The sequence below is a fragment of the Choloepus didactylus genome, chromosome 6 (assembly GCF_015220235.1).
Source record: "Choloepus didactylus isolate mChoDid1 chromosome 6, mChoDid1.pri, whole genome shotgun sequence".
Taxonomy (NCBI): Eukaryota; Metazoa; Chordata; class Mammalia; order Pilosa; family Megalonychidae; genus Choloepus; species Choloepus didactylus.
In genome coordinates this window covers 30,658,959-30,803,137 of record NC_051312.1, presented here as the reverse complement: position 1 = coordinate 30,803,137, position 144,179 = coordinate 30,658,959, and the positions used below count along the sequence as shown (strand labels likewise).

Here is a 144,179-nt window from a genome sequence, read left to right as displayed (position 1 = left end):
CTACTTGTGACAAATAGTTTTCACTTGGCCTTGAACCCCTGGAAATGATACACTTTTCACCATTTAAAAGATAAAATAGTTTTTTATATTGTCATGATTATTTCACAGTTGAAGTCACCATTTGACTCCAGAGCTTCCTCATAGCATTTTTCACCTCTGCATTCCTGAGAGTGTAGATCAAGGGGTTTAGCATGGGAGTTATCATGGTATAAAACACAGCCACAGCTTTATCAATGGGGAGGGTGGTTGCTGGACGCAGATTCACAAATATGCAGGGCACAAAGAATAAGATGACCACGGTGATGTGAGAGATACAGGTGGACAGGGCTTTGCTCCTCCCCTCCAAGCTGTGAGATTTCAAAGTGTGCAGGATGACCACATAGGACACCATTAATAGGAGCAAGTTTAACAGGCAGATGAACCCACTGTTGGCAGCAACAAAGAGACCAAGGATATGGGTATCCATGCAGACGAGTTTTAACAAAGGGTTCAAATCACACATGAAGTGGTCTATGACATTGGGGCCACAGAAGGGAAGCCAGACTGTGAAAAGGATCAGAATGATTGCATGGACAAAGCCTCCAGCCCAGACCACTCCAATGAGAATGCTACACACCTTTCGGCTCATGATGCTTGTGTAGTGCAGGGGTTTGCAGATGGCCACATAGCGGTCATAGGCCATCACCGTGAGCAGGATGATTTCAGCTGCACCAAAAAGATGCTCAGCAAAGATTTGAGTCATGCACCCCTTGAAAGAGATGGTTTTCCTCACAGCCAGGGTGTTAGCTAGCATCTTAGGGGTCATGGAGGAAGAATAACAGACATCTACAAGGGATAAGTAAGATAAGAAGTAGTACATGGGGGACCCCAGGGCTGGGCTGGTGCTGAAAGTGATGATTATGAGCAGGTTGCCTGCCACAGTAACCAAATAGACAATTAAAAACACAGCAAATGAAAGTTTCTGAAGCTCCATATTCTGGGTCAGGCCCAAGAGGATGAATTCTGTCACATTAGTCATCTTCTCTATCAATTCAGTTCACGTGTCAGGCTATTTAACTGAAAAAAAGAAAAGTCAACTTATCCTCAGTAATGGCAGTTTCACATCATGAATAAAGACACCCATGGAATGCCTTATTTTTCTCAAATTTTACATAATGCAAAACAAACACAAAATTATATCAACTCTTTCATTTTTCTTTTACAAGCGACACTTGTATAGGTAGCATTTATTTTGCTCTTTATAATTTCCTGATTTTATTTTAATTTTCTAAAACAAAAAAAAATGAGTAAGTTTTAAGCTAAGAAAAATTACATACTAACTGGTAATAAAAGAGATCATTTTTGCACAATCTAAGTTAGAGGGTTATAACTACTGGCTTGTCATCATTTGATTTTTAGTAGATCCATCAATTCATAAAACAAACCCTATTTTGGTTTTCTTCATCAACTGTGTGTGGAACCAGAACCATGTTTATGCTAATTTAGTGAACTGAAAAATAAAGTGTTTCTGGAAAAGAAAAACTCTAAGAAAAATAGAAAGGGGAAAATTGTGTTTTGCTTACATACCAATGCACATCAAAGACTTTGTTCAGAGCTGGAACTTGTTCTGATAATACATTATCCCAGAGAGTAGACTCATGCAGCTTTGGTGTCTAAAAGGTATTTGGGTCTCAGAGACAGGGAGAAGATCAATTACTCCCACCAATTTCCATTTCTATGGGACTCACAGAAATCTTAGAGGCTTTTAAATTTGTTAATGGAAATTTGTCTGATAGCCTTGAAAGGGACCCTAACAACAGGATATGTATTTTTAAAGCTAGAAAAGCAAATCCAGTTACCAAGACAGCAGCAGTATATCAGAGGACCCCTGAATGAGAAATCTGCTGACCCAATCCTTCTGGCCTTTTGTCAGAGCACTCATGCTCAGTCCAGAGTCAAATATTTTGGTCCTTCCTTCCACCATTTTACTCGAAGCCCATGTCTGGCCCAGGGCGTATCAAGGAGCGTATCACGCTCTGGCCAGAAATCTTCACTGTCCTTCCTTCTCAACATGTTCTGTTCTCATGCTACAGAGGGATGGTTTTATTCAAGTGGGTGACTCATCCTTGTGCTAGTTCCCCAAGGGAAAAAAATATTAATTTTAGAAGCCTTTGCCAAAGTGCAAATAAACACGTATCCTTTCCTCCTAGAGTCCCTCTGACCAGTGAATGATATTTTTGAAAAGGGTAGAAATCATCTACGGTACTGGGGTAATCACCAAGCTGGAATCAAAATCTGTATTCTTTATTTCTATTTTTTCATCAAATGCTCATTGGCTATCTAAAATTAACCAGCAGGCCTGTATGAAACACAATACACATGGTACCCTTTTTGTGGGTACTATTATTATTACCATTTTATAGATGAAGTAACTGAGACATGATGAATTTAAGCAATTTACCCAAGTCCAAAAGACAGTAGAAGGCAGAACCGAGAGTTACACCCATGTCTGCCTCTATAGCCCAAAGAGTATTGCTGCTCTCATGAACCAAGAACTCTACTATTAAAAAATGTATATAGACAAGAGTGGTAAGAGCTATGAAAAGGACAAGGTGCTATATGTCTGTATAATGGGGACATATCTTCCTGGGGCAGGGGTGGGGTGTGCAAGGAAGTGACATTTAAACTGAAACCAAAGATACTGTCCAGGGCTTAGATTAGGGACTAAGTGTGAGACTGTGAACATGTTTGTGAATAGAGCTTGGGTCCAGCTCTTATGAGTAGAGCTGGACCTTGAAATTTGATGAACAATGAACAAGATACCTGTGTGATCCCACCATTTACATTGGTGGTTCTGTCTTGCTAGGAGCTATGTCCACTCCATTGCATTTTTCCAGAGGCACCTTCAATTACACTAAAGGGTTTTATTGTCACACTCATTGGCTGGAAAATTACTTGAGCAGATGACTTAAAATGCATCTAGCAGTGAATTACTTCAGGTATAAACTATTCATCTAAATTTAGTGAAAACCAAATAGACTTTGGATAAATACAGACCCAGTCTCTAATCTAAGTTGTACATTATTTTCTTTTTTTTTCACATTGAAGTAATTACTTAGACTTGATTTGCATCAATTTCTTCATTTTTGAAATGGGGCTAATAATACATGCCTTTGCTTTGAAGATTCATGGGTCCACAATAAGAAATTAATAAATGTCAACTATTAATTTGACTAACTTAAAAAAATCCAGGTTCTCAAATTTGAGATGAAATTTCCACTGACACATTCAAAATCTGTTTTCAAGTTAACTAAAGAAATCTAAGGTCTCAAACATTTTTCACGAATTATTTCCCACCACAGAATAATTAATGTGGTTGCTCTTTCTCCCAGAAGCTATTTACACAGAATGCATCATGTGCTGAAGTCTGCGTCTATTATTCTTTGCAATCCATTCTTCTGATTATGGCAGTGTTCCTGGTGGTATTTCAAAGCAGGTATTGATTTACAGATTGCAAGGTTTTTTCCACTTTTTCAGAGTATTTGACAACTTCGTATAAAGACTGGCATACATCAACAGGTATTTGCACGCCACTCTATTCTTTGGGTTTATATCTAAATGTGGAACTTATGAGTCAAAGGGTATGTGTATGCTCAAGAGCACTAGAAAATTTCACAATGTTTCCCAAAGTAGTTCTATGACTAGCAACTTCCAGCAACAATCGTTCAATGCCACCCATCCCCCTGGTTCATACACTCTGCATCACACAGTATTCTACAAATTTTTAATTTTTGCAAATTAAATAGATATAGAATGTTATGTCATTGTGTGTTTCATTTATATTTCCCTGGTTACTAATGAGTTGATTATAACTTCATGAGTTTATTCACCATGTCTTATTTTCTTTGAAATGCTTCCTCATGTACTGTGTCCTTTTTCTTTTTTGATTGCTTATTCTTTTTCTTTTTGATAGCCCATTGTGTATTTTAGTCAATAAATATTTTTCAGCTGACTTGAAAAAATCATTTAGCTATCACATATTTTAGGATTCTTCTCATCAACATATGTTCTTAATTTAAATGTTGCCATTTGTATAACTTTTTCACTTTTGATAAAGCTTTTTCTGTTTTCTTTAAGAAATTATATATTTCTTATATATCACAATGTCACAAAGATATTCACCTATGGTTCTTCTCAAATATTTTCCTTAGTTTTTTATTTTTAAATACCTAATCTAACTGAAATTGATTATGAATTCCTTGTCAACCCCAAGTTTGCGAAGACATGCTCCTGTTTTCTTCAAGAAAGTTTACGCTTTCCACTTTTACCTTTAGGTTTATGATTTATCTCAAATTAATTTTTGTGTGGTATAAATTATAATTTAAGCTTCATTTTATCCTTATAAAAATGACTTATTAAAATGACTTTTGTGAAAAAGACTTTCTAGTCCCATAATTGCTTTGGCAATTTTTGTGAAAATCAATTGACATTATATATTCAGGACCATTTGTGAACTCTTTATTTCATTCCATTGAGCTATATGTTTATCCTTATGTCAATACCACACTGTCCTGATTACTGTATCATTATAGTAAGTCTTGAAATCTGGTAGTGCAGATTTTCAGGATTCTTGCACCTCATAAGTTAGACTTATTCCTAAGTACTTTTTTTTCTAATTGGAAGTAGTATTTTCCAGTTTCATTGTCCAATGTTTTATTATTTATGTAGAAAACATAATTTATTTTTATATACCAACCTTTTACCCAACAATATAGTTAAAAATCACTTATTAGTTCTAGGAGTGATATTTCTGCATACATAACCATATAGTTTGCAAATAAACAGTTTAATACTTCCTTTCCAAACTCTGTATTTTTTTTTCTCTTTAAAACACTGCATAGTACTTGCCTTATAATCTTGAATAGAATTTGGGAAAGAAAACATCACTGTCTTTTTCCTGCTCTTGGCAGGAAATGGCACATTATTCACCATTAATTTTCTGTAAGCTTTTTATTGATGCCCATTGTGCTGGTCTGTATCTATTATGTCTGCAGGAAAAGCCATATTCTCTAATGCAATCTTGTGGGGGCAGATGTATTAGTGTGGATTAGGTTGGAACCTGCTGGTTAAGTATTTCCATGGAGGCGTGGCCATGCCCATTCGGCGTGGGCCTTGATTGGTTTAGTAGAGTCTTCTATAGCTCAGACAGAAGGAGCTCACAGCTAGCTGGAGCTGAGACAGACATTTTGAAGATGGCTGCTGGAAGCTGATGCAGACATTTTGGAGAATGCTATACTGAAATGCAACCTGGGAGCAAGCAGATGCCAGCCACGTGCCTTCCCAGCTAACAGAGGTTTTCCAGACATCAGTGGCCTTTCTCCAGTGAAGGTACCCTTTGTTGATGCCTTACCTTGGACACTTTATGGCTTTAAGACTGTAACTTTGTAACCAAATAACCCCCCTATATAAAAGCCAATCCATTTCTGGTGTTTTGCATTCCGGCAGGATTAGAAAACTGGAACACCCATTATCACATTAAAGATGTTTAATTCTATTCTTAAATTGCTACAAGTTTTTATCATAATTGGGATTGAAGTTTTCCAAAGTTTTCTTCTCCTTCACTGAGATGACTGTATAGATTTTGCTTTTATTTTGTTTATTGGTGAATTATCTGGACTCATTTTCTAATATCAAACAAATCTTACATTTCTTAAATAAACCCCACTTTATTGTGATATTATATTCTTTAAAAAGATTGCTAGATTCTTGACATCACCAATAGTACCTCATCAACAGTAGCAGTGTTGGTATCTTCAAAAGTCCATCACTTCACTAAAGCAATGATTAAGCTGACAAAAAAAAAAAGGTCAAAATCAACTTTTTGGAACTTGGTAGTCAAATCAAGGTCCTACACAACCAAAGGCATGCTTAGTGGAGAAGGACACTAATACAGTTCGTTAGAGCACAGTGGCATTTTAACTTCCCCACTCATCTTCCCCACTACACACTTCACACACATTCCTGGTGTCTTGGGAGAATACGGACCATGGTTTCGAAAAAATTGGTGTTCTTTGTTTGACCTGTCTGGTGACTACCTGAGGAACTGGCTCAGGGGTTTGACTTTGTTTCATCTGCTTTGACATTTTCTCAAGTCTGAAGGAACCTTCTGGGTGGCTTTTGTCAAAAGCATCTAAAGGAAAATATGTTGACTACAGCTGCCCACTGGAAGGGATAACAGACAGGGAAACATCCATGAGACTGAAAAATCTTGAAGGAAGAGGCTGTGGGAGGAGATAAATGGTGGTAAATGGCTTTGGGAGGAACCTGTGTACAATAGGTAATATAGAAGCCCACATGCATGTTCATGGCTAGACACATGTTCAGAAAAATGTGCTGAGAAGACCACACAATTTTAGTTCTAGCTGATACTTAGGCTCTGCAAGGCAGGAAATAATGACTAAGGCAGAGATGTAACAGCCTGGATAAGCTTTCAAGGAGCACCATACTTGCAGCAAGTACTGGAAGAGTGTGTATTTTTGCTAGAAGCACTTAAAGAAATCCTTGTCAAATCAATAACTGAACATTAAGTTAATGGAACAGATTTCAGTGACCAGACATGATAAAGAACACAGTCTGTTCAAAAAATAGTTTAGAATAGTTAATGACACAACAACAAAACAACAAAAAAAACCCTGAAGAGAGGAGAGAATCTGATTTTCAGAATTACAGCATTATAATATTCAAAATAAGGTTTCAGAAAAAAATAATAAGGAAGCATCAAAGGTACATGAGTGTATAGCCCATTTGCAGGAAAAAAAGAAAGTAATAGAAACTGTCCCTGAAAAAGCCTACACATTGGAATGACTAGAAAAAGACTTAAATCAGCTGCGTTACATATGCTTAAAGAGCAGAAGGAGAGATGTTACTGTGGGAAGACGGCAGAGTAGGACGCTCCAGTAAAAGTCCCTCCACCAAAAACATCTATTGAACTGGTACGAACTCTCTGAATCAACCACTTTGAAATTTGGAGACCAAAGGAACACTATGCAGCATCCAGGGAGGAATGGGAGGAAGCCAGAAAATTATAATAAAACCTGGAGAGATTAACCCTCCCTGCAATGACTACCATCACACTTCTCCCAGCCTCATGGCTGGCAGGACTGGAGACTGAAACTCCAGCTCTTGGCCCAGCTTGCTGGTGCCAAAGTGGGACCTAAAGAACTAGTCCTCCAAACACCTGGGATGTGTGGAGTATTCCAGAATCTCTACCTTTGATCAGCCACTCTGAGGGTGACCATTGTTCCAACCCCCCCAGGGCAAAGAAATCTTAAAGACAGTAACATTCCTCAAAACTATAGAAAACTGTTAAGGGCTGCATTAAGGCAGGTAGATGCTGAATTAAGAAAACACAGCTTCAAAAATCACAGAAGAAGGTCCTGGAATCTTTGCTGCTCCCTCCCCCACCCCCTTCACAGAGCAGGGTGGATCCAGCTTGCATTCCCTTTGTGGGTCCATGGCTCTGTTCCAAAGGGAGCAGAGTGGGTGCTGTGTGCATCCTGGGGTAAAATGTATATCATTGCCAGTCTACCAGGTGGAAATCTGAGAGACTGAGCCAGGGAAGGTGTCTCAGTTTCATTCTCCAGAGTTTTCCTAAGGGCAGAAAATTACCTTGTGGACAGCTGGGACAGTGTGAAAAACAATTAAATTGAAATGTCTGAGACAAAGGAATACTTGCATTAAATCACTTGAAATAGCACCCAGGAGGGGGTGTCTGTTCCAGTGGAAGTAGGGGGACATTCACTCAAGCTACTGTGGACTGTAAACTAGGAATTCCTAGGACCTCTTACAAGTACAAGCCAGAGAGGGGGAGCCCCGGCTCCATGTGAGCTCAGATAAGACAGAGAGGAGCCTGAATTTACCATTTGCCTCAGGCTGATTTTCTTGATAGGAAGGCTAAACTCTGAAGGAGGCCACCAGCCAAAGCAGAACCAATTTGCAAAGAAAGTGAAAATTGCTTTTTGTCTTGGTTTATTTGTTCTGATTAGTCCCTGGCATTAAGAAAAACTCTATCATATCACAAGCTGGATACAAATTTAATGGATGGCCCAGGGACTAAATCTCAGAGTTAACACTTAAAATATTAAAATATGCAGTGTGCAAGTAAAGATTACAACACAAAGAACAGGAAATAATGGTCCATCCAAAGAAACAAGATAAAATTCCAGAAACCATCAATGAAGAGGATCAGACTTTGGATTTTAAATGTAATGGTCCTCAGTATGCTCTAGTAGATAAATAAAACACAAAAAAATAATTAAAGGATATGAGGAAAGAGGGAAAAAAGGAATGAACAATATGGGAATTTCTCCAACATAGTTTAAACAGCAGATTAGAAGTGACAGGAGAAGGAATGAATGAACTTGAAGACAGGACAACTAAAATGATTCCACCTGAGAAGCAGAAAGAATAAAGAATTTTACAAAATGAACAAAGTCTAAGAGACCTGTGGAACACCATCAAGCATGCCAATAAATGCATTTGGGAGTTCCAGAAGGAGAAGAAGGAGAGAAAAGATCAGAAGGAATATTGGAAGACATAATGACAGAAAACTTCCCAAATTTAATGAGAGGCATGCACATTCAAGAGTTCAATCCAATGAAACCCAAACAGTATAAATTCAGAGAAAAGCATGACCTATCACATAGCAATCAAATTGTCCAATGCCAAGGACAAAGAGAGAATTTTGAAAGCTGCAAGAGAAAAGCAATAAATTATGAAAAAGGGAATCCCAATAAGATTAAATTCCAATTACTCAGTAGAAACCAGGAAGGCAAGAAGGCAGTGGAATGAAATACTTAAAGTGGTAAAAGAAAAAAATTGTAAACCAAGAATTTTATATCCAGCAAAACTTTCTTTCAAAAATGAGGGAGAGATTAAGACATTCACAGATCAGCAAAGCTGAAAGAATATGTCACCACTAGACCAGCCCTACAGACAATGCTAAAGAAAGTTCATCAGACTGGAAGGAAAGGACACTAGATGACCTTTATGGATAAAAGCAGCATAATGATATAAAGACCAGTGATAATGTTAACAATATGAGTAATTATAAATCCAGTACTATTGGATTCTATTGTTTGCTATGTAACTCCACTTCTTGCTTCATACAGGTGCTAAAATACAAAATTATAAAAAGCATGATAAATTGATGAATTTGGGCACACCATGTACAATGATATAACTTTTAACAAGTATAAAATAAGGTGGGGAGATGCAGGAGTATAGGAAAAGGGTAGGTGTATGCTATTGAAATTAAATTATATCAAATCAAATATGGTTGTTATAGATTTAGGATGTTGAAATTTATCCCCTTAAAGACAACGACAACAACAAAAAACCATGAAAAATATGTTCAGAGAGAAATGAGAGGGGTCTCATAAGGGTACAACACAAGAAGCCAAATAAATGTGTGAGTGCATTAATGGATGAATTTAGGGTCACAAAAAGTTATACAAACACGCAATAGTAAAATGACCAAAGAAAGTCCTACATTACCAGTAACTACTTTAAATGTAATTGTATTACACCTCTCAGTCAAAAGGCAGAGATTAGCAGAATGGATAAAAAAGCATGACCCAGCTATATGCTTTTCACAAGAGACTCACTGTAAATTCCAACACATAAGTAGGTTAAAACTGAAATGATGGAAAAAATAGACTGTGCAAGTAGTAACCAAAAGAGAGCTGGGTTATCTATACTAATATAAGATAAAGTAGACTTAAGTGAAAAAATCTTACAAGGGACCAACAAACCTACTATATACTCATAATCAGTCAATTCAACAAGAAGACATAAGAATTACAAATATGCATGTGCTTAACAGCATATGAAACATTCCTGAAAATATATGAAGCAAATATTGACAGATTTGAAGTAAGAAATAGACAGTTCTACTTTAATAGTAGGAGATTTCAATACATCTTTTTCAATAATTGATAGAACACTAGGCAGAAGATTAATAAGGAATAGAAAATCTAGTATCTGGAATTATAAAAGACTTAAAGTCAACAACAAAAAGGCAAAAAAGCCAACTAAAAATGGGCAAAGGACTTGAATAGACATTTCTTCAAAACAGAAATCAGGTGATCAGAAAAGATGGTGGCATAGAGAGGAGTGGAAGTTAGCCCCCCCCCCAGAGCAACTAATAAACAACCAGAACAACTAGTAAAACATCTGGAATAACTGCTGGGGGACCACCATGACTGTCCACACATAGTGCAGCAATATGGATTGGGAGAAATGCCTGAGACTGCAACATAAAATCTGTAAGTAAAAACTGTGGCCCTGGATGAGAGCCCCTCCCTCATGGCAGCCTGAACTGCAAAGCCTCACTGTGATAGAGACCAGCACTCTCTGAACAAGTGAATATACCTCAGCCCAGCTCTCACTGGGATTTTAATTAGGAAATGTGGACTGATCAATGCAAGCTGCAAATCCCCAACAAGCAGACAAAGCTTTTAGTGATGACTGGCCCTGAAGAGTCAGGGGACTTTTTTGTATCAACCTCAGCCATTTTCAGCTCACAGTGCTCTGCAGTAGAGAAAACCTCAGCCATTTTAAACTTGCAGCACTCTGACCCAGGCAAGGATGAAGATAGCAGAGTCAGAGAAAAAAAGAATCTATTTATATGCAAATTAAACTCTCCATGGGGGCATATCTTCCCTAAGAGGAAAGACGTGGGACCCAGTTCTACTACCCACCTTCCACTCAGAACCAGACCCTAGAGCCTGGGGGAAAACAGCCACAGGCCACACCTCCTTACACCAGTCTGGAGTGACAGGCTGACAGGTGCCACCTGCTTGGCAGAAAAGCACAGGGTGTGTCAATCCTCTAAGACACACCATCAGGGAAACCGTATACTGAGAAATTCTTCATTCTGGGACCTGAGCCTGTTCCGGTCTGGGAAAACCTGATTGGGGTAACCAAGGAAACCACATATCTAGACAACAGAAAACTATAACCTACACTAATAAAAATGAAGTTATTGTCCAGTCAAAGGAAACTTACACTTCAACTGATTTACAGGAATTGAAACAACTAATGCTAGATCAATTCAAAGAGTTTAGGGAAGATATGACAAAAGACATAAAGGCTATAAAGAAAACACTGGGCATACAAAAGGCAGAAATCGAAAGTTCGACAAAAGAACCAGCAGAATCTATGGAAATGAAAGGCATAACAAAAGAGATGAAAGACACAATGGAAACATACAACAGCAGATCTCAAAAGGCAGAAGAAAACACTTGGGAGCTGGAGAACAAGACACCTGAAAGCCTACACACAAAAGAATAGATAGAGAAAAGAATGGAAAAAATGAGCAAGAGCTCTGGGAATGAATGACAAACAAAATGCAGGAATGTGCATGTCATGGCTGTCCCAGAAGCAGAAGAGAAGTGAAAAGGGGCAGAAGCAATAGTAGAGGAAAATCAATGAAAATTTCCCATCTCTTATGAAACATAAATTACAGATCCAAGAAGCATGGTGTACCCCAAAGAGAAAGATCTGAATAGGCCTATGCCGAGACACTTAATAATCAGATAATCAAATGTCAAAGACAGAGAGAATCCTGAAAGCAACAAGAGAAAAGTGATTCATCATATACAAAGGAAACTTACTAAGACTATGTGTGGATTTCTCAGCAGAAACCATGGAGGCAAAGAAGTGGTGTGATATTTTAAGATACTGAAAGAGAAAAACTGCCAACCAAGAATCCTATATCAGGCAAAACTGTACTTCAAATATGAGGGAGTTCAAATATTCTCTGACAAACAGACAATGACAGAGTTTGTGAACAATACCTGCTCTATAGGAAATACTAAAGGGAGCACTATAGACAGATAGGAAAAGACAGGAATGAAAGGTTTGAAACACAATTTGGGGTGATGGTAGCACAGCAATGTAAGTACACTTAACAAAGATAACTATGAATATAGTTGAAAGAGGAAGGTTTGGAGCATGTGGGACACCAGATGGAAAGAGGAATGATAAAGACTGGGACTGTATAACTCAGTGAAACCTAGAGTGCTCAACAATTGTGATAAAATGGACAAATATGTTTTTTCATGCTGGAGAACAAATGAATGTCAACCTTGCAAGTTGTTAAAAATAGGGAGGTATTTGGGGGAAAAATACAATCAATGTAAACTAGAGACTATAATTAACAGAAACATTGTATTATGCTTCCTTTAATGTAACAAAGGCAATATACCAAGGCTAAATGCATATAAGGGAGGCATAAGGGAGGGGTATGGGACTTTTGGCATTGGTAATATTGTCTGACTATTCTACTTTAGTTTAATGTTATCTTTCCTTTTGTTGCTTCCTAGTGTCATGTTTATTTTTCCTCTTCCTTTTTTCTATTTTCTTTGACTCTTCCTCCTGCTTTGTGGAAGAAATGGAGATGTCCTTATATAAATAGTGGTGAGGGTGGTGAATACAAAAATATGTGACTTTACAGGGAACCATTAATTGTTTAAGTACTTAGGACAGAATGTATGGTGTGTGAACAAAACCACCTTAAAAAAATGAGTTGATGAAGAAACTTGAGGGCAATATACCGAGTGAAATACATCAGACACATAAAGACAAATATTTCAGGGTCTCACTGATAGGAGCTAATTATAATATGTAAACTCATAGACATGAAATATAAGTTACCAGTATATAGAATGAGGCTAAAGAATGGGGAGTGATTGCTTATTATGAGCAGAATGTTCAACTAGGTTGAACTTAAATGATTGGAAATGAACAGAGGTGATGGTAGCACATTGTGAGAATAACTAACAGTGTTGAATGGTGTGTGAAAGTGGTGGAAAAGGGAAGCTCAGAGTCACGTATGTCACCAGAAGGAAAGTTGGAGGTTAAAAGATGGGAATGTGTAAAACAGTGAATCTTGTGGTGGACAATGTCCATGATTAACTGTACAAATATTAGAAACCTCTTTCTTGAATAAGAACAAATGTATGGCACAACTACAAGTTAATAATAGAGGGGCATATAGGGAAAAAATATACCTATGCAAACTATATAATACAGGTAATAATATTTTAATGTTCTTTCATAAACAGTAACAAATGTTCTATGCCAATACTATGAGTCAACAATGGAGGGGGGTGGTTAGGGATATGGGAGGATTTGAGTTTCCCTTTTTGTCTTTTTTTGTCTTTATTTCTTTTCTGGAGTAATGAAAATGTTCTAAAAGTTGAAAAAAAAATTAATTGTGGTGATGGATGCACAGCTGTATGATGGTACCGGTGGCAATTGATTGTACACTTTGGGTCTTTGGATAATTGTGTGTTATCTGAACAATCACAATAAAAAATGTGATAAAAAAACCAGAAATGAAATAGTGAAGTGCATGAAAAGACATTCAACCTCATTAGTCAATAGGGAAAAGCAAATTAAAACCACAGTGAGATCACTACCTCATACCCTTAGGATGGTGTGCTGGTTTGGATATATTGTGTGCCCCCAAACACCATGTTCATTAATGCAATCTTGTGGGGGCAGAGGCATTAATGTCGTTTAGGTTGGAATCTTTGGATTAGGTCATTTCCATGGAGATGTGACCCACCCAGCTGTGGGTAATACCTTTGATTAGATTATTTCCATGCAGATGTGGCCCCACCCATTCAGGATGGGTCTTGATTAGTTTACTGGAGCCCTATGAAAGCTATATAAGACCTTAGGCAGAAGGAGCTTGCTGCTGCAGCCCTGAGAGACATTTTGAAGATGGCCGTTGAAAATAGACTTTTGCTACTCCAGAGTTTGCCTGGGAGAAATTAAGAGAATACCCCCAGATGCCTAGAGAGAAACATCCTGGAAGAAAGCCATTTTGAAACACAACCTGGGAGCAAAGGAAGATGGCAGCAACATCCCTTCCCAGACAACAGAGGTGTTCCAGATGCCATTGGCCATTCTTCTGTGAAGATACCCTATTATTGACACTTTAGCTTGGACACTTTTATGGCCTTAAGACTGTAACTTTGTAACCAAGTAAACCCCCTTTATAAAAGCCAATCCATTTCTGGTATTTTGCATAATGGCAGCATTAGCAAACTGGAACAAATGGTTATAATCAACAAAATGGAAAATAAGTGTTGACAAGATTGTGGAGCAATTGAAACTCATCTATTGCTAGTAGGAATGTTGCAGTAGTTTGAAGCTGTTATGTACCCCAGAAAAGACCATGTTCTTTTAACCTATTCCTGATGAGGCAGACCTGTTGTAGGTGGGACTTTTTGATTAGGTTATTTCAACTGAGAGGTGACCCACCCCATTCAAGGTGGATTCTAATCCTCCTACTGGAGTCCTTTGTAAGAGGATAAAACACATACAGAAACAAAGAGATGAAATTGAGAGAAGTTCACTGAGAAAAGCCCCAGAGAAGCTAAGAGAGGACCCACAGAGGCTCACAGAGGAAGCCACTGGAACCAGAAGCTGAAAGCACTGAAACCCAAGAAAGAAGGACAAGCAGAACTGGCTGTGTACCTTCCCATGTGACAAAGGGGTCCCAGGTGCCAGCAGCCTGTCTTCACAGTCTAGGTATCATCCTGTTGATATTTAGTTGGACATTTTCATGGCCTAAGAACTGTAAATTGTAATAAATCCCCATGGTAAAAGCCAAAGCATTTCTGCTATATTGCATTCCAGCAGTTTCAGCAAACTGAAGCAAATATAAAATATAGTGAAGCTGCTGTGGAAAACAGCAATAAATTAAGCATAGAATGCCCATGTTACCCAGCATTTCCATTCCTAGGTATAGTCCCCGAAGAATTTAAAGCATATGTTCAAAAAGAAACTTGTACACAAATGTTTATAACAGCCATGTTTACAATTGCCGAAAGGTGGAAGCAACCCAAAAGTCCATCAATGGACAAATGGATGAAGACAGTGTGTATCCATACAATGCAATATTATTATTGGATAATAAAAAGGAGTGAAGCACTGATACATGCTGCAACAGGATGAACCCTGAAAACATTGCTCTAAGTAAAAGAAACCAGACTAAAAAGGTCACATATGGTGTGATTCCATTTATATGAAATATCCAGAATAGGAAAATCCACATAAACAGAAAGATTAGTAGTTGCCAGGGGCTGGTGTGAGGGTGGAATTGGAAGCAACTGATTAATGGGTGTGGGGTTCTTTTGGAGATGATTAAATACTATGGAACTAGAAGGTGGTGACAGTTACATAACATTGTGAATGTACTAATATACTGCAATGTAAAATGTAATGTGAAATGTAATGGATTAAACACTTTAAATGGGTTAAAATGGTGAATTTTATACTGTCTATTTTATCACAGTAAAGAAAGTAGTAATTTACTGATATTCTCCATTTTTATGTCAAAAGAGATGTTAGGGCTCATTCAGATCAAATTTGGTTGTTGAGTTCTCTGTTTCTCCTTTGCTTCATGTATTTTGAGATCCTGTCATTAGGTCCACACAAAGTGGGAATGACTGTATATTCCTGAAGAATACCACACTTATTTCCAGCAATACTTTTTGAATTACATCCTATTTTGATATGAAAATAATATTGCTACACCAGCTTTTGTTTGTTAGTGTCTCTCCAGCATATATACTTTATCCTTTCACTTTGAACTTTCTGCAGATTACATTTTTAAATATCTCCCATAAGCAACATATGGTTGAATTTTATTGTTTGTTTGTTTTCGCTAGCATAACAAAATCTATCTTATACATTTAACATTTACATTGTCATTTGGTGAAACATTTGTTTCTATCATACTATTTTGTGAATTCCATTTGTTCCCCTTTTTATTTAACTTTCTTGGATTTTTTTTAGATTAAGTGAGTTTTATTTTCCTCAAGGTTTGTTTTCATTATGCTATTTTTCTCTTTACTAGTTTGGACTCTAGCATTGTATTTCTATTCCCTTAGGGATTACTTTAGTAATTTTAACATCTTCATATAACAAAGTCTAAAATTAATACTTATCTTTACTATCCTCTTGAACAGTACAATGACTAAAATTCTTTGACCTTGATCCCCTTCAATCAAATAATATGCTATTTTTGTGCAGTGTTTTAGGTGTGCATTTAGTTGAGCTCTATGAATTATTTATCTTCACATTTTTAAAACGTTTAGAAAGTTTGCACACACTTTTATCAATTTCTTTCCTTAGTATTCCTTTTTTCAGAAATAACCAACTTTAGAAACTCTTTTAGGGAGGTTATTTTGGTAGTAAATGCTCTCTTTAATCTGGAAACAATGTATTTCACATAGTTCTTTAAAGATATATTTTCATATAAAATTCCAAGAAGACAGTTACTTCTGTCAATACTCTGCATTATTTCACTGTCTTCTAGCTTCCATTATTGTGTATTAGGTCTCTGAAATCTACCTTCCCCTTTGATTCCTCTTAAGTTATTCTCTTTTTGTACAGGTTCATTAATTTCATTATATGCGCAGGTGTGAATTGCTTTTTATTCATCCTACTGGGGACTCCTTGAGTTTCCTAAGTCTGAATAGTCATGTCTTTTCATACTTCTGAAATACTGTATTTTCCTTATTCGATTTACATTATCATTCTTTTATTCTGGTTTGATATATGTTCATTTTCTCATAGTATCTCCATATCTATCAACACAGCTTTCACCTTGTGCATCTCAGCATTCCACACTATTTCACACTACCTTATGTCTGAATTACCAATATGTCCATTAATCTTTAATTCCAACTGTTTTATTTTTCATATCCAGAAGTTCCATTTTTTTTTTCAAATCTGCCTAATAATATTTTCTGATTTCTTTACCCTTACTCTTACATTACATTAAAAATCCTCTTTTATTTCTTTATATTAGTTGAGAGTATTTATTTTATATTTAGTATCTGATCATTCATAATTTGAAGTTTTATCTGAATCTCCTGGGAGTATGTGTGTGTGGGGGTGGGGTGGGGGGGTGTTTCTGTATTATCTTGCTTATTGTGCCTTGTTTCCTTTTGTGTTTTTAAATTATAATTTCTTTTAACTTCGACTTTATCTGTGGGTGCTCTTTGAGTCCTGGTTTGATTCTTGGGAGATATTTCACATGTACTTCTGCAAGATGCAAACTGTTACCACTTTAAAATATAATCTTGATGTGAAGTTTTAAGGACCATTTAAGAGGAATGAATTTGGTCTGAAAACCCATGTGAACACCAGCAGTCTCCCCAAAGAACACTCATTTTTAGTTTCTCTCATGTCAAGATTTTTAATCACACTTGAGCTAATGTATTCCTTTTGATTTTATCCTTCCATAAGTGAGAAGTTGGAAAATGAGATAAATTTAGCTTAAAAGAATATAAATTTCTTTATACATATAATAACATAATCTCAAAACCAATCTTTTCCTTCCTCCGAGTAAATTAATAGAACATTTCAATAGATCAAAGGTTAATATACTGAATGTAGGTTTGTACATTTTCTTTTAAAAATGCATGTCAAAATCCACTTAAAAATCTGTAAGTGCCAAAAGAGGCAAAAGTGTTCTTTACGTTTTCTGTTTGAAGTTCAGGTATATTAATGAGAATGAGAACAACCAGGACCATAATTAAGCAATTAAAAATGAATTGGAGTTGAGTCATAAGTCAAAACAGAGCAAAGTGTTAATATATTTACATTTCCAGTAAAATAATCATTCAGATTAAATAATAGATTATACAATTCAGCATGTAGCTATTTTTTCTTCACTTGCAACCCTACTCAGCTCTATTTGGGTTAATCAATTATCATAAGAAATAAGATGCATCCATTTCTATTTTATGCTGTTTAAATAAATATACAAATCACAATGGAAAGAGGCAGATTTTCTATGATTTTCATAGAAGACTTACATAGTATAGTTGGAAACTGAAACTCATGGGCCAAGAAATCAGTTAAGCAATTTAAGCACATTGATATCACAGCATGCCATTATCCTTTGCAAAAGACAAATCTGATAATTATGATTATATGTAGAAATGTGTGTCCTAACAAGGTGAAATGAAATAAAATGTTATGCTGTCATCTTCCTATATCCTCACGTATTAAAAAATATATTTTCATTTTAAAATATTAGAAGAAAAATTGTATAATTATATGTTAATATGCATTTGGCTTTTGTACTGTAAATGTACCAATATTTTTGATTATTATCTTCATATATTCAAACTTCTATGAAAAGCAGAAGCATAAACATAGTTGTCATATCTCTTGCAGCTGAAGACAATGCCAAAAGCCTAGGTGAAGAATGAAAACATGCAGTATGGAGTGGAAAGTGGAAACAGAGAGGTTTGAGTGACGAGGATACACAGAAGCAAAGGGGAATGGAAAGTGATATATCCTTGATTACATAACAGTTTCAAATCTTTTTTTTTTAAATAATTTAAATTGTCCTGTAATAGAGGGAAATAAAATAGCATTAAAAAGGTTAAAATAACATAGGCAATGAAATGTGATATAAGTACAGGAAACTATTTGTTAAGACTGTTCACCGAATCATCATCTTTGAGATCATCTGGATATGCTCATCGAGAAGGTTTATAAAGGTTTTTAACTAACATTATGAAATGCATTGACCTTCTTTCTATCCAAACTGTCCATTAATTTCTTCACAAACCTAGAATGAGTTCAAAGGCACTTTATAGTTGTGTGTCAGGAATCTCTCCAGGCTCCACTTTCTACCTGCCTCTCTAAAATACCTTGAACCTCTTGATGTCATGCATCTGTCTTGTTGCTTTTTGTATGAATTTTGCTTTCTGGAAGATTAAATTTTCATTCACCTTGGGATCTCAATTCTGATTTTGTTCCTGGATGCTATCCATTTTCAGATTTTTCCATAGCTTCTTCTTTAGTCATTTCTGTCTCCAATTTAGTGTCAAACTCTAACTCTGAGAGATCCAGCCCATGTACAATCATCATAAAAACTTTTTGATAGAGGAGGGGAGACAGACCCCTTATACTCTGAGGAGTGCTACATTTAAGGAACCATTGGAACTCAGTGTTAAAAGTATAAATGACAACCAATCTAATTTTAACTTCCTCTTCTTTCACTGTTTAAGTTGTGTTCTACAATATGACCATCAAGTAATTGGCATCCTCTGTTTATGCATCTTAAATGAAGGATTAATAAGATACCAGAGTGCACCCTAACAGTTGGTAAAATTACACGAAATCATCAGAAGAGAGATTTTGTAGTATCTTTTAACAGCCTAGATTCCTTTCATTAAATTTTAGTATTGGGAAAAAAAAATAATTATTAGCTACCAACAAAGAAATGAAATTCTGAGTTGGTGATGTGTAATAAGCTGAAAGTATGTAAGATAAAGAGTCATATCTCAGTTCTGTCACTAACTTGGTGTTTGGTCAAATCATGACATATATCTCAGCCTCAGTAACCTGTAAAATAAGTTGTAAGAATTAAGGATAAAGTTTTGTGCCAATTATCAATTTATTGCTTCTCAGCTCCAAAGATATCCTTCATTGTCTACTTATAGTAATGAGGTTGCACTCTGTGAGCATAAATCCTTTTCATCTGGTACGATGTTAAGCTTTATCTGTAGAGAGCACTGAGAAAGACTCTCTTTCTGGTTTTAATATGCTTGTGTTTCATCTCGCTTCAAATATGTAGCTGCCAGCAGCATGTGGAGTGGAACATCCAATGATGCTCACTTCCATCAAGTCTCAGTTGCGCCTCCATGAATGGTTACCCCCTGAGTTTCAGTGGCACCTCTGTAGGCAAATTCCACTGAATCTCACAGATACCCCCCAGCAATCAGCTTTTTAAGTCAGCCCATTAGCAACCTGGTGGATGTTTCCTGCCAGCCTTGCCTCACCTGCACCACAGAGGGGTTTTTTGTGCTTCCCAATCTAGGCTGCTGTTCCTTGTTCTCCAAAGTTGGCCTACCAGCTTCCCATTTGAAGGCTCCAAGATTTCAGATCCAGCCAATTTTCTTGCCTCCCAGACTTTGTCTGGCTAGGGTGTACTAGTCTGTTCCAGGTAAACCAGTGTACTTCATCATACAGTGGGCTATAACCACACCTTCTACAAAAGATCAGAAACCCAGCCTTGAGGAAGGATGCCCACCCAGGTTTATCCCTTCCTTCAATACTCTCTCAGCCCCAGGGTATTCTTTAGATTTCTCTTAAGTTAAGGGTTAATCCTCCTTTATAATTAGTAATTGTATGTACCCTTTCCCTGTTCAAATTATGGTGCAGTCTGTCTTCTGTTTGGACCCTGACTGATACACTGTGAAAAGCATCTAATACAATGCCATCCTTGCTATACAAACAACACTAAATGAATAAGAAAATTCACAAAATAATTTGCATTGAGGCCAGAGCCCAAATAAAGGAATATAATAAACATGTTATTTTCTATTATTAGTGGTAAACAACATCTCAATGTTACATCAAAATATTATTATTATCAGTCCAACATTCTGGATTCATATCTTTTACCTATTACAGATGTTTCAGGTTTCCAGATAATCAATAAATATGTATTTACTGAGAAGGGTAAAGTGTGATGACACAAATGTGGAATGAGACACAGTAAGTATGGATTCCAGCGCAAACTTTAGCCCTGTGCTTGAGTGGCTAGGTACAATTATTATCCTATCCTTTGTTGGAGTGTAATTCTTCATATAAAGGTCAAGAAGGTTGAACTAAATTACCTATGTTGCATCCATAATGCTCATTAACTTTTTAATCATCATATGAAGTCACTTTTTTGCTCCAGAGCTTCCTCATGGCAGTTTTTACCTCAGTATTTCTGAGGGTGTAGATTAAGGGATTTAACATAGGAGCCACCATAGTATAAAAGACAGCCACTGCTTTATCTATGGGCAGAGTGGTCACTGGGCGCATGTATACAAAAATGCAGGGCACAAAAAATAAGATAACTACTGTGATGTGTGAGACACAAGTGGATAGGGCTTTCTGCCTTCCCTCCAAACTATAGGTCCTTAGGGAACTCAAGATGACCACATAGGATGCCATCAGAAGGAAGAAGTTTAACAGACAGATGAACCCACTGTTGGCAGCAACAAAGAGACCAAGGATATGAGTGTCCATGCAGACAAGTTTCAGCAAAGGGTACAGGTCACACATGAAGTGGTTTATGACATTGGGGCCACAAAAGGGCAACCAGACTGTGAGTAGAATCTGAATGGTTGCATGGAAAAATCCTCCAGTCCAGGCCACTCCCACCAGGAAAACGCACAGCCTGTGGCTCATGATGGTTTTGTAGTGCAGGGGTTTGCAGATGGCAACATAGCGGTCATAGGCCATCACTGTGAGCAGGATAATCTCAGTTGCACCAAAGATGTGTTCTGCATAGGCTTGGGCCATACACCCATTGAAGGAGATGATTTTCTTCTTGTGAAGGGAGTCCACAATCAGTTTAGGAGCTGAAGAAGAAGAATAAACGGTGTCTATCAAAGAAAGATGGGACAGGAAGAAGTACATGGGGGAGCTCAGAGCTGGGCTGGTGGTAATGGTAACAAAAATAAGCAGGTTGCCTGAGAGTGTAACCATGTACAGAACCAAAAACACCACAAACACTACTTTCTGCATCTTCGGGTTCTGTGTAAGACCTAATAAAATGAATTCGGTCACATTCTTTTTATTCTCCATCTATGTATTGTGGGTCATAAAAATTCAAGGAAAGAAGGCTTTACCTGAAAAATAGAACCATGGAAGAATGAAAATAGTCCAATTCTGCCTTTTCATAGTACTCTGCCAGTCTCACAATTGACTCCTTCACTTCCCAAACTTTCTAGGAATAGGTACCCCAAAATATCTCTTAGTTGCCTGTCTTCTTGTTTTATTATCTTGACTTCAAAAAATTCTTATAAGACTTATAATTCTTTTAAGAAGAAGGGAACCCCATTTCCATAGGGTCAGTGTAATCTTTGGAAATCTTCCCTTGAAATCAATAAGATAGAATAATGTAGTCATTAGAAGAGATAATTTTGGAGACTAAAAAATAAAAAAAATGTACAAATTAAATAATATGAATTTAAAAAGCACAAAATAGTTTGTATGCTCTAATTATAGTTATGTTGATATACTGTAAGTAAAAAAGAAAGTCAGGTAATAAGAGTTATGGTGTTAGTATTTGTAGGTTATAGATTTTATATATTTTTAATAACAAAATTCAACTTCAAAAACACCATTTATGAAACTTTATATAGGTTTGTATTCATCTCTGTTAAAACACATAGATATGTAAAAGTTTATAAGGATATAAATTAATATATTTAGGGCATTTACTCCTGGATGTGAGATTATGGGTGATCTTTTTTTCATTTTTTTTTTTTTGTATTTTCCAAATACCTACAGTTTACATTATTAAAAGAAATAAAATTTCCATATTTTTTCATGAAAGTCTAAAGTCTTATCATGAAATTTTTAAACTGAATGGGATATATAAGGGAAAAAATAAGGAATTATACATTGGCACATGATAGGAAGCCAGGAAATAGTATCTAGATATAATTGAACTAACTGCTCAGTACATGCTCTGATGTACTGATGAACTTGTTTTTATCAATTCACCAAAAGGAAATAGGACAAGGGCTTGATGGGGCACTATCTGCCTTGAGAAGGCCAGGACAGAAGGGTGAGATTGCCATAATTGCCCTGGGGTCTACTTGTAATCATCCTAAGTACCATCTCTGGACAACCAGTCAGAGATTATTGACCTCTAGTTTCAACTTATATCATTAATACTAATAATCAATAAGACAAGTCTGCATAATCAACCAGAAGCAGTTAATTAAACCTCATACCCACCTGGTAAGGAATACACATCATACTCTTAATCTTCAAGATCAAGATCAATGGAAAACTAAGTTTTGTCACTCCAAATCATCACTTTTTTCTGAACCTCAGATTCCTTTTGCATTTTCATGTGTTCTCAGAGCACAAAGGCACTGAGAGGCAAGATGAGTTGTCCCTGTCATAATGAAGTATGTGGAAAGGAATCCTCTTCCACATGGTCTCACAAATGCTCTCAAGAAGGTGGCCTCAGATTCCAAATGTTCCAAGCCCCAGGATAAGTGGTCTCCTAATGGATAGCCAAAGCATCAGAGAATCCTCCCACTGACAAGAACCCTTGAGGAGAAAAGTTGGTGGATTTCTAATTGCCAACTCCTCTCCAGAGACAATGGCCCTTGGGAGAACCAACTGGCTAATATGTTTTTCTAAACTTCTGAAGATCTGTGCCAAGGTTTCATTTCAAAACCAGACAGAAAACCCTAAACTCCATGCGTTCATCTTCATTAGTTTACTATATTGTCATTCAGTTCCTTGCAAATCTTGAAGGAATCAGAATATATTGTAAAAGCAGTTCTCTTTTATGATGATTATATGCCTCCTCTTTTTTTGCACACTACACAGACACAAATGCACACAAAAAAACAACTCAGACATTAAAATTGACACATTTGATACCCACTGTTAACTGGCAGGCTCCAGTACAGGATCAGGTTCTTTTGCCTTCCCAATCCAAAACCTAAGCATGTGTTTATTTCCACTCGAATCCTCTAAAATCCATGTTTTTAGAGAAATAATCTGTGTTGATCAAGCAATAGGACCCTGAGCTTTCATAAAAGAGCCCATAGACCACAGCTGACAGGAAAGGTCCTAGACAAACAAACTTTTTCCACAACAGAGAAACTTTTCTTTTTAGCTTAAATTCCACATAATCAAATATTTTTAAACAAAAACCCTTACTCTAACACTGCTTGCCTCCATTCCAAACAGGACACAGAGATTCATTTTCTACCATGTAGTGCTTATAAGAATTCAGTTTTTATTAAGTGCTTGCCATATTCTAGGCACTATATTAAATACTTTATATACATTATTTCATTTGATTTTCACCATAAAGCTATAAGGTAGGTACTACTATAATCCCTATGTCATAGAAAAGGGAAACTGAGTCTTACAGAGTGTAAGTGACTTGCCCAAAGCCATAATGATAAAACGTAGAGGAGCCTGGATTTCAGCCTAGGATGCCTGTCTCCAGCTCTTAAACACTTATCCAAATGCCCTTGCTGCTATGGAAGCACTTTCATTCTGGGAAATAGCACTGCCAAAGAGTGTGCAGCGTTGGGCTGGTACCTAAAATCACCACCTGTGACCATAAGAAATCCATGGAAATCCTCTTATTTCAGTCAGAGGGTGACAAATTTGTGGGTTTATTGGGCAATACTCTAGGATCATTGCACTTAGAGATCCTCAGGTAACTTGCATTTTATCAAGCTGATAAGTCCTTTAAAGATGAGGAAACTGAGTACCACAGAGGCTAAGTGACTTGTCCAAGGAGGTACCCCCCCCCCAGCTGGTTAGTGGCAAGCCAGAACAAGAACCCAGGTTTTCTGATGACCAAGACAGGGTTTGTTTGTTTATTTCAGCCACCACCACAATCTATCTCCCTTAAGATGAGCATATACAAGTAAAAATCACCCTAAGGTGACAAAAAGAATTAATTTTCATCTTTCATCTTGAACAATACCTGTCTTGACTCTCTAAGAAATAAGGTTATGTGTCCGTTCAAGGATTCAGCAGTTCAGTGATATTGCTGTGAGCACATTCATTGCAGCAAAAAGGTTTCACCTGGTTAGAATTAGATCTTGCAAACTTTGAAAGATTCAAAGTGTCCCTGTGTCTTCAACTTAATATAGGTTGCCAACCATAGCAGTGTATATAGTATTTCCCTGCAGATCTGCATTCTCCTTGTGGATCTCAGTTTAGAGGTAAAGGAATCCAAATGCCATCCTTCTCCTCCCTTCCAATGCTGACTTGTCTTAACTGTGAGAAAGGTCAGAAGGTCAGATACCCTGACACAGCTCCATCTTCAATTAACTTTTCCTATTCTCAGTTCCCTCCAACATTTCCTCCTATCAGTAAAAGATGATTTTTTCAACTCTCACTTTCATTCCTGGAAATTATCAAGGTCAGAATATTGTTTCAGGAGAAATGAATGACTGTACATCAACCAATCTTTGACTATCCAAATCATCATGCCCTGTGACTTACCTCTGTAGGAAACCTTCAGTGGCCCCATCATACAATTGCACTACTGTACTCTCATCACACTGAGTTTAGAAATTAACTCAGGAACCCAGAAAATATCCTGATAAATTTTAGATATATCAATACACAGAGAGGAAAGCAAATATTTCTGCAAAATATCCTAGAACACCCAAAAGTTATTCCCAATCAAATATTAGAAAGTATTTCTTCAATAATTATAATTCTAAACTCCTTGGGATAAAATGAAAATGTAAGAACAGGATTAACAATTAACAAGCCAAGAAAACTTACTGTGGTTGCTGCTGTATTTGAGGAGACTGTCCCGTGTATTCAGAAAGAAGTAACTATTATATGTAGCTGTTAAAATGTAATGTCATGTAATGTGTATTTCTCCTGTACCTACTGAGTAGACAATATTACAAGCAAAGAACGTCAACATGAAACAAATATCTCCCAATGGATTCAGCAAGCTTTTAGGAATTTCCAGAAATTCAAGTCAAATGAAAAGATACACACTTGTCTTAAATTTGAAACCTGAAGTCCTCAGCTACTAAGGAGAATCTCATCTTCTCTAGCACCTAGATTTGTGATTACAAAACAAGAGACAGATATTTCTATCTCACTCTATCACTTAATACTCCCTTCTCATTCTTCTCCTAAAAACTAACAAAAAAACCCTCGTCTTGAACCAGGGTGATTAGGGAAAATACTGAGAACATTAGAGGACCTGCTATCTTAGGCTTTGCCCTCCCAGGTATTAAACAACTCTCTTTTTAAAAGAGAGTTTGCCTTAGTAAAAGATTTTTGGGAGAATTTGTCTATGAACAATGCATCTTCACCCATTTGGTTATTTTCCCTGCATTTTAGGCTAATCTATTAAAACCCGCTATTCCTGGTCTGTAAGATTATGGAGTAAAGCACTTCTCTCATAAGCCCATGAGTATCATGAACTGCAGCATAAAGGACTCTGAAAGCTCTGTGAACAACAGGGGGTTTCATTAAGGTTGAAAATCCCTTAAGAAATTTTCCCTCTTGCTGAGGTCACCAGAGGAGGTTGAAATAACAATTTTCTCAAATGTACTGTGAATAAATCAGAGCACAATTTATTCATACGAAACTTGGGATTTGCTACATTATAATCTTGAGTGACGTCTATGCTGGAGGCTAAATGGAAGCTAAAACCCAAGTTTCAAATTGTCCAGTGCTGAAATCTAAAATTATGAATTTTTATGCTTTCCCATTAATGTTGTTTAGAAGTCTAGGAATTCCATTGGCTATTCAATGAAAACAACCTCACTTAGGCAGAGAGATTTCTCTAAATATTCTTCATACATAATATCCCAAGAATGGCAGAAACTGGTGCAGTTGAATATGCCCTGTCATCTTGCAAACACACTCTCTAGCAAATACTTCACAACTTGAAGGAGAGAGCACTCGTTGTTTTAGCAACATCTCGTATAATAACAGAAGCAGTTGCTGAATTTAAATGAGCAGTAGGTGGGTAAAAAAGCTGAAGAAATAATAATAGCAGTTATCATTACTGAGCACTATATCCTTTATTCTGTTACTTTGGGCTATTACATTGATTGATTTCATATGTTGAACTAACCTTGCATTCTGGGGCAAATCCCAGCTGGTGATGGATTCTTTTTTATATGCTACTGGAGTTGATTTGCTGGTAGTATTTTTTTCTGAAGATTTTTGTGTCTATATTCATAAGAGATATTGATATGTAGTTTCATTTTTATGATGTTTTTGTCCACGTTTGCTATCAGAGTGATACTGGCTTCACTGAATGAATTGGGAAGTATTCTGTCTTCTATTTTTTTGGCAGAGTTTGTGAAGGATTGATGTTAATTCTTCCTTAAATGTTTGAAAAAATTCACTAGTAAAGCCATCTTGGACTGGGTTTTCCTTGGGGGGAAGTTTTTTTTTCTTCTTCTTTTTCTTCTTTTTTTAATTAGTACTTCAATCTCCTGACTTGTTTTCAGTGTAGATTGTTGATTTCTTGAGTCAATTTCAATATTTTTTGTCTTCCTAGGTATTTGTCCCTTTCATCTAGATTATCTCTTTTGTTGCCATATAACTACTACTTCCTCATATTCTTTTTTAAAATTTGGATCAGTAGAAATGTCCCATCTCTCATTTCTTTTTTTTTTTTTTTTTTTTAACTTTTCCTTCTTTTTTCAAATCAACTGTATGAAAAAAAAAGTTAAAAAGAAAACAAACATACAATAAAAAAACATTTCAAAGAGACCATAGCAAGGGAGTAAGAAAAAGACAACTAACCTAAGATAACTGCTTAACTTCCAACATGTTCCTACTTTACCCCAAGAAAGTTACATAATATAGCAACATTTCAGTGAACTTGTTCCTACTACATCCATCAGAAATTAACAGACCATAGTCATTTCTGGGCATCCCCAGAACGTTAAATAGCTTATCTGTTGTTCTTGGATTATTGTTCCCCCTTCCTTAATTGCTCTCTACTGCTAGTTCCCCTACATTCTACATTATAAACCATTTGTTTTACATTTTTCAAAGTTCACATTAGTGGTAGCATATAAAATTTCTCTTTTTGTGCCTGGCTTATTTCGCTCAGCATTATGTCTTCAAGGTTCATCCATGTTGTCATATGTTTCACCAGATCGTTCCTTCTTACTGCCGCGTAGTATTCCATCGTGTGTATATACCACATTTTATTTATCCACTCATCTGTTGAAGGACATTTGGGTTGTTTCCATCTCTTGGCAATTGTGAATAATGCTGCTATGAACATTGGCGTGCAGATATCTGTTCGTGTCACTGCTTTCCGATCTTCCGGGTATATACCGAGAAGTGCAATCGCTGGATCGAATGGTAGCTCTATATCTAGTTTTCTAAGGAACTGCCAGACTGACTTCCAGAGTGGCTGAACCATTATACAGTCCCACCAACAATGAATAAGAGTTCCAGTTTCTCCACATCCCCTCCAGCATTTGTAGTTTCCTGTTTGTTTAATGGCAGCCATTCTAACCGGTGTTAGATGGTATCTCATTGTGGTCTTAATTTGCATCTCTCTAATAGCTAGTGAAGCTGAACATTTTTTCATGTGTTTCTTGGCCATTTGTATTTCCTCTTCAGAGAACTGTCTTTTCATATCTTTTGCCCATTTTATAATTGGGCTGTCTGTACTATTGTCATTGAGTTGTAGGATTTCTTTGTATATGCAAGATATCAGTCTTTTGTCAGATACATGGTTTCCAAAAATTTTTTCCCATTGAGTTGGCTGCCTCTTTACCTTTTTGAGAAATTCCTTTGAGGTGCAGAAACTTCTAAGCTTGAGGAGTTCCCATTTATCTATTTTCTCTTTTGTTGCTTGTGCTTTGGGTGTAAAGTCTAGGAAGTGGCCTCCTAATACAAGGTCTTGAAGATGTTTTCCTACATTATCTTCTAGGAGTTTTATGGTACTTTCTTTTACATTGAGATCTTTGGTCCATTTTGAGTTAATTTTTGTGTAGGGGGTGAGGTAGGGGTCCTCTTTCATTCTTTTGGATATGGATATCCAACTCTCCCAGCCCCATTTGTTGAAAAGACCATTATGGCTCAGTTCGGTGACTTTAGGGGCCTTATCAAAGATCAGTCGGCCATAGATCTGAGGGTCTATCTCTGAATTCTCAATTCGATTCCATTGATCTATATGTCTATCTTTGTGCCAGTACCATGCTGTTTTGGCAACTGTGGCTTTATAATAAGCTTCAAAGTCAGGGAGTGTAAGTCCTCCCACTTCGTTTTCTTTTTTAGAGTGTCTTTAGCAATTCGAGGCATCTTCCCTTTCCAAATAAATTTGATAACTAGCTTTTCCAAGTCTGCAAAGTAGGTTGTTGGAATTTTGATTGGGATTGCATTGAATCTGTAGATGAGTTTGGGTAGAATTGACATCTTAATGACATTTAGCCTTCCTATCCATGAACATGGAATATTTTTCCATCTTTAAGGTCCCCTTCTATTTCTTTTAGTAGAGTTATGTAGTTTTCTTTGTATAGGTCTTTTACATCTTTGGTTAAGTTTATTCCTAGGTACTTGATTTTTTTAGTTGCTATTGAAAATGGTATCTTTTTCTTGAGTGTCTCTTCAGTTTGTTCATTTCTAGCATATAGAAACATTACTGACTTATGTGCATTAATCTTGTATCCCGCTACATTGCTAAATTTGTTTATTAGCTCTAGTAGGTGTATCGTTGATTTCTCAGGGTTTTCTAGATATAAGATCATATCATCTGCAAACAATGACAGTTTTACTTCTTCTTTTCCAATTTGGATGCCTTTTATTTCTTTGTCTTGCCGGATTGCCCTGGCTAGCACTTCCAGCACAATGTTGAATAACAGTGGTGACAGCGGGCATCCTTGTCTTGTTCCTGATCTTAGAGGGAAGGCTTTCAGTCTCTCACCATTGAGTACTATGCTGGCTGTGGGTTTTTCATATATGCTCTTTATCATGTTGAGGAGGTTTCCTTCAATTCCTACCTTTTGAAGTGTTTTTATCAAAAAGGGATGTTGGATTTTGTCAAATGCTTTTTCAGCATCTATTGAGATGATCAATTGATTTTTCCCTTTCGAGTTTTTAATGTGTTGTAATACATTGATTGTTTTTCTTATGTTGAACCATCCTTGCATGCCTGGAATGAACCCCACTTGGTCATGGTGTATGATTTTTTTAATGTGTCTTTGGATTCGATTTGCAAGTATTTTGTTGAGGAGTTTTGCATCTATATTCATTAGGGAGATTGGCCGGTAGTTTTCCTTTTTTGTGGCATCTTTGCCAGGTTTTGGTATTAGATTGATGTTAGCTTCATAAAATGAGTTAGGTAGTGTTCCATTTTTTTCAATGTTTTGAAAGAGTTTGAGTAAGATTGGTGTCAGTTCTTTCTGGAAAGTTTGGTAGAATTCCCCTGTGAAGCCATCTGGCCCTGGGCATTTATTTGTGGGAAGATTTTTGATGACTGATTGAATCTCTTTGCTTGTGATGGGTTGGTTGAGGTCTTCTATTTCTTCTCTGGTCAGTCTAGGTTGTTCATATGTTTCCAGGAAATTGTCCATTTCTTCTACATTATCCAGTTTGTTGCCATACAGTTGTTCATAATATCCTCTTATAATTTTTTTAATTTCTTCAGGATCTGCAGTTATGTCACCTTTTTCATTCATTATTTTGTTTATATGGGTCTTCTCTCTTTTTGATTTTGTCAGTCTAGCTAGGGGCTTGTCAATCTTGTTGATCTTCTCAAAGAACCAACTTTTGGTGATATTTATCCTTTCTATTGTTTTTTTGTTCTCTATGTCATTTATTTCTGCTTTAATCCTTGTTATTTCTTTTCTTGTACTTGGTTTAGGATTGGTTTGCTGTTCATTTTCTAGCTTCTTCAGTTGATCCATTAGTTCTTTGATTTTGGCTCTTTCTTCCTTTTTAATATATGCGTTTAGTGCTATAAATTTCCCCCTTAGCACTGCTTTTGCTGCATCCATAGGTTTTGGTATGTTGTGTTCTCATTTTCATTCGTCTCTATATATTTAGCAATTTCTCTTGCTATTTCTTCTTTAACCCACTGATTGTTTAGGAGTGTGTTGTTTAACCTCCAGGTATTTGTGAATTTTCTAAGTCTCTGATGGTTATTGACTTCTAATTGTATTCCATTGTGGTCAGAGAATGTGCTTTGAATGATTTCAATCTTTTTAAATTTATTGAGGCTTGTTTTATGTCCCAGCATATGATCTATTCTGGAGAAAGTTCCGTGAGCACTAGAAAAGTATGTGTATCCTGGTGATTTGGGATGTAATGTCCTGTAGATGTCTGTTAAATCTAATTCATTTATCAGATTGTTTAGGTTTTCAATTTCCTTATTGGTCTTCTGTCTGGTTGATCTATCTATAGGAGAGAGTGATGTGTTGAAGTCTCCCACAATTATTGTGGAAACATCAATTGCTTCCTTTAGTTTTGCCAATGTTTCTCTCATGTATTTTGTGGCACCTTGATTGGGTGCATAGACATTTACGATTGTTATTTCTTCTTGCTGAATTGCCCCTTTTATTAGTATGTAGTGGCCTTCTTTGTCTCTCAAAACATCCCTGCATTTGAAGTCTATTTTATCTGAGATTAATATTGCTACACCTGCTTTCTTTTGGCTGTAGCTTGCATGAAATATTTTTTTCCATCCTTTCACTTTCAGTTTCTTTGTGTCCCTGTGTCTAAGATGAGTCTCTTGTATGCAACATATTGATGGTTCATTTTTTTTGATCCATTCTGCGAATCTGTATATTTTAATTGGGGAGTTTAATCCATTTACATTCAACGTTAAAACCGTGAAGGCATTTCTTGAATCGGCCATCTTATCCTTTGGATTATGTTTGCCATATTTTTCCCTCTCTCTATTAATATCCTTTATTGTACCCATACCGAATCTCTTTAGTACTGAACCTTTCTCCAAGTCTCTCTGTCCTTTCTTTGTTTCTCTGTCTGTAGGGCTCCCTTTAGTATCTCCAGTAGGGCAGGTCTCTTGTTAGCAAATTCTCTCAGCATTTCTTTGTCTGTGAAAAATTTAAGCTCTCCCTCAAATTTGAAGGAGAGCTTTGCTGGATAAAGTATTCTTGGCTGGAAATTCCTCTCACTCAGAATTTTAAATATATCGTGCCACTGCCTTCTTGCCTCCATGGTGGCTGCTGAGTAGTCACTACTTAGTCTTATGCTGTTTCCTTTGTATGTGGTGAATTGCTTTTCTCTTGCTGCTTTCAGAACTTGCTCCTTCTCTTCTATGTTTGACAGTGTGATCAGTATATGTCTCGGAGTGGGTTTTTTTTGGATTTATTCTATTTGGAGTTCGCTGAGCATTTATGATTTGTGTATTTATGTTGTTTAGAAGATTTGGGAAGTTTTCCCCAACAATTTCTTTGAATACTCTTCCTAGACATTTACCCTTTTCTTCCCCTTCTGGGACACCAATGAGTCTTATATTCGGACGTTTCATATTATCTATCATATCCCTGAGGTCCATTTCGAGTTTTTCAATTTTTTTCCCCATTCTTTCTTTTATGCTTTCATTTTCCATTCTGTCATCTTCCAGGTCACTGATTCGTTGTTCAACTTCCTCTAGTCTTGTACTATGAGTGTCCAGAATCTTTTTGATTTGGTCAACAGTTTCTTTAATTTCCATAAGATCATCCATTTTTTTATTTAGTCTTGCAATGTCTTCTTTATGCTCTTCTAGGGTCTTCTTGATTTCCTTCATATCCCGTACTATGGTCTCATTGTTCATCTTTAGTTCTTTGAGTAGCTGCTCTAGGTGTGTCTCTTCTGGTTTTTTGATTTGGGTGCTTGGGCTTGGGTTATCCATATCGTCTGGTTTTTTCATATGCTTTATAATTTTCTGTTGTTTTTGGCCTCGTGGCATTTGCTGAACTTGATAGGGTTCTTTTAGGGCTTGTAGACCAGTTGAAGTCCTTATCTCTAATTTATCAGATCTACAGCTTCGTGGAGTACACTTTCTCTAAGTAACCAGCAGGTGGCGTCCACGAGCCACCTGTTCTCCACAAGCCAGACCTCCCCTGCTTAGCCTTTTTGGTGAGTGGGGGAGTGAGTCTTGTGGGGCCCAATTGGTGTACCAAGCTTGCGTGTGTAGTTGGTGTTGCCTGCCCTGTATGTGGGGCGTGTTTCTGGGCAGTCGGGGAGGGGGGGTGGCCTTAACAATCAAATCTCCCTGATGATCCTAGAGTTTTAAAGCTACTGCAATAGTCTAATCCTTCAGTTCAGTCCTGCCACAGTTTGTCTCTGCCACTGACCCACAAGTCTTTGGTATTGGCGTATGGCTCCTGAGACTTGCAAGTGGGCCCCTCTTCCAGGCTGTGCACCCCGGGTCCTCTGTTGAGGGATGACTGTGCTATGTCACAGGTGAGTGCCGTCCCCCCAGGGCAGTTCTGGGCTGCTGGGCTGTGTTGGGAGGCTCCCAGTCTGCTCAAATGATGGCTGAATGGGGCTCTGTTAATTCACACTGCTCCCCCTTCCCAGCTCTGGGACATTCAGCTGAGGTTGCAGGGAAGGCTAATGTCCACGCCCAGTTTTGTGGTGTGTGCCTGTTATTTGAAGCACTTCCGTCACACTGGGTTGTCTGGGGCAGCTCTGGACTATGGGGCTGGCGATGGGCAGGAGTGTTTCCTGTCCACCAGGATGGTGGCTGTGAGCGGACACCCCCCTTTTCTTGGGAAGTTGTGTTGTTTAGTGAATTTTCTCAGCCACTGGAATATTGCCTTTTGTCTCAGAGCTCTCTTAATTCTGCTCTTGACTTGACGTGCCCAAATTTCAATTCTTTGAAGCTTTCTGTATTGAGCTTCTTAGAGTAATTGTTTTAGAAAAAGCAAAAAGGATTTAAAAAAAAAAAAAAAAAAACGGCCCTCCTCAGAGATCTAATGGGTTATTGAAATGCTAATAGACAAAGCAACCAGGGCCATTAAGGAAAGGTGCACAGGGCAGAGAGATCAGCTTTGCTTCGGGATTTGCATATGCGCCTCAAGGCCTGATCTCCGCCCTTCCCCTTTCTGTGTTCACCAGAACTCCAAAAATCCTCTGCTTTTATTTTGGAGTTTTTCGTGTTGTTTTTATTCTATGTCTGTCTCCTCTCTGCTGGGCTGGCTGCTCTCAGAGTCTCTGGTGTCTGGTCTCAGTCTATCTATGGTTGGAGTTTGAATCAGTAGAATGAGTTTCCGATAAGGGCAGCCACTGCAATTCTCCCTTCTCCTTCCCGGAGCTGACAGCCCCTCCTCCCCCGGGACTGAGCCTGGCAGGGAGGGGCGCGGGTCCCCTGGCCGCAAAAACTTACAGATTTCGCTGATCTCAGCAGTTCCACGTTTTCATGAGTGTTGTATGAAGTATGCCCAAAGACAGATTGCTCTGTGGTGTCCAGTCCACGCAGTTCCTGGCTTTTTACCTACTTTCCTGGAGGAGTAACTAAAACATACAGCTCACCAGTCTGCCATCTTGCCCCGCCTCTCCCATCTCTCATTTCTGATTTTAGTAATTTGAGTCTTCAACTGTCTTTTCATATCAGTCTAGCTAAAGGTTTGTCACTTTAGGGACTTTTCAAAGAATACACTTTTGGTTTTGTTGATTTTCTCCACTGTCTTCTGTTCTCTAATTAATTTATTTTTATTCGTTCTGTTTGTTTTGAGTTTAGCTTTCTTTTTTTAGGTCCTTAAGTTGGAAGGTTTGGTTATTGATTTGAAATCTTTTTACTTTTTTAATATAGGCATCAACAGTTATAAATTTCCCTCTAAGTGCTGCTTTAGATGAATCACATAAGTTTTGTATGCTGTTTTTATTTTCCTTCATCTCAAGGGATTCCCCAATTTTCCTTGTGATATTTTCTTTGCCCTATTGCTTATTTAGGAGTGTATTGATTAATTCCCACATAATTTCCTAAATTACCTCTGTTGTATATTTTTAATTTTATTTGATTATAGTCAGAGAACATACCTTGCTTTATTTCAATCCTCAAATTTTGTGTCTTGCTTTATGGCCTAATTTATTGTCTAATCTGTAAAATGTTCCATGTACATATGAGAAGCATATATTCTGCTGTTGTTAGCAAAGGTCTCCATAAATTTGTGTTAGGTCTAGCTGGTTTATACAGTTCTTTGTCTTTTATTTCATTGTTGATTTTATTTGTTTTCTAGGACTATCATAACAAATTACCACAAACTATGCTTACAACAACATAAATGAATGCTCTTACAGTTTAGTTGTGGTGGTTTCGTGAACTTTCTGAACTAATTCTGTGAAGATTGTATTCTTTATCATGTGTGGCCACCAAAGTCTCTTCTCATTGAGTTTAGTGGTCTGCTAATGTTTGAACAGAGATTTCCTAAGATTACTGGAACCAACAAGTCTCTCAGTCTTGCTAATAGGCTCTGTGTTTGTTGGGGCATGCCTTCAAACCTCAGCCTGGCAGTTTACAATCTCTCTTCAGCCTTCACTTCCTGCTTGCAGAGAGCTCTACTGACACCAGAGGTGAGCACATAGGGTCTTCTCAGGTCTTTCTTAAGCATGTGCACAACCCTAGGCATGTAGTCAGCTCTATTCATGCATATGGCCTTCTAGAGTTCAAGATATGTGTCTTTGTATTTTAAAGACCCATATGGATATCTCATAAACATTTTGGTTAGCCCATTGATTTCCCCAACTATTATCCATCCTCTAAGGTGGGTACAATGTTGAAAAATTTTCTCTGATCATTTTTGACAAATGCCTCAAGGGAAAAGGCTCCAAATATATCAAATAAAGACAGTATTGGAAGTTGGGCCATTGAGGGAACTTTCAGACTGATCAAATAAGGACAGTGTCTACCAAAAGCACTTTGAAAGAGCTTCAACTCCATTCTACCCCCTCCAGTGGCTGCCAGCTTGTTGGTTTTCACTGTGATTTCAGGTTGTTGATTTTCAAGACTATAGCAGATCTGGGAGGGGATATAGGAATAGGACAAGTTAAAATGCCACAGATCTCACTGTTCTACTGATAGCCAGCTGCTTCTCTGGAATAAACATTCCCTGGGTTGCTGCAAGCATTCGGTTAATTACCAGAATTCTGAAAATGTTAATTCTCACAATTTTTTTTTCAGTATTCTCATTGTTCTTATGGAGAATAGAATTTTTGGAGGGCCTTACTCCACGATTTTTGCTGATATCAGTCTACTGAGCACTATGTGCCAGGTGTCATCCCAGGTGTCAGTGTTGGATGTGTATTAACTGAAATCCCAAATGCAGCCCCAAAAGTATGTATCATTAACTCCACTTTAGAGTTGAGGAAGCAGCCACCAAGTTAGTGACCAAACCAAACCAGGATTCAATTCCAGATTTCACTGATACCAAATCCATGCTTTTCTTCTAAGCTCTACTGTCTCTGGATCACAAATACAGGATCAATCCATTGACTGTTCATTCAAGCCTCAATTATTATGGGAAATAAACATGGATGAATTATTTAAGACAAATCTTGGTCGATTGAATGCTGCCCCCAATTCTTCATACCTCAGGGAACCACACCCTTCTAACACTTAATTGTGGGTAGAGTGTACTTCCCCACCCTTTGACTTTGGGTTTGGCCCTGCAACTCACTTTGAATAATGGAATATGGTCAGAAATGACAGTTTTCAAGTTCCAAGCCTAGACCTAGACTTTAGGGGCGTCTCATGTTCCCACTTGATCTCTTAGCCTCTTCATTGCCGTGAGAAGGAAATTCCCTGACTCAACCACTAGTCCAATGATGTTTAGAGTCATGTGAAGCAGAGTTACCTCAGCACACCCTCAGGTCTGCAGTAAGAACCAGAGAGTCCCAGCCATCCTGGCTAAAGAAAAGCCATCCAACCAAGCCTGCCTATAATTCCAAACTACAAATGCGTGAACATCACAGTTTAAGGTGGTTTATTTTGCAGCAATAAGTAACACAAACAAAACTCTAGGCATATTATCGCACAAAGAATTGGCACGATGTTACACTGTCATCTCTGTGGTTCAAACATCGATAATAAACCTTAACCCCATGTCTTTGTTTGCTAGGGTTGCCATAACAAAGCACCACAAACTGGGTGGCTTAAAATGACAGAAATGTATTGACACTAGACTCTAAAGGCTAGAAATCCGAAATCAAGTTTCGGCAGGGCCTTACTTCAACCGAAGTCCATAGGAAAGAAGCTGTTTCATGCTTCTTGTAGCCTTTGGTTGGTTCCCAACAATCCATGACATTGTCTCCTCTGTCCCTATCTCTGTCTCTCTAAAAAAACCTTCATATTGGATTAAGAACCCATCCTTTCCAGTATGCCCTCATTTTAACACTCCCGATTCAATCTGTAATGATTCTATTTTAAAATAAGGTTATAATTCGAGGTACTGGAAATTAGGACTTCAACATATCTTTTGTGGGGACACAATTCAATCCATAACACCAACATTCTTGGATTGAATATATTTTCTTATATCTCTGAGAATATTGTTGATAATTTTTCCTTTTGGGCTTCTGATACTGCCCAGAAAAGACCCTTCCATTCTTCTGCCTAGAAAGTAAGTGCATGGCTGGCCACATCCTAGCAGACAAGTGAGGCTGGCAGGAATGCATTAATTCATTTAATCACTCTGATTTTGGTCCAATATGCCCATCCTTAACTATACCAGGTATGTAACAGTTCAGATGCCCTTTGTTTTACCCTTTTCTGCCATGAGAGGGAATAAGCATATCCACATTTTGGAGCTGGGAAAAGTTTTTAAGACTAACCTTTTGCTTTTAGCCAACCCTCCATATTTTAGCCCACTTTCACCTCCATTTTCAAGGGTACCTGCTGCTGCCAATTCCTGCAACTTTCTGTGGCATAAATCAGTTTTCTTTCTTGGGAATAAGAAGATTAGAAATAACCACTTGTGCTGAAAAAGAGTTCAGACTTCAGTTAGAGATATGAATGTAACAGACTTGATTAGGACAAAGGTAAATCAGAATACAGAGTAAAGGATGATGCTGCCTGTAGTTTAAAATTTTAATGTTTATGAGATCAAAGGAAGAGATGCATATTTGGTTCAAAATTTAAATTTTCTTTAGAACACTATCTAATTTAACCTGTATGGTCAGTTTAATTAAACAACATAATTACACGGAATCTAGACTAAAGAATGAGATCCTGTTATTCTGTACAGGTTAATGTAATACTCTGATACATTCCAGAGTATTTGGGGCAGAAAATAAAAAAGGATTTTCAAAGTTTCCTTGAGAGATTGGGGGAAAATGTGGAAATATTACACTTCCCCACCTGGGGAATTCAAATTTTCTCTCAAGCATTAGGGACTCCCAATTTAATACACTAAGCCCTCAATCTTGGGGCTTACCCTTATGAAACTTACTCCTGCAAAGGAGAAGACAAGCTTACTTGTAAGTGTGCCTAAGAGTCACCCCAGAGTACCTCTTTTGTTGCTTTGATGTGGCCTCTCTCTCTAAGCCAACTGTAATTGTTAAGTTCATGTGTCAATTTGGCCAGGTGATGGTGCCCAGTTATCTGAGCAAGCACTGGCCTAACCATTACTTCAAGGCCATTTGTGGCTGGTTAATAAGCCAGAAGGCTGGTTTATTAAATCATCACTCAATTGATCACATCTGTGGCTAATTACATTGATGAAGGGTGTATCTTCAACAATGAGATAATTCAATCAGATGGATTTAATCCAATCAGTTGAAGATTTATAAGAGAGAAGAGGGAGAACCGTCACTTCTTTCTTCAGCCAGCCCATGTCTCCTGGGGAATTCAACAAACACCTTCATTGGAGTTGCCAGTTCACTGCCTGCACTACAGAATTTGGACTTGTGCATCACCAGAGTTAGATGAGACTCTTCTATAAAATCTCATATTTACCGATATCTCCTGTTGGTTCTGTTTCCCTAGAGAATCCTAATACACCAACTCTGCAAATTAACTCATTCCTCCCCTCAACATGGGATATGACTCCCAGGGGTGTAAGTCTCCCTGGCAACATGGGACATGACTCCTGGGGTGAGGTTGGGCATGGTATCATGGGATTGAGAATGCCTTCTTGACCAAACACAGGAAAGAAATGGAACAAAGTAAAGTTTCAGTGGCTAAGAGATTTCAAATAGAGTAGAGAGGTCATTATGGAGGTTATGCTTATGCATTATATAGATATTCCTTTTAGTTTTGAGTGTATTAGAATAGATAGAAGAAAATGCCTGAAACTGTTGAACTTAAATCCAGTAGCCTTGATTCTTGATGATGATTGTATAAGTATACAGCTTTTATGGGGTAACTGTTTTATTGTGAAAACCTTATGCATTTGTTCTTCTTCCATGCTAATTTCTAGCCACAGCCAATCACCCACAACAAATTCCCATTGGATTTTCCATCCATACAATTTTCCCATGGAGTTGCATATAAGAGCAACCTTGTTAACACTTATCATTAGAAACAACTTCCAAATGTCCTATAATTTGATGGGAAAAAAATCAGGATTGTCATTACCACATAGTATTTGGGCCACAATCACAGTTATCCTTAACTCATCTATATGAAATAAAAGTGTATACCCACCCTGAAATATCTTAGGAATACATATTGACAATTTTAATTGCATGGATATTGCATTTTGGGCATGAGGATCACCTTCCTTTGGTACACATAAATTGATACCCATATCTGTGCTCTTTGGGTAAGAAAATATAAAAGAAAAATTTTGTGAGGTAATAAAGGTATAAAGCTTTGTATTTCCTTCCTTCCTCATCTCCTTATTTTATACCATTGATCCTAAAAAATGTTTCCAATGGAGTCATCACCTGCAAGATTTCATGAATTTGGGTATTTGAAAGGACTCAAGAGACTGCAGAGGGCATACTCAAATAAGACTTTTATTTTAAGGCAAAGGAGAGTCTGCAAAAAGAGAAATCAAGTGCAGACTAGCATTGGCATTACAAGAGACAGCCTGGCACAACCTTCATGGGGTTCTTATTCACAAACAGGGAAGTTTTGTCTACAGTTGAACCATCAAGATCACATGATGAGTCTTAATTTGAAGAAGGCTCAAGGCATACGTTTCCAGTGGGGTATTTGTGCCTCTCTGGTCAAGCAACTTATGTCAGATGAAAACCATCAGTAATAAAACTGGCCTTTGGGAGTACCAAGGTAGATTTAAACTGCGTATCAGAAATCCCACTGGCCTTATACTGGCCAAGGCTCAAAAACAGTTTGATTCAGAGATAAGGAGAGAGCTTTCCCTTTGAGATGTAAAATAATGCTTTTCTATGTAAACCACCCACTGATAGAGTCAAGCCTTTTAAAATTTACATCACTAATGACCAATTTTTCTCCTGTTTTGTATTGATAGAATAGACAAACAAATGGACAGTTGTCAAAATGCTCATAATTTGCACCATTACATAAAGTGTGGGAATTGCTATAAAGAAGAATTTCAGTTTGCCAAATATACCAGCACAAGCTTGTTCCTATCATGCACATGTTTGACAACTCCATTTTCCCCTCTCACAACTGAAATTTGAACTTTCTGAAAGATATGAATAGATTGATTTAATGTAACAATTAATTGAATCTTAACTAACACTAGTTCCTCCTCTAACCAAATGGATGGTATTGGATAAGCATCATGTGGAGGTTTTAATTCAATTTCCCAACACATTTGATCATCAGTATCAGTATTATCATACATTTTGATGAACTGATCAAATTAATCCTACCAATTTTACACAGTATTAAACCAAATAGCAGTTACATTATCTGTTAGATTAAGATAATTACATAAGTCCTTTAGAATTGCAATAGTATTTTCATGACCTTCCTAACACATTGGCCCCTGCCTATCTACTAAATATTGTCATGAATTGCACTATAAATCAGGTCTTGGATATCAGTTAATTAAGGATTCTGAATATCTTGATGGCCTAGTTATATTCTCTATTCCATACTAAAAGTCTCTATTGACACAGGGTCCCCAATTAGTTTTAGTTTTAAGTAATGACCATATTTCTCCAACCAATACATTCCTAGTCAAGTTTAATAGACTTCTGGTTCAGACTAAATTCATTACTGGATAAGTCTAGTTTTAGTTGATTGTGGAGCTTTGGTAGTTAGGGAGCTCTGGTTCCTTTGCTTATAAGGATTCTGGTCATACAGATTAAGGCCACCCCAATTCAGTTTGCCCTCATCTAAATAGGATCTTCCAAGATACTACTCACAAAAGAGTCCATGTCTTAACTAGTAATAATATCTTCAACAGCGCTCTTTACAAATGGATCCCCCCTCCCTCTGCTCTGGCACACAACCAGGGCTTAGGACTTGAACATGTCATTGGTGGGAGATGTGATTTAATTCCCAATGTATAGGTTTCAGAGAGCTTGCAGCCCTGGTTGGATATGACAGGGTAGGCCCAGGGGCCACGGCTCAGCTGTGTCTGCACTCACAGAGGACAGGGTCAGCAGTACGTGAGTTTTGTCTGCTCACTGGAAGTGAGTGCTTGGCCATTTCATGCCTCTCCACTCCATAGTGGAGATCACTTAAGGAAATCATATTACGTCTTCATGCATTCCCCTGGGCCGTAAATTCATTCCAGTGCTCGTGCTGCCAGTAGCCCAGACCATTGCCTTTGAGCCATCTATGCATTTATTTGGAAAAGCATGCTTCACAACTCCTCTAGTGTCAGTGTACATGATTTTTTCTATCTTTGTTTCCTGGTATGCTGTATATGTATTGTTGAGATAGTTTTTTCTGTTTTTCTACAAATGTCATACCTTCCCAGGTTGCTTGCCATGCTTTCATTTCCTCCTGAAAAATCAGCCCTTCAAAGTGGCCAATAAGGGCCAGTAAATCCTTTTCCTCACTATGACCCTCTTGGGTAAATGAAAATTCTACTTGGATTCTTAGAATTGTGTCAACATTACCAGGTTTCTTTAGGATGTTTTGGCCAAGGATTGTTTATCCACCAAACATTTTGCTGAAAATGTATTGCTTGAATAGAATTATAGTATATATTTTGAGCCCAAAACAGTTGAATTACCCAGGAAAATGTCATATGTGTTTCAGTTACCCTACATACACTTTAATTTTAGCATACCAAAGAGTTTTTCATAGTCACTCCCAGCAAACATTGGAGCTAAGTAAATGAGCTGAACTAGTCAATATTGAAATGGCATTGGTTTCTGTTAGGTATATTTTTTACTTTGATTATAGCCCTGGATCTGTAAAAATATGATGAATAAACATAAAATAATATGACAAGCCAGGCATGCAGCACATGGTTTATATCCTTAATATCTGGGTCCCTTTCTCAGCAGATGATCACCTAGGTTAATAATTTCTCAGTAACCTGTAGCTCTGTTGTTGTATAAAGTCCCTTGGGAAAAATACATGAAATAATATTTCCCATATGTTCTTTCGCCAAAGAGGTCTTCTGTAATGGAAGTAAACAGTTAAATGAAAACCAAAAGACAAAGCAAAATTAGAATTCTTGAAATCTTCACTCACAAGGTGAAGTCCCTGGGATATATCTCAGATTACTCCACAAAGAACACTTCTTAAATTGATGGGGACTTTGCCAGTTTGGATGCATTGTGTCCCCCAAAATACCAAGTTCTTTGATGAAACTTGTAGGGACAGACATACTAATGTTGATTAGGTTGGAACATTTTTATTTTTTCCATGGAGATGTGACTATAAACACCTTTGATTAAGGTGTGACCTGTTGATGGGATTGTTTCCATGGAGGTGTGGCCCTGCCCATTGAGGTAGGGTCTTGATTTAATTACTGGAGCCCTAATAAAGTTCAGAAACAGAAGGACTTCATAGAAGCTGCAGCTGAGACAGACATGTTGAAGATGATGCAGACATTTTGGAGAACACCATTTTTGAAACTCAACCTGGGAGCAAGCAGACACCAGCCACATGCCTTTCTAGCTAACAGAGGTTTTCTGGATGCTAATGACCTTTCTCCAGTGTAGGTACCCTATTGTTGATGCTTTACCTTGGATACTTTGTGGCCTTAAGGCTGTAACTTTGTAACTGAATGAACCCTCTTTATAAAAGCCAATCCATTTCTGGTATTTTGCATAACAGCAGTGATAGCAAACCAGAACAGGGACCTATCCTGGACCTTCAGCTGCAAATGAAGGGGAGACTTCTGTGGGAGAGTAGTTTCAATCTTATAGATATCTATCTATATATGTATCTGTAATAACATTTTTCTCTAGCTCTTATGCTCTGATGAATGCAATAAGCCAGACACAAAAGGTCAAACATTGTATGATCTCACTAACATAAAATAATGAGAATAAGCAAGCTCATAGAGTCAGAATCCAGAATACAGGTTAGCAGGGGCTGGGATGGGGGTAGGGAATGGGGAATTAATGCTTAAAGTACAGAATTTTTGTTTGGATTGATTGTCAAGTTTTAATAATGGATGATGGTGATAATAGCAGACCATTGTGAATATAATTAACAGCACTGGATTATGTTTGTGAATTTGGTTAAAAGAAGAAATTTTAAATCATATATATGTTACTAGAATGAATTTTTTATTTTTTTTATAAAAAGGACTGTTTCAGTTTGCTAATGCTGCCATTTTGCAAAATACCAGAAATAGATTGACTTTTATAAAGAGGGTTTATTTGGTTACAAATTACAGTCTTAAGGCCATAGACTGTCCAAGGTAAGGCATCAACAACAGAGTACCTTCACTGAAGGATGGCCATTGGCATCTGGAAAACCTCTGCTAGCTCAGAAGGCAAGTAATTGGTGTCTGCTTGCACCTAGGCTGTGTTTCAAAATGGCTTTCTCCAAAATGTTGCTCTCGGAGCATTTTGTCCTCTCTTAGTTGCAGCTGTCTCCAAAATGTCAGTTTTAGCTGCTCTGTATCTGGACCAGTGTGCCTCTTTTTAAAGTACTCAGTGATCCAATAAAGATCCACCCTGAATGTCAGGGCAACACCTCCATGGAAATAATCCAATGAAAGTTCTTGCCCACAGTTGACTGAGTCACATCTCCATGGGAACACTGAACAAATAGGTTCTAACCTAATCAACACTAATACATCTGCCCCACAAGATTGTATAAAAAAATATGGCTTTTTCTGGGTGACATACTATATACAAACCAACACATTCCACCCCCTGGACCCTAGAAAAACATATTCTTTTCAAATACAATAAATTCATCCCATCACAATATCACAAAAACTTAAAGCATTTCAGTAACAATAGGTAAGTACAAGATCCCATTAAAATAAGTTACAGGCATGGTCTTTTCTAAAGCAAAATTACCCTCTGGCTGTGGACCTTTGAAACTTAGAACAAGCTATTTGCTTCCAATATACAAAGGAGGGACATTCATAGGGTAAACATTCCCATTGCCATAAGGAGAAACTGAAAGGGAAACAAGGTTTAAGGGACCAAAACAATCCCTAAAACCTGCAGGTCAAACTGCATTAGATTTCAAAGTCTGAGACTCATTTTCAGAATGACATTTTATCCCTGAGGCTTGAAACCACAGGAATCCAACCCTTTCCAAAGGCTTATGTGATAACCCTTTTCTCTCCAAACCCTGGAGTGAGTGTTCCAACATATCCACACACTGGGGAGATCACCTTCTCAGCCCCACCTTCCTCAAATATCAGGGCAACACCTGGACTCTGCCTCTCCAGGGCAAAGGCTCTACCCTCTCTGAACAATGGGGTGGCAGGCAGGCTCTCCCCAATCACCAGGGAATGTGCTATACCTCTCTGAGGCCTGGGGTGACAGCACTCAACCTGAGCATCAAGGTGGAAGACCCGTGCTCTGCCTCTGGGGCAATCTCACCCCTTCCTTGTACATGGGCCATTCTGCTCTTCTTGCCCAAGGTTTCTTGACTCCAGACCTCAATCTTCATGACTCTGTCACTGAAGAAAATTTTCCTTCAATTTGTTCCTTCAGTGTCCCCCCACCCACACCCCCCTGTCCAGGCCAGCAGTGGCTCTGTCTATACAGATCTGGCAAAAATCTCATTGGCTTGGCATGCAGTTTACAGAGGTTAAAACCATCAGAAAACAGGAGTTTCCACAAGTCCTTTCTGGATATCTCCATCTCCAATCCTGGCTTGTACTGAAATGGCGGTCAGGTTCCATGTTTGTTAAAGCCTCAAGTGTAGCTGTAGCTTCTGGTTTTTAACTTTTTGGAAGCCCAGAATTTTCCAGACCATGTTTCTGGTTTCTTTGTACCCAAGATTTCAGTTCTAACTTTCTCTCTTTCTGTTCATGTTTTACTATAAGCTGCAAGGAGAAGCCAGGCCACACTTTTGATATTTAGTGTTGAAATCTCTTCAGCTAAGTATCCCAGCTCATTGCTTTCAAATTCTGCCTTCCATCTGACACCCAGACACAATTCTCTGCCACTTTAAAACATGGGTCATCTTTCTTCAGTTAGCAATGACACATTCATCATTTCTGCTCAAGGCCTCATCAGAAGTATCTTTAGAGTCCATATTTCCACCAACAGTCTCTTCAAAGCAATTTAGGCCTTTTCTATCAAGCTCCTCACAATTCTTCCAGAATCTTCCCCATATCCTTTTAAGAAGCCATTCCAACATGTTTGGTATTTTCAAATTCAGCAGCACCCCACTTCTCTGGTACCAAAATCTGTTCTGGTTTGTTAATGCTGCCCTTTTGCAAAATCCAGAAATGAACTGGCTTTTATAAAGAGGGTTTATTCGGTTATGAAAGTATAGTCTTAAGACCATGAAGTGTCCAAGATAAGGCATCAACAAAGGGTACCTTCACTGGAGAAAGGCCATTGGCATCCAGAAAACTTCTGTTAGCTGGGAAGGCACATGGCTGGCATCTGCTTGCTCCAAGATTGCATTTCAAAATGGTGTCTACAAAGTGTTGCTCTTGGGGTGCTTTGTCCTCTGTTAGCTGTAGCTGCTCTCCAAATTGTCACTCTCAGTTGCTCTCCAAAATGTCACTCACAGCTTCTCCAGCATCTGGACTGTGTGGCTCTTTATAAAGTACTCCAGTGATCCAATTAAGACCCATGCTGACTGGATGGGGCAACAACTCCATGGAAAGTATCCAATGAAAGGTCTCACCCACAGTTGATTGAGTCACATCTTCATGGAAACACTGAAACAATAGGTTCCAACCTAATCAACACTAATAAGGTGCCCCCACAAGATTGCATCCAAGAATAAGGCTTTTTCTGGGGAACATAACATATAAAAACTGACACAAGGACTACAACACAATGAATCCTACTGTGAACATTGGGGTATAATTAATAGTACAGTTATAAAAATGTTCTTTCATGAATTGTAACAAAGGTAACATTCCAATGAAATGTGTTAATTATAGGGTAGTATATGGGAACTCTGTATTTTATGTATTTTATGCATGACATTTCTGTAAACCTACAACTTTTCTAATAAAAAATATAAAAATAATAATTTAAAAAAGAGAACTATTTTCAGGATACCTCCAGCAAATTTTCTCTCCTGTTTAATTGGCTAGAATTGTGTCACATGTGTATCCTGAATCAATCACTAGAAAGGGGAATAAAATTATCATAAATAGACTAATTCAGATTCACGACTATGGCCTGGGAATGAACAAACTTTACCCAAACACATGGCCACTTGACTCTGTGGAAACAAATACTATGCAATGGGTTGGCTTAAACAATGAGAATTTATTCATGATTTTGAAGCTGGGAAAAAGTCCAATTCAAGGCTTCATCAAGGTGATACTTTCTTCCCAAAGACTGGCATTCTGGGACTGGCTGCCAGTGATCCTTGGCCCTTGGCTCCTCTGCCACAGGGCATCACATGTGGCAGCCTCTCCTGCCTTCTCTGTTCTCTTCTGGGTTCTTTTGAATTTCAACTTCTTGCTCCCTGTGGCTTTTTCTCTTTCTGTCTGAATTTCATTCTGCTTATAAAGGACCCCAGGTATAGGATTAAGACCCATCTGATTGAGGTGGGCCATACCGTGACTCAAGTAACCTCATCACAATGTCCTACTTGCAATAAGTTCACAACCACAGGCATGGATTAAGTTTAAGAACATGTTTTTCTGGGGGCACATAGAATTACAAACCACCACATGCTTCTTCATTGACTAATTTGATCCTCATAACAACACTATAAGGCATTGCTGTCTTCATTTATTCAGAACAGGAAACTGAAGCACAGAGAAGTTGAATGAATTGCTCAAGAGCACACAGATTGGAAGTACATTATGATAATAGTGAAAATGTGTGGCATGCACCATTTCTCTCAATTTAAACCAGAAAATATTTCCCAAGTATTTTCTATTTGTAATGTACCAACTGGATGATATCACATGCTGTATTTTGTTAATCCACCTAATAACCTTACTTTATTTAAGGCTGTTTTATAAGATCATCCAAGTTAATTGACATGCAAGAATCATATAGTATGTAGAAGAATTGAGAATCAGATCCAGAATCATGTCTTTGGAATATTATTTCTCTGGTTCACTACCATGCACCATTTGTGGAGAGACATACATGGTCCTAAGTCATAATTCTGCAGTCTTTCCTTCCAAACAACTGGCATCAGGAATTTCCCAGAATCACACCTGTTTGGTTTTCCTTAGGTAGGTTTCCAGGAAGGGAATGAAGGCAGGAAAGGAAAATCAATGTTTCCTTTTCTATATACCTCTCTTTCCTGGTCAAGGGCTATACATGGGATCTGCTTGAATAGTAAGTTCTGTCTGCTCCTGGTGATAGAACCAAAGCTCCTAAACATACCAGAGGCAGTCTGAGTCCTCCTTCCTCTCCCATTATGCACAGTGGATTAGACACATCAAAGCACCAGTGTCTGATAAGAAACAATAACATGATTAGAATGTGGATTAGAAATCAGTCTGGATTTAATTCTGAGCACTACCAATTATCAGCTTTTTGACCTTAACCAAACAATGCTCAAAGTTAGCATTGATTTCCTATGCACAAAATGGAAACATCAATACCTACCTGAAATAGTCAGGGTTCTCTAGGGAAACAGAACCAAAAGGAGATATATGTAAATAGTATGAGATTTTATAAAAGTGTCTCATGCAACTGTGGGAATGCACTAGTCCAAATTCCATAGGGCAGGCTGCAAGCTGACACTGATGAAGGTCTTCCATGAATTCCCCAGGAGAGGCTGGCTGACTGAAGAAGAGAAAAAGTTCTCTCTTCTGACTGCTGAAGCTATCACCTCCCTCCTAAAAGCCTTCACCTGATTAGATTAACCATGTCTCATTGCAGAAGACACACCACTTTGACAACTGCAGATATAATCAGCCATAGATCCAATCAATTTTCTGATGATTCAAATCCACTGATTGTCCTTGCAGCAACAGATAGGCCAGTGCTTGCTTGACCAGACTACTGGGCACCATCACCTAGCCTTATGAAGATTATGTGTGAATCAGATGAGATAACAGAATTAGCAGAGTGTTTTTTACAGAGAAAGTTCTCATTACTGTTTAGTTCTCATTGTATTCACATTGGCTCTATCTCCTACAACCTTTTCAGGGAGTTCCACTTCACTGTCAGATATTTTAGTGGAGAGATCAAACACTTTTTGAAAGATTTCATAATTATGATGACTTGTGAATCAATATTCTGCTGTGGAAAACTTGGCCTTTCTAATTTCCTCAGTTGCCTAAATTCCTACCAAACATAAGAGTAAAGAAGACAAGCTACATATATGAGTTGATATAATTCTTTCCAGAAACCTGGCTTGGTAACACATGAGCTCTGCTTTCCTGTACAGAAGACAATACATGCAAGAATGAATTTACTTATTGTTTTAAGCATGATACATGCACTATCTCTGCTAACCCCACAAAAGTCCTATGAAATAGGTACCATTTTCATCCCTACTGTATATATGAGGAAAGTAATATATAAAAGGCTGAGAAACTTGCCCAAGTTTGCATAGTTACTAAGAAGAGCCAGAACTAGGGTGTATTGTTACTATACTCTAAAGTACTTGCGCCTAGCAAAGACTCAGATATTTATTATTAGACAGCAGTATCTCTAGCCTGAATGTATCTAACTTCAGGGCTTCAATAGTAGAATAGCAGTTTTGCATTGACCAAGATATTTTCACTTGCTCAGTCATCTCAATAACTCTTTGGGATAGTGTTTCAATTTGCTAAAGCTGCCAAAATGCAATATAACAGAAATGGTATGGCTTTTACAAAGAGGGTTTATTAGTTTACAATTTTACAAATCTAAGGCCATGAAAATGTCCAAATTAAGGCATCACCAAGAGGATACCTTCTCTGAAGAAAGACTGCTGGCATCCAGGGTTCCTCTGTCACAAGAGAAGGTATATGGTTGGTGTCTGCTGATCCTTCTTTCCTGGATTTTGTTGCTTTCAGTTTCTGGCTCTCAGTTTCTCTGGGTCCTTTCTTGCTTCTTCAGGGCATTTCTCTCTCAAAGCTCTCTCCAAATGTCTCTGCCCTTTATCCTCTCATAAAGGATTCAAGTAAAGGATTAAGACCCACCTTGAATGAAAGGTTTCACCCACAATAGTTCTACCCTCACAGGGGACAGATTAGTTCATGGACCATGCTTCCACAACTACAACATTTGCATTTTACATCCCCAACTCCATGATCACTTCCAAACTACAGTCATAGAGAGGCTGCTAATCCAGCCTACCAGTTTCTCCCACTGACTTTGGTCACAGATGCTACAGCCACAAGAGAGTAGAGGATTAATTGGTTTTGCTGCCATCTTGCCTGAAACTGCTATTATAATCTTCCAGGAATTGAAAGTTCAGAACACTCTTACCTAGTTCACTTAAGTAATATCCATTTAAATATTTCCCTGAAATCACACTTGAAAATGCTGATAAGAACCAGCTATAGGGATACCTGAACCTGGAACACCACACATGCATAACAAGCCACAAATAACAGATGCCATTTGTTCTGAGTTTCCAGCCATGTGTTAGCCAGTATCCCAAAAAGGACTAAAAGAGCTATCTCTAGGCTAAGCCTGGGCTTTCTCAGGAAAAAAAATTTAAAAGAACTGAATTTAGGACCTGCTACTCCAGGAAAACTTTTATTTGTTGCTGATTTCATGATGCGGGCAATTCCTAATTTTTATGCTTTAAAATAAGTTTCTGTTTTTTAGGGCTTTAAATCTGGTTAGAACTCATCTCAAGTTGTAATTATAGCTCTGAAAAGACTTGAGTCATCTACCCATTGAAGGACATAGTTTTCAGCAATAAATTGGAAGTGATGGTAAAAGACATGGAGCCATCTAGAAAGGACAAGAAGAACAGGAAAGACAGGTGGGAAAAAATGAACATCTCCTAACTTCCTTTCCTGTCTTGGCACCTATCCTGGTAACCTTTTAAGCACTATCTAATCATCTTTGATTCTGGCATTTTTCACCTCTACATTTCTGGGTTATAGATTAAAGGGATTAACGTGTGTTACTACAGTTTAAAATTCAGCCACCACTCACAGGTCAAATATAAGGGCACAAAGAATAAGAGGACCAAAGTAATATTGGATGCACAGATGGGGAGAACTTTCTGCCATCCTTCAGAGCTGTGAGTTCTGGGGAGCAAAGGATGAGGATATAGGGGATTATAAGTATAGAATTACTGATAATAAACAGCAGCCAATTGTTGGTGACAACAAAGAGTCCAGAGGTATGAGTGTCAATGCAGGAGAGTTTCAACAGAAGGTAAAGATCATATATGAATTAGTTAATGGCATTGGGCACACAGAAGGGCAACCAGAGAACAAAAAAGATTTGGATTAGAGCCTGAAGAAACCCCCAGCCTAGGACACAACCACCAGAGACCACACACCTTCCATTCATTGTGATCATGCTGTGCAGGGGCCTGCAGAAGGCCATGTAGCAGTCGTAGGCTATCACCGTGAGCTGGAAGATCTCAACTCCCCCAAGGAAATGCTCCAAAAAGAGTGGCATTGGATGAAAATTGATGTGAATACAAAAGATTTTTAAAAATCCATTCATTGCTTAGCATCTATGGCTGATACTGTTTTTTTTGCAGTCAGAATATGCAGAGTAAATATATTTTCTCCACTTGCTATCTGGAATCTTTAATGTTTCCTCTTCATGAACTATCAATATTTGAATAAATGATAACTAAAGTCCCTTACATTTAGAAAAGATTTGCATTTACAAATTATTGATCAATTGGGCATTGCAAATTGAGGTAAAATTGTCACAATGCTTAAAAAAGCCATGGCTTTTTACATTCAGTGGAATAATTTTTTGCAGAGGTCTATGTATAGACTATATAAAGGTGTGGATGAGAATTTCCTTAAAAATTCATAGTTTTTATCACAACTTCTGAAATCAGAATAGGTTTATCATTATGAGATACAGGAACCAACAAGAAACATTTGGGTTTGGAAAAATGCAAAAAAGTCATTAAAGCAGGACTTATCACAAAATTAATGCCACTCTGTTTCACAAATCAAGGGAGCACCATTTACATTATAATCTGGGCAAGGCCCAGAATAAATTATTTTCTCTGCCTAAAGCCAAGGATGAATATTAAATTCTTCCAGGTAAAGCCATAGAGCAACCTTACTCCTAATATGCCTAGGTAGAAGATAGTTGTGCAGCACTTTTTCTGACAAAAACACCCTACAGAGAACTGCACCTCCAAAATAGATTACATTTCATGGATGTGCACTTTCACTAATAGGAACAAAGTAGAAAGTACAAAAGAGAGTTGATGATATCTTGGTAAACAACATAGAATCTTCACTTTCAAATTTGAATAGAAAATTGCAAACCTGTCATAGAACAGAGATGGAAAGTTGTTTGAAATGTAGACATTTATAGTAAAATTCCAAATGAATGCATCCAGATAAAAGAGTATCCAGAAGTCCTGACAATATAGTGGCTTTAATTTTATCTTCATAAGAATAGAATGAATACAATTTGCTCCACAGACATGACTAAATCTTATGTTAAATATATATTACGTGAGAATTAATATTCAACAGTTTTGTAAACATTACATTCCAAATGGGAAAGCAGCTTTCTCAGTGGTGGCTGGCCAATTCTGATCCCCAAATATCCATTTGTTCCCATCATATTTTCAGTCCCTTTGTACTTAAGTAGGACCATGTGAAAGGCTCACAGAAGTGATGTGTTCCACACTAAGGAAGAAACATTTAGGAGCCAGTATTCTACTTTCCAGCTTTCTTTTTCCCTGTTGCAGCAAGACTGGAAGAATGCACTGAGATGTCATGCCTACACAGAGGAAGCAACCTGGACTACTGAATAACCACATGGAGGACAACTGCCCTAGAGGATCGTCCAACCCCTAATGATTATGCTTGAACAGGAAATAAAATTGTATATGTTAAACCACTAAGATTTCAGAATTCACTAGCACAGCTCAACACAGTTTATTCTGACTAATGCATTAACTAACTTTATTTATTTAAGTCCAGCATGATCTGATTTCTAATCTTGAGCAATAATCATTGTATTATAGTATCTAATCAGACCCTGGTGCTGTGATGTGTCTACACAATGGATGTGATGGGGGAGAAAGTGCTGATTCAGACCAGCTCTAGATTGCTTAGGAGCTTCAGTTTTATCAACTGGAAGAGACAGGATTTACTTCTCAGACAGGGTCCATTTCAGCTCTGGACAGGAAAGAGAGGTGGAGAAAAGTGCACAACTCCTAACTTTCTTTCCTGTCTTTGGCACTTATCCTGGTAGCCTGCCTAAGGATTATCTAAGCATATTTAATTTTGGAAATTTTGATGGCTGCAGGGTGGAGGAAAAGTCTAACCTGATAGTTATGCTATAATTCTGTTCATATAAGATTTCAGCAGAGACAGGATAATTTTAACCTCTAGTTAAAATTTCCTATCAATGGCAGCAAAAACTAAAAAAAAAAACCTAACAACTCTAACTCTAAAACTAACACTAACTGTCGCTGCTATACAGAAAAGAAGGGCATTGGAGTTTGTACTCCTCTCTCCTTGTTTTTAATTCTAGTGTTAAAAGCTTCCTTGGGACTTAACAAGACCCATAAACATTTCTGGGGGTGCTGTGGTCATGAGAGCTAGAATTGTATGTCAAACACATGGTTGAAATATTAAAATTAAATTGGTGCCCTTTTGCATGATTTAGTCATTTGTAGTAGCACTTCTTCTTATTAGTTTTTTAACCTGGGCCAAATTTCCTTTTACATAAAATGGAAATAATAATATCTTCTTCATGGGGATTAGACATGAGACTCAGACAAGACACAAGACACCACATTTAGCAAACTGACTAATACATAAAAGTCCACTTTATTTATTCTTTCTCATTGTATTCACATTTCCTTTATCTCCTACAACTTTTCTGGTAGCCTCAACTTCACTGATAGATATTTTAGTGGAAAGATCAAACACTCATAGAAAGATTACGGATTTATGATTACTTGTGTATCAGTATTGACTACTTCTAAACTTGACCTTTCTTTTCTCTAATTTCTACATTTGCCCAGAATCCTACCATCCACAATAGAAATGAAGATAAGCTACATATATGACATGAGACCATTTTTGCCCCTATTAGGTGCAGTCACATCATGAGCTCTCATTTCCTATGCAGTAGATGACAGCAGACAACAGTTCACTCTAAGCCATACATCATTCTAAGGATTGTATGCATTAGCTCATATAACTTCAGAACAGTCTTTGAAATAGGTTCCTTCTCATCCCCTTTGTTCAGATGTGAAACATAAGGCCAAAAGAAGGTGAGAAACTTGCCCAAGTTCACACAATTAGTAAGGAGCTACAGTTTATTGTACTCTGAAGCTCTTTCTCTTGTGCAAGTCAGAACGTTAACATTAGAGAGCAGTTCCTCTAGCCCACATGTGTCTATCCTCAAGGCATCAACAACAGAATAGCAGTTTTCACTGACCTAGATCTTTTCACATTTTATCTTGCTCAAACCTCCCTATAACTCTGTGAGACAGGTAGTATTGGAATTGTTTTATAGGCTCTGATAAACTCTTGTACACATTCTCCTGAGATTAGAACATTCTGTGTCCAATGTCCCAGACTCTAGGATCACTTCCAAACCATGGCCACAGAGAGATTGATGCTCCAACCCAGTTGGATCTCTGCCTCCCTATCCCCTTGGTCACAGATGCCACAGCCACACTTTTCATCACATGATGAACTGGGTTAGCTGCAATCTTGGCTGAAGCTGCCGATTCTGATCCTCTGGGAACTGAAAGTTCAGAGCATCCCTAAGTCCTCCTTGTGCCTGAGCAATACCCACTTAAATATTTATCTGTAACCATACATGAAAATGTTAATGATAGACTCTCAGGATTCCTGAGCCTGGAACACCACATAAATGTAACCAGCCATACATTACTGATGCTGTTTGGTTTGAATCGCCAAACAATTTGCATCCAGACTCAGAGGGACCAAAGATGCTATCTCCAGTCTTAGCCCAGGGTTTCTAAAGAAAAGGCTTAAAAGCACTGATATCAGAGACCTGCTACTCCAGGACACTTAACATTTGTTCCTGAGTTTGTGGTACTTGCAGTCCCTAAATATTCTGCTTTAACATAGCTTGCTATTTTCTGGTCTTTAAATAAAGCTACAGCAAAGAGCAAGAGAATTATACTATACTTTATCTGGTCACCAAGAAAGCAAGACTGGTGAAAGTACAGCAGGAAGGCATGAGAAGAGATGTCCTTCAATGGTTGGGTTTCTCCCCATCAATTTCTACTGAAGCCTAAAGTTCTGGAAGTTCTGAATAAAGAAATCCTTATCTGAGCTGGGATGCTTGTTGCCAACAAATACAGATTGGTGAGAACATAGAGAGCAAAAATAAATACACCTCACAAACTAAGATTTACTCAGGAAGTCTCCCTTAGCAATCATTTTCAAGTCACCAATTGAGGTAAAGAAATGCTACACTTAAAGTAAAAATTAATGAGCTTTCAAAGCAGCAGTGAGCGAGGGGTCATTGTTTGCTAGCTCTTCAGATAAGATGGCTTTTCATGGAATGCACTTGATATTTCTTCCAAAAATTCATTCTGAGAGGTAGGGAGAACCAGTGATTTCTGTATTCATATTTTTCTTCCAAGGTGACACTAGGATTTAATGTACAGGTAAGTGAAATTTATACATGTGTTTCTACTCACAGATTTTTATGAATAACAATGAGCATACACAGTCTACTCAGAATGTCAGTCACCTGAGATATTATGGACCCGGGACTGAGATTAAAAAAATAAAACTTCTTTAATTAAATTATTTTACTGTTTATAAAGGCAATAGCTTCTATTTATAGAAAAATCAGGACAGAAAATTTATAAAAGCAGAAAACAAAAGTTGCCTTTAATCCTATTATCAGATAAGCATTATTAATCTGGGTGTATGTTCTTCATATACTTTTTAATATGTATATGTATTTTTAGACAATTGAGATCCTAAAATCACTCAGTATTATATTGAATGTGCAGTATTATATTGAAAACATCTTTCCACAGCATTATTCTTCTTGAAAATCACTTTAATTTCCACCTGATATTTCATAACTATACACCATAATTATTTTAAATGTTACCCCTTATGTAGACATTTAGGTTGCCTTCACTTTTCCACTGTTACTTTAAAAAATCATGAGATACTATCTGTAAAGCATAATTTTGACCATACTCTTTGTCTAGAGTGGATTCTAAAAAAAGGAGTACAGAAAATTTTATATAAACACATACTCACAGGCACTAGATAATATAGCTCTCATAAATGTGTGCCAATTTTCCAATTAAAAATATTTCACTATTTTTAAATTAATTTGCTTGATGAATTATGAAATGCAGGAATTTCAGATGTCTAATTTTTTTTCTGACAATTACCTTTTCATTAATTTGGACTTTTTAGTAAAGCTGTGAGTAAACATTTCTTATTTTGAAAATCTATTTCTATAATAATGGTTGTCTATCACACTTGTTACAATTATTTCTACATTGTGTTCTATAACTGTATGTATTTGAATCCATTATGTTAGTCCTTTTATACAGCTATTCTTCTTGCTTAACATGTACTTCTCCACAGAGATAGGAGATACATATTTTTGTTTTGTTTTTGAACACATTTATGGTTTATTTTAACATTTTAATGCACACTATTCTCTTTTCTACTTTATTTCTTTTTGGGAGGCTGGCAAGAACAGATGACTGACTTTGAAAAACACCTACCAGTTACTGAAAAAAGCTTTCATTCCTCCCACAGAACTATTCTTAATACTCTTTTAAATATTTTAAAAATTAAGATGTTTTCAGGTTTTGACCACACCTACTTCTTATTGAACTTATCTGTGTTAATCAGTTTGATTAATATTTTATAAACCCAATATGATTTTGAATTTATCTGTCATCTCATTTTTTCTGCCAGTTGTATTGATTTCTGATTGAAACTTTCTTTCCTAATATAATTGGTCATTTATCTAACATTTTGCACTAAGTACTTAGTTCATTTATTTTCTCTCTCAGTTCATTTATTTATTTATTTAATCCTATAGAGGTAAATATTGCAAAAATAAAATTAGTGATATATGATTTTCTGTTTTTTCTTTTACCAATAATTTGGAAGTATGAGAAAAGATATGTGTTTAACTTCAGCTACAAATTTTGATATAATAATAATGATATTCTTCTGTGCCCCTTGTTGTTTTTCCTACATTATATATAAACAATTTAGGCTCATTAAGACTAAGGCTCAAACAAACATCCAAACAATGTCACATAGCTATTAGTCTGTGAAAACAGAGTACAAAATTAGTCTGTATATTCTAAAGGATATGTGTCTAATAAATTGTGGTGCTTTTGTTTCTTTGCCTTAGATGTATCTGTTTTTTTTTTTAATAGACCTACAGAATATTTCTTAAATTCCTTAAAAGAGTTTTGGTTTGCTAAAGGATGTGGAATTCCAAATGTAACAGAAGTTCCTCAAATACTGAATTCTAGGATTTCAAACAAATTTAGATAACATTGCATTGCATCATGCTGCCTGTTTTATCCTCTTGCTGATATCTTTCCTCCAGAGGTGTTCCATAAAGAATCTATGATATTGTACAATTTTGGTTTAAAGTAGTATAAGCTCACAAATCTACTGCCAGGGGGTATCCACTGCACCTTCACATATTCACACAGCTCATTTGATTCTGAAATATGACTATATCACCCATAATTTCATCTGATATTTTATAGTCTCCCTGAACTATGTGAAAAATATCAAGGATATCAAACTCTGCAACTTAGCCTCATCAGCATGAATGACAAAAAGAAGAGACACAGGAAATTGGACATTCATAGATTCTTCCCTTTTTATTCCTGTTTCAAATGGAACAACATACAATGGCAGTGAGTGAGAGAGGAACCAGCTGTGTATGATTGCAGGAATGGTGCATACCATGTCAAAACTCATAAAATCATGTGTGTTTGTGTGTGTATGTATGTAAAAGAGAACTAGGTATTCAACATGTGACTAAAAATATACCCCCAAGTCTATGGTTTCTTTGTCTTGGGTTTCCATCAATAATATAGGAAATGAATTATGTAACAGATATAAAATTTCTTTATCAGAAGTGATCTACCTAGCACCTTTGCAATCCCTGTGCTGTTTGCAGATAAATCAATTATCCAAAGGCAAAATTGAATTCATGGCAACAGTGAAAAATGTGACGGAATTCATCCTGCTTGGCTTGACACTGAACCCAGATGTGCAGAAACTCTTGTTTGTCATGTTTACACTTATCTACCTTCTCACTCTGGTGGGCAACCTACTCATTATAGTGACCATCACCACCAGCCCAGCCCTGGGCTCCCCCATGTATTTTTTTCTGTCTTTCTTATCCTTTTTAGATGGCTCCTTCTCTTCTACCATAACCCCCAAAATGATATTTGACTTACTTGCTGAAAAGAAAACCATTTCCTTCAGTTGGTGCATGACTCAGCTCTTTGCAGAGCATTTCCTTGGTGGAGTTGAGATCATTCTGCTCATGGTGATGGCCTATGACCGCTACGTGGCCATCTGCAGGCCCCTGCACTACATGACCACAATGAACCGGCAGGTGTGTGGCCTCCTGGTGGTTGTGTCCTGGGCAGGAGGATTTCTTCATGCTCTGATACAAATCCTTTTTATGCTGTGGTTGCCCTTCTGTGGCCCTAATGTCATTGACCACTTCTTCTGTGATCTTTACCCATTGCTGAAACTCTCCTGCACTGACACACACATCTTTGGACTATTGGTTGCCGCCAACAGTGGGTTCATGTGTATGCTCAGTTTTTCTATTCTTATCACCTCCTATGTCCTCATTCTTTACTCCTTGAGATCTTATAGCACTGAAGGACGGCAGAAGGCTCTCTCCACCTGTGCCTCCCATATTACTGTGGTTGTATTATTCTTTGTGCCCTGCATATTTGTATACCTTCGTCCCATGACCACCTTCCCCATTGATAAAGCAGTGGCTGTGTTTTATACTATGATAACACCAATGTTAAACCCTTTAATCTACACACTCAGAAATGCAGAGGTGAAAAATGCAATGAGGAAGCTCTGGAGCCAAAGAGTGATCTTGGTTAACAATTCAGGTAACTAGACAAGATAAAAAATCTATTGCTATTTTAATTACAAGTGTGTCTAAGGCAAAAGGTAATGGTGTTGCAGTCAGCATATGCAGGTTTGAGTATATTTTATCCTTGGTTTTTGCACTCTTGAATAATTCCTCTTTCATGAAATATTATTTAATTATATTAATTATATGTAGAAAATCCCTTCCAATTAGAAACATCTTTGTATATACAAATGATTGATCAATGGGATATGCTAATTGACAAAGTTGACACAATGTTTAGAAAATTCATGGCTTTATATATTTATAAAAAATTATCTTCAAATATTCAACTATAGCTCATGTCACTAATAGCTCGAATACTCAAAATACATAAAAAAAAATGGCTAGAATTTTGTTGAAAATTCAACAAAATGAGCAGATTTTAATCCCAACCCCTGATATTAGAGTAGACTTGTTATTGTGGAAGATAGGCATCATCCAGAAATCAGTGGGGTGGAGGAATGAAAGAAAGTCATTAAGACAGGAATTGTTGCAGAATCAATGCTGTTGTGTTGCACAGCCCATGAAGCACCAATGTATACTGGGCTCCACACAGATAAATTATTTTCTCAGCCTTAAGCCAAGGAAGAATATTAAATCATTCCAGGTCCAACCACAGAGCAGACTTGCACAGGCTATTCCCAGGTAGTGTATATATATGGAGCATTTTTCTGTCAAAATATCCACATGCACCTCATCTCAAATTAGCTTTATTGAATAGATTTGAGCCTTAGTAATAGGAAAAATAGTAGCTGATACAAAAGAGAATTTGTGAAATTGAGTAATCAAAGGAGAAAGTCAGCAATTCAAATTTGAATAGAAAATTGCAGACCAATTGCAGACCAATGAATTGGGTAGTCATTAGAGATGCTGTCACTTACAAAGCAATTCTAAGAGAAAGCATCCAAATAAAAGAAAAGGATGAATCAGATGTCCTGCTTATATTTGTGATTTCACTTTTATCTTTGTAAGAACTAAATTAACCCAAATGAGTACATAGCCATGACTGTATCTCAAGTTATATGCATATAAATACGCATCAGGTAGTAAATAATTATTCCAAATAGGAAATAACTTTTTTCAATTGTGAACAATCAATTTACTGATCACCAAATATCCATGTGCTCTAAACAGATATTCAGCCCTCTTGTATTTAAGAAGGGCCATGTGAAAAGCTCACAGTAGTGATATGTGTCACTCTCAGGCTGAAACATTTGGGAGCAAGTGAGCTCCTATCCAGCTTTTTTTCTCCTTCTTCAGCAAGCCTGGAAGAAATACATTAAAATGTCAGGACTATATAGAGGGAGCCACCTGGATTACTGAGTAACCACATGAAGGACAAATGCCCTACATGATTCCCCAACACTCAGTGAATTTTTCCCAAGCAAAAATAATCTAGAACGTGTTAAGCCATGGAGATTTTAGGATTCATTTGTTTCAACAATAAAACACAGCTTATCCTGATTAATGTGTTAACTGACTTTAAAAAGATTTCTAAGTTAAGAGAACAGATAGCATAACTTTTGCAATTATCAAGATTCTCAAATAGGGTATAAGGGTATGTGGTTTTTCCCATTCAATTTCTTAATGTGGTGCATTACATTAATTGATTTTCTTACGTTGAACCACTCACATACCTGGGATAAAACCCACTTGATCATGGTGTAAAATTCTTTTAATGCACTCTAGGGTTCAATTTGCAAGTATTTTGCTGAGGATTTTTGCATCTAAATTCATTAGAGAGATTGGTCTGTAATCTTTCTGTGTAGTAACTTTATTTGTCTTTGGTATTAGGATGCCATTGATGTCATAGAATAAGTTAGGTAGTGTTCCCTCCTCTTCAATTTTTTGGAAGAGTTTGAGCAGGATTGCTATGAATTCTTCTTGGAATGATTGATAGAATTCACTAGGAAAGCCACCTGTTGCTCGGCTAGTCTTTGCTGGGAGATTTTTGATGACTGATTCAATCTCTTTACTTGTGATTGGATTGTTGAGATCTATTTCTTCTAGAATAAGTGTAGGTTGTTCATGTATTTCTAGGAAATTATCTAATTTGTTGGCATACAGTTGTTCATAGTGTCCTCTTATGGCCTTTTTTTATTTCCGTGGGATCAGTAGTCATGTCCCCCCTCTCATTTCTGATTTTATTTATTTGCATCTTCTTTTTCTCCGTGTCAGTCTAGCTAAGGCTGGTGGGTTACATTGATCTGAAAAAAACATTTGCTTTTGTTGATTCTCTGTATTGTTTTTTTGTTCTCAATTTCATTTATTTCAGCTCTAATCTTGCTATTTCTTTCCTTCTGCTTGCTTTAGGATTAGTTTGCCGTTCTTTTTCTAGTTCTTCCAGTTGTGCAGTTAGGTCTTTGATTTTAGCTCATTCCTATTTTGCAATGTAGGCATTTAGGACTATAAATTTCCCTCTTGGCACTGCCTTCACATCATCCCATAAGTTTTGATATGTTGTGCTCTCATGTTCATTTGCTCAAGATATTTACTGATTTCTCTTGCAACTTCTTCTTTGACACACTGATTATTTAAGAGTGTGTGTTTCTAACTTCCAAATATTTGTGAATTTTTTAGTTCTCCACCTGCTATTGATTTCCAGCATGCTTCCATTATGATCATAGAAAGTGCTTTGTATAACTCCAATATTTTTTAATTTATTAAGAAATGTTTTGTGACCCAACATGTGGTCTATTCTGGAGAATGACCCATGAGCACTTGAGAAGAATGTATATCCTGCTGTTTGGTGATGCAATGTTTTATATATGTCTGTTAGCTCTAGTTCATTTATCTTATTATTCAAGTTATCTGTTTCTTTATTGAGCCTCTGTCTAGGTATTCCATATATTCATGAGAGGGGTGTATTGAAAACCCCAACTATTATTGTGGAGATGTCAATTTCTCCCTTTAGTTTTGCCAGAGGTTGTATCACTTATATTGGGGCACCTGGTTATGTGTGTAAAATATTTATGATTGTTATTTCTTCTCAGTGAATTACCCCTTTTATTAATATATAATGTTGGTTCTTTGACTCATATAAAAATTTTGCATTTAAAGTGTATTTTGTTTGATAATACAAAGCTAGCCCAGCTCTTTTCTGGTTAGTGTTTTTGTGGAATATATTTTCCCACCTTTCACTTTCAACCTATTTATCTCCTTGGGTCTAAGGTGAACTCTTTTAGATAACATAATAATGGATCATATTTTTTTAATCCCTTCTGCTGATCTGTGTCTTTTGATCAGGGAGATTAATCCATTAATATTCAGTGTTATTACTATAAAGGCAGAACTTACTTCAACCTTCGGATTTTATATAAGTCACATCTTATTTTCTTCTCTCTTTTACCCTTTTAGTTACCCTTTATGATAATCTTCACTTCTACAGTCTCTTCCACACCTCTCTCTCCTGCTGTTTCCTTTCAGCCTGCAGAACTCCCTTTAGTACCTCTGGTAGGGCAGGTCTCTTATTGATGAACTCTCTCAATTTCTGTTTATTTGTGAATATCTTAAGTTCTCTCTCATTTTTGAAGTCCAGTTTTTCCATATGAAGAATTCTTGGCTGATGGTTTTTCTCTTTCAATATCTTAAATATATCATACCACGGACTTCTCACCTCCATAGTTCCTGAGGAGAAATTGGAACTTGGTCTTATTGAGTGTCTTTATATGCAATGAATTGCTTTTGTCTTGCTGCTTACAGAATTCTCTCTTTATCTTTGGCATTTGATGTTCTGATTAGGATGTGTCTTGGAGTAGGTTTATTAGGATTTATTCTGTACAGTGTATGTTGTGCTTCTTGGACATGTAAATTTATGTCTTTCATAACAGTTGGGAAATTTTCAGCCATTATTTCCTCAGATATTCTTTCTGCCCCTCTTCCTTTCTATTCTACTTCTGGTATTCCCATGATGCCTACATTTCTGCACTTCATGCTGTATTCAATTCCATGAGACCCTGCTCAAGTTTTTCCTTTCTTTTCTCTATCTGTTCATTTGTCTATAAGATTTTGGATGTCCTATCCTCTAGTTCACTGCTCCTTTTTCCTGCCTGTTTGAATCTTCTCTTTTTACCTATTGAGTATTTTTAATTTCTTCTATTGCATCTTTCTTTCTCATAAGCTATGTTATTTTCTTTTTGCCTGCTTTCAAATTCTTCTTTGTGCTCACTCAGTATCTTCTTAATATTATTTATCTCTTCCGCCATATTTTCCTTTATCTCCTTGAATTGATTTAAAAGATTTATTTGAACATCATTGATTAGTTATTTCACCTCCTGTGTCTCATCTGAAGTTTTAATTTGTTCCTTTGACTTGGCCATATCTTCTTATTTCCTAGTATGGCTTGTAATATTTTGCTGATATCTAGGCAACTGATTTTCTTCACGGGTTTACTCTGGAGGTCACTTTCTCTCTCTTGCTTATGGTTTTCTTGTGGTAAAGCTCTTCTTTGACAGCTGGTTCAACTTATTCTATACCTTATAATAGCTTGTATTTATACAAGCCTGTATATATACAAGCTATATGCCTTAAAATAGCTTGTATTTAGCTGATCATATTTTTCAGCACTTATTCATTTGTTTATTGCCCCAGATATACAGTACAATGTTTTAGATGGCAACATATGTGCAATCTTCTGGAAACATTGATATGTGCTGTTTGTTTTTTTATTTGCCTTTATATATTTTTAATACTCCTCTCATTACCTCTAGCTGTTTTTACTTGGATGGCTAATTCTGGGAGAAGGGTCCCCCCAGAGAGGACTTTCTGAAGTCAGTTTTTCCCAGTCATAACTGGACCAGGGATGCACAAAGGGGGTGTAGAAAAATTCCAAAGTGCCCTGGGGAGGAGACCCAGAAGGATACCAATCTTCACTTTGATGGGTCCCTGAATCTGTGCTTCCCTGGCCTGTCCATCAGCTGGCACTCTTCAGCAAACTCTTACCTACAATGCTAAGGTGGCATTGTGTCTTTAATTGTCAAATTAAGACTGCTTCTTCCAGGGATATGGTTGAGACAGAGGATGCCCGCCACTTTTGTCTGGGGCAGGCTGAAACTGTTGCTCAGATCCCAGACCTGGCATTCAGATCAGAAAAGAAGAAGTAAAACTTTCACTAATTGTAGATAACATGATACCTATATTTAGAAACTCCTGAAAAATATACAGTGATGCTAATAGAGTTAATAAGTGAGCTCAGCAAAGTGGCAGGATAAAGATCAACATGCAAAAATCAGTAGTGTTTCTATACACTAGTAATGAGCAGTCTGAGGAAGAAATCAACAAAAAAATTTCAATTACAATAAACTAAAAGAATCAAATATCTAGGAATAAATTTAACCAATGATGTAAAGGACCTGTACACAGAAAACTACAAAATGTTGCTAAAAGAAATCAAAGAAGAGCTAAATAAATAGAAGGAAATTCCATGTTTATAGATTGGAAGACTAAATATCATTAAAATATCAATTCTGTCAAAATTGATCTGCAGATTGTAACCAACATCAATGAAATATCCAACAGCTTACTTTGCAGGAAGGGAAAAGCCAATTATCAAATTTATTTGGAAGAGTAAGGGGCCCCAAATAGCTAAAAACATCTTGAAAAAGAAGAATGAAGTTGGAGGACTCACACTGATGACATTAAAGCATACTACAAAGCTACAATTGTCAAAACAGCATGATACTGGCATAAAGATAGATATATTGATCAATGGAATTAAATTGAGAGTTCATAAATAGGTCCTCACATCTATGACCAGTTGATTTTTGGCAAGGCTGCCAAACCACTCAACTGGACAGAACAGTCTCTTCAACAAATGATGATGGGAGAATTGGATATCCATATCCAAAAGAATGAAAGAAGACCCCTGTCTTACACCTTATACAAAAATTAACTCAAGATGGATCAAAGACCTACATATAAGAGCCAGTACCATAAAACTCCTAGAAGAAAATGTAGGTAAGCATCTTCAAGATATTGTGATAGGAGATGATTTCTTAGACTTTACACTCAAATCACAAGCAATGAAAGAAGAAATAGATAAATGGGATCTCCTCAAATTTAAATACATTTTTTCTTCAAAGTACTTTGTCAACAGGGTGAAAAAGCAGCCTACTCAATGGAAGAAAATATTTGGAAACCACATATCTGATAGGGATATGATATCTAGAATATGTAAAGAAATTTTACAACTCAGCAATAAAAATAAACAAAAAACCTGATTTTAAAAATGAATGAAAGAGTTGAATAGATACTTTTCCAAAGAGGAAATTCAGATGACCAAAAAGCATATGAAAAGATGCTCAACACTCTATTACGTAAATGAAATCAAAGCCACAATGAGATACCATTTCACACTGACTAGAATGACCACTATTAAAAAAAGAAAACAGAAAACAAAAAGTGTTGAAAAGTATGTGGAGAAATAGGAGCACTTATTCACTGCTGGTGGTAATGTAGAATGGTGCAGCTCCTGTGGAAGATGGTTCCTCAAAAAGATAAATATAGAATTGCCATGGATCTGGCAATTTCCACTACTAGGTGTATACTCAGAAGACCTGAAACCAAGAGGCACAAATAGACATTTACACACTGGTGTTCATAGAGGCATTATTCACAATTGCCAAAAGATGGAAACAAGTCCAGTGTCCAACCACTGATGGATGGATTAGCAAAATGTGGTATATACATACAATGGAATGTTATGCATCTGTAAGAAGGAATAAAGACCTGATGCATGCCATATTGTGGATAAACCTTGAGGACATTATTCTGAGTGAAATAAACCAGACATGAAAGGACAAATATTGTATGGTCTCACTAATATGAACTAGTTATAATGAGCAAACTCATGGAGTTAAAAATCTAGAATATAGATTACTAGGACATAGAATGAGGGCAGAAAATGGGGAGCTGCTACTTAATTTGTGCAGATTTTTTAATGAGGTTGATTGTAAAGGTTTGGAAATAGAGGTAATGATAGTACAATACTGTGAATGTAATTAACAGCACTGAAGTATGAGTGCTTTTGTGATTGAAAGGGGAAGTTTAGGGTCAAGATTTCACTAGAAGGAAAGCTAGAAGATAAAACAATGGACTGTGTAACATAATGAACATGTGGATGATAACTATGGTTAATAGTAAAAATATGAGAATTTTCTTCCATGACTAAGAGCAAATGTATGTCACTATTACTAGATGTTATTAATAGGGTATTATATGGGAAAAATACAACTACCATGGACTATAGTTAACTGTAATATTGTAATATTCTTTCATTAATTGTAACAAAGGTAGCATACCAATGCTAAATGTCAATAATAGGGAGGTACAGGGGTACAGGATTTTTCTTTTAGGAACAATGAAAATGTTCTCAAATTGATTGTGGTAAGGAATGCACAACTCTGTGGTTGTATCAAGAGGCACTGATTGTACAGTTTGGATGGATTTTATGACATGTGAATAAAACTGTCTAAAAATGCCCCCACACCAATTTCTAAACTTCACATTGTTAATTATATAAAAATGGGAAATCATTCTGAGTTCCCACAAAAAAAAACACATTTGTTTTTTTTGTCCTGACAGTTAAAATCAAAATTAAAGTTATTTTTGAGCCAAATGTATATGTCACTGATACCGTCAATGGCTTACTGGTTTAATTATCTCTTTATGAAATTATCTCTCAAATGTTCTTCACTTCTACTCAGAGATTCAATACATGTTAGTTTCCCTTCTTTCCATTCTAAAGTCCTTTAATTTTTAAGCAATCCATCCAAACTTTTAAAAAATATGTTGGTTTCATTGTACATATTTCTCATTCTGTTAATCTTCAACAGCCTATAAAACACAAATAGATATTTTTAAATTGGAAGGCTAAAATGGCCCTTTATTGTCTCTGAGAGTACTTCTCTCATTGACACACAAAATAAGAAACAATTATAGGAACAGATAATATTCATTTTCAAAGATAAATATCACAGAAAATATTTGCCTGGTCATGAAGCCATTTCCCCCTGTGGGTGAAATATGCCTGTGATGGTTAAGTTCATGTGTCAAATTGGCCTGGTTATGTCATCCAGTTGTTTGGCTAAATAAGCAGTGGCCTGATTGTTACTGTGAGGATATTTCATGGGTTTAAATCATCAGAGAATTGATTGCATCTATGGCTGATTAGATTTACAATCAACTGAGAAGATTGTATTCAACAAAGAGAGAAAAGTCATCCAAAAAGTCAAAGGATTTAAAAGGAGAAGTGGCGATGTCAGCAGTCAGAAGAGAGAATTTCAATCTGTGATAGTTAGGTACATGTGTCAACTTGGCCAGGTAATGGTGTCATTATCTGGTCAAGCAAGCAGTGGCCTAACCATTACTGCAAGGACATTTAGTGGCTGGTTAATGAGCCAGAATGCTGGTTGATTAAATCATCAGTCAATTGAATGAATCTGTGGCTGATTACATCTAAAATAAACTAAGGGAGTGTCTTCCACAATGAGAGAATCCAGTCAGTTGGATTTGATACAATCAGATAAAGACTTTTAAGAGAGAACTTTCACTTTTTTTTTTTTTTTTTACTTCAGCCAGCTGGCCTCTCCTAGACAGTTCATAGAGCAACTTTATTGGAGTTTCCAGCTCACAGCCTGCTCTATAGAAGTTGGACTTGGGCATCCCCACAGTTGCATGAGACACTTTTATAAAATCTCATATTTACAGTTATCTCCTGTTGGTTCAGTTTCCCTAGAGAACCCTGACTAATACACCATCTCTAATTCTGCCGGCCACTTCTGTGGAATTTATTGAAAACTTTCATTGGTGTTTCCAGCTTGTGGCCTGCCCTATGGACTTTGGATGTGCCTATCTCCAAGTCACATGAAACAATTCTTACAAAAATCTCATGGTATTTACAAATACATAATATTTACATATACAATGTATATACAATGCCCATCTAAGAATCCTGCATAAACATCCAATGTGTGAGACATTAGCATAGTGTGTCCACTGTTTCTATGGCAGAAGGATCAGCTAGGCACACAGTGGAGGATGGTAGAGAGTAAAGGAGGAGTATAACAGAGAAAGGATAGTATTATCTGTATTTTATACATCAGGAAACTGAGGCTCAGAGAGACTTATTCACTTACCCTAGGCCATGAAGCTCTTATTTGAACAGAGGTCTGTATTGCTCAAAATGTAGGTTCTTTACTACATATCTTACTTCTCTGGAGTGCCTTACATTGTTTGTATAATAATGAATTCATGTTAGCCTGGTCTTGAAACATAAAGTGCTAGAGATTCCCAGCCCTGATTATTCTGCAACCTGTGAAACTAACCATGTACCCTAATTGACATAAGAAAGAACCCAAGAAGGGTGGGGGGAGAGAAAGACTCCAAGCCTCAACCACTGTCCTTGGAGGTAGGTGTGGAGAAGGGGAAATGTGAGGTAGTAACAGGATTCCTTCAAAGTCCTTGAACTAATGACTAGGAAAAAAGTCAAAAGGTATTTAAGTCTTGTTTTATAACATCCAATTGTTCCATGGGATTGTCTGTAATATGCTTAAGTCAGAACCCCAGAGCACAGCAAATCTACCCAGCAGAGGCTGTCATACCTTGGCTGATTGTAAGGCAGGCATCAGGCTTGACTTCTGCAGGGAAATCATGTTAGGGAGCTTCACTAGGCACTGCACTAACACAGGCAGTGGGGCAGAATAAACAATTGCAATCTTATAGTTTATAATTTTCTTTTAAATGATCTGAGCTCATTCAAAACCATACTATGCAAAGGTGTTTTTATTCCATTTTTAAGATGAAAATGGGGGGGGGGGGTGCTGGAGAGGTGTTTTTACTTATTTAAGATCACACAGAATGTGTGGCAATGCTAGAATTTCACCTCAGGTTTCCCAACTCCAAGTCTTGTGTTCTTGTCCACCAGATCACAGGACTGCAGCTGCTTTCCAACTCATGGCTTGGGTGACAAACTGGCTGAAGTGTGTGATATTCACCCAGGAGACTTTCAGGTTTTCTAGCAGGGCTTGTTTGGCCCTGAGGAAATTACCACTTGGAAGGCTGGGATTATGAATTTATTGTATTTGATCACCCTTTGTCAGTCTTCAGGGTTCTCTCCAGTGCAAGTCAGGATCTCTTTAAGATTCTGTTGCTGCAGGTAAAGGCTTGAAACTCACCTTACAGGCTTTCCTTATGTAGACTTGCATGCTCCAAGGTTCTGATTAAAGCACATTATAATCCCCTGTTTGTAATAGACTGTCATAAAACAGGACTTTGATTTGCTTCTTAGCCATCCATCCCAGGATCATGGAGGCAGCTTGTTACTGCCTCACATTTTCCCTTTTCCATATCCCCCATCTAGGGACTGTGGTTGAAGTTTGGAGACTTCATCCTTTCTCCTTCTTAGCTTCTTTCTTACACCCATTAGGGAGGCTGGTTAGTATCACCGGTTGCAAAATAATTGGGGTTTGGAAATTCCAGCACTCACTGTAGAAGATTTGTTCCACTTTATGGCATAAGGCAAGACTGATACAAGTCCTTGTTATGCACCGATGTTAGGCATTCTGCAGAATTGGGAGATGTAGTAGAAGCTCAACTCTGAGCTGTGTGATCTGTGTCTTGATGTTCTTATCCATAAAATATCCTCTCATTTTTGTGGTGAGGATTAACTAATGCCTGTGCCTGGGTGTTAGAAAACATTTCAAGGCAGGATTATTAAAAATTCAAATCCTATTTGTGGGGTGATATCAAGCAGCTGTGAATCACTTTGTTGTCCATTTGTCTCACGGAGAACACTTTTTTTGGAAACCCAAGGCAGACAGGGAATTCAAAGGGAGCAGAATGATAGTCATTCTCAAGGCTTGGGAAGGATGTTTCTAATTACCAAATGAGAGTTTCATTTCTGTGATTCCAGGCTCCCACCCCCTGTGTTTTCAGCAATGGCTGCTACAAGTAATGTGAATGAAATAGTTCCTTGGGATTGTACCAGAACCAGGATGTACAGAGGATCATTTCTGAGATGATTCTCCTCACGTGCATGGCCAATGTGCTGGGCAGTGGCCTCATTGTGGTGACTATCATAGCTGGCAGAGGGCTCACCAACCATGTGTACTTCTTCCTCAGTTACTTACCCTTTGTGGAGATGTGTTGCTGTGCTGTCACAGCTCCAGGTTCATCTTTGACTCTTTTAAGGAAAGGAAAGTTATTTCCCTCAAAGGCTGTGTCACACATATTTTTTTTCTCCATTTATTCCATGGCATGGAGATCTTTCTCCTGACAGGGATGGCCTATGACCAGTATGTGGCCATCTGCATGTCCCTGCACTGCACACCCATCATGAACCAGTGTGTATGTGGCCTCCTGGTGGGGGCCACATTGGGTGGGGGCTTGCTGCATTCTGTCCTGCAACACTTCCTCATTTTCCAGTTGCCCTTCTGTGGCCCCAATGTCATTGACCACTACTTCTGTAATGTCCACCCTGTGCTGAAGCCAGCCTGCTCAGACACTAGCCTGCCAATCATTCCTCTTTGTACTGCTAATCATTGCCAATGGTGCTCCATCTCAGTGATCAACTTTTCAGGGCTGGTTGCTTCCTATGAGGTCATCCTGCACTCCCTGAGGAGTCAGACCTCAGAAGGCCCTCTCTATCTGCACCTCACATGTGGCAGTTGTAGGCCTGTTTTTCATACCCTTTTCTTTTGTCCACATGAGGCCCTGTGTCATTTTCCCTGCAGACAAGATACTGGCCATGTTTTACATGGTGGTCTTACCTCTCTTAAACTCCCTCATTTAGTCCTTCAGAGTGCTGAAATAAAAAACACCATGAAGAGATGGATGGGGAGGAAAATGGTTTAGGAAGAGAAATAGTTGGGGGAGCAGAGGACAGAAATTGGGGTACTTAAGATCTCACTCTGCCTCTCCCTTTCTCTAATGGAATGTTCTTGGACCAGAGTGGGAGAGGTTCTCTAGGATGTGTGAGAGGGGCCTTCTATTGCTGCTTTTCTAATTTTAGAGTGACCTTGAAGCAGGTTGGCTGTCCTGGGTGGACAAACCCTTTCAGAAAGCCAGGGACAATCTGGGAATGATGAAGAAGGAGGTGGGAGAGGAGAAGGAGAACTGCTGCAAGAAACAGTTGTCATCTGTCCTTTGGGTTTGGGGAGACAGAACCTGGGTTTTTGAAGTGAAAGTTTAGGGAGGGAAGTAATGGTCATTCTAGTGCTTAGAAATTCTATTTACCTAACTTCCCGAGGATTTGTCCAGTGGTTTTAGGCAGGTCAAGCTGACCTAGAGGGGATTAGTCATCAGAACAAGGGCTTCAACTCTTAACATTTCACATGAGCTACTGCTAGCCCTAGTCTCAAGTTTCTTAAGACTCAAAGTGGAACCACAAAGAGATTTTAAGTGATTTGAAAGCAAAAGACAATGATATCAATGTTGTAGGTAAAAGTATTATTTTAATGTAGTATTAATATGAAAGAAATTTATTATTTCTGATCTCCAAAATTCTCTTCTGTTCAAACCTTTCTGCTCTTCTTTTTCCTTGTTTTTCCTCCTTTTTATCCCTTCAGTTGTTTGGCCCATTAATTTTCTCTTAGTCTTCAATGCCTTCTTGACTTCTCATTCTCCGAGCCATTTCAACAGAGCACCCAGGTAACCTGCTTTCTTATACCCCCTGGTTGCTTTGTCAATCTCCTTCACTCTGGAACTGCCTGTTGATTAAGGCATGGGTTTAGCTGCCTTTGGCTCCTCATTGCTCTCCTATAACATTTTAACTGTCTCTACTTGATTCTTATTTCTTGCTGCTATCATTCCAGATCATAAGAATATACCCCAAAACTCTAAACCCATCCTTGCCCCTCATTCTCAGCAGATTTTTCTTCTACGTGCTTCCAGATTAATCATTGTAAAAGACTTCTCTGCTCCCCTCCTCAAAGACTTCTATGACTCCCCATTGCCTGCCTAATCAATTACAAACTCCTTATGTGATATAAAACACTTTCAAGGTATCGTTTTCTCATAACATTCTTTTTTTTTTTTCAGTTATACTCTGGTAGAGCTAGTGGGCTCTGAATATCCCCTAGTGCTTTCCGTCTTTATTTTCCTGAATTCTACCTGTTACCATCTGTTCACTCTCCAAGGCTCATCTAAAATGCTGTCACCTTCAGGAAGCTTCCATGATTTTCCCATCCAGGTATGCCATCTCCTTCTTTGAACACCCACAGCCTTCTGTGGGAATCCTTTATATTTCAGTCCCCCTTACCCCAATTACAATGCTAAGGTCTGAAGCTTACTCATCATTGTATCTAAAAAGCATATTGTAAATCTCAATAAATATGTGGGAAATTAAATTTCTGAATTCATTTATGCTTCAGAATGTAAGTCAACAAATGGTTAGTGTATCTCTAGTTTCATCTCAATTATCTTAGTACCATATCAATGTTGCACTGCCTAAGACAAATCAATAATCATTCCTGATATTATTTCTGAAAATAATACTTAGATATAAATAATGGACATTCACGTGTGCATGTATTTAAAACTATAAATTTCCTCTAAGCAATGATTTAACTCCATCGCATAACAAATTACTTTGTGTATTTTCATTACCATTCAGATAAATATTATTCTAAATTTTTAATGATTTCTTCTTTGACCAATGGATTATTTAGAAAATGTTGTTTAATTCCCAAGTATTTGGGGTTCTTCCTTGATACCTTATTGTGATTGATTTCTAATTTAAGTCTATTGTATTCAGAGGACATAATCTGAATGATGCTATTAATGACCTCTATGGGCTGGACCCTCCTAAATGGGTCTCCTTTCCAGTGTTCTTTGCACCAATAGAACAAAACCAAGTTCACTAAAGCAAAGCAGCACTTTTCTTTTTGGCCAAAGAATGGAGAAGGGTGGATTCATGCCCACCTTCTCCCAGAAAGAAGGTGAGTAAGATTCTTTTATGAGGATGAGGGGTCATGGCTTGGGTATGTGCAATTGGTACCACTCAGCACTTTTGCACTTTCTGTCTGCAGTCAGCATTCCTGCACTTTTCATCTGCACATGATGTTCAGCTGTGGATGTCTAGGCTGTGTGGTTACTGGCTTCCTGCACTTAGCTCCTAAAGGCAGTTTCTGAAAGCAAGTGTGACTTAGACAAGGATTAGGTGGAATGGATTTCTGCACTTAGCATAGCTCAGACAGAGGCTGGGTGGAAATTTTTATAAGTGCTAATCCAAGGGTGGCACTTCATCCTGGTAACATGCCATTGCTTGCACATTTATTGAAACTTGTTTTATGGGCTGTCACAACCCAGCTTAGCCCTAAGACCAGGAACATGACAGGCACAGAGTGAGACATGAGTTTAATAGGAATTACTTATAGGAGATGACTTGTTCCATGGTGGTGGCAGGCCAGAAAAGATGGAAGTTAGTGCTCTGCAAAAGAAGGGCATGCCAGGTGGTGGTTTATATGGTTAGGACCAGGAGCGTGTGAGAGTGGAGTTTCAGCAGGGACTTGTGACACAAGGGCTTGGAGATTTGTTATCAACAGTGATCAGGAGAGAGGAGTTTCAATGCTTTGTTAACAGTACATTTTTTCCTCCCCTGGGGGGGTTCTGATGACATTTTTTAAAATCATGGAGTATAACGTATTTACATAGAAGTCATAGCTTTCCTAGTGTGATTTAGCAAGTAGTTAGAGACCAAATCTCCAAGAATGTTATGGGTTACAACTCCACAGTTTGTTATTTCCTCATTGGAAATATAACATATATTCAAAAAGGTGATAACTTTCAAAGTACAATTTAACATGTAGTTATATAGGAAATTTCCAAGAATGATACAGGCTACAGTACCATAGTTTCAGTTATTTTCTTACTGTGAAATATAACATATATGCAAAAAGTGATTAACTTTCAAATTACAATTTAACAAGTAGCTATACAGCAAATTTCAAAGAATGTTATGGGTTACAGTCCCACCATTTCAGTTCTTTCCTCCCAGCTATTCTAATATCCTAGCAACCAAGAAAAAGAAAATTATGTAGAGATTCAGTATTCATAATCCTTTGTTAAATTTTATCTCATCTGTTGCTACCCCTTCCTCTAGTTTAATCATTTTCCCAATCTTCAGGGATGTCCAGGCAGTGACCACCCCAACATTTTACTGTTGAGAAAGGTCTGATGACTTTTCCTATGTGTCCCCCAGTCAAGTAGGCGGCTATGTGAAATCACCATGGAGGGGAGGAGGCCCAGGCCCTGGGTCCCCAAAATGGCCCAACATAAGTTCTCTTTTGGTGAATGCACCATGTGCTTGAAAAAAATGTGTCTTCTTCAGTTTTAAGGTATAGTACCCTCTAAGTGTCAATTAGGTTAGGAGGCGTCATTTGTTGTTCAGGTCTATGTCTTCACAGATTTTTTTTACTAATTGTACTATCATTTGTTGGGGTGGTGGTGGTGTTAATAGCTCCAACTCTGACTGTTTAGTTGTATATTTATTTCTTTAAAGCTGAGAAAGAAAAAACAGTTGCAGATGAGGAAATGGCATCTCAGAGAGATTAAGTCACTTGTTGAAGGTTATACACTTAGCAAGCGGCAAAGTCATCATTTTACAAGGCAGCATGACTCCTTCCACGATTTTAAGCACCACACTCTCCTACTCCTTGTCTGACTTGCCTGCCTCGCAGGGCACAAACACTTTTCGGAGGTCTGTGTTAACATTAGGTGGCAGCTGAGGTATAACCGAGAAATTAGGGTTTAGGGGATGATTATGATTATTAGGATTTAGGGGATGCTTCCGATTACTGAATCAATATATGGGTATTTTCTTTCTGTATTGTATAATAGGCTGAAGTTAATACCTGAAATTACTGAAACTCATTAGACTCACCCTTGTTTATACTTTCTATTGTAATGGTTATTCTAGCCTGGTCTCAGCCTTTTGTATACTTTTATTGTCATGGTAACAACTCCATTCCCCCTTGTTTGAATCCATAAAAACCCTCAACTGCTTAGACTCTGTGACACAGATTTTTAGGTTGATAGGCCCTCTGATCTCCTGCTTCATGCCCACCCATAACCCCTTTCTCTCTTTGAAACCCCTGTGTCATCCCTATGTCATGGATTGGCTATTTTGCACATCAGGCAGAGAACCCACCCCTTTTCTCTGGTATTGAAGGGACTAGTTTAGTTCAAATTTGACATGCTATTGAAAAAAAAAAAAAAACCCTTCATATTTAACACCAGCTTATTTCCCCAAATAGAGGACACAAAATGGCATTCATGGAAGCTTATATAGATGAAAAAGACTTGCTCACCCAAACAAGAACATGGACAGGAAGAATGTTTGCTCAAGAAGCATTGACAAGCTAGCTTATTCCAGACTTCATAATCCTTGTTGTTAAACTCTAGTGTATCAATGTATAATTTTCTTCAGTATTGCCTTACATCTTAGATAAAGGGAAAAGAAGACATGTATCAGCACATGGTTTAAATACTTCAGTTAATGAGTGTGTTATACTGAAGCAGAAAAAGGCTTAATTTGATTTGTAAGGATTGTTCTTTATCCATTCTTCACTCTTTGAGAACTCAGGCAATTGCGAAAGTATTGCTAATGTGTCCACTTAACACTTAAAAATCCTTGCAGTGATGAAGTTAGTCAATGCATCAGTTAGGATAAACTGTGTTTCATTGTGGTAAAAAATGAATTCTGAAATGTCCATGGCTTAACACATGCAATTTTATTTTCTGTTCAGTCAAAATCCACTAAGGGTTAGAGGATCATGTCAGGCATTTGTCCTCCATGTAGATAATCAGTAATCTGTGTTGCTTCCTCAGTATAACTCTGCCATCATAAGGCATTTCTTCTAGGCTTGCTGCAGGAGGGAAAATGGAAGCTAGAGAGCAGCATGGCAGCTTCTAAATGTTTCATCCTGAGCATGACATCCATCACTTCTGTGAGCCAGTTACATGGCCCTTCTTAAATGAAAGGGGGTTGAAAATATGGTTGGAGCATATGGATATTTGGTGGTGAGCAAATGCTTTGGTCAGGGTTGAGAAAATGTGCTCTCCAATTTGGAATGAATTGTTTATGAGCTTTTGAACATTAATGTCATATTACTATGCATATTAATATGCATATTAGTGTAAAAAATATATATATATAATAAGATGAGATAACACGGATATGGAGTAATTTGGGTCAGTTCAGCCTTTAGGAAGATAGAAATTACATATCAAAGTTTAGCAGGATATCTGTCTTGGACAATCTGGATTCTCTTCTTTTATCCAGATTTGTTCTCTTAGAATTGCCCTGTAAGTGATTACATCTCAAACGACTACCATTTTCATTGGTATGCAATTGATCTGCAACTTTCTGTTCTCTGAATATGCAGACTTACTGTTTTAATTACTCAGATATCATCAACTCTCTTTTTCCAGTACCAGCTGTTTTTGTTCCTGTTAGTTAAGGCTCTAATCCATTCAATAGAAGCTGTTTTGAAGATGATTTTCTGCATGGAGGTTTTTGAAAAAAAAAAAAACTGTTCCATTTATATATTCCACTTGGGACTATCATGTGCAAGTTTATTCTATGGCTGTACCTGGAAAAATGTAATACCCCTTCTTGGTAGAGAAAATGATTTGTCTTGGCAGAGCCCTGGTTGCTATGTAATTGGTGCTTCATGGGTTGTGCAACACAGCAGCATTAATTTGGGGATCACTCCTGCCTTAAAGACTTTCTCTTTCTCCTCCAAACTCATTTATTTCTGGTTGATCCCTATCTCCCACAATAATTAGTCTATACTGACATCAGCAGTTGGAATTAATACATTGCATTTTTAACAAAATTCTAACTACAAAACTTTTTAATATACTTTAATACTTGGGCTATGGGTTACCTAAGGAATACCTGAAGATTTGCAGATAATTTTTAATAGAACAGAAAACCACGGATTTTCCAAACATTGTGACAATCTCATGTCAGTTAATCAAATCCCATTGATTAACAACATATATATGCAAAAAGTTTCTAATTGGATTGGACTTTCGTCACCATTTATGAAAGAGGATACATTTATGATTCCAGATAACAAGGGCATATTATGTACTTAACCCATATTCTGACTGCAAGACCTTTTTTTTTTAATATTAGATACAATTATTCTTAAAATATGAATAGATTTTGTGTTTTAGCTTATCTATTTACCTGAATTGTTACCCAAGATCAATTTTTGGCTCCAGAGCTTCCTCATTGCATTTCTCACCTCAGCATTTCTGAGGGTATAGATTAAAGGGTTTAGCATAGGTGTTATCATAGTATAAAATACAGCCACTACTTTGTCAATGGGAAAGGTGCTCATGGGTCGAAGGCATATAAATATACAGGGTACAAAAAATAAGACAACCACAGTAATATGTGAGGCACAGGTAGAGAGAGCTTTTCGCCATCCTTTAGAGCTGTGAGTTCTGAGGGAGCAAAGGATGAAGACATAGGATGTAATAAGAATGGAAAAACTGAGCATACACTTGAACCCACTATTGACAGTAACAAACAGTCCTAGGATGTGAGTATCAGTGCAGGAGAGTTTTAGCAGAGGGTAAAAATCACAGAAGAAATGGTCAATGACATTGGGGCCACAGAAGGCTAACCATCCCATAAAACAGATTTGAATCACAGCATGAAGAAATCCCCCAGCCCAAGACATGGCCACCAGGAGACTACACACCCTCCGGTTCATTGTGATCCTGTAGTGCAGGGGACTGCAGATGGCCACGTAGCGGTCATAGGCCATCACTGTGAGCAGGAGGATCTCAACTCCACCAATGACATGCTCTGCAAAGAGCTGAGTCATGCACCCACTGAAGGAGATTGTTTTCTTCTCAATGAGAAGGTCAAACATCATTTTGGGGGCTGTGATAGAAGAGAAGGTGCTGTCTAGGAAGGACAAGAAAGACAGAAAAAAATACATGGGGGAGTGCAGGGCTGGGCTGGTAGCAATGGTCACTACAATGAGTAGGTTGCCTGCCAGGGTGAGAAAGTAGATGAGTGTAAATACAACAAACAATAGTTTCTGCACATCTGCGTTCTGTGTCAGGCCGAAGAGGATGAATTCTGTCACATTGTTCAATTGCTCCATGAATCCAATTTTGCATTTGGATGACTGATTTGTCTGCAAATAAAACAGTGATTTCAATGGTGTTAGATCAATTTTTATCAAGAAAATAATATATCTGTCAGATAAAGTATTTCCTGTGTGACTGATGGAAACACTGAGCAGATAAATCCTAGACTTAAGGTTGGGTAAATTTTAGTCACATATTGAATACATAGCCACCTTCTCCACACACACATACACATGCACTCACACATCTATGCACGCACATACATGGTTTTATGACTGTTAACATGCCAGACACGTTTCCTGCAATCATACATGACTGAATCCTTTCCCAGTAACTGCCATAGTATGGTGTCTAATGGAAAGCAGGAATAAAAAATGATCTGTAAAGAGAATTAGAGGCTTGAATTCGTGAGAGTCTATTCTGTGCCTCTTCTCTAATCACTCATGCTGCTGAGGCTGTTACAGAGTTTGTTTTACTTGATATTTTTAACTTGTATCAGGGGATCTACAAAACATTAGGTGAGTTCAATTGGAAATTAGGGATGATGTAATCACATTTCAGAATCAACTGAACTAAAGGAATATTTGAAGCTGAAGTAAAATATACCCCGGTACATTTGTGAGCTTGTGCTACATTAAATCAAAATTGTATAAGAATATCATAGATTCTTTATCGACCACCTCCGGGAGAAGGATATCAGGAAGGGGATAAAACAGGTAGCATGATGCAATGCAATACTTCCCAAATTTATTTGAAACTCTGGAATTCATTATTTGAGTAGCTTCTGTCATATTTTGATTTCAGGGTCCTTTTGCAAATCAGAACTCAGTTTAAGAAATTTATGAAACACCCTCTGGTTCTGTTAAAAAAATAAAACAGGTACATCTAAGGTGAAGAAGCAACACATGATGAGTTATTGTGTTCTAGAGAATAGACAGACTATTTTTGTATTCTGTTTTCACTGACTACTAGTAGCCATGTGATATTGTGTATGGGCCTTAGTTTTGCTGAACCTATATATTTTAAATATATATTTTTATATATAAAATGAAATAGAATGAAGGAGATAGAAGAATTGAAGAATGTTATTACATATGTCAAAACTAGTAGCCTAAAGCTAAAAAATACAGCTTTCCTGACACTTCCAAATTATTGGTAAAAGAACCAAAAAGGAGAAACCACACATCGATATTTTTATTCTTAAAAAATTTGCTTGTATGACATTAATTGCATAAACAAATGTACTGAGAGTGAAAATCGATGAACTAAGTACTTAACTCAAGAAGTTATGAAAACAACAAATTTGTATTAAGAAAAAAGTTTGAAAAATATTGGATGATAAATAATTGTAAAAGCATATTGGTTTTAAAAATACTAATAAAAATGATGAACACAAATAAGCTCTGTGCAAAACAAGTATGGTCAAATCCTCAAAAGACCCTAGTTTTAAAACTAATTAAAAGAATATTAGGTATAGTTCAGTGGTGGTAATAACAGGTTTTTCAATAACTGATATGCATTTTTCAAAACTAAAGTAAGTCTTCTCCTCAAGTCAGTCTGAAAAATCAATGTGAATTAAAATATTAAAATAAACCATAAAAAGTACAAAAACAAAAAAATAGAGATAATATGAACCTGAGCTCTCAATGGAGTAGAACATGTTAAGCAAAAACAGTGGTATAAAAGGACAAAAATGATGTATTCAACTACATGAAATCATGGAACACACTAGAAAAATAATTGCAACAAGTGTCACAAACAGCCACTATTACAGAAACAGCTTTTAAAAGTAAAGAAAGGGCTCTACAAAGAAAAGCAAAAATTAATAAAAAGGTAATCCTCAGGAAAAAGTTAAACATCTAAAATATCCTGCATTTCATGTCATGAATACACGCAGTTTAAAAAGTGAATATTTTTAATTGGCTAATTAGCAAATATTGATGAGAGCTATATTACTCAGTGCTGGTGCATGTGTGTTCATATAAAATTTTCAGTACTCATTCTTAGAATTTACTCTGGACAAAAAATGTGGCCAAAGTTTTGCATACAGGCTGTATTTCACATTTTTTTTTTAAATTACACTGAATACGTGAATACAACTGAAATGACTACATAGATGCTACAGTTAAAATACATTATGATGTATGGTTATAAAATATCAGGTGGACATTAAAGTGATTTGGAAGATGAGTGACACGGAAAGATGCTTCCTACATGATACTGAGTGGAAATGACATATATATACACACCACACACACACACACACACACGCACACAATGACCTTAAGTCTAAAAGATCTAAAATGACATATATACATAATAACATATCTAAAGAACATAAACTGATGACTAACAGTGCTTATCTGAATTATGGGATTAAGGATGATTGTTTTCTTTTATAAATTTTCTGTTCGGATTTTTCTCTAAAGAGAATATATTGCCTTTGTAATCAGCAAGATAATTTAATAAAGGAAGCTTTATTTGCTTATCTCAGGCCTGATTCCATAATATCTCAAGTGAATGCTATTCTGAGTAGACTAGGTATGCTGGTTATTATTCATAAAAACTGGCAGTAGAAATACATGTATAAACATAACTTACCTGTAAATTTAATGCTACTGTCACTTTGAGAGAAAAATACTAAATAAAAAGTCACTGCTTGTACCTACCTGTCTGAATGCATTTGGGGAAGAAGTACAAGTTCATTCCATGAAAAGACATTTATTTGTCGAGAATGTGTTCTGTGGCATTAGCAATCCCAGACCTATCGCTAACTGCTGCTTTGGAGGTTCATCCATTTTTACCTTAAGTGTTTCTTCACCTCAATTTGTGACTTGCAAATAAGTGCTAAGGGCGATTTCCTGTGTAAATCTTAGTTTGTAGGTGAGTTTATCTTTGCTCTACCCTGATTTAAAGACCTGAAAATATCAATCTGTGTTAAAACAGAATAATTGGGGATTACAAGTACCATGACCTCAGCAACAAATGTAAGTTGCCCTGAGGAGCAGGTCTCTGAAGTCAGCTCTTTTAAGTCTTGTCTTTATAGAAATCTTGTGCTAAGACTGGTGATAGCTCCTTTGGTCACTCAGGGTCTGAATACAATTTAGAACCAAACAGCATCTGTAGTCTGTGGCTAGTTGTGTTTATGCAGTGTTCTAGGCTCAGGAATCCCCAGAGTCTTTGTTATTAATATTTTCATGTATGGGGTAAATTTTTAAAAGGATCTTGCTCAAGCACAAGAAAGAGTTAGAGATGCTCTGAACTTTTAGTTCCCAGAGGGATAGGATTAGCAGCTTCAGCCAAGTTGGCAGCCAAACGAGTTTATCCCGTCCTCTCCTGTGGCTGCGGCATCTGTGACCAAGGAAGGCAGGCAGGGAGCCTTTTGAGGCAGCTTAGGATCATCTTATTTCTGTCTGGAAGTGATCCTGGAGTCTGGGATGTTGGGTGCAGATTAGTCATTGGAGAATGGGTGCAAGAGCTTATCAGGGCATAGGAAACAATCCTATTCCCTGAGTTATAGGGAGCCTTGACCAAATAAATGTGAAAACATCTAGGCTATTACAAACTGCTACTCTACTGTTGATGCTTTAGGATAGACACAGGCAGGTGAGAGAACCTGCTCGCTGATATTAAAATCCTGAGATGCACAAGAGGAAGAGCTTTGGGTTACAGTAAACTGCACCTCCTAGAGCTGGCTCTTCTACTTACTACTGTGTGAACTTGGGCAAGTTCCTCATGTTCTTTCTGTCTCATTTTCCACATCTGCTCAAAGGAGATGGGAAAGAGCCCATGTCATAAGACTGGTTTGGGGTTATATGAAATAATTCATGTGACACTTAAAATGGTGTCTTGGGGTAGGGTAGGAACATGTTGGAAGCAATGTAGTTATTTTAGGTTATTTGTTTTTTCTTATTCCTTTGTTTTGGTTTTGTTTGAAATGTTTTTTATTGTTTGTTTTTAAATATTTTGATAACGTTTAAGAAAAAAAATGAATGTGTGTGAAAAAAGTAAATGAACAATGGGGGAGGGGGGGATAGAATGTGTTGGATGTTCTTTTTTATTCTAATTTTTATCTTGTTTTTTGGAGTAATGAAAATGTTCAAAGATTGTGGTGATCAATGAACAACTATGAATGACTGATTGTACACTTTGAAGGATTGTATGTTATATGAATATACCTTAATAAAATTGCATTTAAAAATAATGGCATCTGGCATAGAGTAAACTCTTTGTTGTCTCTTGTCATCTTCTGAATAGGAAAAGAGGGTTCATGGTGTAATGGTGCCCAGATCCTGGCAAAAGTGTTCTCAACTCATATGTGTAGTTTGTCTTCATTTCTTTTGTGGATTGTAGGATTGTGGGCAAATGGAGAAAAGAAAGGCCAAGTTTAGAAGTTCAATAATGGTTCAAAAGTAATTATAATTCTGAAATCTTTCTAGGAGTGTTTGATCTTCCCCCTAAAATGTCTAACAACGAATTTGGGATTCCCATAAAAGGTTTTAGGGGGATATAGGAAATGTGAATATCATGAGATCTAATACTGTAGATGGGCCCTCCCCAAATCTGGGTACATTGCTTGTCTCAGCCAATGTGAGTCACAACAAACAGGATGAGTAGGAAAAAAAGTTTATTTATGCTGACTGGAGAGCAGGAGAAATTCTCAAATCTGCCTCTCCTTAGTGATTTTTCAATTGGAGTTTATACACATTAGAGACAAAGATAATCATCTTGGGTAACAGGTAACAGGGGTCTGCCGAATTGCACTAGCTCCTAATCTCAGTTATTTACTACTTCCTTTAAGATTCACACCCTCTGTGACACCTGGGGCATGGTGCCTCCAGGTCTGGGGCAATAGATGAAAGCTTATTCATATCTGGATACAGACTTTGCATTTACATATTGCTCCTCTGTGAACCTGAGCTCATATTCACAGCCTGCTTACAGTTTAAAGGTTGCACATAAAAGGTTACTGCTACAGTTTATAAGGCACATTTCTAAATATCAGTGTGCATCTCATCTGAGTCTCATATAATCTCCCTAATGAAGCTACTGGTATTTCCATTCAATATAAAAGCAAATTTGGCCATGGTCAAAAACTAATAATTATCAGGGCTCAGATTTAAGTCTAGAATGATCTGACTTCTAACCCTGAGCTCTAATCATGATGTTATTGTGGCTCATATGAAATTGGTGTTGTGATGAGTGTTACCCACAGGATATAATGGGAGAGAAAGTGCTGATTCAGACCAGGTCTGGATTATTTAGGAGCTTTGGTTCTACCACCAGGGGCAGGCGGGGTTGACTCCACAGACAGAGTCCATGTTCAGTAACTGAACAGGAAAAAGGGTGGAGTTAAGAGAACATCTCCTATTTTCTTCCTACCTATCTTTGTACCTATCCTGGTACCTGCCTAAGCACAAGCTTGGAATGTTTGATGTTGGAATTTCTTGATGGCTGCAGGGTAGAAGGGAAGTCTAAGCAGAAGATTAGATATATGAACAGGGACATCTGCTATATGAATGGGCCATGCTAGCATCCTAGATGAATTATATGTGAAAGACATGAAACTAGATATGATTCCCAGTCCTTCCACTTACAAATAATATGATCTTATGAATATCAATTTGCTTACCAGAGCCCATTAAATAGCCTTAAATAAAATAATGTAATTGGGAGAGATACAAAAGATAGCATAGAGTATTTTGCATAAAAAATGCTTGGAATATATTTTCTGAATTAAATTAAATGTTTGCATGTCTGACATATCTATTACTCTAGCACTGTTGGCTGTAATTTTTTGAATCCTGGTCAGTATTTGTCATCTGAGACAAATTTCCCAACTTTTCTGTGCTTCGGTTTCCTCATCTGAAGAGTATAAGGTTGCAGTTTATATGGTTGTGCAGGGAAGAAGATAAGAATTGCCTCATTCTTCCTGTCAGAACCAATGCAGGCCTGGAGACAGAGGTGCAACTTGTGAAAGAAAAATCTGTGAAAGAGAAAAGGTCTGGCTATTATATATACATATACATGAACATGTGCATATACATATGTATATATACACATATACATACAAGAATATTTTTCAAAAACAAACAGAAAATAAGATGTTTCATTCATACAAAAGGAACAGAATTCATTATCAGCAGACTCACACTACAAGATACAAAATGAGACTTTCAGGCAGAGACAATATGATTCCAGATGGAAATACAGATCTGTACAAGGGATTGAAGATAAATAAAAATGGTAACTACATGAGTGAATATATAATTTTCCCATATACTTAGCTCTATTTAATATCTTAACAAATATATAATATATATAAAATATATAACAAAGGTAAAAACTGCTTTAATGTTTGACTGAATAAATACAGGAGACCAGATTCCTAGCATTCTTACTTTCAGTTAATGATTTAAAAGGCATGTATATAAATTTGTTTTTTCATGAGTGGTTAAGAGTGAGTATATCAAAAAAAAAAAAAAAAATATGGAGGAATAGAATAGCCTCTGTACCCCACAGATGGAAATTCATGCAGACGTAGAGTGAAGGTCTATGCTTAAATGAAGAAGTCATTGAAAAAAATCACACTCAACCAGATGCCCTTATAAAATATGCCTGGAGGATGGAGAAGACAAACTCTGTAGGAAGGAGGGCTCCATTTCCACTTCCTCTCCCTCAGCCTCTCTTGTGGACATGGTTGCAATCCTGCCAAGAATCATTTGGTTTGGTGTAACTCAATTGAAACTTTGGTTTCAGGTTGTTCCTGTACTTAAGGAGATGATGCAGGATAAAGATGGCATCCTCCCCACCCACAGAAAGATCCACCATTAGAAAACTTCTTTGAGCAAGAAGTGAGAATCCTGGGGATCCAAGGAAACACTTATTCATTAATGTAGGACGTGACCTTTGTTAACCAGATTGCTTGGTTGGAGGTCTGTCTCTATAAGAGGGTATCAGCAGAGACAGTGTGAGAGTAAACGCTACTGAGAATTTCTTGAAAATGGCACAAAATAACTAATTTAACTCTATCTAATTCTAACTCTCTCATTGTCATACTGACAAGTAAGGAACTGGACTTTGCAATTGCCTCCATTATTTTAATTCTGGAGTGAAAACCCTCATTAAACATTAACAGGATCCATAAACATTTTGGGGGTGCTCTGGTCATGGGAGTTGAAATAAAATTTCTGAGGAGTCAGGAAGGAGCTGTATGTCAATCAAAGTATTACACATAAAATTTTAATTGGAGCCACCACACATGGTTTACTCATATGGCAGGAAAGCAAAGGGGAAAAGGGGTTTTAGGCATAATTATTGATGAGGAGGCTTGAGATTGAATTAATGATTTTGTGATGGTCCCTATTTTCCTGAAAAGTAGGAGGCATATTCTTCTGAAACGAGAGCAGAATTTTTGCAATAAGGATTGCAGGAAATTGTTACAAAATTAGAATTTATGCTAAGAAGAATGTGTAGAAGAGGGAACTGTCTAGAACAGCCACCTAATTTGCTCAATAAACACTGAAGACAGTCTTCATATTGGAGTTTGTAATTGTTGTTGCACCCCCTAGTGTATGGTTGCATAGTTTCCTAAGCATTACCTTACCTCTTTGGTAAAGGGGAGAAAAGGTGATGTATAAATATATGATTTAAATACTTCAGTTGGGTAGTGTGTTACACCAAATTAGATAATAGCTATAATTTAACTTGGTATTTTAGAGATTGCTATTAATCCATTCTACACTGTTTCAGAATCAGGACAATTGCAAAAGTTATGCTAACCTGTTCTCTTATTATTATCTACGGGTCTTTTAAAGACAAAGTTAGTCAATGCACAAGTCAAGTTAAGCTGCATTTTGCTGTGGTAAAAAATGAATCCTGAATCTGAGTGTCTTAACATATTCAATTTTATTTGCTGTTCAAGCAAAGTCCCCTGAAGTTTGGATGATCCTCTAGAGAATTTTTCTCTCTATGTAGTTACTGAATACTCCAGGTTCTTTCCTCTGTGTATTCCTGCCATTTTAATGCATGTCTTTCAGTTTTGTTGCAGCAGGGAAAAAAAGCTGGAGTCTGTAACACTGGCTCCTGAATGGTTCTTCCTGAGCGTAGAATACATCACTATTGTGAGCTAGTCACAGCTAGAAACTTAGCAGCATTAATTTGGGAATAAGTCCTGCCTTAATGATTTTCTCTCAGTCTTCTAATCCTATATATTTCTGGTAATCCCATCTCTCAAAATAATAGGTCTACTGTGATGTCAGCAATTGGGATTAAACTATGAATTTTCAATAAAATACTTTTTCATTGTAACTTTAGTTTCAATGTATTTTTTAAAGGCTACGATTTTCATTAGAACCACAGAAAACTCTATATTCAGATTTTTTTATGTATCTACATTTAGTCTCAGTGTACTTTCTTTTTTTAAAATGCAATTTTATTGAGATATATTCACGTAACACACAAACCTCCAAAGTTTACAATCAGTTGTTCATGGTATCATCATATAGTTGTGCATTCATCACCAGAATCAATCTTTGAACATTTTCATTACTCCAAAAACTAAAATAAAAATTAATGTAAAAAAGAAAATCCAAAACATGCCATTTCCCTCCTCCCCCATTGTTCATTTACTTATTTACTTTTTTTAACACTCATTCATTGTTTTTTTAACTTTATCAAAAAATTAAAAAACAAACAATAAAAAGCATTTCAAACAAAAGTAAAACAAAGGAATAAGAAAAAACAAATAATCTAAAATAACTACATTGCTTCCAACATGTTCCTACCCTACCCCAAGAAAATAAACAAACTATAACCAAACAAAGGAATAAGAAAAACAAATTACTGAAAATACCTACATGGCTGCCAACTTGTTCCTACCATACCCCCCAAAATTAACAAACCATAGTCATTCCTGAGCATTCCCATAACACTGTTTATCCTCCATAACTTATCTGTTGTTATCAGATTGTTGTTCCCCTTTCACTATTTGCTGCCTATTGCTAGGTCCCCTACATTCTGCAATATAAACCATTTATTTCACATTTTTCACAGAGTTCACATTAGTGGCAACATTCCATCTCTCTCTTTCACTAATGCTGAGTGAAATAAGCCAGGCAAAAAAAACAGATATGTCATATGTTTCACGACCTTGTTCTTTCTTACTGCCACATAGAATTCCATTGTGTGTATATACCACATTTTGTTTATCCATTCACCTGTTGAAGGACGTCTGGATTGTTTTCCATCTCTTGGCAATTGTGAATAATGCTGCTATGAACATTGGGTGCAGATATTTGTTCGTGTCACTGTTTTCAGATCTTTCAGGTATATACCACGAAATGAAATTGCTGGATCAAAAGGTAATTCTGTATCTAGTTTTCTAAGGAACCACCAGACTGTCTTACAGAGTAGCTGTACCATTATACAGTCCCACAAGGAATGAATAAGAATTCCAATTTCTCCGCATCCTCTCCAGCATTTGTAGTTTCCTGTTTAATGACAGACAATCTAATTGGTGTGAGATGATATCGCATTGTAGTCTTAATTTGCATCTACCTAATAGCTAGTGAAGATGAACACCATTTCATGTTTTTTTTGTTTTGTTTTTGTTTTGTTTTGTTTTTTGTCCATTTGTATTTCCTCTTCAGAGAATTGTCTTTTCATATCTTTTGCCCATCTTATAATTGGGCTGTCTCTTTATTGTCGTTGAGTTGTAGGATTTCTTCACATTAGTCTTTTGTCAGATACATGGTTTCCAAATATTTTTTCCCATTGAGTTGGCTGCCTCTTCACCTTTTTGGCAAATTCCTTTGAGGTACAGAAGCTTTTAAGTTTGAGGAGTTCCCATTTATTTATTTTTCCTTTTGTTGCTCATGCTTTGACTGTAAGGTCTAAGAAGTGACCTCCTAATACAAGGTCTTGAAGATGTTTCCCTACATTATCTTCTAGGAGTTTTATGTTACTGTCTCTTATATTGAGATCTTTAATCCATTTTGAGTTAATTTTTGTGTAGGGTATGAGGTATAGGTCCTCTTTCACTTTATTGGATATGGCTACCCAGCTCTCCCAGCTCCATTTGTTGAATAAACTGTTATGTCCCAGTTCAGGGGTTTTGGGGAACTTGTCAAAAATCAGTTGACCATAGATCTGGGGGTCAATCTCTGAATTCTCAATTCAATTCCATTGATCAATATGTCAGTCTTTGTGCCAGTACCATACTGTTTTGACTATGTGGCTTTATAATAAGCTTCAAAATCATGCAGCATAAGTCCTCCCACTTTGTTTTTCTGTTTCAGAAAGTTTTTAGCAATTCGAGGCATCTTTCCCTTCCAAATAAATTCGATAGCTAGCTTTTCCAGGTCTGCAAAGTAGGTTGTTGGAATTTTGATTGGAATTGCATTGAATCTGTAGATGAGTGTGCTGGTTTGAATGTATTATGTCCCCCAGAAAAAGCCATATTCTTTGATGCAGTCTTATGGGGCAGACGTTTTGGTGCTGATTAGATTTGCATGGAAATGCACCCCACACAACTGTAGGTGATAACTCTGATGAGATATTTCCATGGAGGCGTGGCCCCACCCATTCAACGTGGGTCTTGATCAGTGGAGCTATATAAATGAGACCACAGGCAGAGGAACTCAGTGAAGCTGTGAGTGACATTTTGAAGAGGAGCTACAGCCAAGAGGGACACTTTGAAGAAGGCACAGGAGCTGCGGATGAGAGACAGTTTGAAGACAACTGTTGAAAGCAAACTCTTGCTCCAGAGAAGCTAAGAGAGGACAAACACCCCAAGAACAACTAAGAGTGACATTTTGAGGAACTGCAGCCTAGAGAGGAACACCCTGGGAGAAAGCCATTTTGAAACAAGAACTTTGGAGCAGACACCAACCACGTGCCTTCCCAGCTAACAGAGGTTTTCCGGACACCATTGGCCATCCTCCAGTGAAGGTACCCAATTGTTGATGCATTACCTTGGACACTTTATGGCCTTAAGACTCTAACTGTGTAACCAAATAAACCCCCTTTTATAAAAACCAATCCATCTCTGGTGTTTTGCATTCCAGCAGCATTAGCAAACTAGAACAATGAGTTTGGGTAGAATTGATATCTTAATGACATTTAGCCTTCCTATCTCTGAACATGAAATAATTTTCCATATTTTTAGGTCCCCTTCTATTTCTTTAATAAAATTATTTAGTTTTTTACATATAGGTCTTTTACATCTTTGGTTAAGTATATTCCTAGGTATCTGATTTTTTTAGTTGCTGTTGAGAATGGAATCTTTTTCTTAAGAGTCTCTTCAGTTAGGTCATTTCCATTGTATGGGAAGATTACTAACTTATGTGCATTAATCTTGTATCTGGGTAGTTTGCTGAATTTGTTTATTAGTTCAAGTAGCTGTGCTGTCAAGTTTTTAGGGTTTTCCAGATATAAGATCATATCATCTGCAAATAATGACAGTTTTACTTCTTCCTTTCTAATTTGGATGCTTTTTATTTCTTTGTCTTGCTGGATTGCTCTGGCTAGCACTTCTAGCACAATGTTCAATTACAGTGATAACAGTGGGCATTCTTGTCTTGTATCTGATCTTAGAGGGAAGGCTTTCAGTCTCTTGCTATTGAGTACTATCCTTTCTGTGGGGTTTTTCATATATGCCCTTTATCATATTGAGGAAGTTTTCTTCAATTCCTACCGTTTGAAGTGTTATTATCAAAAAAGGATGCTGGATTTTGCCAAATGCCCTCTCAGCATCTGAGATGATCATTTGATTTTTCCTTTTTGATTTGTTAATGTGTTGTATTACATTGATTGATTTTCTTATTTTGAACCACCCTTGCATGCCTGGAATGAACCCCATTTGGTCATGGTGTATGATTTTTTAAATGTGTCTTTGGATTTGATTTGCAAGTATTTTGTTGAGAATTTTTGCATCTATATTCATGAGGGAGGTTGGTCTGTAGTTTTCCTTTCTTGTAGCATCTTTACCTGGTTTTGGTATTAGAGTGATGTTAGCTTCATAAAATGAGTCAGGTAGTTATTCTGGTTGCTAATGCTGCTGGGATGCAAAACACCAGAGACGGATTGGCTTTTATAAAAGGGGGTTTATTTGGTTACACAGTTAGAGTCTTAAGGCCATAAAGTGTCCAAGGTAATGCATCAACAATTGGGTACTTTCACTGGAGAATGGCCAATGGTGTCCAGAAAACCTCTGTTAGCTGGGAAGGTGCATGGCTGGCATCTGCTCCAGTGTTCTGGTTTCAAAATGGCTTTCTCCCAGGATGTTCCTCTCTAGGCTGCAGTACCTCAAAAATGTCACTCTTCATTGCTCTTAGGGTATTTGTCCTCTCTTAGTTTCTCCGGAGAAAGTCTGCTTTCAATGGCTATCTTCAAACTGTCTCTCATCTGCAGCTACTCTCCCAGCTACTGTGCATTCTTCAAGTTTTCCTCTTGGCTGTAGCTCCTCTTCAAAATATCACTCTCAGCTGTGCTGAGTTCCTTCTGTTTGTCAGCTCATTTATATGGCTCCAGTGATTTAATTTAGACCCACCCTGAATGGCTGGGTAACACCTCCATGGAAATTATCCAATCAGAGTCATCACACACAGTTGGGTGGGGCACATCTCCATAGAAACAGTCAAAGAATTACGATCTAATGAACATTATCTGTCCACACAAGATTACATCAAAGAATGTGGCCTTTTCTGGGGGACATAATACATTCAAACCAGCACAGTAGTCCATTTTCTTCAATATTTTGAAAGAGTTTAAGTGAGATTGGTGTCAGTCCTTTTTGGAAAGTTTGGTAGACTTCCCCTGTGAGGCCATCTGGCCCTGGACATTTATTTGTGGGAAGCTTTTTGATAACTGATTGGATCTCTCTGCTTGTGATTGGTTTGTTTAGGTCTTCTATTTCTTCTCTGGTCAGTCTAGGATATTCATGTATTTCCAGGAAATTGTCCATTTTCTCTCCATTCTCTAGTTTGTTGGCATACAGTTGCTCATAGTGCCCTCATAATTTTTTTAAATTTCTTCAAGATCCACAGTAATGTTGCCTCTCTCATTTATTATATTTGGGTCTTCTCTTTTTTGTATTTTGTCAGTCTAGCTAGGGGCTTGTCAATTTTGTTGATCTTCTCAAAGAACCAACTTTTGGTTTTATTTAGTCTATTGTTAGTGTTCTCAGTATCATTTATTTCTGCTTTAATCCTTGATATTTCTTTTCTTCTACTTGATTTGGGATTAGTTTGCTATTCATTTTCTAGCTTCTTCAGTTGTTCCATTAGTCCTTTGATTTTAGCTCTTCTTCCTTTTTAATGTATACATTTAGAGCTACAAATTTCCCCCTCAATACCATCTTCACTGCATCCCATAAGTTTTGATATATTGTGCTCTTGTTTTCATTCATCTCTCTATATTTAGCATTTTCTCTTGCTACTTCTTGTTTAACCCTCTGATTGTTTAGGAGTGTGCTGTTTAACCTCCAGGTATGTGTGAATGTTCTAAATCTTTGATGGTTATTGACTTCTAATTGTATTCCATTGTGATCAGAGAATGTGCTTTGAATAACTTCAATCTTTTTAAATTTATTGAGACTTGTTTTATGGCCCAGTATTTGATTGATTCTAGAGAAAGTTCCATGAGCACTAGAGAAGAATGTGTATCCTGATGATTTGGGATCAAATGCTCTATATATGTCTTTTAAGTCAAATTCATTTATCAGAAGTTTAGGTTTTCCAATTCCTTGTTGGTCCTCAGTCTGGTTGATCTGTCTATAGGAGAGACTGATGTATTGAAGTCTCCCACAATTATTGTGGAAACATCTATTGCTTCCTTCAGTTTTATCAATTTTTGCTTCATATACTTTGGTGCACCTTTATTGGGTGCATAGACATTTATGATTTTTATTTCTTCTTGTTGAATTGTCCCTTTTGTTAGTATATAGTGATCTTCTTTGTCTCTTATAACATCCTTGCATTTAAAGTCTATTTTATCTGAGATTAATATTGCTACTCCTGCTTTCTTTTGGCTGTAGTGTGCATAGAATATTTTTTTTCCTATCCTTTCACTTTCAATTTATTTGTGTCTCTGCATCTAAGTTGAGTCTCTTGGTCTCTTGTAAGCAACAATTGATGGTTCATATTTTTTAATCAATTCTGTCAATCTATATCTTTTAATTGGGGAGTTTAATCCATTCACATTCAATGTTATTACTGTGAAGGCATTTCTTGAATCAGCCATCATATCTTTTTTTTTTTTGTCAGATATATTTTTTTCCTCTCTCTTTATTTCCTTTAATGTACCCTTACTAGAACTCTTTAGTTCTGAGCCCTTCTCTATACCTCTCTCTTCTTTCTTTTTTTCTCTGCTGGTTGGGCTCCCTTTAGTATCTCTTGTACAGCAGGTCTCTTGTTAACAAATTCTCTCAGCATTTGTTTGTGAAGATTTTAAGCTCTCCCTCAAATTTGAAAGAGAGCTTCGTTGGATAAAGAATTCTTGGTTGACAATTTTTCTCTTTCAGCATTTTAAATATGTTGTACCACTGCCTTCTCAACTCCATGGTGGCTGTTAAGTAGTCACTACTCTTATGTTGTTTCCTTTTTATGTGGTGAATTGCTTCTGTCACTGCTTTCAGAACTTTCTCCTTCTCTTCAGCATTTGAAAATCTGATCAGAATATGTCTCAGAGTGGGTTTATTTGAATTTATTCTGTTTGGAGTTCATTGGGTGTCTATGATTTGCAGATTTATGTCATTTAGGAGGGCTAGGAAGTTTTCCTCAACAATGTCTTCAAATACTCTTCCTAGACCTCTACACTTCTCTTCCCCTTCTTGGACACCAATGATTCTTATATTTGTGTACTTTATATTGTCCATCATATCCCTGAGATCCATTTCAAATTTTCCAATTTTTTCTCCATTTTTTTTTTACTTTCACTTTCCAGAACATTTTCTTCCATTTTGCTTACTCATTCTTTGAGTTCATCTAATCTGCTGCTATATTTTTCCAGAATCTTTTTAATTTGATCAACAGTATCTTTTATTTCCATAAGCTCACCTATTTTTTTCTATTTACTCTTGCAAATTCTTCTTTATGCTCTTCTAGGGTCTTCTTCATGTCCTTTATATCCTGAGCCATGATCTTGTTGTTTGTGATTACTTTGATTAATTGCTCCAAGTTCTGTGTCTCTTCTTGTTTTTTGATTTCTACATTTGGGTTATCCATATCTTCTGGTTTCTTCATATGCTTTAAAATTTTCTGTTTTGGCCTCTTGGCATTTGCTTATCTTGATAGGGTTCTTTTAGGATATGCAGACTTATCTGAACAATTATTTATAATTTGACAGAGCTACAGCTTGGTTGAGTGCACTTTCCCTGACCTGCCAGCAGATGGTTCCCCCAGCCACCTATTACCCTCAAGCCAGTTTTCCCCAACTTCGTCTCTGCAGCCAGTGGAGGTCCAAAGCTTGTGGAGGTCCAATCAGTGCACTGATTTTCTGTGTGCCCTTGGGACTGCCTCCTGAGGGTGGAAGTTGTGTCCTGTGCAGTTAGGCAGGTAAGACAGCTTTAAGACACAGAACTCCTAGCCATTCCTGTGGCTGCAACTTGAATACCCTGGGGCTGTTGCATGAGTCCAGCCCTTCAGCTCAGAATCCCCACAGTCCCTCTCTGTTCTGGGCCCACAAGTCCCTGGAATTGGTGTAGAACTCTTTGAACTTCCATGCAGACCTGCCTCTCAGCTGTGCACTCTGCAGGCTTCTGTAAAAGAAGACTGCGCAATGTCGGCAGGCAAGCAGAATCCCCAAGGGGAGCTCTAGACCACGGTGCTGTGAAGGGGCATCTTCCAGCCCTCTGAAAAGATGGCTGTGCAGGGTGTGGTGACTTCCCACTTCCATGGTTCTCTGCATGCTCCAGTGCCCCATTCCTGTCTCCAGGACAATTAGCGGGGGGTGTACAAAAGGCTATCACCAACACCAGATACTGAGATGGGTGCTGGGGTATGGAAGGCACTCTCCACTGTGCTCAACTGTGTGGCTGTCACTGTGAGATCCACAGTTGCTTTCCTGGTTTTTAAACTAACCCGCCTCCAAATGCTGACCCCAGGTTTCTCCCCACCACAACCACCAAGCGCTGCTTCCCCAGCAACTCAAAAACTCACTCAGTTCCGAATGTAGTTTCTTAGTTTCACCAAGTGCACGGTCACTGTGGGTGTAGCAGACCTTGTCCAGCCAGTAGAACCCTGGAATTGCTCTTCTGCAGCACTTTATGTCTTTCATCTAGTGTTTTTCACAGAGGAAAATTTTTCTCTGTCTCTCCTAATCTGTCATCTTGGATCCCTCCTCAATGTATTTTTAAAATACTTGGTATATTGGTTATATAATACATACCTAGTGCTTTCCAAAGAATTGTTCCAGTGAAGACAAAAAGTTATTGATTTTTCACAAACATTGTGGCAATTTTATGTCAATTCACAATGTCCCTTTGGTCAATAATTTGTAAATGCAAGAATTTTATAAATAGAATTTAGTCATCAGTTAATCAAACATTGATATTTCATGATAGAGGAAACATTAAAGCTTCCAGATAGTAAAGTGATTAAAAAAAACCAAAAAATGTATATTCTGACTACAAGACCCATTTCCTTTTCATTAGCTACACTTGTTAAACTGTGAATAAATTTTGTTTAATTTTATATAACCATGTTGTTATCAATGATCACTTCTTGACCCCAGATCTTTTTCACATCAGTTCATTTCTCAAATCTACAATTCTGATTGTAGATTAAAAGATTTAAAAAGGGTGTTACTGTATTATAAAATACAGCCACTGCTTTATCAATGGGGAAGGTTTTCATAAGTCAACATATAGGTGCAAAGAGTAAGATGCTACAGAAATATGGGAGGCACAGGGGGACAGAGCCTTCCACTGTCCTTCAGAGCTGTGAGTTCTAAGGAGCAAAGAATAAAGACATAGGAAGTGATAAGAATAGAAAAGCTGAGCGTGCACAGCAGCCTGCTGTTGGCGACAGCTGAGTCCAAAGATGTGTGTGTCAGTGCAGGACAGTTTCAGCAGTGGGTAAAAATCACATGAAGAAATGGTCAATGACATTGGGGCCACTGAAGGGTAACCACAGCAGAAAGAGGATTTGAATCAGGGAATGAAGAAATCTCCCAGTCTAGAAAAGGACCACCAGGAGGCCACACACCCACCAGCTCATTGTGATCATGTAGTGCAGGGGCCTGCAGATGAACACGTAGTGGTCATAGGCCATCACCGTGAACAGGAGGATCTCAACTCCGCCAAGGAAATGCTCTGCAAAGAGTTGACTCATGCACCCACTGAAGGAGATAGTTTTCTTTTCAGCAACTAAGTCAAATATCATTTTGGGTGGATGGCAAAAGAGCAGGAGCCATCAGAAAGGAAAGGAAAGACAGAAAAAAAAGTACATGGGGGCATCTAGGTCTAGGCTGGTGGTGATGGCCACTGCAATGAGCAGGTTGCCTGCCAGGGTGAGAGAGTAGAAGAGTGTAAACATAACAAACAATAGTTTCTGTACATCTGTATTCTTGGTCAGGACAAGCAGGATGAATTTTGTCACATTGTTTCTTGCTCCATTAATCCAGTTTTGCATATGGATAATTGATTCATTTGCAAATAGTTTGCAATGGTGGTAAATCAATTTTGATTAAGAAAATAATATATATGTCAGATTATTTGTTTCCTGTAAGATTAATGGAAAACCCAGAGGGATAAACCCAGGACTTAAAGTTGGGCCATATTATTAGTCACATATTAGGAAAACACAGAGTCCTCTTCTACACACACATTCACATACACATACAATCTGAGGAATAGCTATTGATTTTTGACATACCAGGCACCTTTCCTACAATCATACATAGATTGTTGGATCCTTTCCAATCACTGCCATAGTCTCTGTCATAGGAAATGAGGACTAAAAAAAGGACCTGTAAGCAGGAGCAGAGACTTGGATCCTGAGCTTCTAGTACCCCATGCCCTTTTATTCACTCTTGCCGATGAAGCTAGGATGCAGTACATTTATTCTTGTTCTTTTCACCTTATTTCAGGGTGGATGTAAAACATCAGATGACTTCAATTTGAAATTAGAAATGATGTAGTGACAGTTGTGAATCAACTGAAATCAGTGAGTATTTCAGTTGCACTAAAATACACCTTGACAGATTTGTGAACTCATGCTACATGGAAACAGAATCATACAAGAATTCCAGATTCTTTATTGAAAACTCTGTAGGAGGTTGAAACACACAGCACAATGGAATACAATATTGGCCTCATTGATTTGAAACTTTGGAGGTCACTATTTGTGGAATTTCAGTCATATTTAGAGTTCAGGGGCATTTTGCAAATCAATGTTCAATTTAAGGAATATTATGTAATGTTCTCTGGATATGTTCTGAAAACATACTTTTTTTTTGTTCAGACTAGAACAGGAATTTTTATTGAAAGATGAAAAGCTGATATTAAGTATATATTTTTCAGTTCAAGCCTACCACAGTTTAGTTTTGCAAAATATTTTGAAAATGCATGAACTAAATGATATAATATTAAAAGCTTATGGGCAGATCCTGAATGTTAGATTACTGTTTCAGATAAAAGTATGATACTTATGTATCCCCTTTATTAAATAAACAAATGTAATCTGACAATGGCTTTTCTACATTTTAGCACTTCCTACTCTTTTTTTTTTTAGTGTTTATTGTGGTAACATATATTCAACACAAAACTGAATTTCTTTTCTTTTCACTCAACAGTAACTGTGTCATGTTGCTTATGAGCCTTCGTATTACTGAGCCTGAGCTTTTTCACATATAATGTAGCAAAAATTATAAAGAACATAGAGGGATTGAAAAGCATTGTTATCAGTTATGTCAAAATTTGTACATGAAAGTAAAGCACAGTTTTCCACATACTTACAAATTATTCATAAAAGAAAAATGCATATTTATATTATTATCCTTGAAATAATTGTTCATTATAATAAAAAGAGAAATAAATGAACTAAGTGAGACTATAAGTGAACTAATTAATCATCTCAAGAAGTTTGTAAAACCATCAAATATATTAGGATAAAGTTTGAATGAAGTAATCAAAACATTCAATATAAAAAGATTATATTTGATATACATAAAATAAAACTTAATGGTATTCAAAAATACATTTAAAACAAATTAACACAGATAAGCTCAATAAGAAGCAAGTAATGTCAAATCCCAAAGGACATTAATTTAAAGACAATTTTTTAAAATTGTGAAAATAGCAGTGGGGATAATAAAAGTTTTATAGTAACTAAGAGGTATTTGTCAAAATAAAGTAAGTCTTCTTTTCATATTAACATTCCAGAGAGGAAAAGAAATACAACTAAAAATTTAAAAATGAATATTGGGTATTAAAACCTCAAATTAAATCATAAATCTTCTCAAATACAGAAAAAACAAAGTGAAAATGTGTATCTGATCTCTAGACAAGGAAGGGCATGTTAAGCAAAAGTTCAATTGTATAAAACAGCACAACTATCATAAATTCAACTACATAAAGTAATGGAACACACTTGAAATTAATTGCCATAATTTTAACAGCCAAGTATTTCTATAAATAGCATTTAGAGAAAAGTCTACTCACAACATGGTAAAAAATGGCAAAAGTAATGAACAAGTAATTTTCTGGAAAAAAAATGAGACCTCAAAAATCCTCTATTTTGTAAGCATTAAAAAAATGCAATGTAAAATTTGAAATATTTTTAATGGCAAACTAACCAATATATATGAGAGCTACATCATCCAGTGACACTGAGTGTAGTTGATATAAAAAAATCTGGATATAAATTTTAGTCTACATAATAAGGGCTTTGCAATTGGTCATATCCATTTTTCAGTATTCCCTCCTCAGTTGAATCTGTTCTAGATAAAATATATGAACCAAAATTAAGCATGCAGTTTTTATTTTATTAATTTTTGTACAGTAGTGAATAAGGGAGACAACCCAAACGTCTACATTGAAAAGAACAATTAAATTAAATAGGATATGTAATTTAAAATATAGGTCTTAACTCCTGTGTTATTAAAGGGAGACCCAAATTGAGATCATTCTGCTGGCATTGCAATGAAGTGCTTCATATCAGGAAAGTATACACTATTTACCTTTGTTCCTGTTCACAAGATGAGCCATATGTACATAATCTAGATTTTGTTTTCATAGTTTTGCACTTTTATAGCTTATTTTTGAAGATTAACACATTTGCAAGATGATTGACTTGGATCTTTGCCTAAATCAATGAGTGTTAACAGAGAACTTGCTGTGACTATAAATGTAAATCTTAAAGGGGGAATGTGGTAATAGAGGGCTGAAAATCTATTTGAAAACAGCCAGTTTATATTATGCTGAAATTCTGGGGGCTTTCAGATTTCTCATTTCCAACCTCGTATCTGAATACATAAAAATGTCAATTTTTTTCATAGCCCTGTACTTCTACAAAATATGTTTTGCCCATCAGTATTAACTATTGGGATACTAATGGTTTTACGGGTTTTTTTTTTTTTTCTTTTGAGACAACAGTACATATAATAGAGGTAAAATTCATTTGATTTTTGTTTATGTATTTATTTCATTCCAGTTTGATTTATTATAATTGTTGATTGTTAAGTTGCCAAGCAGTACACATTACTTGTGTTTACTTGTATTTATGATATATTTCAGCTAAAGTTATATTACTATATGTGGATGTAAATATAGATTTGGTGTTTTTCAAAAAAATATATATATAGCATGGATATTAAAGTGCTTTGTAAGAAGAATTAATGATGAAGTTATTTTCAAGAAATACTAACTGGATAATTCAAAATATAAACATTTATATGTTAGGCTACCAAGTGCATAGAATTGACATACACACACACAAAAGTATCTAAACTATGTTAAGCTAAATAGAGCTATCTGAATTATGGTGCTAATGGCAATTTTTGTGGGCTACTTTAATAAATTTTCTGACTTGATTTTTCTATCAAAAGAACATATTATTTTTATAATCAGCAAAATAATTTAATTATAATTCAATAATTTAATAAAAGTAGTTGTATAATCTTATCCCAGGTCTGTGTCCATAATACTTTACTGAGTGCTTTTCTAAGTGACTGGGTGTAACAATTAACATTCTTAAAAATCAGTGATAGTAGGAATATGTGTATAAATATGACATACTTATAAATTAAAGAAATTTGTATGACCTTGAGAGAGAAATACACATAAATAAGTGCTGGTTGTACCAACTTCTCTGAATGCATTTGAAGAAGTAACAGGTTCAATCTATGACAAGTACCTTCTTTTTAGAGAACATTTTGTGTGGACCTAGTAACCACTGACCCCTCATCATTAACTACTGCTTTGTAAGTTCATCCATTTTTACCATTTTTACCATTTTTCTTTTCCTCAGTTAGTGACTTGAAAATTATTGCTGAGAGAGACTTCCTAAATAAATGACTTCTTTTGTTGAGTTTTTCTTTTTTTTTCTCTCTGTTGGCTCACACCATCCTGTGGATGTGGCCTCAAGCACCTCAGCTTGGATATGAATTTCTTTAGTCAGAAAACTTCCAAAACTTTAGTCTTCAAAAGCAATTGATGAGGCAACACAATCACCGGAAGATGTTTCTTCCCAAATCCCCTTCTTGCAGATTTGTTGATCTTGCTTTCTTGGTGACCAGATGAAGTACACTGTAGAAACCACCTGATCAAACCTCTAATCTAAATTAAAGCCCTAAAATAGCAAACTATATGAAAGCAGATAAAGTAGGGATTGCAGATTCCTTGAACTCAGCAATAAATTAACATGCCTTGGAGTAGCAGATCCCCAAATGCAGCTCTTCTAAGCCTTTCTCAATTGGAGTCCCTTCGAGTCTGGATCCAACTGGATTGGAAACTTAGAGACAAAAAGCGTCTGTAATTGGTAGCTGGTATGTTAAATATATGTTAAATAGTTTTTTAGGCACAAGAATCCCTAGAGTCTGTCCTTATTAGCATTTTCATGTCTGATTACAGTGAAATATTTCAAGCATTAGGGATGCTCTGAACTTTCAGTTCCCAGAGGGTTAGAATTAAGAGCTTCAGCCCAATGGCAGCCAAGCCAGTTCATTCTGTTCTGAGGCTCAGAGAACTGGATGGGGTAGAGAATCAGTATCTTATGTCTGTGGCTTGGAAGAGATTTTAGGGACTGGGAAGTAGTCTCCAAATAATGTTTAGTCTTGGGATACCAGGTGCACAAGCCAGTTAGGATTTATATAAAAATCCTGATATCTTTCTCACAGAGTTATAGGGAGGGTTGAGCAAGATAACAAATGAAAATATAGGTCAATGCAAAACTGCTATTCTACTGTTGATGCCATGAGGATAGACACATGCAGATTAGAGAATTGCTGTAAAATATTAAAACTGTGAATCACACTTAAGAGAAAGAGCTGCATCTCCTGGGACTGGCTCTTCTACTTACCATCTATGTGAATTTGGTCAAGTTATTCAGGTTCTTTATGCCCCAATTCCTATATATGTAGGAAAGGGATGAGAAGGAATCTATCTCATAGGACCACTATGCTGTTACATGAGATTATATATGTAATGCTTAGAATGCAGTCAGGCATAGAGAGTACACTTTTTGGTCTATTGACATCTTCTGTACAGAAAATGACAGGTCATATTTTGACCTACCCAGGTTCTGGCAAGAATTGTTGCAACTCATATATACATAGGTATTCTTCTTTCCTCTAATGCTTGTTAGGATTCTGGCAAATGAAGAAAATAGGAGAGAAGAAAAGCCAAGTTTTGAAGTATTCAATAAAGATTCATAAGTCCTTATAATTCTGAAATCCTGTATGCAAATTTGATCCTTCATTAAAAAATAATCTGACAGTGAAATTGAGACTCTTTGAAAAGGTTGTAGGAGAAAAAGGAAATTTGAATATCCTGACTACTAACAAATTATGGACATTTTTATATATTAGGCTCTTTCCTAAATGCAATAGCCCACCTGACTCTTATAATCCCTAAGAGGGAGACAATATTATATACATTTATATGAAAGGAAATTTGGCCAAATTCAAAAGCTAATAATTACCAGCACCTGGGTTTAAGTCCAGAGTGATCTGAATTCTAATCCTAAACTCTAATCATTATGTTATTTACCTCATCAGCTATGGGTGCTGTGATGTGTCTACACACACTGGAGGTGAAAGGAGAGGAAGTGCTTATTTAGACCAGCTCTGGACACTTTAGGAGCTTTGATTTTACTACCAGGGACAGACAGGACTTACTTCTTAGACAGACAGACCCGATGTGCTGCAGAAAGAGAGGTTGAAGAAAAGAAAACATCTTCTAACTTTCTTTCCTACCTTTGGCCTGTGTCTTGGTGACCTGTCTGAGCATAATCAAGACAGATTTGATTTTAGAAGCCCTTAATGGCTGCAGAGTAGAGGAAAGTGGAAACAAAAATTTAGATTTAGGCACAGGGACATCCTCCACAAGAATGGGCCATATTAGCATCCTACAGGTTGACATATCAAAAACATGAAACTGCATACTATTCCAAATCCTTCTACATACATATACATGTCTCTAAAAGTGCCAATTAACTTACCAGGGCCTGTTAAACAGTCTTAAATAAGAGATAGCATGTGAAATCATCAAGTTAGTATATTTTTGTATAGGAAATGCATGGAAAATATTTTCTGAATTAAATTAAGAGAAGTGTTTGCATCACAGACAAATTCACTAATATAGCACTGTTGATTGTCATTTTTTGAATTCTGGGTTGTCTTGATCAAATTATTCACCTTCTTCATGGCTCAGTGTCCTCTTCTGCAAAATAAAAGGTTTCAAAAAATATGGTATATGGGGTAAGATGATATGAATGACATCATTCTTTATGTCAGATTCAATGCAAGCAAAGAGGCATATGTCTCATTCTGTTAACCTTCAACAACCTATAAAAACCAATAGCTATTTTTTAAATTGGAAAATGGAATGGTCCTTAAACTCCTCTGAGAGTACTTCTCTCACTGACACACAAAATAAGAAGCAATTATAAGAACAGAGAACATTCACTTTCAAAGATAAACATCACAAAAAAATATTTGCCTGTTCATGGAACCCTTTTCCCCTGTGGGTGAAATACACCTGTGATGGTTAAGTTCATGTGTCAACTTGACCTGGTTATGGTGTCCAGTTGTTTGGTCAAATAAACGCTAGCCTGATTGTTACTGTGAGAATATTTCAAGGATTTAAATCATCAGTAAGTTGATTGCATCTATGGATGATTAGAATTACAATCAACTGAGAAGATTCTATTCAAAAAAGAGAGAAAACTCGTCCCAACAGTCAAAGAATTTAAAAGCAGTGGTGATGTCAGCAGTCAGAAGAAAGAATTTCCATCTGTGATGATTAGGTTCATTTGTCAACTTGGCCAAGTGATGGTGCCTAATTGTGTGGTAAAGGAAGCACTAGCCTTACCATTACTGCAAGGACATTTAGTGGCTGGTTAATGAACCACAATGCTGGTTTATTAAATTGTCAGTTAATTGATTGCATTTGTGGCTGACTACATATATGATCAACTAAGGGAGTGTCTTTCACAATGAGAGAATCCAATCAGTTTGATTTGAAGCTGAAGACTTTAAAGGGAGAAGAGAGAACTTTCATTTCTTCTTTGGCTAGCCAAACTCTCCTGGGGACTTCATTAAGGACCTTCATTGGAGTTGCCAGCTCATGGCCTGCCCTATGGAATTTGGACTTGTGCATCCCCAACAGTTGCATGAGACACTTATAAAATCTTATACTTACAGATATCTCTTTTGGTTCTGTTTCACTAGAGAACCCTGACTAATACAGCTTCATACTGGGAGTGGTTCTTGAGAAATAGAATCTTAAAATGGGCTTTTACAATCGGTTTCCTACTTTGGTTAGATTCAAAGGCACTAATGACTCCATTTCCAATAATCACGATAGCACTGACATCCATGGTGTGAATTGGCAATGGAGATATGCAAATATCACCATTTGATCCTCCTATTCATACTCTTGTATGAGGCAAGGCTCTGGGTGACAGTGTTTTTACACCTTAACAGAGTTTTGTGGAGTTTAAAGGTATAATGATATTGGCTCATTCTTCTTAAACATGCTGGATGCAGTCGTAAGAGAAAAGGATGAGCTGAAGGCTTTTAAAATTGCAACTTAAATGCTGTATGAAAGAAGCAAAGGTTTCTATGTATGCCCTGAAAGAAAATCTTATTTCCCATGGCTGCACATTTGAGATCTCTGTAAACCAGACCCAGAGTCTTATTGTGCAAGTAGCAGATTTGCAACATAAACTAAAATCTCAACCTTGCAGAATGTCTGCTAGTAAAGTAAAGGCATTGATTTGAAAAGAATGGGTCCCTGAAAATTAGGATGGGAACATATGGGTTGATAATGATGACAGTGGGGACATTTAAACCCTGGATTCTGTTGAATCTTTGCTAGATATACCTGTAATAGTCTGCCCTGAAGAAAGAGCCCCTCTCCTTCAGCCAGTCCTGAAGAGACTGCTCCCCATCCTTGAGCCTGCCTTGAGAAAACAGCTTCCTGACCTTAAGTCTGACCAGAGGATCCTGCCATCCAACCTCTACCTAAAGTGATTAACCCTTCAGTTCCTGTAATCACCTCCCCTGGGGAAAAGCCCTCGCTCCTCTGTGTGGAGAGATTAATCCTGTTTCACCAGAAGAAACTGCAAAGGAATGCCCTGAGGTAATTGGCTTAAAGGATACTTCTAATTTCTTTCATGACCCACCCCCATCACCACTCTTCTACAAGACCTATAACTAAAGTCCCAAAAAACCCTGAAAGGTGAGGTACAAAGTGTGACCCATGAGAAAGTAAGCTATACTTCAAAAGAACTGCATGAGTTTTCCAATTTATATAGACAGAAATCAGGGGAAATCCTCCCAGTGGGTGGAACTTTGAGCAGTGCACCTGGTTGTTCATTTTGCTTGGAAGGAGAACTGGCCAGATGTGTGTTTGTATACTGATTCATGGGCTGTTGCTAATGGTTTGGCTAGATGGTGAGGGACTTGGAAGAAGCATGATTGGAAAATTGGTAACAAAGAGGTCTGGGGAAGAGGTATGTGGATAGACCTTTCTGAGTGGACAAAAAGCATGAAAATATTTGTGTCCCATGTGAATGCTTATCAGAAGGTGACTTCAGCAGAGGAAGGTTTAAATACTCAAGTGGATATGATGACCCATTCTGTGGATACCAGTCAGCCTCTTTCCCCTGCCACTCGTGTCATTGCCCAATGGGCTCACGAACAAAGTGGTCATGGTGGTAGGGTTGGAGGTTATGCCTGGGCTCAGCAACATGATCTTCCACTCACTAAGGCTGACCTGGCTGCTGCCGTGGCTGAGTTCCCAATCTGCCAGCATCTGAGACCCACAATCAGTAACTGATATGGCACAATTCCCTGAGGTGACCAGACTGCTACCTGATGACAGGTTGATTATATTGTACCACTTCCATCATGGAAGGGGCAGCAATTTGTTTTTATTATAATAGACACATACTCCAGATATGGGTTTGCCTTCCCTGCATGCAATTCATCTGCCAAACTGCCATTCAGAATGCTTTATCCACTGTCATGGTATTCCATACAGCATTGATTCTGATCAAGGGACGCACTCCACAGAAAATGAAGTGAGTAATGGGCACATGCTCATGGAATTTTCTGGTCTTACCATGTTCCCCATCATTCTGAGGCAGCGGGTTGATAGAACAGTAGAATGGTCTTTTGAAGACTCAACTATAGCACCAACTAAGTGGTAATACCTTGCAGGGCTGGGGCAATGTTCTCCAGGAGGCTGTGTATGTTCTGCATTAGTGTCCACTCTATGGTGCTGCTTCTCCCATAGCCAGGATTCACATGTCCAGAAATCAAGAGGTGGAAATGGGAGTGGTACCACTGTCACTCTAGTGATCCACTAGAAAAAAATTTGCTTCTTTTTCCTGCAACCTTAAACTCTGCTGGTCTACAAGTCTTAGTTCCAAAAGGAGTTCTCCCACCAGGAGACACAACAAAGATTCCATTGAACTGGAAGTTAAGATTGCCACCTGGCCACTTTGGGCTCCTCATGCCTCTGGATCAACAGGCAAGGAAGGGTATTTCTGTACTGCCTGGGGTGACTGATCCTGACTATCAAGGGGAAGTAGGACTGCAACTATACAATGGAGGTAAAGAAGAGTTTTCCTAGAATATAGGACATCTCCTAGGGCATCTCTTAGTACTGCTATGACCTGTGATTAAAATAAATGGGAAACTGCAACAATCCAACCCAGGCAGGACTACCAATGGTCCAGAAACTTCAGGAATGTAGGTTTGGGTCACTGCACCAGGCAAAGAATCATAGCCAGCTCAAGTGCTTGCTGAGGGTAAAAGAATGGTATGGGTAGTGGAAAAAGGTAGTGATAAATATCAACTGTGACCACATGACCTGTTACAGAAATGAGCACTGTGATGGTATGAATATTTCCCCCTTGTTTTGTTATGAGTATGTTTGTCTTTGTTCATAAAGCAAAGATATTTGTTTTCTTCTCTATCTTATCCCCTTATGTGCCAGTTTGGATATATTATGTCCCCCAAGAAAAAGCCATGGTCTCTTAATCCAATCTCATGGGATATTGGGATTAGGTTGTTTCCATGGAGATGTGGCCCACCCAAATGTGAGTGACACCTTTGCTTAGGGTATGACCTCTGATTAAATGTTTCCATGGAGGTGTGGCCCTGCCCATTCAGCTTGGGTCTTGATTTAATTACTGGAGCCCTATAAAAGCTCAGAAACAGAAGGACTTCAGAGCAGCTGTGAGTGACATTTTGGGGAGCAGCTAAAAGAAACATTTTGGAGAGTACCATTTTGAAACACAACCTAGGAGCAAGCAGATGCCACCCACATGCCTTCCCAGCTAACAGAGGTTTTCCAGATGCCATTGGCCATCCTCCAGTGAAGGTACCTATTGTTGATGCCTTACCTTGGACACTTTATAGCTTTAAGACTGTGACTTTGTAATCAAATAAATGCCCTTTATAAAAGCCAGTCCATTTCTGGTATTTTGCATTCCAGCAGCGTTAGCAAACTGGAACACTTTATAATATGGCATAAGTTGTGTTGTTCATGTTATAGTATTTAAATTATAGGCTATCAAGTTTAAGAGTAAATATTACCCAAGGACTTGCACCCTACTCTGGAGAAATTTAGTGTGCTTCCAGTTGTTTGCAAGGCAGCTGAGTATTGTTAGGTGAAACATATGTCTGTTATTGTAGAACACAATAATTTTTAGAGATTAAGTATGGTTTAATGTGATGTGTAAAGCTGCCAAGTTGACAAGGGATGGACTGTGAAGGTTAGGTTCATGTGTTAACTTGGCCAGGTGATGGTGCCCAATTGTCTGGTCAAGTAAACACTGGCCTATTACTGCAAGGACATTTTGTGGTTGAATAATAAACCAGAAGACTATTTTATTAAATCATCAGTCAATTGTGATCATCTGTTAATCATCATCTATAGCTGATTACATCTACAATCAACTAAGGGAGTATCTTTCACAATGAGAGAATCCAATCGGTTGGATTCAATTCAATCTGTTGAAGACTTTTAAGGGATAAAAGAGAACTTTCATTACTTCTTTGACCTACCAGCCTCTCCAGGGGAGTTCACTGAGGACCTTCATTGGAGTTGCCAGCTCATGGTCTGCCCTACAGAATTTGGACTTATGCATACTGCCCTATGGAATTTGGACTAATACATCCCAACAGTTGCATGAGACACTTTTATAAAATCTCAGATATCTCCTGCTGGTTCCATTACCCTGGAGAACTCTGACAACTACAGAAAGGAATGCATACAAGTAAAAAGGATTTTTAGAAACATTTATTGGTGAAGAGATTGAGGATGAGCAATTGATTCTGTGATGGTCTCTTTTTTCATGACAAGCAGGAGGAATTATCTTCTTCTGAGATGAGAGTACAACTTGTGGGATAAGGATTATAGGAAGTTGGTGTAAAATTGGACAATGTGCTGAGAAGAATATGTAGAAGGGGGAATATGTAGCAGAAAATTTGCTCAAGAAGCATTGAAGAGGTGATGTCATGAACATGGCAAAGTAGACAGATACTGAAAATCTTACCACACAATGAACTAAAAGGACAACCCTGAATTGTTCAGAACTCTGGTGGAAGATATAGACTGGAGAAGGTCCCTACAGGTGCTGGATTGAAGACAGAGATAAATATCAGGTAGTAAAATCCCATCCCAGACTGGGCAGCCTTCTCCCCTTACCCTCATGTGGTGCCTCACAGCAGCCTAGATTCCTCTAGCTGGGCACACAAAATATAAGTCCTCTCAGAGCAGTGAGACAGACTCCTGCCATTTGAAGACCTGGGGAATAGGGGAGGACATTTCTAGGCCCAGACCAGTGAGGGAAAAAGAGTCTGAGAAAACATAGATAAAGACAATTTCTCCAGCCCTGGGTCCAAAAGCCCTTCCCCCACCCCTGAGGAAAAGAATAGCCAGCTGCCAGATCCTTTCCTGAGGGGCAGCTGGATATTGATACAGCTGGAGGAGTCTTCTGCCACAAATAAAGTGAGGGACACAGCCCTACATTGAGTCAGATTTTGGCCAGTGAACTGAGGACACAGGATTGGTTAGGACTAAGGTAAATCAGACTAAAGGTTAAAGATAATACTGACTGTTTTAAAACTTCAACTACTGTCTGAGACCAAAGGTAGAGATGCTTACTTGTTGGAAAGTCTTTATTTTCAGTTGCACACAATATAATTTAATTTGTATGGTCAGTTTATTCAAATAGCATAATTACGTGGAACCTTGAATAGGAAGTGAGATCTGGTTGGTCTGCACATGTTAGTGTGAAGCCCCAACATATCCCAGAGTAATTTGGGCAAAGGATAAAAAATATTTGCACAGCCCCCTTGAGGCACTGAGGGAAAATGTGGAAATATTAAATTTATCCACCTGAGGAATTCATATATTCTCACAAACATTGGGGACTACCAATTTAGTAGGCTGAGACCTTGATCTTGCAACTTGCCCTTATGAAGTCTGTTATTGAAAGGAGAGGCTAAGCCTACTTATAATTGTGCCTAAGAGTGACCCACAGAGAAACTCTTGCTGCTCAAATGTGGCCTCTCTCTCTAATCCAACTTGTGGTGACCTTGCTGCCCACCCCCCTACATGGGACATGATTTACAGGGGTATAAATCTCCCTGGCAAAGTGGGACATAACTCTCAGTGATGAATCTTGACCCAGCATTGCGGAATTGAGAAAGCCTTCTTGACCAAAAATGGGAAGATAAATGAAGCAAAGTAAAGTTTAAGGGCCTGAGAAATTTCAAATGGAGTTGAGAGGATATTCTGGAAGTTATTCTTACTCATTATATAGATTTCTCTTGTAGTTTTTAGTATATTAGAATAATTAGAAGGAAATACCTGGAAATATTGAGCTGCAATGCAGTAGCCTTGATTCTTGAAGAAAAGTGTATAAATATAGTTTATACAGTGTGACCATGTGGTTGTGAAAACCTTGTGGCTCAAATTCTCTTTTTCCAGAGTATGGACGGATGAGTAGAAAAATGGGGATAAAAAAGTAAATAAATAAGGGGAAGGAGGATGGGTTGTTTGGGGTGTTCTTTTTCACTTTTATTTTTTTCTTAATTTTATTTTTATTATTTTTTGAAGTAATTAAAATGTTCAAAAATTTATTGTAGTAATGAATGCACAACTATATGATGATACTGTGAACAACTGATTGTACAATTTAGTTGATTGTATGGTATGTGACTATATCTCAGTAAAATAGCAAGAGGGAAAAATTATCACAAACTTAGCAACTTAAAAATGTGCTGAAATGCATAAACTTTTTATTTCTGAGAAAAAAAAGTGAAATCCACAATTTCAGCCCAAGCAGTCAAAAGTATCATGGGCTCTGAGGAAAACTGCTTCTGAGGATGATAGAGTTACTGAACATTGCCATCTGCTGGGTAGACAGGAAAGTGCAAGGGAACTGAAAGCCTCTTCATAGACTATCCAGATGCTATTTCAGTCACAATGGAGCTGGTCTAGAAACTCTGCATGGGAGCCCACCCCTCTTTGTCTTGGAAACATGAATAACAAAACTGTTAAATCACACCCTAAAACAAACCCAGGTCTTTGTGGCTGCAATAAACTGAACACCACTGGGAGCCAGCAGACTTTTCCCCATACAAAGAGATATTAATGTGGTGCCCAGTGCCTACTGCCCATCCTTGAGGCAAACTGCTGTGGGCACCTGCTTTTTGAGGGACACTGTCCAATCTGACAATTGGACAATGAGAAAGACAAAAAGTGGCTAGAGAACAAAGCCAACCAACAGGAAAACCCTAGGCAAAAGAGAGAAAAGGATCTCCAGGACTGTAAGTAAGTAAATTGTTTGCCTAGACACCAGCAAAAAATTATGACTCATACTAGGAAGAACAAATATATGGCCCATACAAAGGAACAAACTAACACCTGAACTGAGATACAGGAGTTGAAACAACTAATTAAAGATGTTCAAACAAATCTTCTAAAATCAACAAGTTTAAGGGAAAGGTGGTAAAGAGATGAAAAATATAAAGAAACAGAGTGACCATATAGAAGAACTTGAAAGCTTGAAAAAACAAATGTCAGAACTTGTAAGAATGAAAAGCACAATAGAAGAGAAGTAAAACACAATGGTGACATACAACAGCAGATTTGAAGTGGTAGAAGAAAGGATTAGTGATCTAGGAGACAGGACTTCTGAAATCCTACACATAAAAGAACAGACAAGGAAAGAATGGAAAAATATGAGCAGGTCTCAAGGAGCTGAATGACAACATGAAGCACACAAATAAATGTGTTACAGGTGTCCCAGAAGGAGAAGAGAAGGGAAAAGGGGCAGAGGCAATAATAGAGGAAACAGTCACTGAGAATTTCCTATCCTTTATGAAAGACATAAAATTACAGATCCAAGAAGTGCAGCAAACTCCAAACAGAATAGATGTGAAGAGCCTTATGCCAAGACACTTAATCAGATTATCAAATCTGAAAGACAAAAAGAGAATTCTGGAAGCAGCAAGAGAAAAGTGATTCATCATATCATCATATACAAGGGAAGATCAATAAGACTATGTGCAGATTTCTTAGTAGAAACCATGGAGTTGAGAAGGCAGTGGTATGATATAGTTAAGATACTGAAAGAGAAAAACTGCCAATCAATAATTCTATATCCAGCAATACTGACCTTCAAAAATGAAGAAGAGGGGGAAGAGCAAGATTGCAGCATAGAGAGGTGTAGAATTTAGTTAGTCCTCTAGAGCAACTAGTAAATAACCAGGAACAACTAGTAAATAATCTGGAACAACTATTGGGAGACATCTGTGTGTGAACACACATCATACACCAGCCTGGCATGGCTGGAGTGGCTGAGATTGTAGCATAGAATTGTAAGTAAAGCTCTGCAAACCCAGCACTGAAGCCCCTCTCCCCTCAGACAGGGCAGGCCAACATGAAACACTGCCATGTGAAAAAACAACAACAACAAGAAAAAACAGGTTACAGGGAAAGTAACTCAACCAAGCTCCAATTGCAGTTATAATTAACACATCTGGAATATTGAATACAAGCTACAAGCACAGAGCAAGAATGGAAGCAGATATTTTCCAGCAGGAAGGAGGCAGAGCTGATGGGAAAAAAATACATAAATAAATTAAAAAAGGAGACTTTTGGAGATGACTGACCTCAAAATATTGGAAGACCAGACTGTGTCCCAAGAAAACTGAGGGACTGAGGACTGGCTCTGAAAAAGGCCCTTTGCTCTGTTTCCATTTTTTTTCTCTCATTCTAAGCAGCCCATTAGAAAAAGCCTCAGACATCTTCAATTCCATGCTGATCCAGAACCAGAAAGACAAAGGAGGAATTCAAGTGGAGAAGATAACTCCCCTGGGGGTGTATCTTCCCTAAGAAAAGGGGCATGGGACGAGGTCGGGTGGCTGCCCTCTCAGAGGACTCAGACTCCAGGGCCTGGGGGCAAACAAACAAACTGGAAACAACTTAAGCTTGGCCTGACACTCTCAGCCCCTCTCAGGTAGGGTTCCACTGTGAATTGAAGGTACCACACTTCTTTACACTGCTGGGGAGCAGCAGGCTGAAGGGTGCCACTTGCCAGGATGGATAGGGAAAGCACAGAGTATAGAGGACTCACAGGAAACTCTGTCAATCTTCTAGGACTCATATTCAGTGAAATCTAATACTGAATACAGCCTCCTCCTGATACCTGAGTCCCTCTGGTCTGGGGAATTCTGATTGGGACAGTCAAAGAAACCAGATGCCTAGACAACAGAAAATGAAAAATCATACTAGGAAAAATGAAGATATGGCCAAGTCAAAGGAAGAAACTTACACTTAACTGAGACACAGGAATTGAAACAACTAATTGTTAATCAAACAAATCTCCTAAATCAATTAAAAATTATTCCAAAAATCAATTCAATTAGTTGAGGGAAGATATGGCAAAAAAGATGAAGGGTATAAAGAAAACACTGGGTGAACACAAGGAAGAAATAGAAAGTTTGAAAACACAATTGGTACCACTTATGGGAATGAAAAGCACAACACAAGAGATGAAGGACACAATGGTGACATACAGCAGCAGATTTCAAGAGACAGAAGGAAAGATTCATGAACTGGAGAACAGGACATCTAAAACCCTACACACAAAAGAACAGATGGGGAAAAGAATGGAGAGATTTGAGCGATGTCTCAGGGAACTGAGTGATAACATGAAGTGCATGAATATACATGTCATGGGTGTCCTGGAAGGGAAAGAGAAGGGAAAAGGGGTAGAGTCAATAATGGAGGAGATAGTCACGGAAAATTTCCCATCCCTTATGAAAGACATAAAATTACAGATCCAAGAAGTGAAGCAAACTCCAAACAGAATAGATCTGAATAGATGTATGCCAAGACACTTAATAATCAGATTATCAAATGTCAAAGACAAAGAGAGAATTCTGAAAGCAGCAAGAGAAAAGTGATCCATCACATACAAGGGAAGATTGATAAGACTGTGAAGATTTCTCAGTAGAAACCATGGGGTTGAGAAGGTAGTGGTGTGATATATTTAAGATAGTGAAAGAGAAAAACCACCAACCAAGAATTTTACATCCAGCAAAACTGTCCTTTAAATATGAAGGAGAGTTTAAAATATTCTCAGACAAACAGACAATGAGAGAGTTTGTGAACAAGATGCCTGCTGTACAGGAATACTAAAGGGAGCACTACAGACAGATAGGAAAAGACAGAAGAGAGAGGTTTGGAACACAATGTTGGGAGGTGGTAGCACAATAATGTAAGTAAACTGAACAAAGATGACTGTGAGTATGGTTGAAAGAGAAAGGTTAGGGGTATGTAGGACACCAGAAGGAAATATAGAAGATAAAGACTGGGGCTTTGTGGCTTAGTGAAACCTAGAGCAGTCAATGATTTTGATAAAATTTACAAATATGTTTTTGCATGAGGGAGAACAAATGAATGTCAACTTTTCAAGGTGTTAAAAAAGGGGTGGTATTGGGGAAAAACACAATCAATTCAGACTAGAGCCTATAGTTAACAGTAATGTTGCAATATGCTTTCTTTAATTGTAACAAGGGCAATACACCAAAGCTAAATGCCTATAGGAGGGGGACATAAGGGAGGGGTATGGGATTCTTGGCATTAGTGTTGTTATCTGAATTTTCTATGGTGTTTTATTTTATTTTAACCTTTTCTTTTGTGGCTTTTTAGTTGCCAATTTCTTTTGTCTTTTTTACTTTTTTTGCCTCTTCCTCTTTCTTTGTGGCTGTGTTTTATCTTATTTTTACTTTTCATTTTATCCTTTTTATTATTCTCTTGTTTCAATTCTTCGTCTGAGAAATGAATATATGTAAGTGGTAATTGGGATAACAAATGCACAACTGTATGATGATAGTGTAAACAATCGATTGTACACTGTGGATGATTGTATGGTGTGCCAGTTTGGATGTATTATGTCCCCCAAAACACCATTATGTTTGATGTGGTCTTAGATGTATTGGTGGGGATTAAGTTAGAACATTTGGATTGGGTTGTTTCCATGGAGATGCACCCCACCCAACTGTGGTTGATAACTCTGATTGGATAATTTCCATGGAGATGTGACCCCACCCATTCAGCATGGTCCTTGATTGGTTTACTGGAGCACTATATGAGCTCAGATGGAAGGAGCAGGTTTGCTACAGCCAAGAGGGACATTTTGAAGAATGCACAGAAGCTGAGAGTAGCTACAGATGAGAGACAGTTTGAAGGTTGCCGTTAAAAGCAGACTTTTACTCCAGAGAAGGTAAGAGAGGACAAACACCGCAAGAGCAACTGAGAGTGACATTTTGCATAGGAGATGTGGTCTAGAGAGGAACATCTTGGGAGAAAGCCATTTTGAAACCAGAACTTGGAGCAGATGCCAGTCACATGCCTTTCCAGCTAACAGAGGTTTTCTGGATGCCATTGGCCATCCTCCAGTGAAGGTACCTGATTGTTGATGCATTACCTTGAACACTTTGTGGCCTTAGGACTGTGACTGTGTAACCAAATATACCCTCTTTTATAAAGGCCAGTCCATCTCTGGTGTTTTGCATTCCAGCAGCAAGGGTGATTAGGTACATCCCTTTCTCCATATCTTCTATAGCACTTGTATTTGTTTAGCAAATGAGAACATATGGTATTTGAATATATCCTTATAAAATTGCAGGGAAAAAATAAACAGAGGGACACAAGTGCTGGAGAGAACTTGGAGAGAGAGATGTATGTATTCACCGTTGGTGGGGAAGTAGAATGGTGCAGCCTATCTGGAGCACAGTGTGGTGGTTTCACAAGAAGCTAGGCATGTGGGTGTCACAAGGTCCTGCAACCCCACTATGGGGTACATGATTGGAATATCTGAGAGCAGGGACATAAATGAACATTTGCATGCTGGGGTTTATGGCGGCAGTATTCATTATTTGCAATGGATGGAGGTCATCCAGGGGTACATTGACTGATGAATAGAATGGTGAAATATGGTGTAGGTATACAATAGAACATTGAGTGGCTACAAGAAGGAATGAAGCTATGAGATAAGCAACTAGGTGAATGTATCTTGAGTAAAGCATTTTGAGTGAAGCATGCCATAAATGAGAGGACAAACATAATGCCTCACTAATATGGACTAATGACAATGTGTAAACCTTGAGAACTGAACCTTAGGGCAGGCCTTATCAGGGGAATGCTTATTGTAATGGTCCCTAGATTGTAAGCTCTTACAGCAGTCACATCTATTTCTGAGTTGTAACGGTCATCTCTAAATCCTGAGATGCTCCTTGTGTATATCCTGGTTGGTCTCTGGAACTTTAGGTATCTGTGTGACACATGAGACTCAGAGCTAGAACTTGACAGCTATGAATGTCAATATTACCCCATAAGGCAACTGTTGAAAGACCTGAAAAAGAGTTTAGACCTTAATTAGAGATATGAATGAAGAGGATATGGTTAGGACTAAGGCAAATCAGGCCCAATTGTAAAGGATGATACTGACTGGGTTTTAAAACTACAACTTCTGTGGAAGACCAAGGGAGGAGATGTTTATTGTATTCAGGATGTATATTCTCTGTAGCATACTAGATAATTTAACCTCTATGGTCAATTTGTTTGAACACCAAAGGTGCATGGAGCTGTTAAAGGGAAATGGGATTGATGAGTTTTTACAGGCTGAGGTGAAATCCCAATACATCACCGAATGATATGGGCAGAGAGTAAAAGTATATTTGTGGTCCCCCCTGAAGAACTGGGGAGAAATGCAGAGGTGTTGGACTTCCCCTCCTGGTTACTGCTGATTTTACTACAAACATTGGGAACTGCCAATTTAGTTGACTGAGACCTTGATCTGGAGGCTCCCCCATGTGAGGCTAGTTTCTGCAAAGGAGAGGCTAAGCCCATTTATAATTGTGCCTAGGAGTCCCCCCCACAGAGAACCTCTGTGTTGCTCAGATGTGGCCCCCTCTCTCTCTAAGCCCACTTGTCAGGTGAACACCTACCCTCCCCCCTACATGGGACATGACACCAAGGAGTGTAAACCCTCCTGGAAATTCAGGAAACAACTTCTAGGGACAAGCCTGGACCCAGCACTGTGGGATTGAGAGGATATTCTTGACCAAAAGGGGGAAGAGAGATAAACAAAATAAGGTTCCTGTGACTGAAAGATATCAAATGGAGTCAAGAGGTCACTTTGGAGGGTATTCTTATGTGATATATAGATATCACTTTTTAGTTTTTAGTGTGCTGGAATGATTAGAGGGAAATACCTGAAGCTGTTGAACTGCAACCCAGGGACCTTGATTCTTGAAGATGATTATATAACTTTGTAGCTTGCACAGTGTGACTGTGATTGTGAAAATCTTGTGGCTCACACTCCCTTTATGCAGTGTATGGACAGATGAGTGGAAAAATGGGGACAAACGTTAGATGAAGAATAGGATGGGATGGAGGGGATGGAAAAATCTAGGTGTTTATTTTTGCTTTTATTTTTATTTTGGAATAAGGAAAAGTTCAAAAATCAATTCTGGTGATGAATGCACAAATGTATAATGGTGCTGTAAATAATCAATTGTACACTGTGGATGACTTAAGGTGGGTGACTATATCTCAATAAAACTGCATTAAAAAGTAATGGAATAATGGGGGGAGGAGGGAAAGGGGATTTTTGGGATACACTTTATTTTAATTTTTAATTTATTTTTTGGAGGAATGAAAACATTCAAAGATTGACTATGGTGAATACACAACTATATGGTGATACTGTGAACAACTGATTGTACACTTTGAATGATTGTATGTTATGTGTATATATGTCAATAAAATTGCATTAAAAATGAGGCAGAGTTAAAAATATTTACAGGTAAACTGATGATGAGAGATTTCATGAACAGGAGACCTGCTCTACAAGAAATACTAAAGGGAGTGCTATAGACAGATAGGAAAAGACAGGAGAGAGGTTAGAGAAGAGTGTAGAAATGAAGATTAGCAGTAAGGGTAATTAATAGGGTTAAAATAGAGAAAAATAATCAGATATGACAAATAAAATCCAAAAGACATACTGGTTGAAGAAAGTACTGCATTTACAGTAATAACATTGACTGTTAATGGATTAAACTCCCCCAATAAAAAGACATATACTGGCAGAATGGATTTAAAAAACAGGATCCATCTATGTGCTGTCTACAACAACTCATGTAAGGCCCAAGGAAAAAAGCATGTTGAAAATGAAAGGTTGGAAAATGATATCTCATGCAAAAAACAACCAGTCAAGAGCAGAGCTAGCTATAATAATATCAGACAAATTAGACACCAAATGTAAAAAATTTAAAAAGACAAAGAAGGACACTACATACTAATAAAAGGGACAAGCCATCAAGAAGATATAACAATCATAAATATATATGCACAGAGCCAGAGTGCCCGATATACATGAGGCAGACAATTATAACATTGAAGGGAAAAGTAGACACTTCTACAATAATAGTTGGAGACTGCAATACATTGCTCACATCAATGGATAGAACATCTGGACGGAGGATCAATAAGGAAAGAGAGATTTTGAATAGTATGATAAATGAACTAGACTTAATAAATATTTACAGAACAGTTCATCCACCAACAGCAGGATATACATTTTTTTTCTCAAGTGCTCATGAATCATTCTCCAGGATATATCACATATTGGGTCATAAAGCAGGTTTCAATAAATTTAAAAAGATTTAAATTATACAAAGCACTTTCTCAGATCATAATAGAATGAAGTTGGAGACCAATAAAACATGGAAGACCAGGAAATTCACTAATATATGGAGGCTAAACAACACACTGTTAAACAGCCAGTGGGTCAGGGAAGAAATTAAAGAGAAATCAGTAAATATCTTGAGGCAAAGGAAAGTGAGAACACAACATATCAAAACATATGGGATGCAGCAAGGGCAGTGCTGAGAGGGCAATTAGTTGCCCTAAATGCCTATATCAAAAAATAAATGAAAAATAGTGTAGGATGGGGGGGGATTATTTGGGTGTTCTTTTTTTACCTTTATTTATTCTTATTCTGATTCTTTCTAATGTAAGGAAAATGTTCAAAAATAGATTGGGGTGATGAATGCATAATTATAATATGGTACTGTGAACAGCTGAATGAAAACCATGGATAACTGTATATTTCAAATATATTTCAAATATATTTCAATAAAACTGAATTTAATTAAAAAATAAGAATGAGCAAAACTCAAGGTATTTACTGCTTAGCTGGAGGAACTAGAGAAAGGATAGCATACTAACCCCAAAGCAAACAGAAGGAAAGAAATATCAAAGAGTAGATCAGAAATAAATGAAATTGAGAAGATGAAAACAATAGAGAGAATCAATAAAACCATAAGTTGGTTCTTTGAAAAAAAAATCAACAAAATTGATAGACCCTAAGCTAGGCTGACAAAGAAAAAATGAGAGAGGATGCAAATAAATAAAATCATAAATTTGAGGGGGGGCATAACTACTGACCCCATGAAAAAAAGAAGATAATAAGAGGATACTATGAGCAACTATATGCCAACAAACAAGGCAACTTATATGAAATGGACAACTTCCTAGAAAAGCATGAAAACCAACAATGACTCAAGGAGAAATAGAAGACCTCAACAAACCAATTACAGTCAAAGAGATTGAAACAGTCATCAAAAGCTCCCCCCCAAAAAAAGTCCAGGACCAGATGGCTTCACATCTGAATTTTACCAAGAATTCAAGAAAGAATTGGTACCAATCCTACTCAGTCTCTTAAAAGTTGAAGAGGAGGGAACACTACCTAACTCATTCTGTGGAGCCAATGTCACCCTAGTACCAAAGTCAGGCAAAGATACTTCAAGATAAGAAAATTACAGACCAATCTCTTTGATGAATACAGATACAAAAATCCTCAGCAAAATACTTGCAAATTGAATCCAGCATTACATTAAAAAAATTATACAACATGACCAAGTGGGTTTTATTCCAGGTATGCAAGGGTGGTTCAACACAAGAAAATCAATTAATGTAAAACACCACAGCAATAAATTAAAGATGAAGAACCACATGATCATCTCAATTGATGCAGAAAAGGCATTTGATAAAATTCAGCAACTTTTTTGATGAAAATACTGAAAAGGATAGGAATAGAAGAAAACTTTCTCATCACAATCAAGGGAATATATGAAAAAGCCACAGCTAACTTCACACTCAATGGGGAAAGATTGAAAGCTTCCCCTTCAGGAACAAGACAAGGAAGCCCATTGTCACCATTGTTGTTCAACATTGTGCTGGAAGTTCTAGCTAGAGATGTAGGCAGGAAAAAGAAAAAAAGGCATTCAAATTAGAAAGGAAAAAGTACAACTTCCACTGTTTGCAGAAGACATGATCTTTAATGCAGAAAATCCTGGAAAACTTACAGTAAAGCTACTAGAGCTGATAAACAAGTACAGGAAAGTGACAGGATAAAGATCAATACACAAAAATCTGTGGTATTTCTATACACTAGTAATGAACAATCTGATGAGGAAATCAAGGAAAAATTCCCTTTACAATAGCAACCAAAGTAATTGATTACTTGGGAATAAATTTAACCCAAAACACAAAAGACCTATACACAGAAAACTATAAAACATTGCTAAAGAAATAAAGGAAGCCCTAAATAAATGGGAGGATATACCATTTTCATGGATTGGAAGACTGAATATAGTTAAGATGTCAATTCTACCCAAATTGATTTATAGATTCAATGCAATACCAATTAAAATCTCAACAACTTACTTTGCAGAAATAGAAAAACCAATATTTGGAAGGGCATGGTGTCCCAAATAGCTAAAAATATCTTGAGAAAGAAAAATAAAGTGGGAGGTCTCACACAACCTTACTTGAAAGCATATGACTAAGCTACAGTGGTAAAAACAGCATGGCACTGGCATAAAGATAGATGTACTGACCAGTGGAATCAAATTAAGTGCTCAGATGTGGACCCTCTCTTCTACAGACAACTGCTCTTTGGTAAGGCAGTCAAGTTGATTCAACTGGGACAAAGCAGCCTCTTCAACAAATGGTGCTTGTAGAACTGGATATCTATATCCAAAAGAATAAATGAGGACCCCTATCTCACACCTTAAACAAAAATTAACTCAAAATAGATCAAAGACCTAAACACATTAGACCTAAGACCATAAAATGTTTAGAAGAAAATGTAGGGAAATATTTTAAGGATTTTGTATTAGGAGGTGATTTCCTTGACCTTACACCCAAAGTGTGAGCAATGAAAGAAAAATAAATATATGGGATATCCTCAAAATTGAACATTTTTGTGCATCAAAGAACTTTGTCAGGAAAGTAAAAAGGCAGCCTACACGATGGAAGACAGTATTTGGAAACCACATATCAGATAAGGGCTTAATATCCAGAATATGTAAAGAGATACTACAACTCAACAACAAAAAGACATCCAGCCCAATTAAAAAATGGACAAAAGATATGGACAGACAATTTTCCAAAGAGGAAATACAAATGGCTCAAAAATGTATGAAAAGATGTTCAACTTCACTAGGTATTAGGGAAATGCAAATTAAAACCACAATGAGATATCATTTCACACCTAATAGAATGGCCATTATTTTTAAAACAGGGAAATACAAGTGTGGAGAGGATGTAGAGAAATAGTTAATAGAATTACCATATGATCCAGTAATACTATTACTATGTATGTACCCAGAGGAACTGAAAGCAGGGACACAAATGGACATTTGCATACTGATGTTTATTGAGACACTATTCACAATTGTCAACAGATAGAGACAGCCCAAATGTCCACTAACTGATGAGTGGACAACCTGTGGTATATACATATTATGGAATATTGTGCAGCTGTAAGACAGAATAAAGTCATGAAGCATGCAACAATGGGGGTAAATAAGCCAGAAACAAAGGGGCAAATATGATTTGGTACCATGAATATGAAGTAACTATAATGAGCAAATTCTGAGAGTTAAAGTTGAAAACACAATTTATCAGTTATAATGAGGGTAGAGTTTGGGCACTTGATGCTGAAGGAGTACAGAACATTCAACAGGATTGATTGTAAAGACCCAGAAATGGATAGCACAATACTATGTAATGGTTGCACAATATTGTAAGCCTAATGAACAAAGCTGTATGTGAATATGACTGAAAGAGGAAAGCTAGGGGTATGTATGGTACCAGAAGGAAAAACAGAGGATAAAAACTGGGACTGTATAACATAGAGAAACCTAGAAAGGACAGTGATGGTACTTGTGCCAGTTTGAATGTCTTGTGTCCCCCAAACGCCATTATCTTTGATGTAGTGTTGTGGGGCAGACGTTTTGGTGCTGATTAGATTTGCTTGGAATGTGCCCCACCCAGCTGTGGGTGATGAATCTGATGAGATACTCCCATAGAGGCATGGCCCCACCCATTCAGGGTGGGCCTTGATCAGTGGAGCCATATAAATGAGCTGACTCAAAGAGAGGGAACTCAGTGCAGCTGTGAGTGACGTTCTGAAGAGGAGCAAGCTTGCTAGAGAGGAATGTCCTGGGAGAAAGCCATTTTGAAACCAGAACTTTAGAGCAGACGCCAGCCACGTGCCTTCCCAGCTAACAGAGGTTTTCCAGACACCACTGGCCATTCTCCAGTGAAGGTACCCGATTACTGATGTGTTACCTTGGACACTTTATGGCCTTAAGACTGTGACTGTGTAGCCAAATAAACCCCCTTTTTATAAAAGCCAATCCATCTCTGGTGTTTTGCATTCTGCAGCATTAGCAAACTAGAACAGTACTTAAATGTACAAATAAAAAAAAGTTTTTACTTGAGGTAGAACAATGGAAAGTCACCATTGAAAGGTGTTAAAAGTGGGATGGTATATGGAAAAATACAATTAATGCAAGCTAGGGTCTATGGTTAACAGAAACATTGCAGTATTCTTTCATTAATTGTAACAAAGGAAATTTACTAAAGTGAGATGTCAATAAGAAGGGGTATGGGATTCCTGTTGTTACTATCTCTTTTCTTCTTTTCTACTCTTCATCTTCCTTTGTGGAAGAAATGGAAATGTTCTCATATAGATTGTGGTAGTGAATCCATAACTATGTGACTAAACTGGGAACCACTGATTGTACACTTAAGGATAGACTGCATGGTGTTGTGTAGAAAACTGTTCAAAAAAGAAACAGAGAGATACGAGTGCTGGAGAAGATGTGGAGAGAGATACACCTATTCACTGTTGGTGGGAAAATAAAATGGTGCAGTCTTATGGAGGACAGTGTGTGGTTCCACAGGAGGCTAAATATAGGGTTGCCAAAGATCCTGCAACCCTGTTATTAGACAAAGACTTGGAAAAATTGAAAGCAGGGACATGAACAGGCATTGACACACTGCTGTTTATGGTGCATTGTCTAAGATTTGCAAAGGATAGAGGTGTCCTAAGTGTACAATGAAAGATGAATGGAAGGGCAAATTGGGGTTTATACGTATGATGGAATATTGAGCTGCTGCAGGAAGGAATGAAGTTGCATGGCATGCAACAAGGTGAATGAAACTTGAGGACATTATGTTGAGTTAAATAAGCCAGAGATGAAGGGACAAAATAATATATGGGCTCACTAATATAAACTAATTATAATGAGCAAACTCTAAGAACTGAATTCGAGTGCATAGGTTATTAGGGAATAGAAAGTGGGCAGAGATTGGGAAATTGATGATTAAGGAGTACAGAATGTTCAGTAAGGCTCAATGTAAAAGTTCCCAGATTGTAAGCTTTTACTGCAGTCACATCTATTCCTGAGTTTTAACTGTTATTTCCAAATTCTGAGATGCTGTTTTCTTTGTGTATAACCTGGTAGTTCCCTGGAACATTGGGTATCTGTGTGACACCTGAGACACTGAGTTAGAATTGTGCCACAATGAAAGTCAGCATTACTCAATACAGCAACTGTTAAAGAAGTTGAATAAGAGATCAGACTCCAATTAGAGATATGAATGAAATGGGTCTGGTTAAGACTAAGGTAAATCAGAATACAGGTTAAAGGATGATATTGTCTGTATTTTAAAACTTGAAAAACTTCTGTGTGACATCAAAGGAAGCAATGTCCAAAATTTATATTTTCTGTAGCACACTATCTAACTTGCACTGCCTGATCACTTTATTTAAACAACGTAAGTACATGGAAGCTAGAATAAGGAATGAGGTCTTGTTATTCTGTACAAGTTAATGTAATACACTGATACATTCCCAAGTAATTTGGGTAGAAAATAAAAAAGTATTTGCCAATTCCCTTGAGAGATGAGAAAAAACGTGGAACTTATAACTACCTTATCTGGGGAATTCCTGATATTCTCTCAGACACTACAGCCTCACAAGTTAATAAACCAAGCTCTCAATCTTGAGGCTTGCCCTTATGAAACTTATTTCTGCAATGGTGGAGCTAGGTCTACATGTGATGATGCCTAGGAGTCACCCCAGTAGCCTCTTTTGTTACTAAGATGTGGCCTCTCTCTCTAAGACAACTCTGCAAATACACTCACTACACTCCCCCCCTATGTGGGACATGATTCCTAGGGTGAGCTTTGTCCTGACGTCATGGCACTGAGAATGCCTTCTTGACCAAAAGGGGGAAAGAAATGGAACAAAATAAAGTTTCAGTGGCTAAGAGATTTCAAATAGACTAGAGTGGTCATTCTGGAGGTTACTCTAATGCAAGTTTTAGGCATCTATTGCAAACTACCACAGTATACCAAACCCCAACCAACAGTATTTCTGAAAACCCTATTGAGTTGTACTGGACTCTATCTAAGTCTCTATATAAGTTTTTCTTAGTAAGTTTATTTTTCCAGAAATTTAAGGCCTCTCGATTGATCCCATGCCAGATAAGCCTTGAAACCGAGGTACTAGTCTCTTCAAGAACGTCAACCAGTTTCCTTCCTCTAGCCTATAAGGACAACACCTCTTTCCAGCATGAAGAAGTTAAAATGGTCACTGTGCAGACAATCGTGAATTGAGAGAAAGATCAAACGAGAGGGGAATGTGTAACTGAGAAATTAGAATTTAACAAATAACTGTGACTACTGATTCATTATATAGATTTTATTTTGGTGTTGGTGTTTAGAATAGCCAAAAGGAAATACCTGAAGTTACTGAACAGTAATCTAGTAGCCCTGATGTTTGATGATGATTTTATAACTATATAACAACAAAAAAAGTCAGTTACACATGTTTGTTTGGATCTACTTCTGGATGTTTTGTTCTGTTTCACTGACCTATATATCTACATCTGAAAATACTACACTGTCTTAGTTAACTTACCATTATTGAAAGTCTTAAAATTGGGTAGAGTGCAGTACTAGTGGTCAGTAAGAGGGAGCAGTAGGGGTATGGGATGTTTGAGGTCTTCTTTTTTCTTTTTATTTCTTTTTCTAGAGTAATGCAAACATTCTAAAAGTGTTCATTGTGATGAATACAAAAATATGTGATGATACTGTGAACCACTGATTGTATATGTTGGATTGATTATATGACGTATGAATATATCTCAATAAAATTACACTAAAAAAGGATTGAAGACTGAATTCATATTAGAGTTCATCATTCTTGTTGTTACCCATAATCTATGATTGTATGTTGTTCTTTTTTTTCAGACTTACTTTCAATACTAGGTAAAAGGAAAAAAGTGATGTATAAATTTATGGTCTAAGTATTTCAGTTAGTGTGATGTGTTACATCAAAGAAGAGAGAAGTTCCAATCAGATTTTGTTTTGTAAGGATGGCTGTTTATCCATTCTCTCTTACTTGAAAATTAAGATAATGCAGAAGTTATGCTAATCTGTTCTCTTATTTATACTTATAGGTCTTTGTAAAAACAGATTTAGGAAATGCATTAGTCAGAATGAGATGTGTTTTGCTGTAGTAAAAAAATGAATCCTGAAATGTCACTGGTTTATTACATAAAATTTTATTTCCTGATCAAGTAAAGTGCATTGAGAGTTGGGTGATCCTGTAGTGCAAGTGTCCTCCGTGTAGGTTGTCAGTAATACAGGATTCTTCCTCTGTGTAATCCTTCCATTTTAATGCTTGGCATAGAACAGAAAAAGATACCTTGATAGCAGTACATTGGCTTATTAACATTTCTAATTGAGTGAGCACACATCACTTCTGTGAGCTAAGCACACAGTCTTACGTAAATACAAGGGAGCTAAAAATCCGATGGGCACAGCACAAGGTTATATGGTCAGCAACTGGGCTAGACATCATTGAGAAGACTGGTTTCTCATTTGGAATGAATTGCTTACTATACTGTTGAAAATTAATCTGTTTGTAATATATATTTAACATAGGATTTACCATGGCTATTGAATAACATATGCTAATTCAGTTCCTAGGAAATAACAGTGGTCAAGAAGATTGGCAGATTTCTGTCCTGGCTTTGATCTGAATCCTCTTCTTTTATCTGATGTCTTTCTCTTAGAGTTGTAATTTTAAGTGTCTGCATCTCAAAGGACTCCCATTTCATTGATCTGCAACTGGTTAGCATTTTTATTAAAATTTGAAATCATGGGATTATCTCTCTTGATTACTGAGATATGATAAACTTTCTTTTGTATCAGATAATTTTATTTTTACAAGCTACTTCTGGTCCTATTAGTTGTGGTACAGATCCATCTAATAAGATTTAATTTGGAGAAGAAACACTGTGTAGGTTGTTTCCGAAAGAAAAAGTGCCCCACATATATCTTTTATGTGGGAATAACATGTCCAAGTTTGTTCTATGGCTGTAAATGAAATAATTCTATATCCCTCCTTGGTTTTAGCCAGAGAAAATAATTTATTCATGGAAAAGCCCTCACAGATTAAAAGTAAATAGGGCTTTCTCAAGTCCTACAACACAGCAACATAAATTTTGGGATGAGTCCTGCCTTAGCACTTTGTCTCATCTCCATATCTATTCATTTCTGGTCGATCCCTACTTCTCACAATAAGTCCACCATGACTTTAATAGCTGGCATTAAAATAATGAATTCTCAATGAAATAGTTATCCATCATCCTTTTTTGCTTAAATATTTTTTAACTACTTAACCTATTGTTTAGTTAGTTTATTCACATTAGTTATTACCCAAGAACATCTCTTGGCTCCAGAGCTTCTTCATGGCATTTTTCACCTCTGCATTTCTGAGGGTGTAGACTAAAGGGTTTAACATGGGTGTTACTAGAGTATAAAACACAGCCACTGCTTTATCAATGGGGAAGGTGGTCATGGGCCAAGTGTACACAAATATACAGGGAACAAACAGTAAGATGACGACAGTAATATGGGAGGCACAGGTGGAGATGGCCTTCCACTGTCCTTCAGAGCTGTGAGGTCTGAGGGAGCAAAGAATAAAGACATAGGAAGTGATAAGAATAGAAAAACTGAGCATGCACAGCAGCCCACTGTTAGCAACAATAAAGAGTCCAAAAGTGAGCATGTTAGTGCAAGAGACTTTCAGGAGAGGGTAAAGATCACAGATGAAATGGTCAATGACATTTGGGCCACAGAAGGGTAACCATACAATGAAAAGGACTTGAATCAGAGCATGAAGAAATCCCCCAGCCCAGGACAGGACCACCAGGAGGCCACACACCCGCCAGCTCATTGTGGTCATATAGTGCAGGGGCCTGCAGATGGCCATGTAGCGGTCATAGGCCATCACCATGAGCAGGATGGTCTCAGCTCCCACAAAGAAATGCTCTGCAAAGACCTGAGTCATGCACCCACTGAAGGAAATAGTTTTCTTCTCAGCAAGTAAGTCAAATATCATTTTGGGGGCCATGGTAGATGAGGAACAAACATCTATGAAAGATAAGAAAGACAGAAAGAAATACATGGGACATTCCAGGAGTGGGCTGGTGGTGATTGTCACTACAATGAGTAGGTTGCCTGCCAGGGTGAGAAAGTAGATGAGTGTAAACACAATAAACAAGAGTTTCTGTACATCTGAGTTCTCTGTCAGGCCGAGCAGGATAAATTCTGTCACATTGTTCATTCTTTCACTAATCCAATTTATCATTTGGACAAAAAATTTATCTGGAAAAACACAGGGATTGCAATAGTGTTAGATAAATTTTGATTGAGCAAATAATGTATCTGTCATAATTATTTGTTCCTGTAAGATTGATTGAGCAGATAAACCCCAGCCTTAAAGTTGAGCCATATTATTTTTCACGTATTGATTCATAAGCCTCTTCTGAACACATGTGGGCATGCACACACACATACACACATATACAACATTCTTTTATGACTCTTTCAGTGTCAGGCACCTCTTCTACAACTGTACCTGGCTGGATCCTTTCCAATCACTGCCTGAGTCATAAAAATAAAGAGGAGCAGAGACTTGAATTATCAGCACCTTCTGCCCTGTTTCCCTCTCTTTATGCCAGCTGATAAGGCTAAGCTGCAGAGTTTGTTAACCTTGTTAATTTTACCTTGTTTCAGGATGAATGGAAAACAGCAAGTGATTTCAATGTGAAATTAGGAATGATGTGATGATTTTAGAATCACCAGAAGTAAGTGAAATTTGAGGCTGCAGTAAGTTACACCCTGACGGGTTTGTAGGGTCATGCTACATTGAAAGAGAATTGTTTAACACCACAGATTCTTTTTAAAAAACCTCTGAAGGCATGATATCCTGTGGAGAATAAGACAGTGTGATGCAATGTACAATCCTCCAACTTATTTAAAACTCCTGAATTTGCTATAGTGGAACTTTAGTTATACTTTGATTTCAGAGGTCGTTTTTGAATCATTATTCATTGTGAGGAAGATTATTGACTCTTTTCTGAAGATATTGTGAAAACAGATACTTGAATTTGACTGAACAAAAGCACCATAATTTATTGGACACAGCATATTCTTTAGGATAGACTATTTTTGTACTTTGCTTACATTGATGAGTAGCCACATGAAATTTGTAAGGCCCTTTGTATTAGTGAACCTAAACTTTTTCCTATATAAAGTAGGAATAATCACAGAAGGCATTTATGGAAGAACATCAGTATACTTACGTCAGAATTTGTAACCTAATGGTAAAAATATATTCCAAATAAATGATAAAAGAACAAAATTAGAATATACACATCAATATACTTATCTTTGAATATTTGCTCAATATGGCATCAAGAAAGAAAATAAATGAGGCTATAGATGAACTAAGTACTCACCTTAAGAAGTTAGAAAAGCTACCAGTTTTATTAGAATAAGGTTTGAATATAGAAATTGGTACATCAGAAAGTGGAAGAATATTAGATTTGATAAATAAATTTGAAAGCTTATTGGTATTTAAAAATACTACTGAAAATTATGAACACATATAAGCTGAATAAGAATCACATATTGTCAATTCCTAAAAGGGCATCAAATTAAAGAATATTGAAAAGAATATTATGATGATAGCACTAGGGCTAATAAAAATTGTTCAGTAGCCAACAGGTATTTTTGCAAAGCAACATCAGTCTTTTCTTCATATTATCACCAAAAAATGGGAAAAAGCTGTAAGAAAAATGAAGAATTGTGTGTATTAAACCCTTAAATAAAAGCATAAGTGTGTTCAAAAATAGAAAAGAATTAGATAAATATGCTTCTGATGTCTGTATGGGGAAGGGATTGTTAAGCAAATGTATAAAACATAGGGCAAACAGGATTGCTGCAACAACAGAAAGACGTGGAACACACTTGAAAGTAATTGTGAAAAGTATGACCAACAACTATTTCTATAAAAATAGCATTCACAACAAATAGTCTACTCACACCATTTATTAAAAAAAAAAAGGCAAATATAATGAAAATGTAATTTCAGGAAAAAAATGAGGCATTAAGAATCTTCTATTTCATAAAATAGCAAAAAATGCAATTTAAAATGTAAAATATTTTTAACTTACAAATTACTTAGTATGTATGAGAACTATATTAAGGCTTGTAAGTGTGTGTTGGTTTAGAATATTCTGCAAATGCATTTCACTCTGTGTAATAAGGGCTATACAATTGGTCATGCCCCTTAGACTAGCATTCCTAACTCCAAGAATCTATTCTAGATAAAAATTAATGGGCAAAAATTATACACACAGGTGGTATTTCATAAAATTTTTTATAATAGTGGGACAAATGTCTATTTAAAAGGAACTATTAAACAAATTACTATATGCAATTATATGAAGTGGACATTAAAGTGTTTTGCAAGAAGAATTAATGATGTGGAAAAGTACTTTCAATATAATCCTGAGTGGAATATGTAAGATATAAAATGTTACATATAGTAGACCATCAATTGTATAAATTGGCATCCATATGTAGAAAAGTATCTAAAACAGTATATTAAGATAAATAGTGCTATCCAATTTATTTTATTAATGGCAATTTTGTGACTTTCATAAATTTTCTGATTTAAATTTTACATAAAGAATATATTGCCTTTGTAATAGGTAAAATAATTTAATGAAGTTTTATTTTCTTATTTCAGGTCTGTGTCCATAACAACTTGAGTGACTGCTTTTCTAAGTAATGGGTATTCTGGTTATTATTCATAAAAATCTGTTATAGTAGCAATTGAACCCTAGTGTCAACTGAGAGAAAATATAAATAAAGAACTGATCTTACTTACTTCTCTGAATGCGTTTGAAGTAACAGGTTCAGTCTATGGCAAGACATCTTGTTTTTAGAGAACACTCTGCGTGGACTTAGCAACCATTGACCCATCATTAACTGCTGCTTTGCAAGTTCATCCACTATTACATTAGGTATAGTATACGTTTTCCTCAATTGATGACTAAAAATAATTGCTAAGAGTGACCTCCCAAATAAATCTGAGTTCATGCACTGAGTTTATTTTTGCTCTGGAGGCTCACACCATCTGTGGATGTGGGCCACAATATCCCAGCTCAGATAAGAGTTTCCTTAGTCAGAACTTACAAATCTCTAAGCTTCAAAAGAAGCTGATGAGGCAACACTTTAGCATTGGAGGCCATCTTTCCTAGGTCCCTTTCCTACACATTTGTCATTCTTGCATTGTTGATGACAAGATGATATATACTATAAAATCACTTGATCAAAACTAACCTGATTATAACCCTGAAAAGAGCAAAATATGACAAAGCAGAAAATTTACGGATTGTAAATACCATGCTTTGCAATTAGGTGAAGTTATCCTGCAGGAGCAGCTCCCTGAATTCAGCTCTTTTAAGCCTTTTTTCTTAGAAAACCAACACTCATTCTGGAGATAGATTCTTTGGCCGTTGAGTCTCAATCCAACTGGTTTGGAAATTTAGAAACAAACAGTGTCTGTAATGTGTGATTGGTTATGTCAAGTGGTCTCTAGGCTGAGATATCTCCAGAGTCTGTCCTTAAAACTTTCAAGTATGATTATGGGGAAATATTTAAACAGATTTTGCTCCAGCCAAGGATTTAGGGATGCTCTGAACTTTCAGCTCCCAGTGGATTAGAATTAGCAGATTCAGCCAAATGGCAGACAAGCCAGTTCATCATTTTGTCCCTTGTGGCTGTGACATCTGTGACACTAAGGGTGGGGGTGGATGGGGAAAGACAGCTGGGGTGGGTTAGTACCCTATCTATGGCTATGGTTTGAAGTTATCTTTAGAGTCTGTGAGATAAGGCACAGAATGTTCTAGTCATGGACATAAGGGTGCATGAACTTATCAGAACACATAAAACACTTAGGATATAAGATTCAGTAAGAAGTTCTTTCAAAAAGAAACACAAAACAAAGATGTTTTCATGCAAAAAAAAAAAAGCTAAAAGAATTCATCAGCTTCAGACTCACGAGATGTATTAAAGGAAGTCTTCATGCAGAAGAAAGTGATTCTAGATGGTAATAGGGATCTATACAAAGCAGTGAAGAGCACAAGCTTAAATTATTCCTTAAATTAATTTAAAATATCATTCATTGTCAAAAATACATGTCACCTTTATGTTCTGGGAGAGTGAGACATTTTAATGAATGGTTGACCTAAAGGACTTATGACACAAGATTCCCAGCTGTTCTCATCCTCCAGTTGAGTGATGGATATGTTATGTTACCCCCCTCCCCCTTGGTTTGTAGGATAAAGTCTATCATAACCTATCTGGACTAATAGAGCACTTTCTTGTACTCTAAGGTTGGAGAATCATATGGATGTAGAGTTAGGGACAATGTTTTATGCAGAAGTCATTATGAAGATCACAAATCACATTTAGCTAAGCCTCCTTATAAAAGATACTTTGAGGAGAAAGAAGAGAAGCTCTGTAGAAAGGATGGCTCCAATTGTGTTTCCTCTCCCTCAGTCCCTCATGTAGAATCATTTGCAAACTTGCCAGGAATCCACTCATTTGGTGTATTTTACTTGGCACTTTTGTTTTCAGCTTTCCTGGTATTTATGGAGATGATGACAGGTAGGGATGGGAATCCTCTGCACCCACAAACAAACAAACAAACAGCACCATTAGCAAACTTCTTAAAGCAAAAAAAAGAGTCCTTAAAGATCCAGTAAAACACTTATTCACTTACGGCTTTAGTCAATCTGGTTGCTTGGCAGGAATTCTGTTCTTAAAAGAGGATGTCAGAAAAGAAAGACAATTTTAACCCCTATTGAAAATTTCCTGGCACAGAAGAGCTCTAACAATGCTAACTAACAACTCTAACTCCCTAACTCTAGCTCTAACTCTAACTCTCTAACTCTGACTGTCATGCAGACAAGAAGTTCATATTCTTGAATATTACACTGATGCAGAATTTCTAATTGTACTTGGCTTTGTGACAATGCTATTTATACATTCCACACTATTCGTAAATCAAGATAAGTGTAAAGTTTTGCTAATCTGTTCCCTTATTAATACTTATATGTCTTTGTAAAGATAAAGTTAGCCAAATCATTGTTCAGGATTGTTGTGATAACAAATGAATCCTGAAATCTTCATTGCTTTACAGAAACAATTTTCTTTCTTGTTCAGGTGAAATCCACTGAGGGTTGGATGATCCTGTGGCAGTTGTCATCTGAGTAGTTACTCAGTCATCCAGGTTGCGTCCATGTGTAGTCCTGCCATCCTCCAGGCACGTCTTCCAGGCTTGCTGCGGCAGTGAAAAAAGAGCTGGATAGTAGTACATGGGCTTCTAAATTATTTGCCTGAGTGAGAAACATATCACATCTGTAGCTTATATTGTGGTCCTACTTAAATTCATGGGGGGCAAAAATATTGTGATAGCAAGTGGATATTTGGTGGTAAGCAAACAGACCAGCCACTTTTAAGAAAATTGATTTCCCATTTGGAAAGAATTGTTTAGTAAATTGTTGAGTATTTGTCTGTATGTAATGTGCTAATTCAGTCCTTATGAAAATTGATGTGAAATTACTAAGATCCCCAGGACTTCCCTTGGCCCCGATCTGAATCCTCTTCTTTTTTCTATATCCCTTCTCTTAGAATTGCAATATTACCCCATTTCTTTGTTTTGTATTTGGTTTGCAATTTCATATATAAAGTTTAAAGTATAGACCTTCTGCCTTGAATACTGAGATATCAACAACACTGTTTTGTACCTGCTGCTGTTTTTGCTATTAACTAGGGCTCATAACTGTCCTATCAAAGCACTTTTGGAGGTGAAGCTCTGTTTAGGCTGATTTTAATCAGCCTAATGAAATATGTCCCACATTTCTCTTCTGCCTGGGAATATCATGTGCAAGTTTGCTCTATGGATGTAATTGTAATAATTTTAAATCTCTCCTTGGCTTCAGGCAGAGAAAACAATTTATTCTGGAAATTTCCCAGATTACAGTGGAAACAATACCTCCTGGGTTGTGCAACACCACACATTAGTTTAGTGATGAGTCCTGCTGTAATGACTTTCTATCCTTCTTTCATACCCTTTCATTTCTAATTGCTTGCTCTCTCTTACAATATATATTCTTCCCTGACTTCAGCAGTTGATATTAGAAGGATGAATTTTCAATAAAATACCTATCCATCATATATTTAATTTAAATATTTTCAAGTACTCCTGCTATGGGTTATTTATAACATACTCACAGTTTTTCAAGGAATTGTTCTATTGACTATATAAAGCCATGAATTAGCCAAATATTGGTTTACCCAATATTTGGCTAATTTTATGCCAATTAGAAATGTTCCTTTGACCAACAATTTTTAAAGGTCAATAAATTTCTAACTGGAAGCCTTAATAATTATTTTATCAAATATTGTTATTATATAAAAGTGGAAACATTAAAGATTCCAGATAGGAAGTGATGGCATACACACTTAAACCCACATATCCTGACTGCAAGATCATTAACTTTGGTATCACCAAAACTTGTTTTTAAAATGAGTAGATTTTATTTTATGTTATCTATTTGTTATATATTTGTTATCTATGTTAATTGTTACTGAAGATTACTTTGTGGTTCCAGCCTTCCTCAGGGCATTTCATTTTTCACATCTGCATTTCTAAGTGTGTAGACATTCAAGGGTTTAACAGGGGTGACACCACAGTGTAAACAGGGGAAGGTGGTCATGGGTAGAAGGTAAACAAATACACAGGGTACAAAGAATGAGATGACCACAGTGTTATGGGGGGCACAGGTGAGACAGCCTTCTGATGCTCTTCAGAGCTGTGAGTTCTGAAGGAGGAAGAGAAGAGGACATGGGAAGAGATTAGTATTGGAAAAGTGAGTGAACCCTCTGTTGGTGACAATGAAGATTCCAAAGATGTGAGTGTCAGTGCAGGAGAGTTTCAGCAGAGGATAAAGATCACACATAAAATGGTCAGTGACCTACAATAGGAGGGCCACAGCATAAAAAGGATTTGAATCAGAGCATGCAGAAATCCCCCAGCCCAGGACACAACCACCAAGAGGCCACACACCCGCTAGTTCATTGTGATCCTGTAGCACAGAGGCCTGCAGATGGCCATGTAGTGATTATAGGCCACCACCTTGAGCAGGAGAATCTCAATTCCACCAAGGAAACACTCTGCAAAGAGCTGAGTCTTGCATCCACCAAAGGAAATAGTTTTCTTCTCAGAGAATAAATCACATATCATACAGGAGGCCATGGTAGAAGAGAAGAAGCCATCTATGAAGGACAAAAAGACAGGAAAAAATGAATGGGGGATCCTCAGACTGGGCTAGTAGTGGTTGTCATTACAATGAGTAGATAGTCCATGAGAGTGAGAAAGTATATGAGTAGTATAACACAGCAAATGAGAGTTTTTGCATGTCTGGGTTCTGGGTCAGGCTGTGCAAGATGAATTCTTTTGAATTGTTCATAGTTCCATGAATCAAATGTGACATTAGGATAAAAAATGTATTTGTATATAGCAGTGGGATTGCAATGGGGATAGATAAATTTTGATCACATAAATAATATATCTATCAGAATCATTTGGTTCCTGTAATATCAATGGAAACCCCAAGCAGATAAATCTCAGCCTTAATTAGGGCCCTATTTTTAGTCACATATTGAACACATAGCCCTCTCCTCTTCTACACATACATACACATGCACACACATGCACACTAGTTCATTTTCCCTGTGCGTATAGTTTTTATTCTCTATCTTGAAATGTGAATCATCTGCTCTAATGAAATCTTTTTACTTCTGTAAGCAGAAAAATATCTTTTTTTGTATTTTTTAAAGCTCTTCATAGAAGTCTTATTTATCACAGTCCCAAATCAGAAGCAGCCTAGGTAGTCAACAACAGAATGGATAAACTGGGTGATAGATATTCAATGGAAAACTACTCAGCAATAAAAAGGAATGAAGTACCATATATAACATGGATTAATCTTAACAACATTATGCTGAGTGAAAGAAGCCACTTAAAAGGATACCTACTGTACGACTCCATTTACATGATGTTTGAAAACACACAAAAACTGAACTATGGTATGGAAAAACATCAGAATAGGGATTGTGTTTGGGGAGGTGGGTACAAGAACTGACTGGGAAGGGACATTAGGGAACGCTTGGGGTGATGGTAAATTCAATGTCCTGATAAGTGTTGGGGTTACACAAGACATTTGTTAATAGTGAATGTATACAAGATTTGTGCATTTCATTTTAAGTAAATTTTACATAAAAAATCCAATTCATGTATTTGTTTTTGAAAGAAATCCTTGTTCTGTATGTATTTTAGCTTGACAAATATTCAGAAAACTTTATTTCACATAGTTCTTCACTGTTTCCTTGCCTGCATTAGTTCTGAAATGAAAAATGTGTTTCTTATCTTCTTCCCCTATAGAAACATTTCTTTTGCAATCTTCTAATTTGCAGAAGATGACACTGATGCACAGAGAATTGAGTAAATGCCAAGAGGCAGAAATTGGCTGGGATTTAAGAAAAGACAACCAACAGTATTATATTTGTGTGTAGGTCTGTCATGCAAACATTTTTCTCAATTTAATTCAGAAAATTTTTCCAAACATTTTGTATTCAAAATACACCAGCTTGATGTTTTCACATGCTATCATTTGATATTTTTCCAAATAACTCTATTTTATTTAAGGCTGTTTGACAGGCCCTAGTAAATTAATTTACATTTATAGAATCATGTGTCAGTAAATAGAAGAATTGGTAATAATATGAAGGTTCATGAATTTGGTATATAACCCTCTAAGATGTTAGCATGGCCCATTCATGTAGAGGATGCCCTGTGCCTAAATCTAAATTTCTGCTTAGACTTTCCTCTACTCTAAAGCCATCAGGAAATTCAAAAATCAAAGCTGTCTAGATTGTACTTAGGCTGGTTGACAGAATTGGGGCCAAATGTAAGGAAAAAGTTAGGAAATAATCTTCTCCATCCTGTCTTTCTTATTCTGCTGCTGAACATGGGATCTGCCTGAGGAATAAGTCCTGCCTGCCCCTGGTGGTATAACCAAAGCTCCTAAACAACGGAGAGCTGGTCTGAGTCAGGACATCCTCTCTGATCACATCAGTATGTAGACACATCACAGCTCCAGTGTCTGGTAAGGTACAACACAGTGATTATAGCTCAGGATTAAAAATCAGATCAGCTTGTACTTATATCTAAGCACTACCAATTATTAGCTTTTGACCTTGGCCAAATTACCTTATATATACAATGGAAATAATATTATTTCCATCATGAGGATTGTAAGAGACTTAGAGGAGATACCACACTTAGCAGAATTCCTACTGCAAGAAGTGCACATTATTAGTTTTCATGTTATTCACATTTCATTTATCTCCTTCATATTTTCCAGGGAATCTCAACTTCATAGTCTGAGTTTTTAGTTCTTTTTAATTCATAAAAGAATTCAGAATTATAAAGATTTGTAAAACTGTATATACTTCTAAATTTTGCCTTTCTTTTCTCATAATTTCTTCATTTGCCCAGAATTCTAATAGCCTTAAGAGAAAAGAATACATATATATATATATATATATATATATGTATATATATATATATATATATATGAATTGAGACCATTTTTGCTAGAACCTGTGTTGGTCACACCACGACAGCTCATTTTCCTTTAGAGAAGATAACAACAGACAACAAAGAGGTTCTATTAGACATTTTCACTTGTTACCTTGACCAGTTCTTCCTTTAACTCTGAGACAGGCTGTATTGTTGTATAGGCTCTGACCAGCTCTTATACCTGTACCCCTATGACCACAATATTATGTGTCCTACATCCCAGACACTCAGATGTCTTCCAACCTCAGGCATAAGATGCTACTAACTTATCCCAGTCAGCAATCTGTCCCCTCCTGCACATGGTCACAGATGTCACAGCATTAAGAGACAACAGGAGAAACTGGTTTGGCTGCCATTGGGTTGAATCTCTTAATTCTAATCCTCTGGGAGCAGAATGTTTAGAGCATTCTTAACCCCTTGTGCTAGCAATATCCTTTTAAATATTTCTCAGAAACTATACATGAAAATGCTGATAGAACTTCTGCTTCTTGCTAGGAAAACAGCAAGAGAAGGAAATTAAGTTTCCACTTCTGTAATTTACCCAGATCACCCAGCAGCATCAATAGACAGACCACTGACAGGGTCCTCAAGGAGAAAAGCTACATGCCTCTGAGGATAAACCAATGGGAACAGCTTTTAACCTAAAACTGACCTGGAAGGCTTAGACTCCAAGATACAAGGAGAGTGAGAGAGACCTCTGGGAAGATGGCAGAGTAGGAGAGGCAGAAAATACTTTTCCATGAAAGGGACTAAAGAAGGGGCAAAGCACTCCCAGAACAGTGATTTCAGGGTGCAACTGGCTGGAGAGGAAACTCTATAATGCATAGTGGGTACTTGGATGAAGAGGTGGAGAGACTACACCTCAAAGGATGGGGTGAGTGTGTTCGACCAGGACTACCACTGAGGACTGGTGGCTGGAGCTGGATGACAGGCATGGGAGGGAGCAGCTTTCCATGCCTCATGCACCCATGTGAGCAGTTGGCTGGAGAGATAACCCTTCACAGCCCTGCAGCTGGGAGCTCCTTTGAGAGAACTTGGGGATTCAGCAGAATTGTAGTAACCACATTTACTCTTCCTCCATGGAAGCCCATGGAGTGCATGGGCAAGAGGAAGGGAGAGGTGACAGTGACACATGGAAGGGCCAGGAGCCCTTTCCCAACCACAGAGGCTCGTGGCCACAGGGCAGACAGGATCCAGTGTGTATCTAAGCTAGTCGGTGAGACACATGGCCCCGCAGCTTGAGAGTGGTCCATTTGGAGGCCCAGGAAATACCAGATTCACTGTGCCTTTAAGCAGACTCCCTATTTACTGATACAGGGCCCACCCCCCACCCCCAGGGCTAGGAGTACCCAGTGCACATAGAGAATTGATGAGCCAATTGGATTTCTACCTGATTTGGCCTGAGCATAGCACATAGGTGAGGCTGGGATAAAGTTGACTTGAGAGTAAGAGGTAGCTCAAAAGCAACATCTGCTAGAAGGACAAGGAAGGTGCATTCCAGCAAGGCAGAGCTCTATCAAAATACAGATAAATTTCCAAATGATCCTGCATATCTCAGAAAAACCTTTTCAAGATAGGGAAATGCCCTGAAGCCAACAGAATATCACAAAGCATATGAAGATCCAAGTAGATATGGACAGGCCAAACAAACAAATTAAAAAGCCAAAGGAGACCCAATATCTAGAGCAATTAATCAAGGAAGTACATACAAAACTACAAAACAACTTCAATGGATTAGTTAAAGATATGAAGGACATGAAGAAGACTCTAGAAGAGCATAAAGAAGAATTTGAAATACTAAATTAAGAATTAGCAGATCTTATGAAATAGTATTGTATGTTTTATTTGATTGAATTAAAGATATACTAGAGACACACAACAGCAGATTTGAAGAGAAAGAAGAAAGAATAGTGAATTAGAGGACAAACAACTGAAGGTGAATGCACAAAAGAACTAATGGTGGAAAAAAATTGGGAAAATTTGAAATGGATCTCAGGGAAAAGAAAGACAACATGAAATGTGTGAATATAACAATCATTGGTGTCTCAGAAGGAAAGAGAAGAGTAAAGGGCTAGGAAAAGTATTTGAGGACATATTTGGGGAAAACTTCCCAATCCTTCTAAATGACATAAATATGCAAATGAAAGAATCCCAATGAACTCAAAATAGAGTAAGTTCCAATAGACCCATTCTGATATATATACTAATCAGTTAATCAAATGCTAAAGAGAAGGAGAAAGTCCTAAAAGCAGTAAGAGAGAAATAATTCACCACATACAAGGGAAACCACATAAAACTAAGAACTGACTACTCAGCAGACACCCTGGAGGTGAGAAGGCAGTGGTATGACATATTTAAGACTCTAAAAGAAAAATTTCCAGCCAAGAATACTTTATCCTGTCAAGCTCTTCTTCAAAATTGTGAAAAATTTTAAAAATTTCACAGACAAACAAATGCTGAGAGAATTTGGTAACAAGAGACCTGTCCTGCAGGAAATACTAAAAAGAGCTCTACCAGCTGAGAAAACATAAAAAGGAGAGAGAAGTTTGGAGAAGAGCACCAAACTGAAGAATGTTAGTAAGGGTAACTTAAAGGGAAAAAAGAAGGGAAAGGGAATAGATCTGACAATGAAAAACCAAAGGATAAGATGGTTTGTTCTAGAACTGCCTTCACAGTAATAACTTTGAATGTGAATGGAATAACTCCCCCAATTAAAAAATACAGACTAGTAGAATGGGTTAAAAATTATGACCCATTGATCTGCTGTTTACAAGAGAGTCATCTTAGACTGTGAGTCATGAAGAGACTGAAAGTGAAAGATGAAAAAAAAAAATTCCATGCAAGATGCAACTCAAAGAAAGCAAGGGTAGCCTTCCTAATATCAGAAAAAATAGACTTTAAATGCAAAAATGTCATAACAGACAAAGACGGGCACTACATATTAATAAAAGGGACAATTCACCAAGAAGAAATAATAATCATAAATATTTATTCACCCAATCAAGGAGCTCCAAATACATGAGAAACACATTGGCTAAATGGAAGGGAACAATAGTCTTTTCTACAATGATAGTGGGAGGCTTCAATATACAACTCTCTTATATAGATAGAAAAACTAGACAGAGGACCAATAAGGAAATTGAGAACTTAAACAATGTAATAAACTAATTGGACTTAACAGACATATATGGATCATTACATCCCAAAGTACCAGGATATACGTTCTTCTCTAGAGCTCATGGAAGGTTCTCCAGGATAGATCATGTGCTAGGGCACAAAACAAGTCTTAATAAATTTAAAAAGATTGAAATTATTCAAATCACATTCTCTTACCATAATGGAATGCATTAGAAATCAATAACCACCAAAGAACCAGATCTTTCAAAATTATGTGGAGGTTAAACAATACATTCCTTAAAAACCAATGGGTCAAAAAAGAAATTGTGAGAGAAACAGATAACTAGAAATGAATGAAAATGAGAACACAGCCTATCAAAACCTATCAGATGCAGCAAAGGTGGTGCTAAGAGGGAAATGTGTAGATCTAAACACATAAGAAAGGAAGAAAGAGCTAAAATCAAACACCTAACTGAACAACTGAAAAGGATAAAGAATAATCAGAAAAGTAACCTTAAATCAAGTAGAAGAAAAGAAATAACAAAGATTAAAGCAGAAATACATGACTTGGTGCACAAAAAACAATAGAGAGAATAAATAAATCCAAAAGTTGGTTTTTTGAAAGATCAAGATTGACAAAATCTTAGCCATACTGACAAAGTCAAAAAGAGAGAAGACCCAAATAAAATCAGAAATGAGAGCAGGATCATTACTATGGATCCCAAAGAAATTTTTTAAAATCATAGGAAGATACTATGAGCAGCTGTATGCCAACAATCTAGACAACCAAGAGATGAAGAACATCCTGGAAACACATGAACAACTTGGACTCACCTGAGAAGAAATAGACCTCAACAAACCAATCACAAGCAAAGAGATCCAATTAGTCATTAAAAATCTACCTAAAATTAAAGCCCAGGGCAAAATGGCTTCACAGGGGAATTTTACCAAACAATCCAAAAAGAACTGATGCCATTCCTGCTCAAACTCCTTCAAAAAATTGAAGAAAAATGAACACTGCATAACTCATTTTATGAAACTAATATCACTTTAATATCAAACCAGATAAAGATACTAAAAGAAAGGAAAACTACAGGCCAAACTCCCTAATGAATACAGATGCAAAAATTCTCACCAAATTACTTGCAAATAAAATCCAAAGGCACATTAAAAGAATTATACACCATGACCAAGTGGGGTTCATTCCTATCATGCAAGGGTGATTCAACATAAGAAAATCAATTAATGCAATATAAGACATTAACAAATGGAAATGGAAAAATCAAATGATCATCTCAATAGGTGCTGAAAAAAACATTTGAAAAAATTCAGCATCCCTTTTTGATAATACTGCAAAAGGTAAGCATTGATGGAAACTTCCTCAGAATGACAAAGGGCATATAAGAAAAACCCACAACCAGGATAGTACTAAATGGTGAGAGAATAAAATCCTTCTCCCTAAGATCAGGAATGATTCAAGGATGCCCATTGTCACCATTATTATTCAACATTGTGCTAGAAGCTGTATTCAGACCAATTTGCCATGACAAAGAAATAAAATTTATCCAAACTGGAAAGAAAGAAGTAAAACTATCATTATTTGCAGATGATGTGATCTTATATTTGGAAACTTCTGAGAAATCAATGACAAAGCTACTTGAGCTAATAAACAAATTCAGCAGAGTGGCAGGATACAAGATTAATATGCATAAATTAGTAATATTCCTATACAGTAGCAATGACCTCACCAAAGAGGCAATCAAGAAAAGGATTCCATTCACAATAACAACTAAAAATATCAAGCACCTAGGAATACATTTAACCAATGATGTAAAAGATCTCCACACAGAAAATTACAAAACATTTAAAAGTAATCAAAAAGGACCTATATAGTTGGAACTATATTCTGTGTTAATGGATAGGAAGGGTACCTGTCATTGAGATGTCAATTCTACCCAAACTGATCTACAGATTCAACACAATTTCAATCAGAATTCCAATAACCTACTTTGCAGACCTTGAAAAGCTAGTTATCAAATTTATTTGGAAGGGAAAGGGGCCTTGAATTGCCAAAAACATTCTAAAAAAGAAGTAAGTGGGAAGACATAAACTTCCTGACTTTAAAGCCTACTATAAAGCCATGTAGTCAAAACAGCATGGTATTGGCACAAAGATAGACATATTGATCAACAGAATCAAATTGAGACTTTGGAAATAGACCCCCAGATCTATGGTCAATTGAATTTGGATAAGGCCCCCAAGTCCATTGAACTGGGACAGAACAGTCTCTTCAACAAATGGGGCTGGGAGAACTGGATATCCATGTCCAAAGAAATGAAAGAGGGCCATACCTCACACGTTATACAAAAATTAACTCAAAGTGGACCAAAGACCTCAATATAAGAGACAGAATGATAAAACTCTTAGAACATAGGGAAGCATCTTTAAGACCTAGTATTAGAGGTAGCCTCTTAGACCTTATATCCAAAGCACAAGTAGTGAAAGACAAAATGGATAAATGGGAACTCCTCAAAATCAAAAGCCTCTGTGCCTCAAAGGACTTCATCAAAAAGGTAAAGAGGTAGCCAACTCAATGGGAGAAAATATTTGGAAACCATATAAATGATAAGAGAGCAATATGCATATTTAAAAAAATCCTACAACTCAATGACAATAGTACAAACAGCCCAATTATAAAATGGGAAAAAGATGTGAAAAGACATTTTTCCAAAAAGGAAATACAACTGGCTAAAAACACATGAAAAATTATTCACTTTCACTAGCTATTAAAGAAATGCAAATCAAAACCACAAGAAGATATTATTTCACACCAATAAGAACAGCTGCTGTTAAAAAAAAAAAACAGGAAAGAACAAATGCTGGAGAGATTGTGGAGAAAATGGAACTCTTATTCAGTGCTGGTTGTAAAGTATAGTGGTACAGCCACTGTGGAAGGTATTTTGGTGGTTCCTCAGAAAACTAGATATTGAGTTGCCCTACAATCTGACAATTTCACTTCTTGGTTTATACCCAGAAGATCTGAAAGCAGTGACATGAACAAACATTTGCACACCTATTGTCATAGAGGTATTGTTTGCAATTGCCAAGAGATGGAAACAATCCAAGTGTCTATCAACATACGAGTGGATAAACAAATTGTGGCATATATTTATGATGGAATATCATGTAGCAGAAAGAAGGAACACAGTCCTGAAATTTATGGCAACAAGGATGAACCTGGAAGATACAATGCTGAGTGAAATAAGTCAGACACAAAAGGAGAGATATTGTATGTTACCTCTACCATGAACTCACTGAACAATGAAAAACCAGTCTCTTATAATGTAGAATATAGGAGACCTAAATATAGACAGGAGCTAGTGAAGGGGGAATGACAACCCAATATGCTCAAATATGTTAAGGAGGGTGCATTTAATGATATGGGGATGAATAGGGGTGATGATTATTCATTAATGGGATTATGGGTATCAGAGCTGCATTGAAGGTAAACATGATTGAAAGGGGTTGTTTAAAGCATGTGTCCCACATATTAGCACTATAAATATAAATAAGTGCTTGCATTATATAATTCTAAGGTATGACAGTGATACAAAGATTTAACAGAGTGGTATATGGGAAAAACCGCCTATTACATAATGAGAACAATAATAAATAATAATACTTTACTAGTACCACACAAATACTAGGGATAAATAAATAAGGACTGATAAGAGCTTTGGATTTGAGTCATGCTAATTGTTTATAATGGAGAGTGATGATGATTGCATAACTAAGTGAAGATAATGTGAGACATTGATTGTTTATCCTGGACAGAACATATGCTATGTGAAATTAGGAACCCCCTACCTTATAAGTCAAGCCCTCAAACTTGAAACTTTCCCTTGTTAAACTTACGGTTGTAAAGGGAAGGCTAAGCCCACCTATAATTATGCCTAGGAGTGTCCTACAGAGAAACTCTTGTTGCTCAGATGTGGCCTTTCTCTCTCTAAGCCCAATTCTGCAAATAAAAACCAATATGGAACAGGACTCCCAGGTGAGTGAGTCTCTCTGGTGACATGGGACACAGATCCCAGAAATGAGCCACACCCTGGCTTCAAGGGATTGAGAATGTCTTCTTGACCAAAAGGGGGAAAAGAAAGGCAGCAAAATAAGGTTTCAGTGGCTAACAGATTTCAAGTAGAGTCAAAAGGCCATCCTGGAGTTTACTCCTATGCCATCTTCAGCTAACTATGGCCACATATCTAGCAGAAATGGCCACATTGGACAAGCCCAAACCAAAAGTAGTCCCCCAAACCCTAAAGAATACCCTGATCCCTATCTGAGACTCTAAAAGTTTCACTCACTACGTTTATTTTTCAGAAACTTAAATCCTCCAGAGTGTTCCTATGCCAGATAACTCCCCAAACCCACAGGAAACACCCTCTTTGAGAACATCAACCAGATACATCCTCCTTTCCCATAATGACAACACCCCATTTTCAACATGAACAAGTTAGGGTGGTCACTCACTAGACATCTCTGAAGATCAGGAAAGCGACTAAACTAGAGGAAGGGGTAGCAACAGATAAGATAGAATTTAACAAAGTATTATGAATACTGAATCTTTATATAAATGTGTTTTTTTATTTTTTTATTTTCTTAGTTGCTAGGGTATTAGAATGGCTAGAATGAAAGAACTGAAATAGTGGAACTGTAACCCATAACATTCTTTGGAAGTTGCTCTACAGCTACTCATTAAATCATAGTTTGAAAGTTATCACCTTTCTGTATGTAAGTTATATTTCATGATAAGGAAATAACTCAAATTGTGGAACTGTAACCTATAACATTCTTTGAAATTTGTTCTATAGCTACTCATTAACTTTACTTTGAATGATATCACCTTTCTTTATATATATTTCACAATAAGAAAATAACCCAAACTGTGGAACTGTAATCCATAACATTCTTTGAAATTTGCTCTCTAGCTACTTGTTAAATCACACTTTGAAAGTTATCACTTTTATGTATATATGTTATATTCCACAATAAAGATATGAAAAAAGTGCTGATAAAGACAGACTCTTTCAGGATTTATGAGCTTAGAAGGCCACTTAATATAACCAGTCACAGATTAGAGGCACTGTTTGGTCTTTTTCCAATCTGTTGGATCCAGACTTCAAAGACCAAAAGAGCTATATCCAGGTGAACACTAGGTGTCTAAGAAAAGACTTAACAGGGATGAAATTAGGGACATTCTACAAAATGCTAATGCTAATTTATTGCTGAACTCTATGAGCCTACAATACCTAGTTTATCTGTTCTAATATAAACATTGTTTTCTATTTCCAGGGCTCAAGTTATGGTTTTGATAGTACATTTCATCTGGTCACCAGGAAAGCAAGATCAGCAAATACACAGGCAGGGGACTTGGGGAACAATATATACTCCAATGATTAGATGTTTCCCCATCAATTTCTTTTGAAGACTAAAGCTTTAGGAGTTCTGACTAGAGAAATTAGTATCTGAGCTAGGGTACTTGAGATCCACATCCACAGAATGGTGTGAGCCAACAGAACAAATAAAAACAGCACATGAACTCAAATTTAATTAGGAAGCCTCTCTTAGCAATCATTTTCAAGTCACTAATTGAGGAAAAGAAATACTATACTTAAGGTAAAATGGATGAACTTGCAAAGCACTAGTTAATGATGAACCAGTGGATGCTAAGTCTATACAAAATGTTCTTTAGAGCTGTGACAAGATGGAGGCTAGATGGGAAAAGATAGTGGCATCGGGAGGTGTGGAATTTATTTAGTCCTCTAGAGTAGCTAGTAAACAGCCAGGAACAATTAGTAAATAGTCTGGAAAAACTGTTTGGGGGACATCCATGACCAGACACACATCATACACCAGTGTGAAATGTGTGAAAGGGCCAAGACCTGAGCATAGAACTGTAAGTAAAGCCCTCCAAACAGCAGAGGGGGGTGGCCGTCACCCACC

The 144,179-nt window shown here is 37.2% G+C and overlaps 5 protein-coding genes across 6 annotated transcripts; 1 reads left to right on the top strand and 4 right to left on the bottom strand.

The window, feature by feature from the left end:
- Nucleotides 1-97: 97 nt before the first annotated feature.
- LOC119536527 (olfactory receptor 4C12-like) lies at nucleotides 98-1,042 on the bottom strand. The gene has a single exon (XM_037839372.1). The coding sequence runs from the start codon at nucleotides 1,016-1,018 to the stop codon at nucleotides 98-100; it is 921 nt and encodes a 306-aa protein (XP_037695300.1). The 5' UTR covers nucleotides 1,019-1,042.
- A 19,691-nt stretch (nucleotides 1,043-20,733) lies between these two features.
- On the bottom strand, nucleotides 20,734-26,667 carry LOC119536524 (olfactory receptor 4C12-like). 2 transcript variants are annotated; one of them, XM_037839370.1, is made up of 2 exons: nucleotides 26,653-26,667; nucleotides 20,734-21,648 (listed from the first exon to the last, which is right to left on the bottom strand). In XM_037839370.1, the coding sequence occupies exons 1-2, from the start codon at nucleotides 26,665-26,667 to the stop codon at nucleotides 20,734-20,736; spliced, it is 930 nt and encodes a 309-aa protein (XP_037695298.1). The 2 variants fall into 2 exon arrangements, with proteins under 2 accessions (XP_037695298.1, XP_037695297.1); XM_037839369.1 differs by lacking the exon at nucleotides 26,653-26,667 and having other exon boundaries at nucleotides 20,734-21,663.
- A 30,639-nt stretch (nucleotides 26,668-57,306) lies between these two features.
- On the top strand, nucleotides 57,307-58,245 carry LOC119536874 (olfactory receptor 4C5-like). The gene has a single exon (XM_037839582.1). It carries the CDS (start codon nucleotides 57,307-57,309, stop codon nucleotides 58,243-58,245), a length of 939 nt encoding a protein of 312 aa, XP_037695510.1.
- An 18,200-nt stretch (nucleotides 58,246-76,445) lies between these two features.
- Nucleotides 76,446-77,413, bottom strand: LOC119536873 (olfactory receptor 4C5-like). The gene has a single exon (XM_037839581.1). It carries the CDS (start codon nucleotides 77,382-77,384, stop codon nucleotides 76,446-76,448), a length of 939 nt encoding a protein of 312 aa, XP_037695509.1. The 5' UTR covers nucleotides 77,385-77,413.
- A 5,765-nt stretch (nucleotides 77,414-83,178) lies between these two features.
- LOC119536872 (olfactory receptor 4C5-like) lies at nucleotides 83,179-125,627 on the bottom strand. Its single transcript, XM_037839580.1, has 3 exons — nucleotides 124,720-125,627; nucleotides 123,080-123,146; nucleotides 83,179-83,322 (listed from the first exon to the last, which is right to left on the bottom strand). Exons 1-3 carry the CDS (start codon nucleotides 125,619-125,621, stop codon nucleotides 83,179-83,181), a joined length of 1,113 nt encoding a protein of 370 aa, XP_037695508.1. The 5' UTR covers nucleotides 125,622-125,627.
- Nucleotides 125,628-144,179: the final 18,552 nt, after the last annotated feature.

Excerpts from the sequence above, each read along its gene's own strand:
- LOC119536873 (XM_037839581.1), bottom strand. The coding sequence starts at position 77,384 with ATGGAGCAATTGAACAATGTGACAGAATTCATCCTCTTCGGCCTGACA.
- LOC119536527 (XM_037839372.1), bottom strand. The coding sequence starts at position 1,018 with ATGACTAATGTGACAGAATTCATCCTCTTGGGCCTGACCCAGAATATG.
- LOC119536872 (XM_037839580.1), bottom strand. The coding sequence starts at position 125,621 with ATGAACAATGTGACAGAATTTATCCTGCTCGGCCTGACAGAGAACTCA. Across the intron at positions 123,147-124,719 it reads AAGCTCTGGAGCCAAGAGAT|TGTAATTTTATTGAGATATA; the intron begins GTTCTTGGGTAA and ends ATCCTTTTTTAG. Across the intron at positions 83,323-123,079 it reads TATACAATCAGTGGTTCACA|GCCTGCATTGGTTCTGACAG; the intron begins GTATCATCACAT and ends CTCTGTCTCCAG.
- LOC119536874 (XM_037839582.1), top strand. The coding sequence starts at position 57,307 with ATGGCAACAGTGAAAAATGTGACGGAATTCATCCTGCTTGGCTTGACA.